The sequence below is a fragment of the Meriones unguiculatus genome, chromosome 17, assembly GCF_030254825.1.
Source record: "Meriones unguiculatus strain TT.TT164.6M chromosome 17, Bangor_MerUng_6.1, whole genome shotgun sequence".
In the NCBI taxonomy this organism is placed as follows: Eukaryota; Metazoa; Chordata; class Mammalia; order Rodentia; family Muridae; genus Meriones; species Meriones unguiculatus.
This window is the reverse complement of record NC_083364.1, coordinates 19,302,501-19,417,576: the sequence shown is the minus strand read 5'-3', so window position 1 is coordinate 19,417,576 and position 115,076 is coordinate 19,302,501. Positions and strand designations below refer to the sequence as shown.

Below are 115,076 nucleotides of genomic sequence, written 5' to 3'. Positions count from 1 at the left end.
ACCCTGTCTTAAATCATAAAAACAACTGAACAAACAAAAACTACTCATAATACAAACTATTCATGAAGGCACCTGTAATCAGGAACAATAAGAATGGCACATGCATGTTCTTTGATCTACTGCACTGCAATCTTTTGAGTCATTTGGAACCTTGCAGAAATCCTTGGTTCTGAAATCACCCAAACGTGTCAGCAGTTTCAACACCAGATTCTTAAAATTCTTTACCCCAACCGTTTTAGTGTTTCTGCTTTAGAACCCATTTACTCATCACTTCCATTTATTATTAATCTCCAACTCATGCCAGACTGGTCTGTAACTGGTTATGTAGCCCAAGCTGACACTGAACTCAGAGATCCATCTGCTCTGCTTCTCCAGTGCTGGGATTAAAGGTGTGCACTGCCACACTGGTGGAGTCTAAATAATTTTTGAAAGCTGTAACGGTTGCTGTAACGACTAAGGTACAATCTGAAGAGACTTCATCAAGGAGATGGCATTCCAACTGGAGTGTTTATGTCTAAACACTAAAGGATGAGAGGAAGCTCCCTGGGAGGCTAATGTGGGAAAAAGCAATGAGATCCTACAACTGGCATCCAATGGGATCGAACCAGCAGAACTGGAGGAGATAGCTGCAGTCTGAACTACATCCTCAGAGGATGTTTCTGGTGGGGCTTATTGGTGCACACCTGTAATTTAGCACTTGGATCAGGAGTTCATTTTCTATTTCATTCTTAGCTACACAGAATGTTTGAGGCCAGCCTGGGTTATGAAATAAAACAATGAGGAAAGAAAACAAGGACTCTGTATCCTAAGGGATGAATTAGAAGGGAGACACTGAAGGAAGGACCCCAGAGAGAAGGCTGGTGGATTGCAAAGCTTGGGATAGTGTAGATTTAGGACCTGCACCACTGAAGGCGATTGGTTTGCAGCTGGAAGAGCCAAGAGATGCCTGGAGAAACAAGCTGGAGCTTCAACTGTTTCCTGACCTCCGTGATGCTTTCACCTGTCAATTTGATGGGATCTGAAATGAGGCTGCGCAGGGGGCCTCTGGGTGTGCCTGGGGCAGACATGGCCCCTGTGGATACCCCATTCCTCTGACTGGAATTCTCTGCCAGTGGAGGAAGGGGCTGAGCATCAAGCACGCCTCCCCACCCCCACAATGCTTCCTAACTGAGCTGCCTCATGCTCCTGCCCCTATGACTTGCCAGCCTTGGAGTTTTGTTTGCTATTGACCAAGCACTTTTGTTTTGTTTTAGTCAAAGGAAGAGAAATAGTGAAGACACCTTATAAGTTGAAGACACAGTATGTTGAGGTTTTGGTTTTTTTTCTTTCAATGTACTTTGTCTGCACGTACATCTGCACAGCAGAAGACCACATCAGACAGTTGTGAGCCTTCCTGTGGGTTCAGGGAATTGAACTCAGGATCTTCAGAAGAGCAGTGAGTGTTCTTAAAGACTGAGCCATAAGTTGAGATTTTATGTTACTTTATCTTTAAAAATGAATTCATATTCATTTTTGTTTTTCGAGACAAGGTTTCTCTGTGGAGCCCTGGCTGTTCTGGAACTTGCTCTGCAGACCAGGCTGGCATGGAACTCGGAGAGCCTCCTGTTCTGCCTCCCCAGCGCTGAGATTAAAGGCATGCACCACCACTGCCAGGCATCATTATTAATTTTTTTTTTAGATTTATTTATTTATTATTTATACGGTATTCTGCCTGCATCTATGATATATGCCTGAAGGCCAGAAGAGGGCACTAAATCTTGTTATAGATGGCCATGAGCCACCATGTGGTTGCCGGGAATTGAACTCAGGACCTCTGGAAGAGCAGCCAGTGCTCTTAACCTCTGAGCCATCTCTCCAGCCCCATTATTAACTTTTAAGTTATGGATATACACGTTACCCTCTGGTCTTGAGGACAGTTGAAAAGAGGCCAGGAGAGGGCAGATCTGGAGCTGGAGTAACAGGAACTCCCGAACTTGGCCAGGGAAGCAAGCGCTCTTGAGAACCGTCCATCCCTCTAGCTCCTAAGAGATTTTGTTTTATCTTAGTCTTATATTCTTTTTCATTTTACTTTCTATTTCATTTATTATGAGTTCCAGCGGCCCAGGACTGCCGTGAACTCTGTCAGGAATCTTTACTTAGGGACCCAAGAGATGGCTCAGTGAGTGAGGCAAACTTACTGTCAAGCCTGGATACGTGAGTTCGATCCCTGTGGCTTACATGGTGACAGACGATACCGGACTACCGCAGTGGTCCTCTGACCTCCATGGGTTCCCTGGCACACAAACGCCGCTCCCCTTTCCCCGCGCACACAGTTAACTGATTAATTAAAACTGACTTTGACTTTATATCCACTCCTCGACTCTAGAAGGAGCTGCAGCGCCCCCTCTGGCTCTCTAGGCGACCCCTCCTCTCGTTGGTGTGGGCGGGTTTCCGCCTATCCTCCCGTTGCAACGCGCGCTCTGGCCTGTAGGGGGCGCGCACGCGCAGAGGGACCGAGTGCGCGCGGATGCCGTTGGTGGGGGCGGGGTGAGGCGAGGTGGGGGCGTCACCGGAAGTATGTGGTTGCCATGTAATATCCCGGCCGCGCGTGCGCGCTAGCGGGCCGTGGAGTCTCTGGGGCTGGCGCGCAGAGTTGGCGAGCTGATTTGGCGGAGGCGGCGCCGACTCGCGCGCGGACGGAGGCGGTCGGTTCGTCGGCGCCGGCGGAAACCTTAATCCGGGCGGGAGGCCTGACGGCGAGCGGCGGCATGTCGGTGGCGGGGCTGAAGAAGCAGTTCTACAAGGCGAGCCAGGTGAGGGGCGACCGGGCGATCCGGGCTCGGGCCTGGCTTGGGGGGGACAGCGGACGAGCCGAGGTGGCTTCCTCTGGGGTGGCGGAGAAGGGAAACCGGATCCCCGGGCTGAGCAGGGCCACTGGTTATGCGCGGCTAGGCGGTTCTCAAAAAGCTCTGGAGCGCCGGCGAGAGGGCTTCGCCGGGAGGGGATTGCTGCCAAGCTTCATGACCTGAGTTCGATCCCTGGGACCCCAGGATGGAAGGCGAGCCGCTAGGTCTCCAGGCTCTGCTTCCGGCACTCTCACCACACAGCTTCGGCCCACAGAAAATGTTTGTCTAGGTTGTTAGACAAAATAATCTTGATGGATACATTTACCAAGTCCATACAGGGCTTGGAAAAAAATAATCAGCGTCACATCCTTTTTTTTTTTTTTCCACTGTAAGATGATTGCAACAAAACAAAACAAAAGAAACACGCGCACTCACCAGGGGTACACATCTTTCGTCCCAGCACTTAGGAGGCAAGCAGATCTGAGTTTAAGACCACCCAGGGTTACATAAGGAGACCCTGTCTCAAAAACGAAGATAAATCTCTTGGTATGGTAGACACTGTGCCAAGTTGAAAAAGGACAGTGAAAAGTAATTTTTCCAGCCTTTCCCTGTTACAAAGTGCCACAGGCTTTGTGTCCCCGTTTCCGAAATTTGTGTGTGTGTCTCTTTGAAAGATACCTTCAAAGGCTATACCAGACGATTCCTGGGGACGTGGTGGTTTGGGTTCAGTGCTTAATCCATGTGTGTGAACTGAAGTTCTGCATTCTGCCTGTGTTGACATTCAGGAGTGAGTTCTCGAGGGTGGGCATCCTGAGCTCTGTTGTATAAACACTGAAAACCCTACCCAGGCAACGGACCTGTTCATCTTGTCAGCAGACATCTTCATCCTATAAAGTAATATCCTTCTGGAACTTTTTACGTTGCTTTTGGAGATGAGGTTTAGCTGTGTAGTCCAGGCTGGCCCAGAATTTCCCATCCTCCTGCCCATGTGGATGTGAGGATGACAAGATGCCACAGTTCAAACTTGCCTTTTTGTTTGAAGGTTTTATATACCCTTGAACTCCTGGACTCAAGTGAGCCTGTGTCCTCAGCTACCACAGTACTGGGAATTGGTCATATGTCCCAGGCTTCCCCTTGAGCAAACTCTTGTTTTCTCGATCATCTCTTTTCTCTGTCTCAGTCTGAGGCCATATTCATTATCTTCCTGCCTCAGCATCCTGCTGCTAGGTCACAGGTGTTTGCCACCAAGCCTCACTAGTGAGATTAGGTTTGTAAGATAAATTCCCCAGAAGTGGATTGCCAGGTTTGTGACTGAGTTTTCTGTTGTCTGTTTTGGGTTTCTTCTTTTTTGGTTTTTCAAGACAGGGTTTCTCTGTATAGCTTTGGCTGTCCTGGACTCACTTTGCAGAACAGGCTAGTCTTGAACTCACAGAGATCCACCTGCCTCTGCCTCCCAAGTGCTGGGATTACTGTGCTTGATGTTATTTTGGGTTTCTTTTCTTCTGCCTTTTCCCCCAATTGCTTGATCAATTATGGGCTCGCTCTCTCTCTCTCTCTCTCTCTCTCTCTCTCTCTCTCTCGGACTGTGTGCTGGGGGTAGAACCCAAAACCTTGCCCACACTAGCCCCTGAGCTACGGCCCCAGCTTGACATGAATTTTACATGGGACATTACTAGAAAGCCTGGCAGGCCTTTAATCCCAGACCCTCTGGTGGCTGAGGCAGGAGGAGCAAAAAAAGCTCACAGCCAAGTGAGTTTCAGCAGCTTAGTGAGATTTGTTTAAAAATGAAGCCTGTGGGGAACAGCTTGGCTGCCATGTCTGTCACCCTAGTGGGCACCAGGGTTGAGGCTTGTATGGCTGGAGAAGGCTGTCTTCTCTCTGCATTCCTTCTGGAGCCACACTTTCAGCTCAGAGGCCTGAGCCAGTCAAGGGTATTGGAGCGGCTGCAATACCCTTCTAGAACTCCCGAACAACTCTCAGAATGCAGAGAACAGAGCAGGGCCTGGGCTTGTTGGCTTAGTCTGGTAGGCTACTTCAGGATTTTAGCTGTGCATTTGGGGCAAGCCTGGGCTACAGAGTAAGAACCTCTCCATACCTCCAAACAAAAGCAGATGATCTGGGTGTGGAACTCAGTTGGTGGAGGCTTTGTTACAAGTTGAGGGCCAGTCTGGTATACAATGTTAGCTCTAGGGGTATGTTGTGAAACCCCACTCAAAACAAATAAATATTTCAGAGCCGCCATTCATAGTCATGCAAGCTGTGGATCTGTTCAGGGAGCCTTGTGAGCATGTAGTTTGTGGCCTAGTTTCTGTTCCAAAAAGCCCCAGATGTGCTAATCCTGTGGCTGTACAGTGTAGGCTGAGAATCCTGGGTGTGGAGCTGGCGTGAGTAGATTCCACAGAGAGATGAGCAACAGTGTAAGGAATTGCCTGGTCCGTGCCAGCGGGAAGGGTTCTCCCCACAGACTGGAGAGACCCAGCCAGAGAGAGCAGGCAGTTAATATGCTCAACCCAGGGCTGAAAGGAGGGGCCTCGCAGTTTCCTAAGGATAAAGGCATCTGGGCGCTCTCTGTGGACCTTGGAGGGATGCTAGTGTTGGGGTAGAGAGGGTTAAAGAAGGAAGTGCAGGAATGTTGAGTGTTGCAGCACACAGCCCAGATGGAGTTGAGTGGGTTGGACCTGTGCAGCGGGCAAGAGACCACGTGCCTGAGCTCCTTGGGGTGATGCCAGCTGGGTTCTGTGTTATCCTCCTGTTTGAATCCATTTGGGCCCAGGTCTGTCAGATGGAGAAGACCCTGGAAGCCCCTCCCCTGCTAATTCCCAGCAGGCACTGCAGGAGGGGCAGCCACCAGACCCTTTCCCACTTGGGGGACCACCCATCCAGCCTGCCTGCAAACCTGGAAAGCTCAGCTCAGCTGAGGATCAGTTTACTGTTTGGACATTCCAAGGCTCTGTCCCAAAGAGTGACTGCTGTGTCCAGAAGTCTAAGCCAGCCCTCAGGAGCTGCATGCAGATGGCCCAGCCTCTTGCAGGAGAGTCCCTGGTTCCTCAATATCCTACTGTTTCAGCTGGGTCCCTCTCCTGTGTTTCTTTTTTTCTAAGTAACACCTTTTGTCTCCTGAGTCCCCAGAATACCTTTTCTTGTCAGAAAGAGAAACCACAACCCGGGTGTGGCTGAGCATGCCCATATGTATATTAGACACTCAGAAGGGTTGTGGGTTCTGGACCAGTCTGGGCTACATAGTGAGGACCTGTCTTTAAAAAGGCGGGGGGGGGGGGGTGACCAGGAGAGAAGCTGAGGCTTGGTAGGTAGAGAACTCACTTAGCTTGTAAGGAAGCCCTGGGCTTCATCCCAAACTCCACATAAACCCCAAGTAGTGGCCCACACCTGTCATCTGGAAGTGGAGGCGGGAAAAGCAGGAGCTCAGCTACATAGTGTGTTTGAGACCAGCATGGGCTCCATGAGACACTGTCTCAAAAAAGGCAAAAGAATCTGTAGCCCCCATTGTTGAGAGTCAGAAATGGCTGGTTGTGGGAAGAGGTTCAGGGGTGCCAAAGCAAGGTGTGGATGGAGCTGGAGGGCAGGACAGGCAGCTGGGCTCCAGCGGGGAAGGCGGTGGCACCAACTCGTTCCCCCGCCCCGATTGTCTTCACAGGCCCCCAGCTTGGCTTGTGAGGGAAGTTGGAGGCTCACTTTTTACAGGTGGAGAAGGGGAGGGATGGTTGCTCGGGCAGCCCAGGTTGCCTCGCTATTGTCCCCACTGTCTCTTTGCCCTGTTGTACGTGTAGTTGAGGGTTCTGAGGAAGTCTGGGCGCAAATGGAAGTGGCCTGTGTTTGTTTGAGTGTCTTGACTGCTAGCCCGAGCTGGCTGGTTTCCTGATCATTCTGTGGTGGCCTGGACATGGAGAGTGTAACTAAGGATGGTTCTTGGGGCTGCCTGGAATGCTGCCCTCATCCCCACCCCAACCCCCCTTTTCGCCTGAGAGAAAAGAAAGGTTGGTTGGTCTGAGCTAGGAGAAAAATTGCCAACTACATTTCCCAGTGACTTGTGTGGTTCTGGAGACAGCCCTGTGTCTGCCAGGCAGTGCTTGGTGAGTCCTGCTTGCCTCCACCTTCACCCCAACCCCCACCTAAGCCTCCTAGCTGTGTCCCAGCCTGCTGGAGAAGCTGTAGCTTCCCATAAGAAGGCCTGAGGGCCAGGAGAGCTACCGACTGGGGACTCTGGGTGTGGGGATTTGACAGCTGTCTTTCCCTGCTGGAAATGGAACCCATGGCCTCCAGCTAGTTCCTGAGCAACACCCCAGTCCCCAGCTCCCTCCCCTCCTCCACAGCAGGCCACGTTTAATCTGTGAGCTGAAAGTCCGCCTGAGTCAGAGCCCTGGGCTCTCCGTACAACACCCGCTAATCATTTATCTAGATATGCTGTGTCTCCCCCCTCCCCCCATATCTAGACCTGGGCTTCACAGTGGGCCCCTGTGCCTGGAAGATGAGGACTGTCACATCTTGTCATTATCATCCTGTGGTCCCACCTCCCTTGTTAGTACCCATTCCCTCCTCCCTGTTACATGTGTGTCCATGCAGTGTACATGTGTGCATCTGTGCGTGTGCATGCGTGTCCATCCCCCACAGAGCACAGCCTTTCACCCGGGACCTGGGGTACAGCCACATCCTCTCTGCCCCTCCGCAATCCAATTTCCTGGTGGGATTTGAGAGGCCACAGCAGCAGCTGAGGAAGAATGGAACCAAGGCTACAGTTGACTCTCTGCTTGGCACCTCCAGCTCTAGCCCCCAAGGAGGGCAGAGATCAACCTCAGCTATTGTCCCTCGGGTGCCATCCAACATTGGGATCTGGGACTCACCACTTAAGACAGCCTGGAAGGTCAGGGTGTTCCCTGTGTCCAGCAGTACTGGGATTGCTAGCCTCCACCACACCCAGCTTTTCACGTGGGAGCCAAGGATAGACACAGTGGGCACTGTACCAACTGAGCCATATCAATCCCTATTATTTGTATCCTTCCAAGGTGTTTGTTTGAGATGGAGTCTCATTCTGTCACCTAGGCTAATAACAAACCCAAAACCAGGGCCATCCTTCTGCCTCAGCTTTCCATATGCTGGGATCATGGGTGTGTGCATATGTAATGGCTGAGTGGCCACTCTCTGGTCCTTTATTGAACGCTCCCTGGAAAGCTTGAGAGAGGGGTTGGAGCAACTGCAGCATCCTGCAGCCTCCCTGCTGATCCTCTCCCTGCTTTGGGCTAGCCTGTCATCTGGTGGGCAGCTCTGCTCCCTCTTTCTGCCCTCTGTAGGCCCTGCATCTAGCTCACAGGATGCCTCATCTTCCTTTTCCGCTCAGCTCCTAGAAAACCTGCTGATTTGAGCTCCAGGGGGTCATGGGACAGTTCCCAAGCACAGCAGGAACACAGCTGTGGCTTCCTCCTAGGCCCTGACTCAGCACCTGCTGGCAGAGCTCTCTGGAAGACTCACAGGTTCCTTCCCTGCTGAGTGACCCCTCAGTCAGGCTCCCTCCCCCATGTGTAGAGGGTAGCTCCTGAGGACCAGCATGCTTACTCAGCATTTCAGAGTGATACATATGGCAGATGGTGCCCTGCTGCCTTGTCCCTGGGTCATGAAATCAGTGAGCGGAAACTGTTCATTTGCTGAGCTGGGTCCTGGTCTGCCCAGGAAATGTGTAGCAGCTCAGTGGTGAAGGACATGTCAGAGAGAAAGCAAACTGGTTCCAGGGCTGCTGGGTGTCTAGGCTGAGTCATGGGGACCTCCCAGATCTCTGCCCAGAGTTTTGGGATCACCCTGGTTCTGCACAGCTCTCTCTGCCCACACCCCAGCCAGGCTTACGCCACCTTTCTCTGGTGGCACAGTGCCTCCTGCATCTCGCCCTGCCTGGTCCTCTGCCCTCCTCTCATCCACCCTGTCTGTCAGGCATCTCAGTGCTTGGTGAAGGGCAGACCTCTGCTCGTGAGCACCTGCCGCCTCAGTATCGCCCTCATGACATGGAATATGCCCTGCTATTGCTCAGAGAGCTGCTAGTGGTGGGCTGTGCCAAGCCCTGTGTCCTGCCATGTGGTACCAGCTGATCGGCTTATAATAAAGGCATCACCAAGGTGGCCTTCTGCTTAATGCTAAGAAGGGCTGATTCTTTGCGGCCTCCCTCAGTGTCCCTGGCCTGACTTCTTGGGATCAGGTAGCACTTGAGGAAACTGGGTGACTCGTGGGCCCTTTGAGACTTGGCCAGGAGCAGATCTGACTAGTCTTACAGAGGAATTAGACTGGCTCTGGCCCTCTGACCTTAGGATGTACCTCCAACACTCAGGAGAGAGGCCTGCATTAGGCTAGGCCATAGGAGGCTGCAGGGTATCACAGTAGCAACTGTGACCCAGAGCTGGTGGAGCAGGCTGGGAAACACCGGTCTTCACATACCCCATCTCAGATCTGCCTGAGCCCCACTTCCCTGGCTCCAGGTGGCCTGGCTTGCATCTCCACACCTGCATGTGAAGTACTGCCTGCCTTTCCAAACTGTGGAGCATCCATGTCTCCCTTGTCCTTCAGGTCCCTCCTGACCACCTTCCTGTCTGGGACCACTCCTTGGCATCCACCACTTCCTCTCCACCTTCCTCCACTACCATGTTCCCCGTCACCATGCTGATGTGGCTCCGGATGCTTTTCCCCAGCTGGCCCACCAGCATTCATGCAGACCTCTGGAGAGGCGCTGGGCCTCAGCCCCTGCCCGTACCATGACATGCACACTCCGCAGCCTGACTCTTCTTCACGAGAGGCACTTCACTTACTACTTTTCAGATAGTCTTGCTCTAACCCAGCCTAATGTGAACTCACAGTCCTGTTCCAGCTTCCCAAGTCCTGAGGTCACAGCTGTTCGCCACCATGTCTACCTTAAGAATCCATTTTAAATCTACTTGTAATGGCTTCTTCCAGGATGTGACCTATTGGCAGAAGCCCCCAACACCCAGAATCTCCCAGTGAGGGGCTGGGTATGTGGCCCGAGGATGGAGCCCCACCTAGAATTCCCTCTATGAGCAGGGCCTCTGGCTCCATCGCCAGCGCCACAGAGCTCAAGTCTTAGTGTTTTTGCTTGCCATGATTAGAACAGTGGAGTTCCAAAAACCCTAGGGAGAGAGTGGTGGTGTGAATTCTCCACTTCACAGTGCGTGTCCTAGTGTGGCAGATTTGAGAGCTATACAAAGCCCATCGTGCCCACCTAGAAGTTTCTCTTGGCCATGTGTTGCTGTAAAGGATCATCGTGGAAATAGTGTTCTTCCACATCACCTTTTCTGGGAGTCACCTGGCCCTTGCCAGCCTTGTCTTAATTCCCTAGTGTCCAGCACCACTATTCCCCCCATGGTCTTGGGGAAATTGGGGTCCTTCAGGCTTGGGATCGGGTCACAAGACAGTTGGTAGCTACCATAGGACTTGGAGACAGTGAGGTTGCAGGAGCCTGAAGGGAGGGTTGGCAGTCAGTGACTTCTTCCGGCAAGTGCCGGGACATCACCGTGGCCAGCAGGAGCGAAGTGCAGTCTGGCCCTGCTGGCTCTCAGCAGGGCAGCGTATGGTGTAGCTGCTTTTGGGCTCAGGCCAGCAGTGAGCAGAGATGCTCTCTGAGCCCCTTGGGGAGGGGCTCCATTCCATCCTCAACCAGGGGAGCTTGCGCTGCCTGTGTGTACGCACACTAACAGCTGGTGCTGCCTCGGCTCTTTGGGGGGGGGGGCAAGTCATGCTGCTTGGCCTGTGTGCTACAGGGTTGTGGGGTACTGGGCCACCTCCCTTCTTCTGATGAGATTTAGGATGAGTCCTACTAGCCAGGGACAGCAAGATGATGTGGAACACTGTCAACAGGAGGTGGCAGATGATGACACCAATGTCTGTATGTGGTGGTTGAAACCTGCTTTGTGGGTGGGCTGTCTGTGATCTCAGATTCTGTCACCATCTTGTCTGTCATTTGTCCTAGCAGAGGTGGAAGCCACCTCTTAAGTCTCACTGCTTTTGCAGTGCAGTGGTGCGGTCCTTGGTCTTCATGTGGCTGATCCTTTGGGCAGGCGCCCTGGCTTTCTCTGAGAGCTCTGCCTGCCTGCTTACTGTGGCCATATTGGTGTCTGGGATCCTAACCTGGGACCAGGTCATTCCATTGGTGTGATCCCGTCCAGGCCCAGAGCTGCAGGTGCCTACTGTTTGAGCCCTGTGGAAGGTGATATTTCAGCCATCCTGTTCTGCTGGCCATGCCCGGGAGCCACAGAAGGCTTGGGAGGCTTCCAGGCATGTGGTTAGCCCTGTGTGCTGAGAGCCAGGACTGCTGGCTCCAGCATGGGTGCTAGCACTCTAGAGGCAGAGGCAAGAGGAGCACCATGAATTTGAAGACAGACCCTTCGGGCTCCTGTGCTCAGCCATGGCTATCACTTGAGCCCCAGCCGCCCAGCCTCTGCATTTCCCAGCAGGTCCCTGGCCTCCCCAGGACGGGCACTCGCAGAGAGCTGCCACCTATGCCTGTTTCCTAATGGGATCAAAGGCTGTGATACTGTCTACTGGTCCCAGCTCCCAAAGCCTGCCAAGTGACACCGCAGCCTCCACACTCACGGGCATGTGCAGGCTTTTTAGGCTGGTCTCTGAGTGTGGTGCTCATCACCAGGATGAGGAAGTGTGAGCCTTGAAGGCCAGATAGCAGAGCTTGGGCTGTCGGTGTGCTGCTGTTGGCTGTGAGTTAGGCTGAAGGATTCCAGTGTCTTTCCAAACCAAGGGCTTGGGAGATGTGTCCTGGCTCGCCATTCCTCTGAGAGTCGGGTCGGGTCACTGCTTTACTGTAACCACACTCGTGGCAGAGGTGGTCTACCCAGAGAGGTTTGTTCTGGCTCAGTCGGGAGGTTCCAGTCCCTGTCCATAGGCCTTTTCTGCTTTAGGGATCCCACTGTCTCCAACAAGGACACACTCATTGCTTTGAGAGCCAGGCCCTAAAGTGATGGTCAGGTCCTTGTGAGAGAAGGAAGCCAGTGGCTTGAGCCCTTGTTCCGAGCCCTTGTCTTTGTTACTGACTGAAGGCAGTGGGGCACCTACAGAGTCCATGCTCATCCCATGCTGTGTGTAGCCAACGTTAGCTCTCCACAGTAGACCCCTGGACACTGAGGAGAAACCATCCAGCACCTCCACACCCTCACAGCACCTGCAGCAATGACTCTGGGGCTCACTGTGTCCCAGGGCACAGGCTGAAGGCATGTTGGCGCCTCTGAGCCTTGTGCCATCAAAAGGAGAATGTTGGCAGTTGTAATGGGACCATGCCCCAGGCTGCCTTCATTCCTCCCACTCTCATTGGGGTCCCTTTTCTCTGTCTGTCTCCACATACCTGCTCGCTCCTCATTCTTAGCCTGGGCACAGCACCCCCTGTGAACCTGCTGCTCTGGTGGCTATGAGCACTCATCCCTCTTTTCCCTCCTGAACCTCACAGATAAAAATAATAATAGGAGTGTGACCAGCAGCACCTGGAGAGGGCGGGTCTAAGTGGCCAGAGTTGACGGGCTGGCTGGTCAGCATCCGGGCAGCCCACATGCGTACAGTGTTGTCTGTGACTGACAAGGCCAGTGATGGGCGGCCTCTGTAGGAAGGCAAGGGTGACTCACGGAGCACATGGCCACTGGAATTCAGATGTGGGAAGAAGGGGGCAGTGAGCACAGATGCCACCCAAGTGTCTTCATGTTGTTCACTCGCACACCCAGCTCGTCCCTCCCTGCAGCTGGGTCTGAGGGCAGGAAGCTGGGGCACTGCTGTCACTCTGGGCTGAGACTGGGCAGCATGAGGTCCTTGGTGACACAGAGGGGAGGAGGCCAGGCCCCCATAAATTTAAGATGAAAGGTCCTGTGAATGCCAGGAGTTGGCACTGCAGCCATCAGTGCTCAGTGTCCTGGGGTGACTGTTTACCTGCGTCACCTCTGAGGTGGGGACAGACTGCATAGGCACAGCAGGGAAAAGTGGGGTCTCAGAACAGTTTGGTTGCCAGGCTGGAAGCAGGAGGATGACTGTACAGGACAGTTGTGGGACACTCTTTGAGCAGGGAAAGGAGAAGAGGGATGAGGTGGCCACAGTGGGGACATAAGGGTTTCTCAGCCTCCTTCACCCCTGTTACCATGGTAGCACAGCCATCACTGCTGCAGTTGATTGGACACAGTCCACTCCCTATGCTGAGGAGTGTGGGTGGTGTCACCAGCATTCAAGGATGGGCACAGTTTGGGAAGGGCTTTACACTCCTCCACTTATTTTTTTAAAACGTTTTGTTTTGTTTTGTTTGTTTGTTTTGGGGGCAGTGTGTGGTGTAGCTCAGGTTACCCTGGAGCTGTGACTAAGTGCTGGGGTGCTGCTGGCGATCATACTCAGAGCCTTGGCCAGATGAGGCCGGTACTCTGCCACTGAGCTGTGCCCAGGTCCTGCTCTGCTTCTTGGAATCAGGCTGGCCTCAGACTCTCTGTGCAGGGGAAGATGACCTTGAATTCCTTGTCCTCCTGCTTCCCCTCATGAGTGCTGGCAGACGGGTGTGGCACCAAGCCCACCACACTCCTTCTTAGGTCTGCCTGCAGCCTCCCTCCCTCAGAAGTGGCCCCTGTGGGGCTGTGTGCCCAGGCGGCTGTGGCTGCTAAGGTTCTGCTCACCCACATTACAGGCGAGGAAGCTGAGGCGGGAGGAGTTGGTTTCAGTGCTGAGTATGGAGCCCCAGGGCCTCGGCAATGCCAGGAATGTGCTGTCCTTGTCCTTCCCCTGGCTCTAAGGGACAGGCTCCTAGGCATAGCTCGTCACCAGACCCTGTTGGCACACCTGTGGTGACTTAGCATTGACACACTGAAGGTGAGGCCATTCATTTGTTTATCTTAATAAATATTATCTCAACAAATACCCATTGCTTCTGACCTCTGCTGACCATCGCAAGGGACAGTGTCATCTAACTCAGCATCCATAGACAGGTCAGCAGACCCCCCCCCCCCAGGAGCAGGAGTACCAGTCACTACTCTTACTCACCCCTCCTTGCCCCAGGCCTCCAGATTGCAGAACCTGGGCTCCCTGACCTGTCATGTGACACTTGTCACCTAAGTCTGGTGTGACAGATGCAAATTGCAGCCTTGGGAGGCTAATATCATCCTGGTGGCCCAGCAGGGTTTGGGCCATCCCACTTGTCCTTCAAAGGAACTTGTCATTCCCACTTTTGTGTCCTGTGACACAGCCCCACCCAGCCCCCAAAGCCAGGTCCCTAGGGTGCAGAGCAAGATTCTGCCTAGCTTGCTCAGACTTCCCAGAACTTTCTGCCATGAGGGGGGAGGTGGCTATGGTCAGGCCAAGGCAGAATGCTGGGAACTGGATGACAGCTCCACTTCCTGCTGCTTCTGAGGCCACCAAGTGTGCAGCAGAAGAGGGTTACCATGAGGGTGGGTGGATTCCAACAGACAAGGCAGCCTGGATTGGGGCTTCGAGGGATGTTGAAGCCCTGCATGGCCCACAGAAGGCCATTAAGACAGAACAGTCAGAGAAGGGAGCAGGGCCGGGGCAGAGTTTCCTCCTGCTGGGGGAGGCCAGTGACAAGCAGCCTAGACTCCCCGGCTCCTGGGAGCTGGAGACAAGGGAGGGGTAGGAGCTCAGGGCCCTTTGATCTGTCCCCCTGTTTTTCCTACATGAAGGAACTCAAGACTTACTGGGACTCACACCCATGGGCTACTAGCCCATGCTTCCAGGGTCATGCAGTGTTCACTGGGTACTGCTTCCCAGTTGGCAGGTTGCCCTTCTTAGCCCTGCATCCATGAAACCCTTCTTCATTCCCAGGCGTATGAGGAGCCAGGCTGGGTCACCCCTCAGGTGTGAGCAGCAGCCCTGGGACTGTCCTTTGGATGCCCCGTGAGCCTCGGGGGACCGGGGCCTCATTTGTTTGTGGTTTTCATCTGAAGTTGATTTTCCCAGCATGTAAGGCACAGTGTTCCTGAGAGATAAGCTAAATTGACCAGGCCAGGAGCTAGCCGGGTAGAGGGGTCCCAGGACAGGCACCGCAGGCATCCCTGCATCTCAGCCTCTGACAAAGCTAGGTGCTTACACAGGTAGGCAGCACCATTCACATGGTGGGCGGCTCCCTAGACTCCCCCGAGTAGGGACAGAGAGAGGGGCAGGTGTTAGGGAGCCCCAGTTGTTGGGTGCAGGATGACCAAGATTTTTTTGATTTCCTAAACCACCCTTATTTTCCACCTTTTGACCACGTACTGCCCAGCTGAGCTGTCACCTCCTACCCTCCTCTGTTGCCCAACACTCCCCAAGTAGTTTCCCCTGTCCCCACCTCAGCTGACTTTAGGCTTCTGCCCTCACCTCTCAGGAGCCAGGGTGGGGGCCATGGGGGCTGCCATTATCCGGTCTGTGAATAGCACAGCCTATGGGCATCCTCATGTGCCAGGCCTGAGACACTGAGGGTCACCAGCCAGCCACCATCAGCCTAAGATGACATACGGGTGACAGGTCCGTGGGCAGGGATCTTTCCAATCAACCTAGACGTGAGGAATCAAGAGTTAGGATACTCTGGGAAGGCTGAGATAAACAGGAAGTGATGGCCAGTGAACAGGCTGTGTGGGGCCTGGTGCAGATTCCCACTGTCTCAGCCAGAACTGAGACCCTAGACTGTCTTAGCAAGGCAGTGGGGACTGTCTGGGGCCTCAGGTGTCTTGACTTGTAACCATGTCAGGAATCCTGAAAAGCCAGGAGCATTGTAAAGCTACCCTTGTCTTGGTGATGCTTTCAGCTGAAAGTCCACAGCCTTTAGTTCCCAAAGCTCAGTTCCTACATGAGCTTCAGCCCACCACAAGGGCTGTCTCCTCCATGTGTGCCCCTGGGGGCCCAACCTAGTCATGGGGAAACCGCCCCCCCCCCCCCCCACTAAGCAGGAGGTGTGAATGATCACTGAGACCACGCCCTGGGGACATACAGGATCCTGTTGAGCTTCCTGGTAGGTCAGAGGAAGTTCCTTCATGCCTGTTGTCACAAAAGGAGGCAGTGGCTTGCACAACCAGTAAATTCCAAATATTTACAAGAGCCTGTGATGTGTGGTGAGGGCCTGTGGTGCCTCCCTGGGCACAGCGAGGTTCCTGTTGACACCCTGTTCACTCCACATGCTGGTAACGCTCTTTGGAGCAATAGAGGCCTGTGTGGCCCCAAGCCATGCCAGCTCCAGGGACCAGGACACTCATCGGGCAGTGGCTGGCCACCTTCCTGCATGTTCCCTCCCATATTAGCATGTAGGCAGGGAGCTCAGAGCAGCTTGCAGAATCTGCCTTGCATGCTGTGATGCTGGGGAACTGGAGGCTCCTGGCTTGAGGCAGGTTCCTGTCAACAGTTCTCTCTCTGTGCAGAGTCCAGTGTGATGTTCAGTGCGCCTGTCTGCCCTCAGTGTTCCTCCATCAGGAGCCAGACTTCAGGCATGGGACAAGCCAGGCTTGGGCCTGTGGGGCACCACAGCTCAGCTCAGCAAGGACGACTGTGGTGTAACTGCGATAGAAGTGTTGCTGCAGCTCCCCAGGCTCAAGCGACCCCAGCTTTGAGGTCCTCGGGCAGTGACATAGCCAGGGTCTACCTTTAGCAAGGACGTGAGGCTGGCCTGCATGCTCTCACTCTCCCATCTGTGAACTGATGGTCCCAGGGCCTGTCATGGCACCAGCACACCTCACTGCCCTCACAGCCTCTCTAGGCCGCCTGCATGCGCTGTCTGTGCTTGTGCTCCCCACAACCCCCCGTCCTGGGCTCCTGTAGGTGGTGGCAGTGTCTTGTGGATGGTATGTCTGTCATGGTGCCGCCACTGGCAAGCTTCGGCAGGTGGGCCTCTGACAACACTGTTAGATCCTACCCCAGCCCCACTTCAGGAGGACACCCCACCTGTGTCAGCCTGCCCCAGAACAGGTCCAGCCCCTCAGGTTGCTGAGGAGCCTCGGGAGCTGGAAGCTGTAGTGTGTGGGGCAGGGGTGCTTTTGTTCCCTGGACAGCATGGCCGCCCGTAGACAGTTCTCACGAGCTGTGCTATTGTTCTCACGCACTGTGGTATTGCACCGTGGCCCTACTTTGACCCTCTGGATGACTGACTGGGGAGGCACCCGGCACCCTCCCTCCCCTTCCGTGCCACTATCTTTGTTGCTCACAGTGAACCTCCCGTGGCCACCAAGTCATCTTTTTTTATGATAAAGGAATATGATTAAGGGTGGCTGCCAGGTCAGGCAGGGCGTCAGCTCCTATGATCTGTGCCTAACTTCTCTGTCACATACCCTGTCACCTCCCTTATGGTTCTTCTGCCCCAGGTAGCCATGATGTCACTGCATCGACATACCCCATGCTCTGAAAGAGCACTGTCTGCTGTTTGACAATGCTGGCGCAGAGCCAGGGGTCTCCTACTTGGAGCAGGGGCTCTACCCAGTAGCACTCTGGTCTCCGTGATCCCATTGGGAGGCCAGTCACCCCATCTTGCTTGTCCTCCACCCCAGGTGCCTGGTTTACAGTAACACCGTCAACAGAGGCCATGCTAGGCAGACAGACCATGCATGTGTCTGGCCACTGGCTCCCTCTGCTCTAAGAGAGGACAAATCTAAAGAACCAGGCTGGCCAGAGGAGTGGGCATTGCCTTCAGCCATGTCCTCTAGGGTTCCCAGCACAATCCTGCTGGGGCATCTCTGCTAAGAACCTAGGTGTTTGCATGCCACCATGTAACCCCTGCTGTGCTGTGGGAGGTGTGCTGGGTCCCCATAGGCTTGTAAACAGGCTGTACCTCACCTTCTGGCTCTGGACTGCAGGTGGTGTGAGCTATCTGCCTCCTGCTTTTCCTCCATGCCAGTGCCTGCCCCTGAGCTGTGGGGGCACTTGTAGTACTTCTGCAAAGGGGTCCAGAGCAGGAGCATGCAGCTTGCTCGTGGCATATGTAGTGTCCACATGGGGACCCCAGTGGAGCTCTTGAGCCTTGGGGAGGCTGGGCCCCCAGATCACAGGGCACAGGAGACAGGACCATTAAAAGAGCAGCCAGGTGTGCTCTGGGCTGCCCTCTTCCTGCCTTGCTGCCTTCCCTGAGGCACCAGGTCCCCAGACCCAGGTGCTGTCCTCCGGAAGCTGTGGTCCTGCTTCACTTCTCTGCGTTTACCACAAGAGCCAGGCTTTGTGGTGGGCGACATCCTGCTCAGCTTGGAGAAGCGAAACCGGCCATGAAGGCTGCTCTGGCTCCCTGGGAATGCCCAAAGGAGGCAGCTAGGGGCCCTCGCCTGGGAAGACAGCTCCAGGGCCCCACTCGCCTGTCTCTCCCCACAAGCCCCATTCTCTCCAGGGGTAGGGAGCTCTAAGAAGCTCTGAGAGCTGCAGAAGCGCCCCTGCCTACTAGGCAACACAGCCAGAGAATACGGCGGCCTTCTTAAGAGCACTGTGGGAAGCTACTCAAAAGCATGGGGTTGGGAGATCACTTCCGGTGCGTACACAGGTACCCCACTTCCTGATGTCTTTGGTCACTTCCTCTCAGGCTACTCTACCTGTGGCATGGGGCACCACACAGCCTTTGCAAAACCCTTGCTCACATCAGGCAAGGGCTCAGAGGGGGGCGCCAAGGCATAGGAAAACCTCACTGGCGCCCTTCTTTTTAGAGGCCAGCCTGCCATTCTGCACATGGCTGTGCATGCATTTAGCCTCTGAGCAAAAGCCCCTGGAAGTACCCCACAGAGTGCCTTTTGGTTTCTCGGTCTCCATAGCTTGTAGTGGACCTGTCACACCCCATGTGAGGGTGACCCGGGCAATGGCCACTTCTGCTTGTGTGATGAGTGACGATGGCTGTGGTGCACAGACTGGGGCCCTATGCCCCAGAGGAATGACACACTGTTTGGCATTCAGATAGTGACACAGGCACTCAGGGCTCTCTGCAGTGGTTACTTGGGGCTCTCCACCATGCTGTCAGATCCAGGGTTGGGCAGGGCCTAGCTCTGACCACTCTTCTCCAGGTTCTCAAGGTTCCTGACTGCTTCCTTATCAGTCAATGTCACAATAGCGGGCACTGAGGACTCAAGTACACAGGAGCCTCCCGAGGCCTGCCGCAGCCACTTACATAGGACACAAGGCTTGAGCTGGCATGGGGCAAAGTGACAGGGTCAACCCAAGAACTGTGAAAGGTGGGACGGTTCCCACAGGGCACTGGCCCTGGCCCCCCAGAGCCAGTGCTAGATGCTGGGCTGGGTCACAGCACACCCATGGGCTCTGCTGGCTCCTTCAGGGCTCGCCCAGACACCCACGTGCCTGCCTGTCCCAAGAGGCTGCATGCTAGGCCGGCATAGCAGGTGTCCCCATAAGCCTGTGCCCTCACATGCCTTCCTTCCTCTACCCGGCAGCTGGTCAGCGAGAAGGTCGGCGGGGCCGAGGGGACCAAGCTGGACGATGACTTCAAAGAGATGGAAAAGGTAGGGCTCCTGGGTATGGGCCACACTGCGTGGGGAGGTCGTGGCTGCTGGAGGACAAAGGGGCCCACTCCTGGCTCCCCCTTGGCGTCTAATGGCTCCAACACTCTGGCTGTCTCTACAGAAGGTGGATGTCACCAGCAAGGCTGTGGCGGAAGTGCTGGTCAGAACCATCGAATACCTGCAGCCCAACCCAGGTAGGACCTGGGCCTCTGGCTAGCTCAGTGGAAAGGGAATTGTGGTGACCGCTTCCTCAGGCTGATCTGAAATGGCCATGGCCATCCCAGCCTTTGGTGGCCTCCACACACAGGGTCCCTTCTGCTGACCTGCTGGGCCAGTGTTCGGTGGGGCCAGGCAGGGGTGAGGCAGGGGCGCAGGGTCTGGAGGTGGAGACCATGGGGAATGCAGACGGCAGTGGTCATTTCAGCCTCTGCAGATGACAGAAGGGAGTGGGTCCTGGGCCCTTCAGAGTGCATGGGGACACAGCCTCCCGTCACCGGGCCTGCTGGGGATGTGTGGATACATCTGGGCATCTGTCCTCTTGCAGCTTCACGGGCCAAGCTCACTATGCTGAACACCGTATCCAAGATCCGGGGTCAAGTGAAGAACCCCGGCTACCCACAGTCAGAGGGTCTGCTGGGCGAGTGCATGGTCCGCCATGGCAAGGAGCTGGGCGGAGAGTCCAACTTCGGTGAGGGGCCGCTGGGAGGGGCTGGGCGACAGCAGCTTGTCCAAGGGAGCCTGGCGGGAGGGCCCTTTGTCGGTCGTATTCTGGCTCGCTTACCATGTGGCTCAATCGGGGGTGGCGAGGCCTGCCCGTGACAGCCCCCACCCGGCAGGAGACGCCCTGCTGGACGCAGGTGAGTCCATGAAGCGCCTGGCTGAGGTGAAGGACTCACTGGACATTGAGGTGAAGCAGAACTTCATCGACCCGCTGCAGAACCTGTGCGACAAGGACCTGAAGGAGATTCAGGTGCAGGCCCAGCTCTGGGTGGCTGGGAGGGTACCCCATGCAGTCGTGCTGCTCCCTCATGGGCCTGCACCCACAGCATCACCTCAAGAAGCTGGAGGGCCGCCGCCTGGACTTTGACTACAAGAAGAAACGACAGGGCAAGATCCCTGATGAGGAGCTGCGCCAGGCCCTGGAGAAGTTTGAGGAGTCCAAAGAGGTGGCAGAGACCAGTATGCACAACCTCCTGGAGACTGATGTGCGTGTCGGGCGGGTCTAGGACCCAGGACATCATCCTGCTAGGATGAGGGGGCTGCCCAGTGAGGATGGGGTCTGGCCATGTCACCTGGCTTCTCCCCTGTCACAGATCGAGCAGGTGAGCCAGCTCTCGGCCCTGGTGGATGCCCAGCTGGACTACCACAGGCAGGCAGTGCAGATCCTGGAGGAGCTGGCAGACAAGCTGAAGCGCCGGTGAGTCGTCAGCCTACTTCCCACAGTTCCTGTGGCTGCCATGCGCCCTCTGCTGGCGAGCAGGGGCAGCACGCCCAACCTGCCAGGCCAGGTACAAGCCGGGGGCGGGAGCAGGTGCTGGGTTATGTCAGTAAAGGGAGCTGTGCCTGTTAGTAGCACTGGGGTTGCCAAGAGGAAGCAGGGCTCAACGGAAGACGGTGGTGGTGGCCTGAGCCAGAAGATGAGAAGACAATGGAGTTAACTGGGCCAGCTGCTCAGGTCCACATCCTTCACCTTCCTGTGTCAGGTGGCAGCTCCCTGGGTGGCCAGGGTCACTGTGCAGGGGCTGTGAGGGCAGAGGTGATTAGCAGTCTGTGGTTACTTGAGATGGAGGACATTGGTTATGACCAGCCTAGGTCCATGACAACCTGGTCCTGGGGCAGCAGGGTGGAAGAAAAGGGTGTGTGGGCGCTCAGGATCTTCCATTCCTGCAGGGTGCGGGAAGCCTCCTCACGCCCTAAGCGGGAGTTCAAGCCCCGACCTCGGGAGCCCTTCGACCTTGGAGAGCCAGAGCAGCCCAATGGGGGATTCTCCTGCACCCCAGCACCCAAGATCACAGGTAGTGAAGCCTCATGGAAGGGCCAGGGCTGGAGCTAGGCCTCTCCACCTCACTCACGCCTGCCCTCTCTGTTCCACAGCTTCCTCCTCATTCAGATCGACAGACAAGCCCGCAAGGACTCCCAGCAGGAGTATGCGTGAGTGTCAGGGGTAGAAGTTGTCACCGCCATCCTTGGCACACCCACCCCTACCCTGCTGCTCAGAATCACCCTATGGCCTCACATGTCAGAGCAGAGCAGGGCCAAGCTCCACCCACCCTGGCCACTGGCTTATCTGCTGTGCCCTGACACCTCTAATCCACTCCCAGCACCCCTGGACCAGCCAAGCTGCAAGGCGCTGTATGACTTTGAGCCGGAGAATGATGGCGAGCTGGGCTTCCGTGAGGGTGACCTCATCACACTCACCAACCAGATCGACGAGAACTGGTACGAGGGGATGCTGCATGGCCAGTCGGGCTTCTTCCCGCTCAGCTACGTGCAGGTGCTCGTGCCCCTGCCTCAGTGACCGCGCCTGCACGCTGGCTGCTGGTCCCAGTGTGGCAGCGACCTAACGCCACGGTGCTCTAGAAACACTAACGTTCCTCCAGGGGGACCCTCTCCCTATCCCCCAGCCCTGGGCCTTCATCCTAAGACTCAGGAAGGCCCACCCTGACGTTTTATCGCCTTTCTGGTGGTGGCAGCTCCCACCTGTTCAACCCCTCCCAGCCCGTTGCTGGCGATGGGCCCAGGCCCCCCTCCCAGCTCCCCAGAGGCAGGCAGGTCCTTGGGGTCCCCAGCCTGCAAGTCGAGGCTGGCCAGCTCCCCAACTCAGCACACGGAGACGCCTGGCCCAGCTGCACATGCAGAAGCACTCGAGGCACACAGCACAGGTGCACACCTCCCATGGGACCACACCCAGCTCAGCGCTGCCGAAGGCCCAAGCACAAAGGCCATGAAGAGAGGACATTCCCGGGTTCCTGAGCCAGCTCTGTTGCTACCCTACACCTGTAGGCCACCACAGGCAGCTGGCAGGTCCCTTTTCAACCAGCAGGCCTGCCGTAGCCCAGGCTCTGCATCAAACCCTGCCAGGCTCCAGGAAGGGAGGCCTTCAGCCTGGGCTCAGTTACATTCCTCTCGACAGCAGCCCCACAACCAGTGGCTCATCCCTGCCATGTGGGGCCACACCCCACTGCCCCAGATGGGCAACACTGTCCTGCTCCGGCCCTGGCTGAAGTGAACTTTACTCCTGATTTTTAAAAAAAAAATATTAAATGTCTCTTTCTACAGCCATTGTCTCATCTTCATTCAGGGTAGCCCTGTCCCCCTGCAAGGGCCCCACACAGCCCAGCCCACCATTCCCCCAATCCCCCAGCCACAGGCTCGTGCTGTGGGTACTCAGAGACTTTATTACCCAGCCTGTCCCAGCAGCAGCGCCTGCGTGGCCTCAGCTCCCCTGCTGGAGCACACTGCAGACCTGCTCCAGCACGTGGCACATGCCCTGGTCCTTCGGGGTCCTGCTGGCCAAGGACATCTGCAACGGTGGGATGGAGGTCAGGCTCTGCCCTGGACATGTGTCCCCTGCCCCCCCCCCCCAGGGCTGCAGCCCAAATAAGAGCCCTGTGGGCAGTGTTCCGTAGGCCTGGGCCATTCTCGAAATTTTGGTCCTAAGGGAGCTTTCTTTTGTTAGGATTTGGGGAGCAGGGTCTTGGCTATCTTACCCAGAACAAGACACGCATACACACCCTGCATGCACACACTTTGGGTGCTAGTTGGCACTTGGACCACACTCAGCCTCACTGTTTGAGTCTGAGTGATACAAAGTGCACAGCATCTTCCCGGGCACAGTGTTCAGCCCCACACGGTAGAAGGACCAATTCTAGTTCAGAATCACAGGTCACACCCAGACCCAGTAGTCAGCAGGAGGGCTCATACATGGGTGCACGCATTAATTCACTCACAGCTGCAGGTGGAACCTGAGCCCCTGCCTGTGTGGCAGGGGCCCTCACCCAGCCACGGAGGTCCTGTGACCGCCTGAGACTCCACGATGTGGCCTGTGCTTCCACGGAGCCAGGGTAGGTAGGGGTCCACCAGCTCACCTTGAGCTTGTCCAGGTAGGTGTGCTCTGGGCTCCAGGCCTCTTGGAACTTCACAAGGTCTGGGGCACCCTTGTAGAACTCGGCCAGCAGCACCTGCAGGGCAGGGGTAGCACACCTGGCTCCCGCCTGCTCTTGACCCTGCAGCTCCCTGAACTGCCAGGAGAGGCTAAATCCACGTTGAAGGCAGTGCAGGCCTGCCCTGGCTCTGAGCTAGCCTCATCCCAAGAAGTCACACCATGAGCCCTCAGGAATGACAAACACATCTGGGTAGATAGATCTGCTAAAGAATGGTCACCCACCCAGGGATGGTGGTGGCCCAGCTGTCATCCTGCAGAGCATCCTCTCTCCCGGGCACAGTGTTTTTAACCCCACACAGCAGAAGGCCCAGTTCTAGCTCAAACCACAAGTCACACCCAGACCCAGTAGTTGACAGGAGAAATCTGACACAGGATAATCAAAAGCTTGGCTACACAGAGAGGTCATATCCCCAAAAAACCAGAGTTTTAAATCAAAGTGCCTTTAATCCCAGCACTCAGGGAGGCAGAGGCAGGCAGATCGCTGTGAGTTCGAGGCCAGCCTGGTCTACAAAGCTAGTCTAGGACAGCCAAGGCTACACAGAAAGCATGTCTCAAAAAAAGAAAAGAAAAGAAAAAAGAAAAACCTGGGGTTTTAACAGGTTACCCTGGGGCCACAGCCATGGGCAAGCAGCTCACCATCTCCTGAAGAACATCGTTGGTCAGGAAGCTGTCCTGGACATATGCCATCTCTACATCCATGGGGATCCCATAGTCACTGGGCCTTTGCTGCTGGGAGGGGTGGGGACCAGTCAGAGAGGCCTCTCCCAGCCCCAGCCCACAGTCCAGGGGTTTCTAGGGTCTGAAGTTGAGAGTCATAGGAGGCCAGGACATCACCCAATAGACCTTAGAGTGACCACTGAAATACCAAATGCACAGATGGGGAAACTGAGGCATGGGTGCCCAGCATAGCCCAGAACTGGAGTTGACTGCCTCAGACTCAGCACACCTCCCAGCCCCTAGACATCTGCCTAGACGTGACCCCACCATGTCCATTCACATCCATGTGACCCTTCCCCCTTGCCCACTCACATTCACGCCCCTCAACTTGCCATCCTCCAGCTCACCCACCTCAGGGGGAGGCATCACCCAGAAAGGGCAGATCTTGGACTCAGGGCCCGGGTTGCCAGAGTAGTATGGGGCTGTGGGGATAACGACAGGGTTGAAGCTTGGGCCTCGGTGAGTCTGGCCCGGTGAATCCCCCACCCTGTGCTAGCCGGGGCCTCACAGCACAGCAGGGCCAGGCAGGGCTGGAAGCCGTTGCTGGAACCTTGCAGTCTCAGCTGGTACTCCATCTGCGCATCGATGTCCTGCAGGGAAGGCACTGCAGGGCTGTGCGGGTGGCTGTGGTACCAGCCCACCAGGGACAGACCTCGCAGGAACAGGACCTGGTGGATCTGGAGACATACAAGCGAGGTCAGGAGCTGGCAGGGCCGGGGCCTCGAGCTGCCCCTAAGTCCCACACAATTAAGCTGTGTCCGCCCCACCCAACCACTGTGGGAGTGTAAGAAATACACATGGAGTTAGGTCATGGTGGCGCACACCTTCAATCCCAGCACTCAGGAGGCAGAGGCAGGAGGATCTCTTAGTTTGAGGCTGGTCTGCTCTACAGAGTGAGTTCCAGGATGGCCAAGGCTACACAGAGAAATTCAGTCTTGAGAAAAAAAAAAATAATAATAATCTGGGAGCTGGAAAGATGGCTTCGAGGTTAAGAGCACTTGTTAATTCTCAGCACCCACATAAAGTTTCACAACCATCAGTGACTCTATGTCCAGGGTTCTGATTCCCTGAGCAATGGCATGCACAGTGCAAAACATGCATGCAAGCAAAACACTCCTGCACATAACAAATACAACAAAGAAATATTTGGGGCTGGGTTCTGGCGCACCTCTAATCCCAGCAGCCAGGAGACAGAGGCAGGTGTACCTCTGAATTTGAGACCAGGCTGGCGTACAAGTTGAGCTCGGGACAGCCAGGGCTACACAAGGGAAACCTTGTCTTGAAAACAAAGCAAAAAACCCAAATAACCCTTTTCCTGGGTTGGGTTACCAGCACCCACATGGTGGCTCACAGCCATCCATAACTCCAGTTCTAAGGTATGTAATGCCCTCTGCTGACCTCCACAGGCCCAGACTACACAAGATGAGCAGGCAGACATTCAGGCAAAACACCACATAGAAGATAAAGATCTTAAAAAAAAATCTCACCTAGGGCTGGGCAATGGTTGCACACACCTTTAATCCCAACACTTGGGAGACAGAGGCAGATGGATCTGAGTCTCAGTTCAGCCTGGTACACACCACACACACACAGGAAAAGAACAAAAACCACATCAACAGGCCTATCCTTCCTGTATTCAAAAGGGTGAGGCAGGAGGAGTCTAGGCTATTCTAGGCCAGCCTTGCCTACATAGCAAAATCATGTCACATAAAGCGCAGAGCCAGAACTTCTATCCCAGTGAGTACCAACACTCACTTGCACTTTTGAAAAGCTTGGCCACCATCCTGGCCACTATCCTGGCTACCATCCTGGCCACCAGCACAGCTGTGGTCCCCTCCCAACAAGCCCTCACCTCTTCCTCAACGGTGGCCGCAGTATCGGCATCCCCAAGCCGACTCCTACAGGGGAAGGCTCTCAGCACCGTCAGCACTGTAGGGTACCCAACAAGAAGCCAGTCAGCCCTGCCTGAGACACACCCTTGGCCACCCAGTCCCAATACCCACTCTGATTGTTGATGTCCCAACGACCGCCAAGGTAGCCCACAACCTCGCTCCGAGTCAGGTGACAGTGGAAGTCCTGGGTACAAAACAGGGAGAACGGGCTTAGGCTGCACTTCCTGTCTCAACAGGGGCCATCCCACCCCTTCCTGTGTGCATATATCATTTACCTAGGGATGTCATTCACTGGAAAGCATGCAGGCCCCTAGCATGCGTAAAGGCTCCAGGGTCTATTCCTAAATGAGCACTTATTATTTACTGAGTGCCTTCTGTGTATCTCTTCAGTGACCCCCGCCCAGGTCAGTGAGCTCCTTCTCTTTGGACGTGGAGGGTGACCAGGCCAAGCGACTTCGACCACATACCAGCAGGAACAGCACGTTACTGGACACGGCCACGTTGAAAGGCTGGAACTTGTTGATGGCAGCAAAGGACGTCACCTCTACCAGGGTGTGCGGGTTCCTGGAGTGGTCGGGATGGTCCCAGGGCTTCAGGAATTTGGGCTCGTCCCCACCCCACCCATCCTAAGGACTCCCAGCAATTGAGAAGTCCAGGCCCTGCCTCTGCTGGATCCAACTAACCACGTACTCCAGGGAAGCCGGACTGGGCCGATGGTGTAACTGACCTGGCAGAATCGCGGCTGCCTAGCATGCAGTAACGGATGGGCACCCGGGACTTCTCCACACGCTTGCCCGGGGGTGTGGCCTCTGGGGAGATGGACAAAGAAGAGTCAATGTGAACCCTCCTCTCCCTTCTCTCCTTTGCATAGAAGCAAAGATACCCAAGAAACAAGAGGAAGTAAGGCTTGTGATTTGGCTTAGTAAGTCTTTCAACCAAGTCTGATGACCTGAGTTCAATCCCCAGACCCCACATGGTGGAAGCAGGTCCCCAACTTTTGAAAGCTGTCCTCTGAGCTACATGCCCAATCGCAATACATGAATAACACATGCCCTTAACCCTAGCGCTCAGGAGGCAGAAGCAGACAGATCTTTGAGTTCCAGGCAGCCAGGGCTACAGTGAGACCAAGGAAGAAAAAGAGAAAGAAATCAGGCAGAGAGTGAAACTAGGCTGGACTGTCAATTATGCTTCCTAAGGCCTAACAAACATCAAAGCCAGCCTCCCACACAGCAGTGGCCTCCTCCGCGCCTGCCTCACCTGACTCCGAGGAGCCCTTCCCAGGGGGTCTGCGGCCTTTGTCTTCTGCTGAGACCCCAGCCAGCACATCTTCCTCCTCCTCCTCCAACAGCAGCTCCTCCTCCTCCCCTTCACTGGTGGGACTCTGATGGGATGGGGTGTAGTGGCAGACCTGAACAAGTCGCTTACGGAGCCCAGGCCTGAGCTCAAGATGCCATCACCTTGAGTTACCACCAGAGGGCAAGGTTGAGCAGGGGTGCCCAAGGCTCAGGCTCTCCCCAGGCTTGAGATCCAGTCTGTCTCCTCCTTGCTGTGTGACTGCAGGTGAGACTCTGGCTCTCTCTGAGCTCTGTCTCTGCCCTGTCAGACTCCCTATAAATTCCCTCAGCCCACAGTATTCTGAGACCCTCTACCCACTTCAGAATCAAAGCGGAAGTCCTTCTTGCCACCCAGGAGGCCCTGCCTGCTCCTCCCTGCCTCCCTCCTCCCTTGTCCTCTTCCTCTCTGCTTCTGCAACTCAGGCCATCTTGCTGTTTCTCAAACACCTCAGGCTGCGTCCTGCCCCAGGGCCTTTGCACACTTCGGCCCACAGCACAGGGGGAAGGCAGGTTGCTCACACCTCGTCAGCAGCAGCTACCGGCATGTGTAGCTGGTGCCGGCGGAGCCAGGTAGCCTTGTACTTGTCCAGCTTCTGGCCCTTGTACTTGACAGAGGCCCAGCCACAGCCGGACTTCTTGGCCGGGTTGACGAGCTTCTTGCAGTGTGTGGCCCAGGCGCTGGGTGAGTTGAAGATTTGCCCAGTTTCCTGCCACACGATCCTGCCGTCCGGCTGCAGGTCCCCAATGAATTTCCTGCCCTGCAGCGACAGGAAGGGCTGGAACACACCCACTCGCACACACTCCTAACTCCGCGCTCCCTGAGGCTTGGCATTGTTCTTCTAAGCTCCCAAGCAGCACTGTCATAGAAACCCCGTCTTTACAGAACACCAGTAAAGCATTCTGATACTCAACATCCAGGCGCACAACTTTAAAGTGAAGCAATGGCAGCCAGAGCAGACATAGCGGCCCAGGCCTGTCAGCCCAGCTACTGGGGAAGCTGAGGCAGGAAGACAAGTTCAAAACCCGCTTGGAATACTTAATAAGTCTCTCCTCTCAGAGGCAGAAGCCCCCGAGAGAAAGGCTGGGGGCGTGGTCAGGGTGGAGCCCCGCCTAGAATCCCCAGTGAGGCTGGGGGGCGTGGTCAGAAGTGGAGCCCCGCTAGACACCCTCAGGACGGGCTGGGCAGTGTGGCTCAGGTTCCTTCCTTGGTACCACAAAAAAGTTTTCTGGGGCCGTAATTTTAAATAACAGTACACAGTTTTGAAAGGTTAGCTTCGTAGAGAGCCTGTGAAGGAAGACCTCAGCTTACAGACGAAGCTGCTGCTATCGCACAGATTGGTTGCCCTCGGACACACCCAGATGGATGGCAGCGGTTATGGCTTTGTGGCATTGCGATTAGCACGGCTCCTCTGGGCTTCAGTTTCCCCTCACGCACGAGCAGTAGAGGACAAGAACGGTCTCCGGGGGTCGCTCACCAGGTAGTAAATGGATAGCACTCCCTCGCCGGGCTCCAGCAGCTCGTCTTTGAGCAGTACCCGCAGTGTGACCGCGCGCCTCGTGAGCGCGCCCCCCAGGGCAATCCCAGGCCCTGATGTGCTGCCTCCGCTGCCACCGAGGCTACCGCTGCGCCCTCCGCTGCCGGCCCCGCGCTCGGGGTCCTCGGCCTCCTGGTCGTCCTCATCCTCCTCCGGCGCCTCCTCGGCCGCGCCCGCGGGGGACAGAGGCTCGGGAGCTGCAAGGAGACAGCGACGGGCTGCAGAGGTCGCGCCCCTCTGCCCCGTCCCCACCCGCGCGGGCCGTCCTACCTGCCATGGCCGCCGGGTCCCGGCACAGCCTCCTCCTGGTGACGGGGCTCCGCCCCGCCGGGGGACGCCGCAGCTCATTGGTCACTGGGGATGGGCGGAGAGGTTTGGCCCGCCGTGGGCGGAGGGGGACACCGAGCCCTTGGGTTGCACTGGGGCTGGAGCGCTCCGGAGCAACTGGGGAAACTGAGGCGGGCGGTTGCGAGAGGCCTGGAGGAGGAAACAGGCCCGGGATCTTCACATTCAGGGACTAGAGACCCTGTACCAGCTACCAGATTGCAACCTTGAGCCCTGGGCAGGACTGTCTCAGCCTGCTGGAGATGCAAACCTGAGATCTCGGGCCTGCCCACGCGCGGGAAAGGAACTCAGAGCCTCTGGGACATTAGGGAAACTGAGGCTAGGTGATGCTGGCGACCTGGAGGTTAAAACTGAGATCCAGCACCCCGCGTTTCGGGGGGCTTTACGCCCCACTTTCGGGGTCCTCGGCTTCTTGGTCGTCCTTATCCTCCTCCGGCGCCTCCTCGGCCGCGCCCGCCGGGGACCGCTCGGGAACTGCCAGGAGACAACTTCCCGATGTACACAAAGTTGTCCGCCGCCTTCTGGGCTGCATCCCGGGGCTGGGGCCCACGAGTCGCTCAGTCCCGTACAGCAGCGATGAAGGAAACTGAGTCCCGCGGCCATCTCGCTAGATGGACACAGAGCCCTTGACGGTGGGAGAAGGGGAGAAACAGGTTGTAAGAATTGAAGGGCGGATGGAAGGCAGCTAGGCGCTGCAGCTGGATCGCAAAGTTCTGGGCCAGGCCCGGCTTCAGCCTCTATGGGGTTAACTCAGCCAAAGGACAGCCAATCACCAGGTGCCTCCAAGGTCCAATCATCTGCAAGGGATGGTTCCCATCCAGCCAATCGTCGCCCACGTGGAAGCAGGGGGCGGGAAGAGGCGGTGTTACTACTGTGCTCGCCCAAGGGCCTTGGCCTTTGTTCCCATCCTGACCCTACTTTCCCTCGCAGGTCGCACCCTTGAGATCCTAAACCCCGAGAGGTCGAAAATGTGGGACGAGGACTAGCCAGAGTTAGGGTGGCCTCAAACGGCAGGTGGGCGTGTCCCACTGAAGAAAGAGAGGCAGGACGCTCTGGAAGGGTCAAAGGAATGAGAATCATTTCTGTGGCACAGGCCACGGGATCCCGGGCTCCAGAGACCAGGCTAGGCTCGATTTACCTCTCCCACGTTCCACCCTGCTCGGTATGCGGGTCTAACCACCTCCTGACAGGTAACTCCTTGAGAGAGGCCCCAGGTTCTGGACACTGGTTATTTTCGTGGGGCCCCACACACTCTCCTCTTCCCGTTTATCTTCCACCCAGATCCCAAAGGGATCTTTCCGTAATGTAACCACTACAGTTCGCCTCTCTACGGCCAGCCCCAGGGGACTTGACAAACGGGACATCAGGCATCCCTGAGGCCACCTGCGGACCACCAGCAATCACGCTGGGTCACCTTACAAAGGGCTCGCCCCTCCCCCCCTGCCCAGAGATGGTCTCAGTGACCTCCCCTTCCCTCAATAAAACCTCCCACGTGGAACCAGCCCTGTGGCGTAATTTATGAACCTGCTATATAGCTCCGCCCCCACAATCCTAACAACTCTCACATTCTACCTGCTCTACAGCAGCCAAAGGCTCCCTTTCAATTTTTCCTTTCCTTCATTCTTTCAAGTTTTGACATAGACTCTCATAGCTCGCCTGGAACCCAGTATATTAACCAGGTTGGCCTCACACTTGCAGTAATCCTCCTGCCCCAGCCTCCCTCGTGCTGAGATCATAAGCATCCACACACCTACCTCCACTGTGGCCTTTGACACTTTGGCTTGACAGTGTACAGAAAGTGCCCTAAAGATAACATCAGATAATTGAACAGATAAAGGAAGCTGTATGGCACACAGCCATTATCTGGGTTCCCACCACTACCCTTGATTATCTGTGTAAAGTCCAGGCGCCCTACGCCAGGGCTGAAGAAAATGTAACTAAGGCTGCCCTTAAACCGGTCGCTATCTCCCATGTTCTGGGAAGACCAGAATATGCCACCATGCCTGACCAAATTTACAACCATATACTGACTGATTGCACTGGAACTGACCTTAGAGCCTTGCACTAGCCTGCCATCGGGTTAGTGCATTGCTGCTCCAGGCCCTACGGGGACAGTCCTCAGTAGAGCCTCTGTGGAAAATGTCCCAGTGAGGGGCTGGGGGCGGGGCCAGAGGCGGAGCCTCAGCCTAGATACTCCCAGGGAGGAACTGGGTCTGTATGACTCAGTTGCAGAGTGCTTGCTTACCTAGCCTGCGCACAACAGGAAGAAAGGGGGAGAGAACAAAAGGAGAGAAATCATGCGGTTATAATTATTTAAAATAGCAAAAACAGTGAGTGTCATTTCAGCACTTGAGAGGCTGAGGCAGAAAGAGCTGGAGTTAAAAGTCCGCTTGGGCTGTGTATCTACCAAAACAAAACAAAATTAAAAAACAAACAAATAAAAACAGCCGGGCAGTGGTGGTGCACATCTTTAATTCCAGCACTTGGGAGGCAGAGGCGGGTGGATCTCAAAGCCAGCCGGTCTGCAAAGTGAGTTCTGGGGACAGCCAAGGCTACACAGAGAAACCCTGTCTCAGGAAAAAAGAAAGAAAAAAAAAAAAGGAAAGAGAACGAAACAAAGAAAGAAAAGGAAAAAGAAAGAAAGGAAGGAAGGAAGAAAAAGAAAGAAAAAAGAAAGAGAAAGAAAGAAGAAAGAGAGAAAGAAAGAAAGGAAGGAAGGAAGAAAGAGAGAAAGAAGAAAAATCAGAGCAAAACAACAAAATCCAAACCCAGATATGAATGTGTACACCAGGCATGCCAACACTCAGGAGGTGGAGACAGGAGTTTCAGAAATCCATCCTCAGCTACTTATCAGCCTGTGACCTCCATGAGACTGTGTCTCAACAAACAAAACAAAAACACTAAAGTCAAATAACTAAAGTACTTAGATGTACGTCTGATAAAGGGCAAGCTGATACACAGGCTGGGAATAATTTCAGTGTGGGGGGTTGGTAATGTGTCTCAGTGGGGAAGGGCACTTGGCACCAAGCCTGATGATCTGAGTTTGATTCCCGGGAGCACCCCGGGGAGAAGGTGGTGGAAGGAGAGAACCCACTCTTGCAAGCTGTCCTCTGACCTCCACAAAAATACACACAAATGTAATCAGAAATTGAACTGCTATCAGTTGAGTGTGCTCAAATGCAACAGCACTGAGAAAGTTTCTCCCAGATTGACTGCAGGCAAAAAGCCCTGTAGGCAAAGCCTATTTGATGATCTAGAGAAACTTACTGCTGCACTCAGTGGCCTACCAAGTATTCCAGATTTTCCTATTATGCGCCGGCTGCATGTCTCTGTGATTTTCCTGTGTCTGTCTCTCAGCCACCTTCCCTAACACAAGTCCCTGTCTCTGCTTGGGACTGGAGCCCAGAGCTGCCGGGATTTCCCCAGGATCCAGCCTCCGCCCAGCACTGCTACAGAGGGAGGTGACAGCTGAGTGAGTTGAGGAAACTCCCCGGGAACCTGTTTATCCGCTTCCTGGCCAGGCGGGGACTCCTACTGCAAGGACAGGGACCTGGGCTGGACATGGCCTCAGCCCTGAGCCCACCCCGGGGCTCAAAGCCCAAAGCTGTGCCACCTTCGCACTACTATGAGAGCTTCCTAGAGAAAAAGGGACCCTGCGACCAGGTAGGACGGGAGAGCCAGCAGGGTTGCTCTGTCTGGGCAACTGCAACCGGCGCAGCCTCTCTGGACTGAGGTTACCCCACAGAGGAAGGGCCAGCAAGGGGAGGTCATGGTGAGGTCATGGTGAGATGACACCAGGGGAGCACGGAGCTCGGCATATGCTGCTGGCTGTGGAAGGTTCTGGCCGCCTGTCTGTCTCTGTGTCCCTTTCAACATTCTGTTCTCCAATTGTATCCCTGTCTGTCTGTCCACCTTACTGCCTGGCTGCCCGACTGCCTGACTGCCTGACTGTTGGTCTCTCGATCTGTCCATCCAACTGTTTCAGTTTTCTAACTTGCTCTCTTTTTCCACTCTGTGAAGGTAAACAAGCCTAGAGACTTCCTCCAGGAAATAAGGTGTCCTCTCGTTGCTGCACCTCCTCCCCCTTCCTGCCCACTTCTAACCCCATTAAACTTGAGGTTCTGGGCCAAGCTCAGGGCAGGTGGCATGTAGAAATGGTGACAGCTGACCTCGACCTCAGAGGTTAAGGTTGTTTTGAGACAGGTGTTCAGGACTATAACCCAGAAGGGCTTTAAACTTGAAGCAATCCTCCTGCCTCAGCTTTTCAAATGCTAGAATGACAAGTGTGCTTCCCTCCCCCCCCGCCCCTCCCCCCGTACTCAAACCACATGAATTTTCTGTTGCACACATCCCTCCATTTCTCCTGTTCACCACTCTGACTTTACCCTCTGGTCCCTCAGCTGCATCCCACCTGTCCGGATGCTCCCTAACCCGTGGAGGGACAGATGGATGGACAGGCAGACGTAGGGGTGAATGGAGAGAAGAATGAATGAATGAGTAGTCAGGTGAATTGGGGTGTGTGTGTCTGTATGAATGGGTGGGTGGATGGATGAGTGGGTGGGTGGATGGGTGGGTGGGTGGGTATGTGAATGGTGACTAGATGGATAAATGGGTGTGTGGATGGATGGATAAATGAATGGATGGGTGGATGGATGGTTCTGTGGATAGATAAATATGTGGATGGGTAGGTGGGTGGATGGATGAATGAATGGATGGATGGACGAATGGGTGGACGGATTAATGGATGAATGGGTAGGTGGGTGGATGGATGAATGAGTGGCTGGATGGACGAATGGGTGGACAGATGGATGGATGAACGGGTAGGTGGGTGGATGGATGGATGAGTGGCTGGATGGTGGGTGTGTGGATGCATGGGTGTGTGGATGCGTGAGCGGATAGATGTGTTTGTATGTGGAATACCATTAATCAGCTAAGACCAGCTTACCTTCATAGCAGCCATCTCTTCACATCGTGGGGTGCGTGTGTCTCTATTCCATTAGAGTCCCTTTGTTCTCTCCTTTACTAAATGCTGGTGATGGACTGGAGAGATGGCTCAGAGGTGAAGAGCACTGGCTGCACTTCCAGAAGTCCTGAGTTCAATTCCCAGTAACCACCTGGTGGCTCATAAACACCTATAAGGAGATCTGTTGCCTTGTTCTGGTGTATATGTAATGAATAAATGAAATAAATATTTTTTTAAATGCTGGTGATGGAGTCCAGCCTCATGTCCATGCTAGACAAAGCCACTAGCTGTTGCCCAGAACATAGTGTCTTAGACAAAAGGAGATGCTCAGGCTGGACAATGGGCAAGGAGGACCTCAGCAAACATGTTCTTTTAGGGGCTGGGCTAAGTGCATTCCCTGCTCACCTAGCACGATGGAGCCCAGAGCTCCATGCCCATTCTGACAGAAAGGGGCTATGGTGGTACACAGCCATCATCCCAGCACTCAGGAGGTAAAGACAGGAGGAACAGAAGTGCAAGGCTATCCTGGACTACATGGAAAGGTGTCAAGAAAAAAAAAAACTGAAAGAAAGAAAACATAACCTTTACTGAAAACAGGCAGCTTTGTAGAGCGTGGGGAAGGGCATGCAGCCTCAGCAAAGGCCCTGCAGCTGAAGGAGTATACTGAGCATGCGAAACTTTGCCACCCAGAAAGGTTCTTTCTCCTTTCTTCTCTGGCCCCCAGGATTACAGGAAATTCTGGGCAGGTCTCCAGGGTCTAACCATCTGTTTCTACAACAGTAACCGGGACTTGCAGGTGAGGAAGGAGATGTGGGCTCAGGGTCTAATGGATGGAGACCTAGGAGGGAGCAGGTCTGGGATTATGTCAACAAGGGGGTGGCCCCATTATTCTGGGGACCTGGATACTCACACACTCCTGTTTCTCTGGGCCAGCCCCTGGAGAAGCTGGACCTGAGGCTGTTTTCAAAGCTCAAAGATGAGGCTGTGAGGGGAAGCTCCCGTGACACTGCCTATCACTTCAGCTTGGTTCTCCGGGACCAGGAGGTCAAATTCAAGGTATGCCAGAAGGAAGGAGAGACTCCTTCACTGAGTTCAACATTTATAATATGGAATCACACAAAGTCTTCCTCTGGGCTCCTCACGTTCTACAAGTCACCAGGCTGCATAGGACTCACCTGTGCAAAAGCCACTGGGCAGAGGGCACAGCTATGCAAAGGCCCCGGGGCAGAGAACACCGCTAAGCAAAGGTCTGGGGCAGAGGGCAGGGCTGTGCAAAAGCCCTGGACAGAGGATGAACCTGTGCAAAACGCCTAGGGCGGAATGAAGCCCTTGGCCCACTTTTCCAAGGAACATATTCATTCTCCTTACCATAAACTCCTCCTCCTCTCCTTCCCCCTAGGTTGAGAGCCTGGAGTCTCACGAGATGTGGAAAGGCTTTATCCTGACCGTGGTGGAGGTAAAGTCAGCCTGTACTTCTCTGTTAGTTATTTTTGTCATCACAAAATGATTGGCACAAGCAACCTAAAGCAGGAAGGGTTTGTTCTTGGTTCAGAGTTAGAAGGCGCTGAATCCGCAAGTCGCATGGGCTTAGGTAGCAGAAAGGGATGAATTGATGAATCGGCCATCCGCTCACCAGGCTGTTCAGTCCAGGACCCCAGCCCCGTCGGATGTTTCTCAGGGTGTGGCTCCCCACCTCAGTGAACCCAGACTAGAAGTCCCCTCATGGCAGTGCCCAGGGGTCTGTTTCCCTGGCGACTCTCATTTTCACTGAACGGACAATTGAGATGAACCCTTATAATCTCTGTCCCATGGGTCCAACACACTTGAGAAATGCCCCTTCATCTTCCCACTCTTCATTCCTCAAAACAGTGGCAGGGTGCACAAATGCATCTCAGTCTGGAGGCTCACAGCCTGAAGCTGGACCACGAAACTCAAAAACTTTTTGTTCGTTTCTTGTTTTGTTCGTTTATTATTTTATTTTTAGATTTGTGTGTGTGTGTGTGTGTGTGTGTGTGTGTGTGTGTGTACCTACATGAGTACAATGCCCTCAGAGGCCAAAAGAGAGCTGCTGAGTGGTGGATTTTAGGAACAGAACTCCAGTCCTCTGAACTGCTGGGCCAGAACCCCAGCACCTTGTTCTATTTTTGAAACAGGGTCTCGTGTAGTCCAGGTTGGCCTCGAACTCCTGATCTTCCCGACTTTGTCCCCACCTTCCAAGTGCTCAGGCTGCAGGTGTGCATCACCACATACAGTTTAAAACTTCGATTTTTTTTCTCATTGGCTCCTCCTTGAACCTGAGAGTTGCCCAGCACTCGGAGGAGGTTCTAGCACCTTCTGAATCCGCTTTAGGGTCTGTCTCTGAGTGTCTGCGTATCTTATGTTGTGGGGTGCCCGGGAGTGCTGGGGACTCCTCCCTGGCTACACATGCTGGCCTCAGTTTACCTTTTGGGTCCCCATCCATGGGTTTCCTGCTTGGATCATCCTCCAGCTTCGTGTCCCGTCTAACCTGACCCTGCTACCGGGACACCTGTACATGATGGCCGAGGTCCTGACCAAGGAGGAGGCGCGCCGGGCGGCCGAGGTGCCCTGGTGAGTGCTGGCTGCCCACGGGGCGGGCAAGGAACCGGCCCTCGCTGGGGTTTGAAAGTCTGAGGGCCTCGGGATGGGCCTGGGTCCCTGGGGGCGAGCTTGTAGTCAAGAGATGAGCGGGGCTTGTGTCTCAGGCTGTTCCTCGTTTTAGAAAGGGAGGCCGGGTTTCGGAACGGAGACTGGGTCTCTGAGTGGCCGGGCCCACGTCGAGGAGCGGGTTCTTTCTGGGGTCGGGGCCTGGATGGAGCAGCAGGTGTGCGGCCCCTGAGGCCTGGTTGAGGGTGGGCCTGCGCGGCTCTCCGCATCTTCGCGTGCCGTCGCGCAGGTGCTTCCTGCAGGTGAGCCGGCTGGAGGCGCAGCTGCTCCTGGAGCGCTACCCCGAGTGCGGGAACCTGCTGCTGCGGCCTGGCGGGGACGGCAAGGACAGTGTGTCCGTCACCACACGGCAGACACTCAACGGGTATGCATGCATGCATGCGCGCGGATCTGGGGGCGTGGCCACCGGGGGATATGGAACCTAGGTGCGGGGACCCTAACTGGAGGCTTAGCAGGCTGAGAGGATGCAGGGGAAGTGGAGTCAGGTTAGAGGCCCGGCCTCTGGGGACCCGGCCGTGACTTACTTGGAGTGAGGTGTGACGTGTGTGTGTGTGTGTGTGTGTGTGTGTGTGTGTGACTTTCAGGGGCGGGGTGCTGCCTAGAGTGGGGTTTCTGGGGGGGCATGGCTCTCCTCCTGGGCGGAGGAGGGAACATACAGGCGGGGCACTGAGGTTAGTCTCCTGGGGTCTCGGTCTCCCAGCTACCCAGCCGTCCATTATCTGCAGGTCGCCTGTGGTCAAACACTACAAGGTGAAGCGGGAGGGTCCTAAGTATGTGATCGACGTGGAAGACCCGGTGAGTCTTGGGGGCTCCTGGGTTCTGTGTTCCTTCTGCCCCAGCCACCCCCTGCCTGACCACCTTCTCTTGCCTAGTTTTCCTGTTCCTCGCTGGAAGCTGTGGTCAACTATTTCGTAACGCACACCAAGAGGGCACTGGTCCCCTTCCTGATGGAAGAGGACTATGAGAAGGTTCTAGGTGTGTGCGGTGTGGGGCAGCCAGGCTTGGTCAGGGACGCCCTCTGGAGGGCTAGCATCGGGCCTCCGTGCTGCCTCCAGGCTGCCCGCCTTCTCTGTTCCAGGCTTCGTGGACTCAGATCTGGAGAATGGCGAGAGTGTATGGGCTGTGCCCTCCTCGCGAGGCTCAGGTGACTCCCCTTTCCCATGACTGATGTAGGACCAATCCACACCCCAAAAACTTGGTTTGTTTGAGACAGAGTTTCTCTGTGTAGCCCTGGCTTTCCTGGAACTCGCTCTGTAGAACAGACAGACCTCAAACTCACAGACCCAACTGTCTCTGACTTCTGAGTACGAATGCTGGGATTAAAGGTGTGAACCACTACTCCCAGGGGCTTTGTTTGTTGAGACAGAGTTTCACCCCATTGACCGGGCTAACCTTGAACTCAAGAGATCCAGCTGCCTCTGCCTCCCAGGTGCTCAAGGATCAAAGTGTGCCCCCCCCACCTGCCTTGTGTTTTCAATAGGCTCCCACATAGCTGAGACCTCAGATGACAGGCATCAGCTCCTATATTGAGAATGAAGAATTTTATTTTTATTTTATTATCCTCATTATTAGTTTTTTGAAACTCGGGCTATCCGGGAACTCACAGAGATCCACCAGCCTCTGTTTTCTGCGGGCTGGAACTAATGGCCCATCTCCAAAGGATTTTATTAACAGAGACGAGACGGGTAAAGGGGAGGAATAACCACTTCAGAGAGAGCTGGGGTATGAGCTAGGCAGGAGAGGATGTGGGGTCTCCTTTACTCAGGCAGCAGAGTCCTGAGGGGAGCGCAGCATGATCCTCCTGAACCATGGGCTTACATGCTGCACCTCCTAAGGAGTGCGTGCATGTCAGAGGCTCACATACACCTCTGTATATACACATCTTAGTTAGGGTCTTACTGATGTGAAGAGACACCATGACCACAGCAACTCTTTTTAAAATGACTTTTTTTTTTTAGATGTATTTATTTATTATGTATACAATGTTCGGTCTGCATGTCCACCTGCACCCCAGAGGAGGGGGCCAGATCTCATTATAGATGGTTGGGAGCCACCGTGTGGGTGCTGGGAATTGAACTCAGGACCTCCGGCCTCTGGCCTCTGGAAGAACAGCCAGTGCTCTTAACCTCGGAGCCATCACTCCAGCCCTAGGATGACGTTTAATTGGGGCTGGCTTACAGTCTCAGAGGTTTGGTCCATTACTGTCATGGTGAGCAGCACGGCAGCATGCAGGCAGACATGGTGCTAGAGAAGGAGCTGAGAGTTCTACGTCTTGATCTGCAGTCAGCAGGAGACTGACACACTGGACATAGCTTGAGCATAGGAGACCCCAAAGTTGGCCCCCACAGTGAAACACTTCCTTCAGCAAACCTAATGGTGCCACTCCTGATGGGCCAGGCATTCAAACACATGAGTCTGTGGGGGCCAAACCTCCTATTCAAACCACTACCACTACCACCACACACACACACACACACACACACACACACACACACACACACCAAAAAACCCACAGACACACAAATGTATTTTTGTACCTGTCTGAAGCCAAAATCCCACATGCATTCCAAAGTGCAGATGACAGTGACTCTGTTTCCCATCAGGCCCTGCCCGCCATGCTGATGTCCCAAAGCCACTCCCACCTGTACCTGTGTCTGTGCCCAGCCAGGAAGACAAACTGCCTCCACTACCTCCCCTGCCTCAGCTACCGGACCACGATGAGAACTACGTGACCCCCATTGAAGATTCCCCAGAAACTGAATACATGAATCAGGATGGTAAGTCCGGGGCTGGGCTGCAGACAGTGTTACTGAGAGGAACAGGTGGCACCCTGTGAAATCTCTCTCTTGTCCATGCAGTGTCTCCCACCACTCAGCCAGTCCCTCCAAAGCCCAAGAAGCCAGTGAAGCTCCCAGCAAAACCTCCAAAGCCACCAGTTGTGCCCAAGCCAGGTAGGGCTCCGGGCTCCCCATTGCCCCTCTCTTTGGTGACAGGTGGCTTTGGACCTCATCTGCCTCCTTCTGCAGATCTCAAAGCCATCACCAGTGTCTGGGCCAGGAAGCCAGGCGGCAGCTCACCCCAGGCTCCCTCCCTTGTGACAAGTAAGGAGACTCTGGGTGTCTGGATGCATGGTCCAGGGTCCTGGGAGCAGAACACAGTCCAGGTTGCCCCAGCTGAAGTCTGGGTTCCCACACTCCAGGGCTTGGCGGTATCACGGCTGAGCTGGAAGAAAAACTCCAGAAGAGGAGGGCACTGGAACACTGATCCATGCTCCCAGGGACCAGTGGGCTATCTCGGGGTACACCAGTCCTCCATCGGCTCTACCCTCGCTCATGGGAAAGGACGCAGCCAGCATGGTGAAGAATGGCCTCCCAACAGTGAAGCAGGAAGAGCCCTGAGAGTTTGGGGGGTAGCCTGAGCTACACAGTGAGTTCCACAGCAGCCTGGGCTACAGAGTGAGACCTTATTTAATAAAGCCCAAACCAAAATGAAAGTGCCCTGTGACCAAAAGCATGTGTCTAGCATGGCCTCTGAGATTGGGGGTGGGGCTGTCAGGTGTGGCCCCAAGCTGTCAAACCTGACACCTGTCCACGAGGAAAGCCTATTTCTTAGCTAAGAAATCCAAGGTCTGGGTCACCTATGTGCCCTGTCCCCAAGGACCAGTGCAAGAGTGTGTCCAGTGTTATTTCTTTATTATGAAGTGAGGTGGGGAGGGGGCCCTGGCCCTCCCTTCCAGAGTTAAGGCTCCAAGCAGCAGATAGGAGGAGATGCCAGGCCGAAGCGCCCAGCTGGCAGGCAACCCAGGCCTAGGTGAGGCTGGTGTTGGAGCTGCTGGTGGCACTGCCCCTCTTCTGCAGACAGCGCACAGCGCTGGGGACCTGAAGGCCTGTTGTCACCTGGAAGCTTCCACACCACACCTGAGAGAGTGGGGGACAGGACGGCTCAGCCAGGAGTCACCCAGAGGCGGGTCCAGTGCACTCTTTCCCACAGGAGCCCACCCTCCCTACAGTAGCAGGCTCACTGTGAAGGCTGGAAGCAGGGGCTGCGTGAACTTGGCCTTGAACGAATGCAGGAGCTGTTTGGTTCGGGCATTGTAGAAAGACAGGAGGCCTGGGGTGAGGGGAGCAGGGGGACAAGTGTCAGGAAGGGGGTGAGGACCAGGGGAGGGGCCGGCATACTGGGACAGGGGGAGGCAAAAGTGATGGCACCTTGGTGGAAGTCGCAGTGCACGCCCAGGCAGCTGGGCACAGGGCTGTCCAGCACTTTGACCTTGTTGGCGTGTTTGGCGGTGAAGCTGGCCTGCAGCCAGTTGTTGACATGCAGGCACCAGGACGCAGCCGTCTTGCCCAGCTGCTCAAAGCGGCCCAGGCTTCGGTAGGCCACACCCAGGCCAAAGGCCTTGCTGTCCGGTTCGAAGCGCACCTCCCAATAGTGCTCCCCGCCATCGATCAGCGTGTCCCCTGTGGCATGAGGGGGGCAGGATGGAGCCGAGGGAACGCATCTCCCATAAATTCCTGAGCTGCTCCCTTGGGTCCAGTCACTCCCAAGGCACACCATGTCCCTGCTCAGGCCCTCAGTTCCCTGTATCTCCCATTCTTACCCAGCACCGTGTAAGACTCGGCTGTGAAGCGGTCTCGTCCTCCACGACCTGAGGACATCCTCTTGGGAGACGGAGTCCCTCTGTGGACAGCAGGAAAGCTCAGCTCAGCTCACACCTTTCCCGGGGGGCAGCCTCCCCGTTGCACACCAGCTAACATGCCAGCCATATTCCTCATTTGGAAAATGCCTAACCGACTGAGCTATCTGGTCAGATGTGGAAAAACAAACAAACAAAAACCCTCCCGGACAGGCTACCTGGCTGGGGAGTTTACAGGGGACGCTGTCCGGCCCTTGCCCTCCTTCTCTCGAGCCTTGATATCTTGGACCTTGCCGCCCATGGCGTCCCACTCAACGGAGAGATCCTCCACGCGCAGGTTCTGGTGAGATGTGGACCCGTCCAGGCGGAACATGAATGCTGGGGCCAGGCAGACGAGGGGGTCACAGAGATGGGAAACCCAGATAGACAGAGAGAGACGAGATGGAGAGCCGGTGACCCAGGCCGACCGGAACAGAGGACCGAGGGAGACAGACAGGAGGGGACATACGGGAAGACGAAGGACAGAAGTTTGTGGGAGCTGACTGTGAGCCAGAGGGATAAGGTCAAGGGATGGAAGCCTAAACTTTTCTGGAGTCCTGAGGCATTTTCAAACCTGTCTCTCTGCCCTGTGCTTCCAATGACCTCAAAGAAAGAGCATGGCTACAGTAAGAGGAGGTTAAGGCTGGACAGCAGAGGGCCTTCCAAAGGTGATACACAAAGAATTACTGTGGAAATAGAGAATTTGTCTCCAGCTCTATCGAAAACAGGAGGAGGAAGGGAGACTGAGACCACGCCATCCATTTACATTCACAGTTCCAGCTCTCAGGAGGCTGAGGCCTGAGGATTGTGACTTCCAGCCTGGGCCACCTAATAAGACGCCATCTCCAAAAACTAACTAAATGTTTTTGGTTTTGTTTTTAAAGAAAGGGAGGGGGCTGGAGATTGTTCACTAGTTTTCCCGTGGACCTGGGTTTGATTCCCAGCACCCACAGGGAAGCTCACAGTGTTTGTTTGTCTGTCTGTAACTCCAGTTCCCTATCTGGCCTCCACAGGCACTTCACACTGTACACACTGCAGTGGTTACATGCAGAAGAAATCATGAAGTCATGATTAGGAAAATCTTAATGGCAGAAAGGGCTGGGCACTAAGGTGAGCTGTTTGCCATAAAAAACAAAAACAAGGGGCTGGAGAGATGGCTCAGAGGTTAAGAACTCTCGCTGTTCTTCCGAAGGTCCTGAGTTCAAGTCCCAGTCAACCACATGGTGGCTCAGAACCATCTATAGTAAGATCTGGTATGCAGGCAGAATGTTGTATAAATAATGAATCTTTAAAAACAAAAACAAACCCAGATTCTAATGCTTAGGGTCCAAGTTAAAAACAAGGCATGCATGATGGTATAACCCCAGCGCTGGACACCTGTAACTCCCCCTCAGAGACAGGGGGCTTTCTAGGGTGTGGTCCAGCCAGGCAGATAGTGCCTGAGGAACGATTCCTGATGTTTTCCACATGCATGAACCCCCTATATGCGCTATATGTGTGTGCACGCACACACAAACTAACACACGTGCAAAATAAAATAACATTCATGGTCACTTCATAAATAGAAGTAAAAAAACTCACAAAAGTCTAAGGTATCCAAGAAAGTGGCCACGGCAGACTAAGGGTGAGCTCCCCCTCGGCCCCAGTGACAAGGGTCACATCACCCTATTTTGAGTACCGTATCGAGGACAGGTTCTCAGGACCCCAGGACGGGTGGGAGATTGGGAGTGAGAGAGGGGTGGGAGGCAGTCACCTGGCGTCTCCAAGGTCACCGGCTCGGAGAATTCCCCAGCTACCGCCTTGTTACAGGCTTTCACACGGAAATTCATGTATTTCATGTCAAACTTGAGTCCTAGGAGGAAAGACAGGATGTGAGACCACAGGGATACCACCCCTGTCTGTCTGTCTGTCTTTCTATATCTCATTTAAGATTTATATGTATGTATGTGTATATGTATGGGTGTTTGCCCAGTATGTTTGTCTGTGCCACCTGTATGCAGTGCCTGCGGAGGCCAGAAGAGGGCGCCAAGGCTAACCTTGAATTCCTGAGCTTCCTGCCTTCACCTCCCCAGCTGGCATGGCCAGTATGCACCAAGCTGGGAATGGAGTTCAGGGTTTCCCTCCTGCTGGCTGAGCATTCCGCACCTGAGCCTTGCCTCCCCTTCAATTCTCTGGTCTGATGCTGAACTGTGGCTGGTCTACAAGCTGCCACCGGTGGGGAGACAGGAGCCCTCAAATGCACTTGTGTGTCTGTGACTAACCCCCATATAAAAAGTCACAAAACCAGTAAGAAGTGGAGAAGCCCGGAGAAGGGATTCTGAGGTCCTATGGGGAAAAAGCGGTTTGTTCTGATTTTTGTATGGAGGGGGTGCCAGTAGCTTCCGGGGCTCTGGCACTGGCTGGCATGACCGCTTCCCCTGCAATTAGCATGCTCATTATTAACCATGAATGCTAATTACACATAACTAGCAGGCTGGTGATTATAGCCCGAGATTTGAGAGTTAGGGAGGAAAATCAGGGGTTCCCTGAAAGGTTTTGTAAACTCATTAGGGCCTGACGATTCCCGCCTCCTGAGCCCCTGCCCCCTGTAGGCTGTACGGATGCCTAGACCCTGAAGCTCCCTACTGTCACTAGTGGGTGAAGGAAGCGGAGATGTGGGTACTCTGCGGGAATCCGGGGACCTGAATCCAGTCACCTAGCCCAAGAAAAAGCCAGGCGTGACACACCCAAGCTAAAGCTGAGGCGGAGACAGACAGACTAGCTAACCATGAGTTCCAGGCCACTGAGACACTGTCTCAGAAAATAAGGTGGAGAAGAGCCATTGAGGGAGATGGCCTATGCCGACCTCTGACCTTCACACTGGCACAGACATAACTGCAGCTGGATGGCACAGCTAGAAAGATGAGGGTGAAGTTCCTTCTGTGCCTCAGTTTCCTCTGCTTTCAAACAGCTTTGCATAGACAGCCCTTCCCACAGGGACAAATTCATCCACCTTGCTATCTGTTCTGCTGACAGTTCTAATCCCATCAGCTTGCTCTCAGACCCCAGGAGCTGCAGGAAGCCAGGACCACCAACATGCCATGGGTTGACAGGGTAATGGTGCCAGGAGGGGGCTGGGCGGTTGGGAGAGGTTTAGCTAAGCTGAGTGGGGACTGATCTACCAACTATGCTCCCCCACCTGTCAAAAGACAGCTCCCTTTCTTGCCTGGGTGTGCTCCCTCTACCTGTAGATTTTCCCTCTCTTATCTGGGAGTGCTCCTTCACCTGTCAAGGAATGCTTCCTCTCCTGCCTGGGAATGCTCCTTCTTCACATATCTGTGAGTGCTCCCACTCCTGCCCTGCTCAGGAATGCTCTCTCACTTTTCAGGGAGTACTTCCTCAGCTGCCTGAGAGTGTCCCCCATCAGGCTGTGTTCCCCACATGCCTGTCTGTCCCTCCATTCACCTGAGAGTGCTCCCTCATGTGCCTGGCCACACTTTTTCATCTGCTTGTGAGTGCTCCTCACCTAACCTGGAGTGCTCCCTCACCTGCCTGACAGCGTTCCCCTTATCCATCAGGCAATGTTTCCCCGCACGCCTATGGGTGCTCCCCCACCTGTCAAGGTGTGCTCAGTCTGCCGGATGCCCTCGACAACCATCCAGGGATGGTCCTCCTTGAGGCGGGGCGGGCCCTCAAAATTGGTCCTGCGATACTCCAGCACGTAGTGGTCAATCTTGCTGTCCTCATCCGGCATGCTCCACACCAGTGTCACACAGTTATCTGCCACCAGGGACTCGGTCAAGTCGATGATGGGGGCGCTGGGCACTGCCAAGGCCAGGGAGAAAGGTCAGCAGCTGAGTCTCCAGGTTACCATGGTGAAGCGCTTTGGGACGAGCTGAGGCTGGGCCTCCTGAGGTCACGTGGTCAGGGCAGGGCTCTCTGCATACCACCTCAGGGTTCTACCCTTTGATACTTTTCCATAATTCTCTACGAACCAGGGGTGTGGTCCTGAGAGCACCAGCTCCCTAGAAGGTACAGTTCCCTGAGGGTCCCAGAACAGGGCTTTCCCAGGGTTCCAGAGCTCAGAAGGAGGGCCAAACTGAAGACCTACCCACCCACATACCTGCCATCCACAAACCCTAAACATGCATGGGGAGGGCTCAATTAGGACACACCCCCAAGACAACTCTGGCCAGTGTGGGAACCTGGCTTGGTTAGGTCCTGCCCACTTGGCAACAGGCCCAGCCCCTACGTGGGCAGGGCTTGGCTAGGACCCTACCGACAGATGTGGTAGTCACAGGCACTACCCTCTTGTGGGCGGGGCTCAACTAGAGCTCACCCACAGCAGCCACAGGCCCAACCCTGGTTCCCTTGTGCAGGGGCTGGACTTTCTGGCTCCACCCAGTCTGGTTCCCTATCCCTCAAGAGTCCCGGGCCCTCAGGCAGGTCCACATCTCACCAGGCAGGAACTTGAGGGTCTGTAGCATCTGCCGTTCCTGTGTGAAGTCCACCATGAGGTGACTCATATTGTCACTGACCTTGGCTTTGAGTGACAGTCTGAAGGCTGGGGCCATGGTCACACTGCAGGGAGGGAGGCAGGAACGAACCAGTGGCAGCTTGGCAGCAGAGGGGCCAGGCCGGGACACCTGGGGTCCCCTGCCCTGTGCTCCTGTGCAGTGCTCAGGGACCTGGCCTCCCCAGCGGGTGTCCCCACCGTCACGCACAGGCAGGATTCTGGGAGGCAGGCCTGACCTTGGCATCTTACCCATCTTTGATTTGCTTGGCGGCCTAGAAGAGGACAGAGCAGAAGTCAAAGGTGCATGTCACCCAGGCCTGTGCCACTATACAGGCAGGGAGACTGAGGCATGGCAGGCGGCATCTGTCAAGACCTCTGCCAGGAGGCAGGGGCTGAACTGCCCCCTTCCAGACTATGTGTCAGAGACAAAGGTAGCCCCTACCCCCTGATCCCCCATGTCCAGGGCAGACAGCAGGCACACTTACTTCTTTTAACTTTTGTTGTTTTGTTTTGTTTGCTTGTTTTTGAGACAGGGTCTCTCTGTGTAACCCTGGCTGTCCTAGAACTCACTATGTAGACCAGGCTGGCCTCGAACTCAGAGATCCACCTGCCTCTGCCTCCTCACTACTGGGCTAAAAGCATGTGTCATTACTGCCTGGCTTTATTTTTAGTTTTGAAATTACATTTATTTCTCTGTGCATATGTGCATAGAGGTCAGAGGCCAACCCTTGGGAGTGGGGTCTCTTCACCATGTTGGGGAGTAAAGTCGGATCATCTGGCTTGGCTGCAAGCACCTTTCTCTCCGAGTCACCTTGCCAGCTCTGAGCCTCACATTTAACAAAGCAGCTTAACTTAAATCTCAGAAAAAAATAACGAGCGCTCCACGGAGTGAAAACCCACTCTGAGTAAAAACCCACTGACCACTTAGTATGAAATTATACTAATAATTTATTCATGGAGGCAGCTTGTTTTGCGTTTTGTGACAGGGTCTCATGTAGTCCATGCTGGCCTGGAACTGGGGCTGAGGCTGGCTCTGAACTCCAACGGTTCTGGGGATGGAACCCAGGGCCTGGTGCATGCTGGGCAAGCGCTCTACCGACTGCACCCCAGTTCCAGCCCTCACCAAACAGTCTCAGAGACATAATTATGCTTCACGCTGCATGGAGGAACTACCTAAATAAAATGGCCTGTGGGCTCAGAGGGTAAACGTGCCTGACGCCAAGCCTGATGGACCTCCGGCTGATCCACAGACTCACAGGAAGAGAAGGCAGGATTGCTGTGGGCTGTGCACCACCTTCTCCCAACACAAATAAATATGTGAGCAGAACTGAACACTGTACATTTGACCCAGGGACCCTCACTGACACCCACCTGTGGGAAGTCCTCGCTGTCTGCAGCCTGCAGGGTTTGGTTGGCTGTCTCCAGGAGCTCCTCAGAGCTCTCCAGGGCCCTTGTGCAGGCGGCCAGCTGGTTCTGTGGGCGGCGAGTGACAACGACAAATCCCTCAGCCACCACAAACCACCCAGAGCTCTACAAACCCCCAAGACCCACAGCATAACAGGGCTCCAGGTAGGAGCTATAGACTGGAGCCTTGAGCACTAGTGGGGCCAGGCTGAGCCTGATTCGTGGCTGGTCACACCCGAGTCCCCCAGGTAACACACAGGTGGGAATGTGGGATCTTAAGAAGTCAGGATGGAAGTTTGGGTACACTGTGAGAGACGCAGCTTGGAGTTGGAGAACCCCTGTGAGCCATGGGAGGTGTTTGAGCGGGAGTGTTATCCTGGTTTGGGGGGACCAGTGGGGAGGACTGAGAAGGCATTGGGAGGTGGTGGCAAAGGGGAAGACATTTCGGGGAAGGGATGGGTGTGTGGATGCACCTGCAGCTCATAGGTACGGCTGGCCCGGTCCTGCTTGATCTTCATCAGCATGGATTCCTTCAGCTCCTCCAGAACAGACGTGAGGGACTGGAACTCGGCTTCCAGGTCCTCCTGGACTTTGGCTGAGTTTGCCTGCATGGGAAGAGACCACCATGAGGGTGGTGCAGTAGCACACGTCTTTAAGCCCAGCACTGGGGAGGCAGAGGCAGGGAGATCTCTGTGAGTTCCAAGTCAGCCTGCTCTACAGAGCAAGTTCTAGGCCAGCAAGGGCTGCATAGAGAGATCCTGTCTCAAAAAAGAAAAGGCGATGCAGACACGGAAACTGAGGCGTGGAGAGCCTCTGGCAGACACAGAGGGGTGCTTCCATCTTGTCCCCTGCACCCGCCACCGGAGCATGAAGGACCTACTGCACTGCTCACCTCTACATTCAGCAGCATCTGCTTCAGGGAGTAGATGAAGGTCTGGGTTTCCTCATTCTTCACGGCCAGGGTGGTGATGATTTTTCTTAGAGCCTCCTGAGGGACAGAAGGAACATGGTCAGCAGGCTGGGTGAGCACCGCCCTCCAGGAATGTAGGCCTTAGGCAAGGCTGCAGCATTCCCATAGCAGAGAAGGAAACTGAGGCGCAGTGAGTCTCTCGGGGATGGACCCTGAGCACTGAGCTTACACAGTTTTTATTTTGTGTGTGTGTGTGTGTGTGTGTGTGTGTTGGAGGTGAGGTGTCGATGTCGGGTGTCTTCCTCTCTCACTCTCCATCTATTATTGAGCCAGGGTTTCTCACTGAGCCTTGGCTAGGTTGGCTGCCATTGCGTCCCAGGGATCCTCCTGTCTGTGTCCCCGGGCTGGGGTTACAGTGTATGCAACGACAGGAACTTTTCACATGGGCACTGGGGACTTGAACTCAGGTCCTCAAGCTTGCACAACAAACACTTTACCCACTGAACCATTTCCACAGTTCCTTGCTTTGTTTTGGAGACGGTCTCACTGTGAAGCCCAGGCTAGCCTGGAGCTCAACCTCTTGCCTCTACCTCCGAAGGCTGGGATGACAGGAGTATACCACCAACACCCCAGGCCAGTATCTCCATCTTGAAAGTTGAAGGTGATCTGCAGTGAGAGAGCAGCCTGGGCAATCGAGTCCCAGAGTCCATCTGGGCTATCCCGGGGTAAAGGGTTATATGGAGAAACAAACTTCTCGTGGGAGAGATGTGATAGGCAGGGGTCAGCCTGGAAAGTGGATGGAGTTCACCTGGGCAGCTTGAAGAGCTTACTTGTGAAGGGCGGGGCTTGGAGAGGAGGATCCTCAGGGTAAGTGGAGGAGGACGGCACCAGAACCCGACTCCCACCCAGGTTGGACACTGTAAAGCTGGGGGCTCTAACCTGCTGGACGAGGACCCTGCGGAGCCCCGGCTAGGATGATGAGGTGCTGAGTGAGGACGGGGGGAGGGGCGAGGGTCTGCGTGTAAACCGGAGCCGGGTGCAGTCGGCCCGTGCAAGGGAGGGGCGCTGCGGCATCACCTGGACCCCTCCCCGCGCCCGCTCCGTGCATCCCTCCAGGTCCTACCCTCTGGTCCTCCATTGCTGCAGCCCCGGGTCGCCCCGGCCGGGCCGCGGGGTCCCTCTCGGCTGGTTCTCCAAACCCTCAAACCTCCTTGGCCGCAGCCGGCAGCCAATTAGCCCTCCGCGCCCTCACCACCTCCGCCGCCGCGCCCCCGGTCAGCGCTCCATCACTGCATGCACTGCGCATGCCCTCGCGACTGGGGCTGCTTGGGAAATGTAGTCCGGAGTTGAGACTGGCCTTCCTCCAGAGCCTGGGTATCTAGCTGCCTGTGATGCTGGGAGGATGAGCGAGTGCTCAGGCGGAAGTTGGGATATCTGGCTTTGACCTTTGCTCATACCTTTTCTTTTTGTTTTGTTTTGTTTTTGTTTTTCGAGGCAAGGTTTCTCTGTATAGCCTTGGCTGTCCTGGACTCGCTTTGTAGAACAGGCTGAACTCACAGAGATGTGCCTGCCTCTGCCTCCCTTAGTGCTGGGATCACAGGCATGCACAGCCGCGGCTGCCTCCCTCAGGTCATGTCTTGTGATCTCGGAACTATCCCTTAGTCACCCCCACATCGTCCCACATCGTCCCCGTCTGCTATTCAAATGGGCACCCAGGCTGTCCAGCCTATGCTGCCCTGAGAGGTGCTCTTCAGTGGCTCACATGCTTGCCTTTTACTGCTTGTACAATCGACTAGCAGTCAGCCGTTATGGTCACACAGTGAGAAACGCTCCTATACATCCCACAGAGCTCCACACTAAATCCCCCCCTAGAAACCTCTCTACCAGCCCCTGGCCTTTAGCGCTAAGCATGTTTATTATGTTCGGCTGGCTCTGCTGTCGACCTGGCAGCATCTGGGGCTCAGGGAGGGGACCAGCTTCTGGTTGAGAACCTCTGGGTCGCATCCCCTTTAGGGTTAAATGACCCTTTCACAAGGATTGCCTAAGACTATCAGAAAACATAGATATTTACATTGTGATTCAAAACAGTGGCAAAATTACAATTATGAAGTAGCAATAAAAATAATTTTGAGTCACCCCAACATGAACTGTATGAAAGGGTCGAAGCATTAGGAAGGTTGATAACCACTGGCCTGGGGCTTTATCTACCCAGGGTCTTTAAACCCTGCTCTTCTGCCCAGGGCAGGGTCCTTCCTGCTGCTCAGAACAATTCCAGGAAGCTCTCAGTGAGAAAGTAGGTCATGGTTGTGGCTGAGCGTGAGACAACTCTCTTGGTCAACAATTATCATACTGACCACTGACCCCAGAGTGGGGCTCAGGCTGGGGACTGAACTACTTTTGCCCAGGCCTTGAAGCCTCACCAAGAACCCATAAGAGACAGACTTGGCCTTACCAGGCTGAGACCGCTGTTCCAACAGGGAGAGGTCCCAACCTCAGGCTTCGGGATGGCTGTATACACACAGACCACCAGGAAGTGATAGCTGTTCTGTGGTTTGACAGTGAACAGGGTGACCTGGTTTTGCTACCAGAGCAGATCTCTCTATGTAGCCCAGGCTGGCCTGGAACTCACAGTGATCCCCGTGCTTCTGCTTCCCAAGTGCTGGGATTAAAGGTGTGCACCACCACCGCTGGGCTGGTTATTACCCCACGACACCTGTGAGAACCCAAAGACTCCTGCTCACGTAGCCTGCACCTGAGCACCTTCCAGGCCTGGGCCCCCTGCCCAGCACTGCAACCAGGAAAGGGCTTGAGATCCAGGCACCGAGGCAGGGGACTGTTAACTTATTGACTGATTTTTGAGAAGTGTCACAGTGCCCAGGCTGGCCTCATGCACCATGTGTAACTAGGGCTGCCCTTGAACTGGTTTTTGTTCTTTGTTTTGTTTTGTTTTGTTTTGTTTTTGAGACAGGGTTTCTCTGTGTAGCCTTGGCTTGGCTGTCCTGGACTCTCTTTGTAGACCAGGCTGGCCTCGAATTCACAGCCATCCACCTGCCTCTGCCTCCCTGAGTGCTGGGATTACAGACATGCACCACCTTGCCTGGCTCTGCCCTTAACTCTTAATCCTCCTGCCTTTACCTCCCAAATGATGAGACGACAGTCACGCCCCACCATGCCTGGTTTATGGGATGCTGGGGCTGGAACACAGGGGTTTTGAGGGCTGGATATATGCTCGCACCACTGAGCCCAGCCCCTATCATTCCTCGCTATCCTTCTGTTCCACATTCTGCTACTGCTCTTCCTCTGCATCCTTTGTATATTCCTGTAGAATCTTCCAAAGAAATTTCCACTCCCATGACCCCAATCTCTACACTCACAGACAGATGCATTCTCCTTTTTGGATGTAGAATACTTTGAGGTGAAAGGAACTCGACCCCTTTCCCCCCACACCCTGAAAGACAGGATGTCTGCCTGCCCCCAGTGTCACCTCAGTGGAGGTGGGGTGCTGTGACAGGAAGAGTGCCTGTGGGGGCTGGGCTGACCTGAGTGCAGCAGAGTGAGCCTGGGACCTGATGGTTCAGGGATGGAGTTTTCTGGCTGGGCTCTCATTCTGCTGCAGCTCTGGGGTAAGTACTTTGGGTCCCTACCTTGTGGACCCCCTCCTGCTGTCCACCCCATTTCAGCTGCCTGATCCCTCCTCAGAACCACCCCGAGCACCAGTCTCCTTTTCTGGATAGCTGGGCCCTTACAGGGGTTGGAGGTCCTTACAGGGTCTGCAGAGGCGGCCAAACTTCGACATAACACCAGCCTATAGGGGCCTGGAAGCCCAGCCTCTATGGTCTCCACGATCTAAGATATTGTTTTTGGAGGTCAGGTTCCCTCTTTGTAGCGCCAGCTGGCCTGAAGCTCAGAGATCTGCCTGCTTTTGCCTCTGGAGAGCTGAACTTAACTGTGTGAGGCACCATGCTCTGCAGGGATTTTTAAAAAACTATATGTATCTGGGGTGTCTGTGTGCATGTAAGCTGAGGCGCCCCCAGAGGCTAGAGGTGTGAGGTCTCCTGAAGCCAGCCACCTTAACCACTGAACCATCCTTCCGGCCCCCTCTCCTCCTCTTTACCATGTGGCCTGTGAGGAATGGAAGTCAGCTCATTGAGCGCTTTACCTGCTGGCCCCTGACATCTTGCTGGCCCCTGTTTTTACCTGTGTGTGTGTGTGTGTCTGTATGTTTGTGTGTTTGTGTGTCTTCCCTCACAGAGGTCATGCGAGGAGGCCCAAGGTTCAGTCCAGGCATCTTCTTGATCCATGTCCACTGACTTTCTGAGATTGAGTCTCTCATTGGCCTGAGGCTTGCAGGGGGAGGGGCTGCTGGGCAGAAAGCTCAGTGATCCCTCGGTCTCTGTGTCCCCCGCAGGGCGGCAGCGTGCACCACCACACTCGGCCCTTTGCAGGGGCTCTAGAGATTCGAACTTCGGCCCTCACAGAGTGCTCTATACTCAGGTGACACTCGCGTTCTCCCTAGGCCTACAGGAAGCTGTGAGCCTGATGGTGCAGCAGCAGCCTCCACTGGTGAATGTGACAGAAGGTGATAATGTGTCCCTGTCCTGCGTGGTGACGCCAAGTCAGGCCTGGGAGAGGCTTCGAGTGCAGTGGACCCTGAACAACTCTGACCTTTGCCACATGCTCATCTCAAATGGCAGCCTCAGATCTGTGAGCTGTGAGTCTCGGAGACAGCTGTTCTGGGTGCCACCTGGGAACCTCACCCTGGGGCTAGACCGTGTGAGCCTCAATGAGAGCGGGGACTACGTATGCAAGGCCACTCTGGAGATCCCCACATTGCAGGAGGCTCAGGGCAACGGGACAAAAGTCATAGTAGAAGAAGGTATGAGTGGGGATGAATTGGGGAGGGTCTAGAATCCTCAGACCCCCGAATCTCAGACACCAGCCCTTGGAAAGCTGAGGCAGGAGGATACTAGGCTCAAAGCTAGTTTGGACTCCATAGTAAGAGAAAGAAAGAAAGAAAGAAAGAAAGAAAGAAAGAAAGAAAGAAAGAGAGAGGCCAGCAGTTAAATTGGGTGATGATGGAACACGCCTTTACTCTCAGCATTTGGGAGACAAAGGCAGATGGGTTTCTGAGTTTGAGGCCAGTCTGATCTACAGAGAGAGTTCCAGGACAGCCAGGGCTTGTTATACAGAAAAACTCCTCAAAAATGGAAAGAAAGAAAGAAAGAAAGAAAGAAAGAAAGAAAGAAAGAAAGCGAGCAGGTAGGAGAGGAGAGTCGGGAGTTCAAAGGCAGCCTGGGTTACATAAGATCCTGTCTTAAAAAGCTGTGAAGGGGCTGGAGAGGCCGCTCGCTCTAAGGTTAGAGAGAGCACTGGGATTTAGTTCCCAGACCCACATGGAAGCTCACAACAGGCAGGGGACCCGATGCTCCTTCTGGCCACCATTGGTATTGCATACCCACATAATCAAACATTAAAAATGAAGTCATTTAAAAAAAAGTCATCCTGACACTTGGGAGGCTAGCCTGGGCTACAGAAGGAGAGCCTATCTCAAAATAAGTGTATGATAGAAGATCCAGGTGTTGTGGCACACTCCTGTCATCCCAGCCTTTAGGATGGTGAGACACACAAAAAACAAACAGCTTCAGTGAGGGATGTGGGGGCACTTGCCTACTAGCCTAGTGCTCAGAAAGCTGAGGCAGGAGGATTGCCAAGAGTTCAACACCAGCCTGGGCTTTACTGTCTCAAACAAAACAACGGCAAACACCAACGTGTTTAGGTTGGTTGCCCTGGGGCCAGGCTCTCACCCCTCCCTTTCTGTCACAGCAGGGCCTTGTGGGACCCCAGCAGCCCCGTCCTGGTAATGACTCAGTGGTTCCTGCCAACCTAACTGGTGTGTTCTTTGCAGCTGCCGGGACACTGGCGTTATTGTAGGAATTGTATTCCGGCTGTGTGGTTCATACCCACTGGCCTGAGGGGTGGCCCAGGTAGCATGCTTGCTTGTGGGGGCGGGGCAGGGTGGGGAGCAGCTACACCTTTGCCTGAGGCTCCTGTCAGTCACACAGACCTGGACTCCAGCCTCCGGTGTGCATTGACTTGAGCTCCTTGCCTGTTCTGTCACATACAGCCATGGGCGTTCCTAGCTAGGCAGGGTGAACCTAGATGGTGTTTAACATGCTTCATACTAAGATTTGGGGTTTGGATGAAAAGTAGAGCTGCTTCCCCTCAACTTCCCCAGGGAGGAGCTGAAGTCATTTGGAGAAGGGAGGGTCTCAAGAAAAATTTGGAGGGATGCTAGATGGAATCCCTAGTTCATAGTCACATCCCACTGCTAGCCCAAGAGCACAGCTATGGCTACTCACTCATTTTCAGAAGTTCTAGATCACAGAACTTGGCAGGTTCAATAACCTGAGGCAGGGGCACAGTGGCTGCAGGAGTCTGGGCTCCACAGTGGTCGTCCTCCTGAGACAGGGACCTCTTCCCTCCAGGTGACCTCCAGCTCAAAGAGACCTTCGTCCAGTCAGGTGAGATCCTCCCCTCCCCCGCCTCTCCATCCTGCATGCCCCTCCCCAACAGATAGTCCCCTCTGTCTCCCCCCTTAGGGCTCCTGCTGGCGCTTTCGGTGGTTGGGGGTGTGGTGGCAGCCTTGGTGGTGCTAGGTGTTGTGTTGTGGGGCCTCAGCAGTTGTCACCGGGAGGATTCAGGTGAGAGCATTTGTGCAGGTGAAGAGTCTCAAGGGTTATGAAGGCTTTTCCATACACGGTGCTACCGCCCCATGCGGCAGGCGTAGAAACTGCGGCACCCTGCCAAAGCCGCTGGGGGGTTGGGGTGCGGGGCTGGGCGACAAGGGAGGCAGCCTATTGGGGAAGGCTGGCTCCTCAGCCGTGCCTAGACAGCTCTGGCCACTCTTGACTGACTGGCGCCTTTTGATCTATGTCACCTGCCCCCAGAAAATTCTTTGTACAGCAATGTCCTCCACCGGCCCCGGGAGACGCCACACCGTCCCAAGGTCCGGCCTAAAGAGAAGGCGCCGGACCCGAGAACCCAGATCGTCTATTCCACTACCTTCCCCCAACCTGACCTAGGCCAACAATTTCTGGTCCCCAAACCCAGCCCCAGGCCCAGGTCTGGCCACCCTGTCTCTGCTCGCTGAGCATCTGCGAACCCTAGGGGGTAGGGACGGGCCACATGCCAAGAGGGTTCCTTGAAGTCAAAAGAGGCATTGGAGACTCTGGGAACCCACAGTGGACAAGGATTGTCACTGTTTCTCTAAGGGGAGGGGACGTCCAACAGCCCAGGCTAAGATTAATCATGGGACCCAAGGACTCTCAATAAAGGCTGTTTTAAATACAGTACATGGTACCCAGGGCCTCAAAAATGCTGAATCATTTACTCCCGACCACTCCGCCAGCCCCTAACTGGGGCTTCTAGGCCAGGACTCTAGTTCGTATTCTCATCCCTAGTTCTGTTTTTCCTCTTTATCTACCGTGTTGCCTAGGCTGGCCTGGAACCTCAGGCTCCCCAGCAGTTGTAGTGACCAGCCTGCATGGCCAAGCCCAGCTTTAATGAGGTTCTTCACAGGACGCAGATGGCCGTGTTGGGATGCTACCAATAAGGAAGAGTCGTTTGTGGGTTTCAGGGTACACGGAGATGGCCTGGACATCCCGCTTTGGCCAGGAAGACTGTTCCACTTTTGATTTTGTTTGTTTGTTTTGCTTTGCTTTTTTTTTTTTTTTTGGTTTGAGGCATGGTCTCAGTATGTAAGCCCTTCATGTCCTGGAGCTCACTATGTAGACCAGGCTAGCCTTGGAATCAGAGATCTGCCTGCCTCTCATCTACCCGATTGCCTTATATTTTTATAATAGGGGCTAGAAAAATGGCTCAGTGGTTCAGGGTACACACTGTCCTTTCAGAGGACCAGTTCCCAGCAGCCACTTCTCGTGGGACACCTGCACGCATGTGCACGAATCCACACACATACATGTATATAAAACAACAAAAGCCAAAACATGTGGGTTTTTTGCAATTATAATATAATGCATCATTTCCTGTTCTCTCTTGCTTTTTACATGTTCAAGGAACAGGGAGTCCGCACCCAGGCCTCGTTGGCCCCTTCTTCCTTAGTGGGCTACCCATTATGTGGCTTCTTGAGAAAGGAGAGTTGAGGGTCAGTGCTACCAGCATGTACCATTATTCTGTCCCTGCCTGTCACCCTGAAATGACAAGGGCTGCAGCTGCCTCTTCTCCCCTTCTGTGGATTTCCTGGGTATGGGGGGAGCTGTGTGTCTGGGGAGGGGGAAACAGATGTCTCTCTGCTTGGAAGGCCAGAAGCCCAGCTGCAGGCTGGGACAAGGCAGAGCTGTTCCTGCCTCTGGGGACATTCAGCTTCTAACCCCAGCTGGATCCCCATGACAAAGGCCTGGAGCTGCCCCCGCCCCCCCCCCCCCCCCGCACATGGCTTTGAGGACGCTCCAAAGTCTGAGCGGTTGCCTCTCTGCTGAATCAGGAGCCTCTCCCCACAGCTCTGAAAGAACAGCAGGGAACGAAAAGGTTTTAAATTTTGTTTTTTTTTATTACATTTATTTATTAATTTATGGCGTGTGGCTCGTGTGTAAATCAGAGTACTTGCAGGTGTCAGCTCTCTGCTGCCACCATGTGGGTTCCCGGGATTAAGCCTGGCAGACAGGCAGCAAGTGCCTTTCGTCACCCACCAAGCTGGCTCACAAGTCCTGAGAGCGTTTTGTTGGTCTGAAGTACCCCACCAGAGGGAATTAAAGGTGGCTTGGAGGAAGTCTGTGCGCCATGGGTCCCCCGGCTCCTCTCTGACGTGTAGGTCCTTCAGGAGCTCTGGCTGCTGGTGACAGGATAGAGCAGGGCGAGGTGCTCGGCGCCTTGCACAGGCAGTGGGCGGGCACTGTAATGCAGGACCAGCTCTGGCACGCTGGGAAAGGGCCCGCTGTGCTGGCCCAGGACCACCTGGTTCTCCCTCGTCCACGCGAACTTCAGGTGCATGGAACCCTGGCTGCTCCTGCGGGATGAGGCGGAACATCAGTCCCCCAGACCTACCCAACCTTCCATCTTTCCACAGTCGCCTGCCTAGGGTAGGCACTGGGCCTCCAGGGACATCGCTGGCAGCCCCACCCAGCACCCCTCTGCAGGACTGACAGTCATGAGTGACTTCCTGGCTTCCCCAGCTCTGTAGTGTATCTTTTTTTTTTTTTAAACTCAGTTGTCGGCCAGTTAGAGGGACCAGAGGGTAAAAGCGCTTGGAGCCAAGCTTGATGACTTGAGTTCTATTCCCAAGGACCCACTTGTGGAAGGTGAGAACTAAACCCCAAAGGTTGTTCCCCGACCTCTACACCCACAAAAATAAAGTAAAATATCCCAGCACTTGAGAGGCAGAGGCAGGCAGATCTCTGTGAGTTTGAGGCCAGCCTGGTCTACAGAATGAGTTCCAGGCCAGCCTGAGCTACACAGTGAGACCAGTTCCCATCATGTTCACCCTGAGCTTGCTGGCTCTCAGCTCAGCCTGAGGGTCACTTCTGTAAGAGTCCTTTTCTCAGCTGAGCAGTGGTGGTGCACACCTTTAGTCCCAGCACTCAGGACGCAGAGGCAGGTGGATCTCTGTGAGTTTGAGGCCAGCCTGGTCTATAAATCATGTTCAAAGATAGACAGAGCTACACAAAGAGAAACTCTTTCTTGAAAAAAAAGAAAAGAAAAGAAAGGAAAGGGGGGGTGGGTGGAGAGATGGCTCAGAGGTTAAGAACACTGACTGTTCTTCCAAAGGCCCTGAGTTCAATTCCCAGCACCCACATGGTGGCTCACAACCATCTATAGTGAGATCTGGCGCCTCCACATGCAGGCAGAATGCTATATACATAATAAATAAATAAAACTTAAAAAAGAAAAAAGAAAAGGGAGCCCTTCCCTCACAGCCTCTCATCTCCCACAATCACAGGGCCCTCAATGAAGAAACACATAGACACCCATTAGTGCTGAGTCAGTGAGGCTGACCCTACGCCTGTGCCCTTTAGTTTTTTAATATTTATCATTTATTTGTGTGTGGGAATACATATGGAGGTCAGAGGACAACTTTGAACTTTCGGAGGCCCAGACCGAACTCCTCAGACAGAACTCACGTTCTTCAGGCTTGGTGGCGAGCGCCTCCCCTCACTGAGCAATCTTGCCAGCCCAGATGTATTTATTTATTATTATTGCTTCATCACTCGTTTAACTTTTGTTTTTCTTTTTATCTTTTTCGGTTTTTCGAGATAGGGTTTCCTCTGTGTAGTTCTGGCTGTCCTGGAACCCTCTCTGTAGACCAGGCTGGCCTGTCTCTGCTTCCTGAGTGCTGGGAGTAAAGGCGAGATGCCTGGGCTCTATTTTTAATGTATGTATCTGTGTGCTCGAGGGCGCAAACAGTCCCCAACATGACCAGGAAAGAAAGGGAGTCATATTTTCTGGGGCTGGCATTACGGGCAGCTGTGAGCTGCATGACTTAGGGGCTGGACCGGGTTCCTCCTGAAGAACAGCAAGTGCCCTGAACTACCGCGCTGCCTCTCCAGCACCTTCCTGCTTTTATTGAGAGGTCTCCTGTGGCCCAGCAGATCTTCCTGGTCCTCCTGCCCATCCTCCCCGTCCCCGTGCTGGATGACAGGCCTTGTGAACCACACTGCATTTACACTTTAGGTATCTTAAAGAACCAGAGCCTTAAACTCAAGTGAACATTCTGAGACTGTCTTCAAACAGACTCATGGCTGCGTTTCAAGTTTTGGACAGGGCTATTCAAAAGAACCTTGTGCCTTGGTTACCAGTCCCACCACAGGTTTGGATATCGTGTTAGGCTTCCAAACTCATTCCCTGTTGGACCCACTTAGCCACTGGCCCAGGAGCACCACCCACCTACGTGGAAGTCCTGCCCACTTTCCAAAAGCTCCACCCACTGGCCCAGGAGCTCCACCCAGTGTGGTCTTGAGACTTGGTCTCTCTCACCTGAGGGACAGAATGCAGTCTTGCGCCCTGGTCTCACTGAGCCGCACGAGGTAGCTGCCTTCCTTGCAGAGGGACAGAAGGTTCTCGGCCTCAGCGCGGCTCAAGGGGCCGTGAAACCATCTGGGCAGGGTGAGACAGACACCTCAAGATGGGCAGCAGGCTTCACACAGCTGCGGGGCGAGGGACAGGACCCAGGGAACAGACAGACAATTCCCTTGGATATGGTAGGTGGGGGCCAGCCTGGGCTACATGAGACCTTCACCAGAGGCATGAATGAATGAATGAGGCCCTAGCTCCCCTGCAGCTCCTAGAGTGCCTGGGACCACTCCTCCTCCAGGGACCACACTCACGGCTGCTTCTCCAGGGCCAGGGCTGTGTCCACACGCTCTGCAGGCTGCGGTCTTCGGGGCTCCATGGAACCTGGGGTGCGTTCCCAGTCAGGGCCCTCAAATTGTACTGGAAGAGAAGGGTGAGGTTAAGTCCCGGCCACCCAGGGGGCGGGGCAGGAGCTCACCAAAGAGATCTCAGTTTGTGGCAGCCTATCACAGCACAGGCAATAGGAAGGGCAGCTAAGAAAGGACAAGACTGACACTGGAGCTGCGACCTGTCTTTAGAAATAAAGTAGCATGGCCACCCAGACCTCAGGCACCATGGAAGGGGAGGGGCAATGCTTTGACCGACAATTCAGAGCACAGGGGGTGTGGCCAGAAGGGCTAGGTTGGAAGCTATCAGGGGTCCCTTCAGATGGACTATCTCAGCTCCATCCCCTGGACCCACGGTAGACAGCAAGCACTGGTTCGCGTCATGGCCGCGTCTCTTCCTGACCTGGGTTATTTGCTATTCCTTAGGTTGATCCTATTACCTCTTTACTTGATTCACCAAGGAATTGTCTGACCCCAAGTCTGTCGTGTGACAGCTCCTAAACCTCCCAGTCTGCCCTTCACCAGCTCCCACACAACTGGGTGCATTCTAGTATTTAGTCTACAATCCCCCCGTTGGGTTGATCTTATAATGACCACAAGTCCAGTGTGATGTCACAGCCACATCCCCTCCCAAGACTGCGGAGAATGGGGTGAGTTCCATTCCATTCCAAAAGCCTTCCCCAGGAAGGCATTACCTCTGGGGAAGAACTGACAGAGGGGGCCAGTTCACGCATTACCGAGAGCTGAGGCAGTGTTGGGAGAGGCCTCTGGGGCCTGGCCTTGCACAAACCTGCGAAGGCCCTGGAGATGTGATCTTTCTTCCACTCCCAAGGCTGGTCATATTCATCCGCTGGCCTTTCATCCTCCAGGGGCAGCCGGCTCTGGCCGGAAGCCGCTCCATCTTCCGGTTCTGCGTCCTGCTCCTCGTAGGGCGTATCGTACAGCTGGACGGCTCTGCCTGGCGGTTCTGGTTGTGGACGGGACACTTGTCAGCCTCCCCTCCCACACAGGACCTTCCTCTCACCCCGCCGCTGTGCACTCACCACTGAAGACACCCCGGGCATCGTAGGGCTCCATGTACCCATCATCCGGGGCTGGCGGCTGGGGCTGGGCATCAAAGGGGTCGGAGTACTCCGGGTCTGCTGCTGGCTGCTGGGAAAGGCTCAGGCTAGCTCTGGATGCCCTGCCGTGTGACACAGTCCTCTCTGCCTGCCCTTGCTGGGCCATTTCACACTTGTCAGAGCTAGGCTGCTCAGGCAGTCCTAGGCATCCTCCTGCCCCTGTCTCCCCAGCACTGGAGTTACAAGCCTATGTCACCGCACTCAGCTGTTTAAGTGTGTTCTGGGAATTCGAACTCAGACCCCAGCTCCCTCCAGTATCGTTATAATGCCAGTCCTTAAACTTTAGTGAGGACACAAGCCTATTCTACAGGCCAAGAAACAAAAGCCCAGAGAGAGTTAGTGACCTGCACAGGGTCACACAGATGCTGGAGTACGAGGCAGTCTGCCTTGTCTCCTTCCTGTCTCCTTCCCTGTGCTCCTTCTCGAATGTCTCCTTCTTCCAGAAGTCTGGGCGGTGGGGAGGCAGGAGGATTACAAGTTTTAGACCAGCTTGGGATGCAAAGGGAGAACCTGCCCCCAAACCAAACCAAACCATGCCACAACCCTTTAAAACAGTTACTCACGTTGTGGTGACCCCCAACCACAGAATTATTTTGTTGCTATGTAATGAGACATTGGACTAGGTCTCACACAAAACAAAAAACACCTACCCTTAGTCTCCCTGAATGGAGAACGGGCCAAGGGGAACGCTGGCTAGCCCAGATGCCCTCAGACTCCTTGCGGGAGAGGGGGATGAGGTGGGGACCCCAGGGCCATTGGGATGGACCTGTGCCATCCCACCACGCACCTCCTCCCCCGGGCTGCCCAGCAGGGCCTTGGCTCTGGCCATGTCCGCAGCCTCCACCTTGATCAGCCGGTGCCTGGGAGAGTTGTATTTGGGGTCCCCGGACCCGGTTGGCTCTGGCTCGGGGCGTCCATCGGAGTCCTCATAGGGATCCTCAAAGTCCAGGTCCTTCTGCTCGCGGTAGGCCCGCAGGATGTCGCTCTCGGTGTAGTCTGGGGTAGGCGGCTGCGGAGGGGGCCTCCGGCCGCCAAAGCTCAGATAATCCCGGAGCCACTTGGCCATCGATCCCCCCAGAATAGGCTGGTGCCTGTCAGATCGGGGCCTCCATGCTGCGCTCTGCAGTTAGTACTGGGGGGAGGAAGGAGGCAGAGAGGAGGAGGGGGAGACCAGAGGGGAAGGAGGAAGGGGTGAGAGGAGGAGGGGGAGGTTGGAGGTCAGGCGTCTTTGGCTGGGCTCAGAGCGGAGGGGGCAGCAGGTGCCCGCTGGCTCCGCATGCCAAAGGTCTGCTGGAGCCGAGCGCTTTAGGGTCTGAGTTGCAGGTGACACACACACAGTGTGGTGTCAGCACGTCTGTCCCCCGGAGCTCCGCGCACAAAGTTGCCAGAGGCTGAGCCACCCAGGGGGTCGTACTCCCTGTAGGGCTGCGGTCCGATCCCAGGAGTCCCGCGCGGAACAGGATCCCTTAACTCGACACACCCCCAATCTCCTAACCTCCTCTCCCCGGATCCCTTACCCCCCACCCTCACCCCATCCCTTAATTTCCAAATCTCTTCATCTCGGGATCCCTTAACTCCCTCTCCCGTATCCCTCAACCTCTGGGGTCCCTTATCCCCCGCCCCACCCCCGCTCCATCCCTTAACCTTCCGGATCCCTTAACCGCCTGCGGCTGCCGCCACCACACAAAGGGACATAAACCATTGGGTCCTGGCCCTGGCTCTCCCGGCTATGGGAAGGGAGAGGACACCCGCGTCCCACCGCGTCTCACCGCCGCCCCGCAGACAGACCTGCAGACCTCAGACCTTCTGCCGCTCCGGGGCGGGGATGGCAGGACCCAGACCCCGGAGGACCCCGGAGGACGAGGCCACCGGCGCGGGGACCGAGTCGCCCTTGGGACCTGGGCCGGGCGGGGATTGGGCGAGAGGCCCAAGCATCGCGCAGGGTCGAGGCTGGAGGTGGCGCGGGGCGGGAGGCGTCGTCCGTCACCACAGCGTCCGTCGCTTTGTGGTGGGCGAGGGGGAGGGGCCGACTGTGGCCGCAGCGAGGGTAGGCGAGCAGAGGGAGGGGGGCGATCTAAGATCCCCAAAGGCTGGACAGGGAGCCGGGAGGGAAGTGGAACCCCAAGGAGGGGAAGGGCAGGGTCAGCCAGTCACCCAAAAGCCATTGCTGTAGGTCTGTGTGGCTTAGTGTCCCCATCCGGTAAAAGGCGCGGGAAGCACTGACAGACTACTGCAGAGGGTTTAAAGTAGCCCAGGCTGGCATCTAACTCACTTGCAGCAAAGGGTGACCCCAAACTCTGGATCCTTCTGCTTCTGCCTCCCAGCGCTAGGGATGACACTCGGGGCTTCGTGCATGCTACACAAGTGCCCTACGGATTGAGATGTTGAGGTTGGGGAAATTGAGGCACCGAAAGGCTATGTGTAGGGGCCATTATTCAGGCCACCTATCCGACCTTTTGTGCCTGGACATCTCAGGGATGGCACCGTTTGGTCACAGGATGAGCTGTCATTCTCTTGTCCGCTGTGAGCCTTGCTTTCCAGGTAGGGAAACTGAGGCTGAGAGCTAACACGGCATCCGGAGTAGGCTGTCCCCTGACCACCTGCAGCTCTGGTCTCTGCCAGGCAGTGTCCCCAGAGCGCACAGGTCATCCCATGTGTTGGCGCAGGTGACGGCCAAGAGCATCACACACAAGCTTCCTCCAAAGCATGGAGGGCGGATAACTGTGTGTGGCTGGAATGTCAATCAGGGGCCCTGAGGCAGAACCAAACGGCGCTTGACTTTCCTCGCCTGGGAGCCTCTGGAGAGGAGCAGGCTGTGTGTATGTGTGTGTGTGTGCGCGCGCGCGCGCGCGCACACCCGTGAGTGCTGGTGGTGGGGGAGGGGAATCATGGCAGCAACCCTGGAAATCCCTGCTGGATGACATGGACGATGGAATAGGGCAGCCCCTATTGTAATGCACACAGTCTATGGCTGCCCCTTTCAGAAGTACAACCCAAGGGCTGGGGGGGGGGGGGGTGGTGGCTGAGAGGGTAGGTTAGCCTTTAGCACCTTAAGTCCAAACAAAAACAGGAAGATCATGAGTAGGTTGTATAGTATATGAGAAGGTCATGTAACCTGCTGCACCCTAGTTCCAGAACATTCCACTCCCCCATGGCCCTGCCAGCCTCCATGAATCTGTCCTGTCTCTGGATCAGCCTGCTGGTAGCATTCCTGTTCATGGCTGTGTAGCTCTTCCATCATGGGGCACACAGCATTGCTCAGTATATACAGATTAACTGGGGCCCGAGGAAGCGGCCAGATAGGAGTCCCTGACCCTCAAATCTGGGAAGCAAAAGTGAGCCAAATCACGGGGCCAGGAGAGGAGGTACATTGGTCCACAGTGGGTCTGCGAGGATGGTGGCCATGCTTTAGTCTACATAGTGAAACCCACTCAAAACCCAAGGTCACGCTGGGCAGTGGTGGCACGTCTTAATCCCAACACTTGGGAGGCAGAGGCAGGTAGATCTCTTTGAGTTCGAGGCCAGCCTGATCTACAGAGTTCCAGGACAGCCAAGGCTACACAGAGAAACCCTGTCTCAAAAACAAAACCCAGGGCTGGAGAGATGGCTCAGAGGTTAAGAATACTTACTGTTCTTCCAAAGGTCCTGAGTTCAATTCCCAGCAACCACATGGTGGCTCATAACCATCCATAGTAAGATCTGGTGTGCAGGCAGAATGTTGTATAAATAATAATAATAATAATAATAATAATAATAATAATAATAATAAAACCCAATGACCCAGGCAAGTGTGTGTAGGGGACCCAAACGCTCTGGCCACTAGGAAGACAGGTCCTGCCTAGTGCAGTCCAATGGTAGATGCAGGGCTTGCCCGGGAAGCCTCCAGTCTGGAGGTGCTGTAGGAAGGCTCCTATCCCGAGGGAGGTGTGAACCTGCCTTTTGGGTCTCCAATCTGATGGAAGTACACACTTGCTTCCCTGTGCTCATAGCCTGAAGGAAGAGGCAAGTCACTGACGTTCAAGGTCCCCAGCTGACGGAAGCATAGCTCTGACTCCAGAGCCCCAGTCTGCGGGTGAGGCCCAGCTCCTACAGCCTGCTGGAGACAGTGTTGTCCAGGATAAAAAGACCTCAAAGATACAATTGTAGCGTGCCACCCCACCCCTTAACCAGGCAGTTTTGTGTCACCATGCAATGGCTAGGCTTGTGACCAGCAAGGAGCAAAGGGCCATGGGGAAGCTGGTAGAGCCAGTGTCTGAGTACCCAGGACAGGTGCTGGGAACTGGCTTTATTCCAGTGGCTCCTGTTGCCAGGGGACCCCAGGGAGCTGACAGAGGAGGTGACAGAGTAGACCTGACAACTCCTGAGGACACGATGACAGCTGCAGAGCTGTGGAAGCAGAGGTCAGTGGGGGAAGGCTCGCACCAGACCCCAGGGTGCCCTGGCTCTTGGCTTGAGAAGGAGCAAACCTCCCCCCAATCCCAGACACTGGGTGTGAGAAGTAGGAATCCCCAGGGGAAAAGCAGGTTCCAACACAAACATTTCAGGCTTAAGATCAGCTTGGTGGTTCATGGCTCTAATCCCAGCATTGGTGGGGCGGGGATTAGCCCTGGCTACATAAACATGCCTCCCCACCTCCACTCCGTGCCTGGCTCACTGTGTTCTATACAACAGATTCAGGCTTGGTAATTGTCTTACGGTACCAGAACAAAGGCTAAGGGTCCAGGCCTAGGGCATGTGGCAGAAGTCTGAGGTACGGCCCTCTGCGGGCGGGCAGGTTTAAGCTGGGCTGTGGGCCTCTGCAGTCAGGTAGCTTCTCTCCACGTGGTTCTGTTTTTCAATTGATTTTCTATTTCACACAGTGCTACTGTGTTGCCGGTAGAGGCCCAGACCTTGTGTATGGTTGGGAGACGGTCCCCAGGGGCCCTATACTCTGCCCCATGTCACAGAGTGTTCAGATCCTTGGCAGGAAGGGACGGGGCCAACAGGCTCAGCATAAATCAAGGAATGGAGAAGTGGACCCAGCTGTCCGTCCATGTGTGCTTTCCCACACCCTGCCACGGCAGACGCAGTCTGAGGCCTTTGCTGACGGTGTTTCGCTTGATCCCATCTCCTCTGGCTTCTTGGGTCTATGACGCCACCGGGGGGGCTCAGCTGTCACTGTCCTCGCTGTCCCCATATGCACCCAGCTGGCTCAGGGAGGAGGCACCAGGTGTCTGGGGTGTAGGGTCAGCTGCCTTCCTGCTCTCTTGGGCACCTGTGGGGAAAACAAGTCAGGCCTGGCCCAGGCCAGGGGCGTGTGCCCAGATAGGAGGGCCCTGTGACTTTGTCATCCCAATCCTAAACTGGGCCAGAGAGACCCTACCTAGGGCACTTGAGTATCCACAGGACCCAGGGATAGTATGAAGGCCAAGCGCCACCAAGAGCCTCCATGACTAAGAGAGAGGGGGCCTCACTCTGGTCCCTGGCCTGAGAGTCAGTCCTCCCCCTGCCCAGCCTATGAAGTTTCTAGACAGTGTCAGATATGCATGGTTGCCACCATGGCTGCTGAGGGGGACTCACCCGAGGTGGGCGCCTGGACTTGCTCCGAGCCCCCAATGGCTTCCATCTTCACCTTCTTTGGCACAACCAAGGCAGCCAGCTGTGCCCTGCTGCTTAGGCCCTCTGCCTTCCTTTTGGTCTTTGGAACCTGTGGGGACGTGCACAGCTGTTGCCCCTCTGGCCTCCCTAACCCGGCTCTGCAGAACTCTGTTTGCTTATCAAGTCAACCCTAGCTCCGGATTCTCACACAGCTCCCTACGACCCACCCCCCACTTCACACTGTGCACGTGACTTCTCATCTGCTGTCCGTTCACCCTGGAAACTCATACCCACCCCTCAATCCCTATGCTCAAGTATGTGCCCCCTGTGTGGTCTCAAGAAGTGTTGTATATCCCAGGTCCACAATCCTTTGACCAGTCTCCCTAGTGGTGCCAAGAGCTCCTGGCACACAGTAGCTGCCTCCCTGACTGATAACATGACAGGTGCTCGTCACTGTTACATGAAGTTGGGGTGTGAAGGAGTGGGGTGTAATATGGGAGGCTGAAGCAAGAGGATTTTGGGTTTGAAGCCAGCCTGGGCTGTGGAGTGTAACTCTGCTTCAAAGAAAGACAAAACAAATCACAGCCAGAGTAAGTCTGGGCTCCACATGGGAGGATCAGTGAGGCCTGCATTTGAGTCTCCAGCACCCACAGAAGAGCTAGGCACAGCAGCATCAGTCTGTAACCCTGGCGGTGGAGTCCTGGGAGTCAGTGGGCCTGGAGCACACAACTGCCACATAGGAGACCCTTTCTCAGTCAGGGTGGGGAAGGCCCCACGATGGAGGCTGCTCACTGACCTCCAAAGCCTGGAGCATGTGCACTGGCACTCACAGCTGGACTAACACTCTGGAAGTTGGAATAGGCCAAAAGGTACTGAAACCTTCAAAAGCTGGGCCAGAGATGCTACAAAGTTCTGGATGCACCCATGACCCTGATGGGCCTTAGGGAGAGCCCTTTACCTTTCACAGCCTCTTGGGCCAGCTCCTGGTTCTGTGCACTCATGTCTGGGAGCCAGACTAACATGGCTGTTTTCATCAGCTGCTCTCCACCATGGTTTTTGAGGCAGGGTCTCTCAGTGACTTGTGGACCCTACCCAGGAGAGCCCAAGACCCTCCTGTCTTTTCTTCCTCCATGCAGGATCCCAGGCCTGTTGGGCTGCATCTGGGTTTATTTTTTGAAATAGGGTCTTGCTATGTAGCCCAGGCTGACCTCAAACATGAGAGCTCTGCCTGACTTTGCTCCGAGGTGCCGGGATTTAATGGTGTATGTAGAGGCTGGAGAGATGGCTCAGGGGTTAAGAGCACTGGCTGCCCTTCCAGAAGTCATGAGTTCAATTCCCAGCAACCACATGGTGGCTCATAACCATCTATAATGGGATCTGGTGCCCTCTTCTGGCGTGCAGGTATATATGCAGGCAGAATACTGTATACATAATAAATAAACAAAACTTAAAAAAAAAGAAAGAAAACAGGTGTGTGCCAAACCCTGGTCCTGTGCTTGTGACAGGCACCTGACTGACTGACTGGGGGACTCCCCGTTCTTGGTAAACTGTTGACTGGCTATTCCCTGCCTCAGGCTCAGAAGCAGGAAGTAGAGCAGAACAGCCATACTGTGGTCTGTTTGTCCTGCGGCTCATGACTTCTTCTGTGGCTATTCAGCCTGGCTACCCAAACCCCACACCCTGGCCCAGCTCACCTCATTGAGGATGGCCGTGGGGTTCAGTCTTGTGGCTGCCAATGGTCGGGAAGGTGGAGCCTCGTCCTCTGAGTCGGAATCCTCTAAAAGCCTACAGTGGCGAGCCTCCTCCAGCAAGGCCCTATGGGATGGATATGGTGAGAACCTGCTATGGGGTGGTCCCTAGGGGTCTCCGCTGCAGTGGCTAGGGGCCCCTGCATCTTCCTACTCTTAGGGCATGGGCAACGGGAACAGGTGGCGATGTTTACAATTTTGAGGGCAGTGGTTCACTGGCTGAAGACTTGGCTGGCACATACCCAACACCACAAAAATAAGTAAATGTCTAACGGGAGCATACTGACCATCCCAGCACTGTGGGTGGATGCAGGAGGATCAGGAGTTCAAGACCATTCTTGGCCACTTAATGATTTTGAGAACAGCCTGAGGCCCTATCTCAAACCCACAGTTTTGGGACCGAAACAAAAAGCCACAGTGACAGCTGTGGAGCACTGGGTCCCATGGGTCACAGCAGCTGGCCATAGCAGAGCCTGAGAAAACAGGACAGGAGAGGCCCCCAGCTGAGGAGAGGAGAAGTTGTGGAAAGATCCAGAAGGGTGGGGCTGGCTCACGCGGTCTCGCGCTCATCTTCCTCCTCCTGCTGCTGTCTCCGCTCCTCCTGTGACAGGCGGTGCTGCAACAGCATGGCCTCAAAGTCCACATGGGCCTGCCGCTGGTTCAGGTCTTTTAGCTCCTGAAGGTTTTCCAGCACCTCCATTTCCAGCTTTGAGTCCTTGGTGCGGTTTTCTAGGACCTGGGGGTGCAGGAGCGAGTGAGAGGGTGCAAGGGTGGGTGAGGGCAGGGGGAGGGGAGGGGAGAGGCAGCATGGGTGGGGAGAGGGAGTAGGGATAGGTAAGAGGAGTGGGTGGAGGAAGGGGGTACAGGGAACAAGGGGGCAGTGAGGGAGCACTTGGATGGGGCACAGGGGTGAGAGAAGGGGCACAGGGGTGAAGGGTAGAGGCAGGGAAGGGGTGTGGGTGGAAGGGGCGTGCAAGAGTTGAGTGCTATGGCTAAGGTTCACCTTCATGGGGTTGTTCAGCTCCTCATCCTCACGCTCCTTCTGCACCCGCTTCTCCTCCTCCTCCAGAAGCTTCTCAGCCTGGAAGTTGCGTGTGGCCCCGTGCTCCATGGTGTAGTCAGTGTTCTCTGGGTCTGTCTGCAAGGGCAAGGGAAGGGAGGGAGGGGACACTATCACTGAGGGCTCCAGGGTGGTGACCTAGGCTCCTGCATGCACTTCTCCATTTCCTCTGCTAGTCTCTTTGCTTACTCCTTGGTGGTGTGGGCCTTTCCTCCTAAGGCCCACACCCCCAGAACATCCTGCAGCCAGAACACAGAACACCTGACTCCCACATGGGCTCCCTTCCCTGTTCCATGCTTGCCCTCAGTGAACCTCTGGACAAGTGCCTCCACACCTCTGGGCTGCGTGCTCATCTAGCTTTATCTTCTTGCAAACGACACAGAGGACCCGAGGTGGTGTGCATCTGTCTGGGTGGGGGAAGCATGCAGCTAGCCTGGGCTACAGAAGGCTTTGCTCAAAAATAAGCAGATTAGAAGACAGCTCAGGGATTAGAGCACGGGCTAGCACTGCAGAGGACCTGGGTTCAGCACTCAGCACCCACATGGTTTAACTCCAGCTCCCAGGGCTGCCTCCCACCCCGCCCCCTTCTGGCCTTCTTGGGCACTAGTCACACAGGTGGTACACAAACCTTCAGGCAGATGCTCACATATGTGAAATAAGAATGGAACTTCTTCGGGCTTACGTTTTGTTCACTTTAATCAAACCTTATTTTTTGAACTCAAAGAAAAAAAGCTTACAGTAAAAAAGCAACCAAACAAAAAGCACTGCCTCTAATGATGCAGAATGGAGAGGAGAATGTCTCTTCTCTTGTCTTTCCCAGAATCCTCTGGCTTTTGTGCCTGGGCAGTGGCTCAGGCAGAACCCTTGCCAAATGCATGTAAAGCCCTGGCCTCCATCCCAAGAAGCACAAAAGAACAAGAGAAAATCATGACTTTTACCAAATGTGGAGGCAGGAGGACCAGACTCCTGACTACATAGGAGTATGAGGCCAGCCTGTGTTACATGAGACTGCCTAAACAAAGCAATAAGCAAAGCCCCAGCACAGAATGATGTTTTTTCTGACCCTGAAATATATCCCACACCCTGCACACATGCAGGCTTTTCTGTGTATGTGGGGTCCTGCTGCAGGGACCTCCCCAATGCTCTGTACCTTTGTGGGATGTCCTCAGAGGGAAAGGTAGTGAACAAATGAACAAAGCCCCTACCTTGAAGGTGATCTCGGCCAAGCAGCGTGTGCACTTGATGTAGAATCGGAAGATGGGCAGGCCCAGGTATGCCTCGTTCTGGACAGTTTCCTTGCGTGCATTGAACTTTTTCCCCTTGTAGATGTATTCTCCACATGTCTTACACCTGCAGCCAGGGCAGCATGTGAGCGCCTCTGTGTTCTGCTCTAGCACCCGAAGGACTGCCCTGTCTGGGTATATGGAGCTTCTGAGATCCTGCACCCTGGCCGCTCCTCCTTTCTTGCCCTTTGCCACCTTACTGCTGTGCCTACAAACATCTCTAGCCTGGTCCGACCTCAGGACCTTTGCTCTGCCTGTAGTCCTCACAGCCTGAGATCCTAACACTTCCCTTACTGTCCAGGTGGCAGACTACCTGCCCTGCCAGCCTCATGTGTCCTTGTGTGACTATCAGATGATCGGTATCACCCCCACGCTCCACTAGCCTTTGCTCCACTAGCCTTTGAATGCCAGGAGCCTGCCCACCCACCCCCCAATGGTAGGTACCTGCTGGAGAAGTGGTAGTTTGAATAAGAATGGCCCCGCTAGGGTCATATATTTGAACGCTTAGTCATTAGGGAGTGCCACTACTTGAAAGGATTAGAAGGATTTTATACCTTTAATCCCAGCACTCTGGGAGGCAGAGGCAGGCAGGTCTCTGTGAGTTTGAGGCCAGCTTGGTCTACAAATTGAGTCCAGGACAGCCAAGGCTACAAAGGGAAACTCTGTCTTGAAAACCAAAAAAACCCCAAAACAACAAATAAATGCTACTCTGACTGTCCACTGAGACCCTGTGATGGGGGCATGGGATTCCCAGAGATTGGGGATTTCATCCCTATTTCCTATTCTCCAGAGAGAGACCCAGCCCTGGCCTCTTGCCCCCCCAGGGATTCACCTCATGTTGAAGGGGGCCATCAGCCGCACCACATACTGCCGGTCCTTGGGTAGCTTGAGTTTTGGGATCTTCGACGGGTCAAAGTCAGGTGGGTAGTATTTCTGTGGGGAAGGGAGTATTGCTGTTTCTGGTGCTCAGGTCTCATATGGGTAGAAATGCAGTCTGGGAACCTTGTCAGTGGACCCAGGATACCCTGGTTTTAGGGATCCGCTAGGATTCAGCTGATGGCACCTTCCCAGAGATGGTTGTTTGAAGCATAACCATGATAAGTTGGGACAGGGAGGAAGATTGCCCAAGCTTCCAGAACCTTCTCCCAGACAATCATAGGATGTTTGTGGGTTGCTTCCCTGAGCTGTGTCATGCCTTCCAGAGAAAGTTCTAGAGGCCCAGGGTTTGCAGTGGGGGTGGATCCCTTTGCCCAGCACAGAAGACTCTAGATACTCGTAAGGAAACAGGGGCCCAACATAAACCAGGCTTTGTCCATAGTGGTCTAGCCTGCACTAGGGCACCATGAAGGCTTCCAGACACCATCCAAGGTCAAAATCTGGCCAGGCAATCTCTGTAGGGAGAAAAGCTTCCAGCCTCTCTGTGTGCTTGGGATAAGACACACAGGGACAGCCACTCTGGGTTATAGGAGTCATGCCAATGCCCATATCCACCACCCCAGCCCCTGGGAGCCTGTGACAGGGGGATGGAGAGAGACAAATTCCCTCATATGAAAAGGTCAAAAAGAAACGGTGGGGACCACCAACAAGGAGACATTCTGCTTTTGATGCTGTCTCACTGCTTGAAGGAAGCTTTGCTAAGACTTCAGGGTGCCGATAAGAATGATGGTGTACACCCGTCATGCCAGCACTTAGGACGCTGATGCGGGAGAACTGTGAGTTTACAGTCAGCCTGGGCACTGCACACATGTGTGGCGCAGGCAGACATGAAGGAAAAACGTAAAATAAAAATAAACAAATCTTTAAAAAATGAATAGAGTCCAGTGTAGGGGTACATGCCTTTAACCCCCAGCAACCGGTAGGCTCTGGCAGGTGGATCTCTGAGTTTGAGACCATTCTAGGCTACATAGTGAAACCATTGCTCAAAACAAATTACTTAAAAAACAAATCCAGGAAATGTAAAGTAAAATTTTTCAAGAGAGAAAACAGTCATTCCAGTTACCCCAAACTGGTGTAGAAAAAGCAGTCAAAAGATTTCGGATATGCATTTAACAAAAACTGGGACGAACTGAGGCCGCCAAAAAACGTTCCCTGACCTGGGAACGCCCACAAAACTCAATCCCGCCCTCAGGGGAAAAAAAAAAAAAAAGATGCATAGTTGGAAAAACCAATCGGATGAAGTGACATAAGCTCTGCTTCCCTGGTGATGATTGGTTGCTCACCAGGAAGGCGAGGAAACATAAGCTACGCCCATTAGCTTATTTTGGCAAGAGTTTTGGAAGCTCCGCCCACGGAAAGCCGCGCGCGGGTGCTCGGGGTGTGTGTGCGGAATTCCAAAAGAAAATGACCGGAAGGAAACACGCGTCTTTTAGAGCCCCTGCAAGTCCCACTCTCGATAGGATATCTAGACTCTGAGCACTTACGTTTAAAACTTTCCGCTCCGACATTTCGCTTCCTGGTCCTCGAACAAGCGAACAAGCCTTTGGTTCTCCTGGTGTTTCTCAGGCCGGGCGCCGCACTAGCGTAACTTCCGCATCCGTCTTACTCGCTGTAGTTTACCGGCTTTACCGTTCTCATTGGCTGCAATCTCTGTCGATCAAAGTTCCGAGTGCGTTTTCGCTCTCTTCCCGAGTGCTGGTAGACGAAGCATTAAATAAAGGTTCCGGGAGCATCTGTGTCTCGCGGAGAACGCTGCCTGGGAGTAATAACGTTTCGTTTCACACTGCTGCTCTGTTGTTGCGTGTTTTCGAACTCAGGGTCTCACTGTGTATCCCTGGCTGTCCTGGAACTCACCAAAGCTGGCCACGAACTCACAGAGATCATCCTGCTTCTGCCTTCTGTTCCTTCATTTCTGGTACTGGGGATCGAACCTAAGGTGCACAAGTCAGGACACCACCACAGAGCCACCACCCAGCCCTCTAATCTTTTGGGGCAGCCTCTCCCCAGGATGCCCAGGCTGGACTGGAACGCCCTCTGTATTCCAGGTTGGCCTTAAGTTTGCAGCAATCATACTACAAGCCTGTTGAGTATCTGGAATCAGTGGTCTGTTCGGTTTTCATTGTGTTTTGTTACTGGTTTGTGGTTTTTCTTTTCTCTCTTTTGTGAGAAAGGAACTCATCAGGTAGTACAGGCTGGCCTTGAAATGTCAGTGATCCTCCTGCCTCTGCCTCCCAAGTGCTGGAGTTACAGACAAGAGGCACTACGCCCAACTCTTTTTACTTTTTCTTTTTTTAAAAATTGTTTATTGTTGTTGTTTTGCTTTTTTGAGACTGGCTTTCTTTGTATAGCCCCCTGCTGTCCTGGAATTCGCTCTTTTGACCAGGATGGCATCAAACTTAGAGATCCGCCTGGCTCTACCTCTCGAATTAAAGGTGTGCACCACAACCACAGGTATAGAATAGTTTTTACATTTGTTTATTTATTATTTGTGTGTACAAACTATTTCAAGCCCCACCATTGAGCCTGCCCCCAGTCCCTCACCTGGGGATACTAGGCAGGTGCTCCACCCTGAGCCATGCCTCCTCCCACCTCCTCCTCCCTCTTTTCTTATTCTTTTGGTCTTTTTGAGACAGGGTCTTCAGGCTGGCTTTAAACTTGCTACCATTTCCCCCGCTAGTCTCATTTCATGGTCTGTGTGTTCCCCATCATTCAATTACTGGTAATTCCTCCTCCCCCTTCCTTTTGCAGGGCCTCGCACCTTGCTCTGTCCTCTCCTTTTCCCCCCACCCACATGCTCCCCAACCCTTCACTTTTAGGCACTTACCACATGGGTTCCTTCTGGAAGCTAGCACCATTTTGGGTCCTCCCAGGGTCCTGACCCTGGAGCTACATCAACTTCTGTCCATCCTAAAGGCCTTGTTTGGGGGCCTGGGGAGATGACTCAGTAGGTGAAGTGCCTGCCTTGTAGGTCTGAGGTCCTGAGGTGTGCTGTGTGCACACGAACACAGACAACCCACAGTCACTCACTGCGTGGACACAATGGACAAGCAGGGCTGGAAAGGTGTTCCAGTGCTGGAGCACCGGCTCTTCAAGTGTAGACCCAGCAGCCACCCTGCGCCTGTTACTCCAGCTTCATGAGCTCTGGCACCCTCTTGTGGCCTCATAGGCACTGCACATACCCCCATACACATATTTGGAAATAAAATATTTAAATTTTAAAACTGGACAAAGACACTATGAATCTTACTTTTAATAATAATTATTGTCAGACAATAATTAATAATAATTCATCCCATACCTTAGGAGGAAGAGGCAGACACACCTCTATAAGTTCGAGGCTAGCCAGGTCTCCAGAGCTAGTTCTAGGACAGCCCGGGCTACATAGAGAAACCCTGTCTCAAAAAAAACAAATGATGATGATGACAAGAGTAATAATTCTTATTTAATTGGTTCTTCTGGTTAAATCACATTTACAGTTTACGAAGCCCCGCACTGGTGGAAGGAGAAAGATCATCCCCCCAGGTTTGGAGATTGAGGTCCGGAGAGTTTAATTATCGTATACTTCCGAGCAGCTCAGCATATGCAATGTCAGGATTTGAAGCCAGGCCAGGCCACCCAGCCACCTTCAAGTAGAGGACATCAGGATCTGACATCAAGGACCCTGTTCCTCGTCAGGGCTTCTGGGGCGCCCCGTCTACTTGCCCAGGGAGGCTCCAGTCACTTGGTTTCCCATAGCCTGTGAGGTCCTGGGCTGATACCTGGACACAGTATTTTGTATGGGGCTGCGCTGCCCTGAGGGTGAAGGTCGTGGCTTCAATGGGTCCCACCTGTAGGGAGAGAGGATGTCAGGTCACTGCAGGGAGGAAGTGGGAAGGACCGTGATGCAGCGGGGCGCTGGCAGCTGTCTTGGTGGGTAAAGCACTTGCTGTGAGTTCGAATCCCCAGCAAGCATGTGAAGCCAGCAGCAGAATCACATCTCTAGTCTCAGCGCTCCCACAGAGAGGTGAGAGGCAGAGACAGGAGGCTTCCCAGTGGGACCCAGTCTCACCCAGCGTCCACCTCTGGGCTCCCTGGGGCTCTTGCCTTTCCCAGACCATGTGTCTGATCCCCCTGCCCCTCAGCCTCACCTGGCGGAAGTGGGATGAGCCGTGGCGCCGGTAGCGGACTCGGTACTTGAGAGTGAAGATGTCCGGGAAGGGCCAGGAGGCAGGGGGATGCCAGAGCACCTGCAGCTTCTGCCCAGCTTTGCGCAGCCGCACGCCTGCCGGAGGATCGGGCTTGACTGCGTAGAGCAGGGGCTGGGTCAGGAGCAGCTCCACTGGTTCATCCATCAAGTGCTAATTCCTTCATTCCTTCATTCGTTACTCTCATTCATGCATACAGTCACTCTCATCGCAGACACCCATTCATTCACTCCCTCCGTCCTTTACTCGTCCATTTATACCATTACTTCATTGCTTCACTTATTCATTAAATCCTTCACCAATTCACTCCTTTACTCAGTCATCTGCTCACGGATACATTTAATTATTTGTTGGTTCTAGTGCAGATCTGTTCATGGATTCATTAACTCATTCACTTTCTTTTATTTGTTTATACACTCATTCATGTGTTCATTGATTCATTAAGTCATGAAGGCACTCATTTCTTCCACCAAAAGGTCATTGACTCATTCACTCTATCATTCATGCATTCATCCGTTCACTCACTCACTCATTTATTAAGTCATTCAAATGTTTATGCACTCACTCCTGTCATTCATTCATTAATTCACTCATGTCACTTATGCATCTATTACGCACTCATTATGTCAGTCATGCGTCATTCATTAAATCATCCATGCATTCATTGTGCACTCATAAAGTCAGGTATGCATTCATTCACTCATTCATCCATCTGCTCAAGGAACAAGCATTTGCTGAATCATTCTCATCACTGCTGAAGAAGTCATGATGCTCACACAGGCAGAGAAAGTTTCAGAGTGCAAGTTCTCAGTGGGCTGAAGGGCTTTTCTGAGACACCGTTCTGGATCCCTCAGGACTGTGCTGAAGAGTTGTGTAGTGAGTGTTGTCGTTACTCTGCCTGCTCCTAGAACTCCTTCATGCCAACACAAGCCCTACACCCATAAGCCCTCTCCTGTCCCTCTGGGGCGCTCAGCACCCACAGTTCTCCTGTCTCTGATTCCCTGTCCTGCAGCCCACACTGTGGTTTATATCTGGGGTGCTCACTGAGCACAGTGTCCTCAAGGTTCCTCCACACTGGCTGGCAGCAGAATCTCATTCTTCTTTAGGGCCAAGTAATGTTCCTCTGTGTAGATGGACATTGTGTGTCCATCCATCCACAGAAGGACACGTGGCACTGGGCTGTCCCCTTCTAGATGCTGTGAATAAGGTTGCCACGGATTTGTAGAGATGAACATTTTTATTCCTGTTGAGCAGATACCTAGGCCTGGAGTAGTCAGACCCTGTGGAGACTCCATGTTTATCCCTGTGAGGGCAGGTAGTTCTTCACTGACCTTCCTCAGCTGCTGCTCCTCCTTTTTGAGACTCTCTTGACTTCCCTTGAGCATGATTTGTAGAGCAGGTTGGCCTGAACTCTCATAGGTCTGCTGCCTCTGAGATTAAAGGCCTGAGCACCACCCCTGGCTTTCCTCCTTTCTTAACAGACACTTGTGTTTAATAATACACTTTTGGGGAGGCTTCAGCGAGAAGCTGACACCTGAACAGAGACCTAAGAAGGCCAAGGAAGGAAGCTCTGCAAAGGCCCTGGGGTAGGATGGAACCCTGGGTGTTGGGGAGCAGCAGGAGGCCTGTGAGGCTGGAGTGGAGCTGGGCTGGAGGCTGTGGGAACTGGGTAGGACTGGGGAGGGCAGAGACTCACTGATCCGCTCCGCCACGAAGGCCAGGAGGCTGCTGCGGGCTCTGCTGAGGTGCAGCGCAGTGACATTTAGCACGTAGGGCACCATGGAGAACAGGTGCACGTGGGAGATGGTGCACCAGGTGGCCTGTGGGGTCGGGTGTAGGCAGGGCCAGCTCTGCTGCGCGGCGGTGACACCCAGTCTGCGTAGGAAGCACCATTGGGGGAGTCACGAAAGGCACGTGGGTGCTCCTGGGGCCCTGGGGCTCCGCCCACCCACAGCTGACCTTGGGAAAGAGACACTCGTGGGGCGAAATGCTCAGGGGAACACTGGGGCTGTGGATTCTGAAGAACTCCCTAGAATACCTACACCCACACTCTGATGTTTAAGAGACAGGCCCAAGCTGCCGCCCACCCTGAATAGATCAGTGTAATGTTGTGTAGGCAGTTCAGCTGGCCTGCCCTTAGGGACCTTTAGGGTTCTGACAGTGTCCTATGTCTGCTCCTCTCTCTTGCTCTCTCTGCCTTGGTTTCTCTCCTGGGGCACCCCACAATCTCTCTCTTCCTGTGTCTCTGTCTCTCATTCCCCTCTTTTTCCCCTCTCTCTGCTTTCTCTCTTCTCTTGCTCATTCTGCCTTGGTTTCTCCCCATTTCCTGGGCACCCTCCCCATTCCTCTTCTCTCTCTCCCCACTCCACATCCATCTAATAAACCCCTTTCATATCACATCTGCTGTATGTAGCAATTTAAAATACATCCTAACCATCAAGACGCTGGAATCTTTTGACTCCCCACCTTGTCCAGAACCCTCTCCATGCTCTGACCTGTAAGTGGCGATGAAGGATGTGGCTGTGGTGGAGTTGGGAGCCCACAGCGGTGTCCAGGAGCAGTCCACGGCCACGGGGTACCGAGAAGCACGGCATCGCACCCTGAGCTGGCTCAGAGCCACTAGGGCCACAGAACACAGAGGAGCGTGAGCTTACATGTGCGCTGTGTGTCCCTGTTATGCATGGGAGCATGAGCTCCATGTCTTCTCCAAAACCCAAGGACCTCAACTGAACTCATTTTCTAGAAGAGAAAACTGAGCTTTTTCTTCCCCCTTTCTCTTTCTTTATCTCTCTATTTCTTTTTTCCTTTGTTCTTCTTTGTTAGGAGGGTCTATGTAGCCTAGGCTGGCCTTTGAACTGTGGACAACCTTGAACTCCTGAGCTTCCTGCCTCAGCCTCCTGAGTGCTGCACGACAGGTGTGCGCCACAGCACCCGGCATCTCCTAGTGTTTCTGACTCACCATTGTTGACTCACAAAGGTGAAGCTTCAAGGTTGCTGAGAGTCAACTGTCCGGTAACACAAATCTCTAAGCTCAAAGGTGCCTCTGCCTGAATAAATGAGGCTTTGTCTCTCGGTGCCTCAGTTTCCCCATCCATATAGCTGAATAGGAACAGGTTCCATTGGTATAGATGTGAGTTCCCGCCTGACTCCAGATAAAAGCTGAGGCTGAAAGTGGAGGGCTAGTACCCTCTGCCCAGGTGCCTCAGTCCCCAGTGTGTCCACTTACCTGTCCCTGTATTACCAGGGGAGCAGCTGGCCCAGAGGGCAAGTGACAGGAGGAGCAGCTGGGACATGCTCTGTGGCTCTGTTCTCTGGAGCAGAGTTGAGGGACCCGCACAGGGAGACTGGCCCTGAATGAGGACCTGCCCAGTGAGGACCTGCCCAGTGTGGCTCAGTTACCCAGGATTTGGGGCAGGAGATAGTGATGGTGACAGGAGCCCTGGCTGTCACCAGCTGCTGTGTGTGTGTGTGTGTGTGTGTGTGTATGTGTGTGTGAGTGAGTGTGAAAGGCTTTGCAGTGGGTAGGGGGAGGGCCCCAAAAGGGAGAAGTCACTGGGTGGCGTTCCTTCCGGCCTATGGGGAAGCCCCAGGAAGGGCCATGAGGCAGAGGACAGAGGCACAGGGAGAGGAGGGGACAGAGAGAGACAGAGAAGCAGAAACAGAGACACAGGGAAAGTGGGACAGAAAGAGACGGGGACACTGTTCTAGAGACTGGGTGGTGCCCCCTCACCACCCACAGTCCCCCAAACTGTTTCAGGCCCCAGACAACAGGGAGCAACTGCAGCCTCCAGATAGCCCCCAACTCCAGGGACACTCTGAACTGTGCATGACATGTCAGAACACCCAAGGAAACCCCCAGGGACAGGCTGGAGTGTCCGGGAACTCCAGGCCTCAGGAGTCCCTTCAGCACCAAAAGAGCCCAGAGCCTCCTGGGGATTTGGGGGACTTTCCCAGAAAGAGGGAGAGTTGGAGCAGGGGCCCTGCCAGGAAAGTGACAGAGAAAAATGGAATGTTAGTCATGACAATAGCCACTGTCATCCTAGCACATGGGAGGCTGAGACAGGAAGATGTCCGTGAATTTAACTCCAGCCTGCTGCATGGGGAGACCTTCATCTCAAAATGAAGAAAAGGGAAAAGCACAGAAGATGAGGGTACAGGCCCTTGAGTTCAATTCTCTCTCTCTCTCTCTCTCTCTCTCTCTCTCTCTCTCTCTCACACACACACACACACTCCTGTACCACCACCACAAAAAAAAAAAAAAAAAAAAAAAAAAGGGGACGCAGAGGCAGGTAGATCTGTGTGAGTTCAAGTCCAGCCTGGTCTACAAAGCAAGTCCAGGATAGCCAGAGCTACATAAGGAAACTCTGTCTCAGAAAACAAAACAAAACAACAAAAATAAACAAAACCCAAACCCAAACCAAACCAAGCAACCAACCAACCCAAAAAACCCAACCCACCAAAAACCCCAAGATGAAAAAAAAGTACTGAAATGATGAAGAATGAGAGAATACAGTCTGGGCTTATTTATTCACTTGTTTAGCACTGACAGGAACAGAGCCCAAGGCCTCAAGTACTCCATGCCAGCCCCCAGCACCTTCCTGTGGTATCAAAGGCAAGGGATTCACCCCTGAGCCACAATTCCATTCCCTGGTTTCTCTAAATATTGCTTTGCACTTGTCTTTCTTGTCATAACTGTGTACTGGGCCCGGAAGCTCAGACTGTTCCTAGCCTCCCTGCTCCATCTCTGTCCTCACCCAGTGCTCCACACTGGTTGTGTTTCCCCTTTACAGTGAGCTTATCCTCCTGGGTGATGGGTGGTCCTCCTAGGTGACATGTCCAGAGTTGCAACATTTCAGATGGAGATTGATGGGTCTCAGAGGGCCAGAGTGTAGGGAGCCATGGCATGAGGGTCAGCTGGGCACACTTATTAAGATCCTAGGCTGTCCTCTAGTGCTGTTCGTGACCCTGTAGGCTGGGGAAGGTGCTCCCTCAGGCTTCAGCTCATAGAGGTGAAGGATGGAAACTGAACATCTGAGCTGAGTCTTCATCAGCTCTAGGCCTGCAGCAGCTACATCTGCTGAGATCTGGCTGAGAATGCACTGTATGTCCTTGTCCATCTGTCCCTGCAGTGAGGATGGAGGGGACAGAGGCAGAGACACACCCTGGAGTACCTGGTGTGTGGTCCTCTGTCCCCTGCAAGTCCCTATCCTCAAGCCCAAGGGAGTCAATGGCTCATGAGGTAGATGAGTGGACAAGGATGGTCCCAGAAGCCACAAGGCTGGACAAAACAGAAGGGGAAACTGAGGCCCAGGTTGTGACAGAAGAATGATGAAGCACAGAGGACACACCTAGATTGGACCAGGAGCTAGGGGCCTCAGCTGAATGGCATACAGGAGATGGCTGTGGTGCACCTGGGCACAGGGGAGAGGGAAGGGTAGGTAGAGGGGTCAGGGATTCAAATTCATCCTTGGCTCCATAGTGAGTATGAGGTCAGCCTGGGCTACATGAGACCCTGCCTCAAAAGAAATGTGGGGAGTTAAGAGGGGAGCACAGCAAGAATAAGGGAAGAAGGGAGTAGGGTAACAAGAAGAGAGACCCTTCCACAATGAGACACACCCACACCACTTCTCTGCCCCTGAGTAATGGCTAAGTCAGGGATGTGTCCCTGAAGTGCCCTGACCAGCCTGGATCCTATCTGTACTCTCACTGGTCTGTTTGTGGCTCTCATAACCTGTCCCTTGCTCTACATAGCCAGTACCTCCATGCCCTGCTGCATGGCTGTGGCCTGGACACACAGGGCATCCTGTTCCTCTTTAGATCTGGATGGGGCAGCCTGCTGCACCTTCAGAGCCTCCTTCAGGATGAAGACTTCTTTGGACAGATATGTGATCTGGTAAGAGAAGGGCTTCATGAGCAGCCATGCTGAGACAAGCAAGGACCAGGGACCTTTGCACCTATACCGGACAGCTTGGTAAGGGGTCATAGATTCAGGCTTGGAGCCAGGCTGACTCAGTGTTTGTATTCGTACAGCCCAGGGCTGAAAACTTTAAGCATTTCACTCAATGCACCCTCCAAAAGAGCAAGAGTCACTATAGAATTTTTGGTTGTTGTCATCATGGCTTTCTTATGTTCACAAGTAAGATGGTGTAAATAAACACAAGCTTATGCTTTGAAATTGCCAGATGCTCGCTGTGCTGGGATATGAAGACATCTATATCTGACCCCAGCAGGGTTTCTTGGAAGGGAAAGCCATCTTCAGCCACCCATCTCCTGTTGCTTTCCAGGCTTTTTAGCATTTGTTTACAAGCTGTGACACAGTTCCAGTTGTACCTCAGGCCCGTCAGGGGCTATCAACAACTGTGCATGCATTCTGTAATCACCATTAGCATGTGACTCCACCTGTTGTTCAGGTAGAAATGAGGAGGCTGGGAATCTAGATTACCTGAGCGAGAAATCAGATAGTGTGACTGAATTTGGCAGTCAAGTATTAGTGTGGGTTTCAGTGTGGAAGGCCTGCAAGCAGGACACAGGATAAAATTCCTCCACAAAACAGCGGAGATAGCAGTAAGGGAGCAGGACAGGGATTCTCATGCCATTGACACTGCTGCTGGCTGCTGCTTCAGCACCTTCAGATTCCAGGCAGGGATGTCAGAAAAGCAGAATGTGAGCTGGGTCTGGTGGTACAGGCCCATAATCCCAGCACTTTGGAAGGCAGAGTCAGGCAGATCTCTCTGAGTTCAAGGCCAGCCTGGTCTACAAAGTGAGTCCAGTACATCTGAGGCTACACAGAGAAATCCTGTCTCCAAGAACAAAACAAAACAAACAAATAAACAAAAACAACAAAAAAGCAGAATGTGGACTTGTTGGCAAAGCCACGATGTTATTACCTTGAGGACTACAGAACAGAGAATAACACTAGTGGACCAAAAACTTGGGTAGCAAAGGCTATGCACACTTTTCTATTTGCTTATGTGAGATAGGGTCTGGCTTATAACCCAGGCCTGCTTAAACCTCACAGTACAGAGCACAGTTGTGTGCTACATGTAGCTTCTTTTTAATTGGTCGCTAAATATGCAGAATTAATACAAGTGAGCACGGTGGTGCATGCCTTTAATCTTAGCACTCTGCAGCAGAGGAAAACTGATCTTCATGATTTCAGGGCTAGCCTGGCCTACATAGTGAGCGCCCATCCAGCCAGGGCTACAGAGTGAGAATGTAAGAAAATAAAACATAGGAGTATAATGTAAAAGCACTAATGCTTTCCCAGCAATCGGGAGGTAGGGGCAGGCAAATATCTGTGAGTTCAAGGCCAGCCTGGTCTACACAGAAAGTTCCAGGATAGCCAGAGCTACAGAGCAAACCCTGTCTCAAAAAACCAAACCAAACCAAATAAAAAAACTAATGCTTAATTTGGTTTTACTTATTTTCTCTAATGATGCAGAGTTGAGAGAAAAATAAATCTGTATATCCATTTAGACTTCTCATCAATAACATTAAGAAGACAATGAAATATGAATAATTAATCAGAATATTAAGAGGCTCCATAGTAAATATGAAAGAACAAAGTAAAAGAACTCACTTTGGGGCTGGAGAGATGGCTCAGAGGTTAAGAACAGTGGCTGTTCTTCCAAAGGTCCTGAGTTCAATTCCCAGCAACCACATGGTGGCTCACAACCATCTATAATGAGATCTGGTGGCCTATCCCGGTACACAGGCACACATGCAGGCAGAACACTGTATACATAATAAATAAATAATTAAAAAAAAAGAACTCACTTTGATTTCACAGAGTTGAATTGACTAAAATCCTGTATTAACATCGATGGGCCTTTTGTATAAAATAATGAATTAAAAGACTGAACATTTATAATGCATATTTTTAAAATAAAAAATTATTTTTTTAAGATTTATTTATTTTATGCATATGAGTGTTTTGTCTGCATTTACATCTGCCAGAAGAGGGAATCAGTTCACATTATAGATGGTTGTGAGCCACCATGTGGTCCCCGGGAATTGAACTCATGACCTTTGGAAGTGCAGACAATGCTCTTAAACACTGAGCCCTAAGATTTATTTATTAAGTATACAATGTTCTGCCTGCATGTACACCTGAACACCAGAAGAGGGCACCAGACCTCTTTATAGATGGTTGTGAGCCACCATGTGGTTGCTGAGAATTGAACTCAGGACCTCTGGAAGAATAGCCAGTGCTCTTAACCTCTGAGCTATCTCTCCAGCCCCTAAAAATTTCTTTTTACAAAAATGAAAATCACAGCAAATTCCTGAATGCTAACCTGAAGTTTGGCTAGCCCAGAAACCGGCAGATATTTTTTGCTCTTTCTGTTTCCTAGCCAAAACAGTAGTACCCCAGAAATGAATTGAGGTCTGGCTGAGCAGGTGGTGGGTGCCAGCAGAGGTTCAAGCCACTTTGCTTTCTAGCTGGGTTGTTGGGAGCCCCTCACCTCACTCACAGTGCTATAGGGGTCTTGGAGGCAGGGGTGACCTTGCCAAAGCAGACACTTCCTTTGTCCCTAATGGGTAACCCCCTGACTTCAGGTACACTCCCCTAAGAGTGCAGGTCCTGGGTTGTGGGGCCTCCATCACTGAGCCATTCCCAACTTCCTGTGCTCACTGCTTCAGGTGCTGGTTTCACAGGCCTAGGAGCACAACAGAAGGGCAGGAAAGGAGCAGGGTAATCACTTCACCTGCCAGGCAAGAAGGCCCCTGAGTAGCTCACCAGCATGGCTGGGGGAGGCATGGCCTGTCCTGGGGTTTAAAAGCTCAGGCTATGGAGGCTGTAAGACAGTACAGCATGACAATGATGCTTGGTGGTGAATCTCAGACTGTTTGGTGGGGTCTGTCGGATGGAAGGCGTGCAGCCAAGCCCTTTGGTGCTTGTCCCACATCTATACAGCACCACAGTAGGAGGTTGGCCATGGTGGTTGTCATTTACCTGTCACCTGTGTGGACTTCTCAAAGCATATGTGAGTGTCACAGGACAGCAGTGTGGACCACTCACACATGGCATCCAGCACCTTAGCCCCTGAGGGAGTCACTGCCCAGAAGAGTGGTGAACAGCCCTCTCTTGAGGTCCCAGATCTCAGAGTTGAGAAGGGCCCACAATACATTGTTCCTGTCACAAAGGAGCCCAGTAAAGAGCTGATGGCTATAGAACAGACTCAGTCTTCAGTCTGGATGCTTGCAAGGACTGCCTAAGCAGGCCTGAGGCAAAGTGCATAACACAGAGACAGACCTTGATCCATCCTGCTAAGGATTTGATCTGACGGACAGACCCTGTATTCACGATTATTATTCATTTTATTACAAATTTCTTTGCTCTCTTTCTTTCTTTGATTTTTTTTTCCTTTGCCATCTCATAGTAGATTTGTTTAATCCAAAAGAAAGTGCCCTGGCGATAACAATTTCCATGAAAAACTCTTCATTTGTTGCCATGCTTCTATTTTATTTTGGGTTTTAGAACAAGAATTTCTTTGAGCAGCCCTGAATTTGGCTGTCCTGAATTCGCTCTGTAGAAAAGGCTTAAGCTTTTGCTGTCTTACCTCCACCTCCCAATTGCAGCATGACAGGCCTGTGCTACCACAGAAGGTTGGGGAAGTGTTAGTGTTTTGTCTACCCATGTTTAACTGAGAGAGGCGTGAGCAATCCAGGTGAGCCTTTTAAAACTGATGATGCCTGATGAATAGCAATCAGGTTTAAATTTGACCTGGATAAACTGGGCGCCCTTTCAGTTGTGAGGCAGGGGGATCATTCCACTTCAGTGTTTAATAATCTGTGCGTGCTAGAGACCTTGTGCCTCGACAAAGGAGCAGTACCTACTCCGTGCAGGAGTGGTGCACGGATGGCTTTGCAATCAGGTCAATGTTATGAAATAAAATGCGGCACACACCTTTGGCGGCCGAGCAAAGCTGTGCCCCTGAGAAATTACGCCATAAAACAGACCTGGTGCTTATTTAAGGGAGGGGAGGAGAAGTGAGGAGTGAGGTCCTGGGGAAGGGGCAGAGGCAGGTAAGTGGACATGTGGACAGGCAGACAGGAAGAGAGGGGGCAGAAGAGGAGAGAAAGGGGGCGTGCACAGGGGACAAAGGGGTCGCCTAGCTTGGGTGCGGGCTTGTTTTTTAAGCTCCTGGGCACCTGGTGGCGGCGGCAGGCGAGCACATAGCCGTTCCTAGGTCCCTGAGAATAGGCCGGTGCCATTGCCTGGACAGTAACAGGCCCAAGTTTTCCTGCAACGCCAATCTCGGCAGGTCTGCCGCAGGTCCGTGCCTGGAGTGGAAACACAGCGCCCTGTCTCGTCCATAAAAGAGATGAACTCTGTCCCTAAGGAAGATGTTCCCGTCACTCAGGACTCAGTAGCCAATCAGGGTCGCCGGACGCACCAGCAGTCAGAACGGGGCGGGAACTTCCTGTCCGCCATACTTAAGGCTCGGCCAAGGACTTAGGCAGCTTCTCGCGGTTCCGTGTGCCGTGCTGTAACCCGCTGCCGGGAGCTGCGAGGAGAGCGGGGCGAGCTCGGAGTCCGCGCCATGGTGAGCGGGGTCCGCCTTTCCCACGCGAGGAGCCGCGGCACCCGGCGTAGGGTTGGTCCCGGGATGCGGGAACCAGTGGCCGGACTCGGCCCTCCGAGAGGTGCTGTGAGCTCTGTGATTTTCCTGCACTTCCTTGGCGGAAGAGGCACTCACTGGTGAACGAGTTAGTGCGCTCCCTTGAGTGAAAACATCGTTGTTTTGCTGGCGTCACCCGGCAAAGAACGGGCAAGAGCACAGCTGCTTTCCTTGTCGCCAGGGAAGGCAGATTTGCTGTCTTGCAGAGCTCTCTTTAGCGTCTAATAGAAGTTCTGCACGTGGTCCTCCACACTTGAGTCTGCAGTTAATTCTTGAAGGTGTACAGTGCGTTATTAACACATTTGTATGTAGAGGCTGTGGTGGTCCAGGCAAGTGTGTTAGTAAGGCCAGACTTACCGGGTTTCCTGGCCTCATTCGTCACCATTTACTTTATTTTAAATGTGTTTTCATTCTTGTTTTGATCTCATATTCTGTTTATCTCTTTATTTTTCCCAGACAGTAGGGTCTTTAAATACAATTCTGTTTGAAGTTTTGAAGTGGAGGATGTCAGTGTGTTTAATATTTTTCCAATTTTGTTTGGTCATCATTTTTTCATAATTACCTTTTCTCATCAGTTTTCTGTTCTTGGAAGCACATTTATTGAACATTTGTTGAATCCATAGCTAAAATTTTGTATTGTTGTAAAATAATATTGACATAATGGCCAAGATAGCAGCAAACCACATGGCTGCTTTCTACTCAAGGTTAGCTCAGCTCCTGCTACGGAGAGCCCATCCTCCATCACACAAGTCCCAGTCAGATCCACACTTCTCCAAGGTTGAATGTACAGTGTTACAGCCTTTTCTTTATAGAGACACTTTTGAGAGGTTAGCGTGAATACAGGAGGAGATGGTGCCCATGGCATGGTCTAGGGAGGTAGACTCCTCACAGCTAAGGAACAGAGGAAAGATTTCCGTGGCCTCAGGCAGAGACAGGTTGAGTCCATGCATATGTCTTAAAATCTCACAGATTATAACTGTTGGAAGCCAAGCGTGGTCATCCAGGTGTTTCACCATCTCCTCAGTTCCAAGACACAAGATGTTGCTTGGTCCTATTTTACTCCAGTTGACTATGCTCTGGGCTGTGGTCAGACACGTTTCTGACCCTCCATGTTGCCTGGAACTTAAACTTTCAGATTTCCACCTGGTAAAATAGTTGGGTCAAATTTAAAATCTTAGTATGCTTGTGTGGCACTTCTGCACAGTTAGAAATGCTGTTTCTTGATGGCATCATCTACAACAGTCACACTTAAGCATGCCAAGAGTCTGTCTTCATTGTTTCCATCAGACCTGAAGCAAAATATCCCAGGTTCTCCGATGGAACTGTGTAGCGAGTGAAACAAGGGGTAATACTGTGCTCTCAGAGAAAGATATGTACTTAAACCTAAGTTTGGAGGGCTCCAATTGTTTAGTCTCTTCTTAGACAGGGTGGGGAAGGTTATTATTAAGGAAACCTGTAACCCAGTCAGAGGAGTTGGCTGCTGCATAATTAGAGGAAATAGTTTCTTTTTCAGTTTCTCTCTCGGGCTCTCTTTCTCTTCCTTTTCCTCTTTTTATTTTCATTACTGTCTCTCACTCATTGTCTTTAGAGCTCTTTTCTACTTAAGTTATATTCCTGTTATGGTTTATATTAGCTCAGTAGTCCCACACTTCTAGTTTTGAATGGTTATTCCCCAGTTGGTAGAACTAACTGTATAAAATTAATATTTGTGCTCTTGTGGGAGTAGGTTTGTTTCCTTAGTTTGTGGCTTGAGGTTTCAGAAGACCAGTGCAAGGCAAGTGTTTCTTTCCTCCTGCCTGTGTATCAGGGTGTAACTCTCCACCCCATGCCTGCCCAGCATGATGCTTCCTTTCAGATGATGATGATGGGGTAACCCTCTCTCACTCTAATCAGTCTCAGAAGTATTCCATTGTCAGAGTTGCCTTGGTCAGAGTGCTTCTTCACAGCAATAGAATAGTCATGAGACAGGTTGTTCATGTAATATTTTGAAGTCTGTCTATTCTGTGCCTATCCTGTGAAATCAAGTAAGGATAACTGAAATAGTAATGGACTGATCTCTAGCCTAACCATTTGGTCTGTGGCACAGTTATTATTACTCATGACTCATGCAGGTCCATAGGGCAAAAGAGCAACAGCAGGAGCAGAAAGGAATGAAACCTGTGTGGTCTGGAAAGAAAAAGAGCTGTAGGTAAGTTCAGGTGGCAGTGCTGTGCTGAAACAGGCAGCAATTATCAGGGAGATGAGGGTCAGTAAGGAGAGGGCACCCGTTCTTCTTTGGACATATGAAAAAGGTTGTTTAAGAGCACTGCACCACCCAGCAAAGCACTTAACTGTGGAAGGAAAAGGCAAGGTGATGCCTAGTCCCAGAAAGCAACTTCATCCAGAACCTGCTGCTTCTGTGTTCCCAGGGGCCCGGGTCCACCCAAAGCCAGAACTCCTCATGGTGTTATCATCTCTGTGCTGCTTTTCCTTTAAAGAAGAGAGATGCGCATTTTAAGGGGCATTGATTCTTCCTCTGTGTTCAGCACTGAAACTGAGGCTGTCAAGTTTGGCAGCAAGAACTCAAATGGCGTGTATCTAGAATGATAGATGATATGCCTCTTAAGGAAGAGTAACAAATAATAACAATAACAAATAACAAGGAAGACTTAGAAACGATAATTTTATTCAAATAGTCTAACCTTTTGTGTCTTATAGCGATGTGACATAGGGATTCACGTGTCCCCCCACAGCAACCTTTTTGTCTCTTATAAACTGCTCCTCTCACTAAAAGTGTTCAGGCACTACAAGTATATCAGGAAAACTAGCTTTAATGTGAATGATGTTTTTATAGAAGGTCTTGAACATACAGTAACCTTTTATTAATAAGTATCCCTGTTATGATAATTGAGTGGTACGAAACTAAATGGATGGACAGTTCTACACGGCTGTCATGTCTTTATGATTAAAATAATGTACTAAAGTAATGTCTTAAGCTGTTTCCTTGTATTACTTGTTAGTGGAATACCTTGCAGAACTGACCAGCTATCTGACATTGATGTACATGGTATCGTGAGAATTTAACAGTCATCACAAAGCTGTGCTTATCTACCCTGTGCCTTTTCCTTAAAGCTTCCGAGTACACTCACATTTCTTTAGCGGCTCATATGTATTACCTTGCACATGAAAATTACCTTCCAGAACTTTCACAGTGACCTTCAATATTGTGCTTTTCTCATCTGTAGCCTCCACTATAGTACCAGAAAATATATATTATTGTAAATTATGCAAATTTCCTTAGCCACATGCCTCCAACAAATATCTAGATAGGAAAGGTGGTGGGTCTGTACCAGAGCCACTCCTGTGGTTCCCTGCTCCCAGTGAGATGTGGTATGTCCCAATTTAACCAGCAGAGAGATGAAGATTTCTTTTCTTTCTTTTTCTTTTTCTTTTTCTTTTTTCTTTTTTGTCTCATGACCAGGGGGAAGAGGAGCTTTTCTTCTGACTGTACAAAAGATCTGCATTCAGGGGAGGAAGCTAACAGTAGACATGGCATTAGAAAATAAGCTGAAAGGGCCGTCTTTCTCTTTAATGGCCATGTAGACAGCATAGCATACCTGAATTTGGGGAGTAGCCAGGGAGCTCCTGGAAACTAATAGTTGGGGTTGATCTTCAGGGTGGAAAAGCATGACTTTAGCCTTCTATCTTCCTCTTTGGGTGAAGAGGGAAGGGGCCTCAGGAATTGGTTTTGGTGAAAAGAGATGACGGCGGGGGGGCAGCCATGTTAAGAGTGGCTGAGCAGAGAATTTCTCATTGGGATAATGGTTATTAATTTGTTCAGAGAAACCCATCAGGCTGATGGCAAAGTGGCAATAATTTTTAAGTAATTATTGGACATCTGAGAAAGAATAGGGGGTCACGAGGATGTCTGGTTTTTCACCCTGTGTTTGTAAGGCCCTATCTCTTCCTAGCTTTATGACAGAGGCCAGGGCATCAATCTCTATTAGGAGGCCAGGAGTGCTGCTAATAGTAGTGTGGAGCCATCCCAAAATTTCCTTAGACTGATATGGGGCCCCCATGAGGGTGAGGGAAGGGTTGAAGATGAGGAGCTGGACAGTTGTGTCTGTTTGTGTATTGCGCCAGGGACATGTCCTAGAGCTGCACATTAATCTTGAAAAAGGTTTGATTGACCTGGGAGGTGAGCCTTGGGATTGGGGGATTATTTCACTTCAGGAAATCAGAAAGGCTGTAGGGTTTTTTTGTAGTGATAGACAGCTATGGCTGGAGCCAGTTGAGGTTTTCTAAGAAACTCTGGAGGGTATTGAGATTTAGCACTTGAGGGAATGTTAAAACAGGCTTGTGATGGACTGAGGTTAAGAGTAGGGGAGGGAATGAATTGTATCTTATTAGGATCTGTTTTGAATCCTATTTTTTGTTAGAACAGGGACAAGTAAGTCTTTGAGGTCATGGGGTGAAGTGTTTTGATCTTCCCAGGCCAAGATATCATTCATATAATGATATATGTGTATTCCTATTTCTAAATATGGTTTCATGGCAACAATAAACACTTCCTGACATATAGTGGGGCTATTGGCCATCCCTTGGGGGAGGACTCCCCACTGATGTCAGGAGACTGGCCCAGAGTTCTTAATTTTGGGGTACTGAAAAGGCAAAATATTGACAGTCTTTAGTGCATAGGGGAGTAGAGGAAAAACAATCGTTAGTATCTGTGGCCAATAGTGGAGTACTGGAGGGATTGCGGAGACAAAGGGAAGGCTCCTTTGAGGGGATCCACAGATTCTCATGGTCTTGTTGGTAGCCCACAGGTCTTGTGATAGCTGCCATCCCCCAGAATTCCTTTTAATTGGGAAGGATACATTGGAATTAGAGTTGTTCTTTAATGATCTGAGTAGGAGCTTCTGATTTCTTCATGGGTAAAGGCCATTGTTCAACCCAGATGGGTTCATCAGAGACCTGTCAAGGCAGGGAGCATCATGTCTAACAGTGGCTCCTAGAATTGGGATGACCTTGGAGGACATTTGTCATAGTCCTTTATCTGGATGCTTTTACTTTCCATGCTACTAGGGAGCACATCTAGGAACATGGGAAAGAGAGTGGGGTAGAGAGATATCTATTCTAAGATATCTCTCTCCAACAGGTTGGTGGCCAGGTCCTTGGTAAGTGATCTGATAAGGCCAAACGCAGCATCTGGATACTTCCATTTGAAGGCCTCTTTTGTGGATATGCCCAGGAGGAGCTTCCTGTGCCCATTAGTTGTCACCAATTAGTTCCCAGCGCTGTGGTACCTCAGATCATTTAAATACAGTCCCGTCTACTCCAGTGTCAATTAGGCGTTTAAATGCTTATCCCCCAATTTTTATATTGAGTTTGGGGTTTGAGCCTTCCAAAATGTTAGTGACCCACAGGATTTTATGGGTTTTCCTTCTCATTGACAGGGCTCAGGGTTGCCCCTTTTAGTGTCTAAAGGCTTGAGGGGCTTACCATCTTTATCACAGGTAAAACAATCATTCTTTTTCCAATGGAATTTGTTATGGCAGATGGTTTTAGGAGGAGTGGCTTCCAAGCCCTTAGATGGTCCAGAGTTAGGACACGTGCCCTTCCAGTGTCTCTGCTTTCTACATTTAAGACATTTTTCTTTTGTCGTAAGGGCTACCATGAAGACCTGGGTGAAGGAAGCAGCCTTATGGGAAGCCTTCTTAATGTCTTGAGTGGCAACTATCCAATTACATAATGTTTATTTTTCAAACCTGCTATGCCAGCTGGTGTTCTGAGCTCACGCCCTCTCAAATTAATCTTTTATGGAGGATTTCTCTAGCCACAGGATCAGGGATTTTTCTTTCTGTGCTCCTTTTTGTTCTAAGAACAAAGCCAGAGAGGGGTTTCTCCGGTTTTTGCTGGAGGAAGAGAAGTGAGGAATCCCTGTTTTTGAATGTAGAAGGGGCTGGTTATGTGATCCCAGGCCTGAAGGGCACAAAGGCATATTTGATCTGTTGGTGTCCAAAGGAAGCCACATAAACCATCTAGACATCAATCTCAGAACTGATTGGTTATTGAACGCACATCCCAACTAATCATCAGGGACGCAGCCAAATTTGGGGGCCGAACTGCAATGTCAAATGTTCTTTAGAGTCAATGTGCTTTAAATGTTCTTTAGAGCTTTTAAAGATACGAACTGTGGGGTTGGAGAGAGTTAAGGGCACTGACCTCTTCCAGAGAACCCAGGTTCAAATCTGAGCACCCACATTGTGAGACAGCTCGCAGCTATCTGCAACTCCAAGACCTGACATGCATGCACAGCCCAATGTGCATAAAAGAAAGGTAAATAAAAAGCTTTTAAAAAGTGAACACCGTAGTCAGTGCACACAGAGGGGTGCATAGAGTACAGGGAGGTCAGCTCTAAAGTTATTTTCGATAACCAGTTCTAGCTAGCCTTGAAAGCGTGCCTGGCAGCTTCCAGGAGTGGCAAGGCCGTAGAGTTTCTCATTGAACATAAATAGAGTTTATGGTCAACCTGACTTTGCACAGATTCTTTTATGCTAGCAACAAGTTGAGGTGACCGATGATGGGTCTAAAGCAGTTCTTTTACATCAGCAAGTTGAGCTGACCGTTGGGTCTCAAAAAAAGGCTCTTCAGAAAAGGGCAAGTTGGTCTAAACAATCAAAGTACCCAGTCGAACAATAAAGAGTTTGGGTAGCCTCTTGTTTTCTTGTGGAGAAGTTACTTTGTCTGAAAAGCTCATTGAAGCCTCAAGAGATATTTTGTTGGCTTTTATTTTGATTTTTCTGATCTGTGGGAAGCATTCATTTCTATATAAATTCTCCCATTGAAGGAACAGGGTGCTTGGTAAGGAGTACTGACAGCCAGTCAGTCAGTCATGTGGTGTGTTAAGAGCAGCACTTAGGCTCAGGAGAGTAGATTTGGTCTAGTGGGCATGATGCCATCCTCTTGTACTGCAGTGATGGGGAGGACAAAGGGGTGCACCCCTTCTTGGACTTCTTGCCTTTATGTAGTATAAGCCCCCTGGGTCCATCCAGACCTCAGAGTCATAGGAGTCACTGGAGATCTTCCAAGGACCTCCTACCAGAAGGAAATTGCTTCTTTCTGGGAAAGTTTAATCCCCTACAGCTTGATGAGTGTCCAGAGGGCCCTAATATGGGACTCTTGGTGAGAAGCAGAATTTTCCAAGACAAAAAAGTAGGGAAGCTGTCATCAAAGGGTTCTATTCCCAGGACTGGAGGAGTTCCAGGGGAGTCCACTAAAACCAGGTGTGAGTCTGCCCACAAATTTAAGAAGACCATCTGCCAATCTCAGGGCTTTTAACTGATTGTTGCATGGCTGGGTTCTTTCAGAGAGATTTAGAGATGTGTTCTTGCTGATGTGGAAAAGGATGTAGGGATCAGACTAGAGGACTAAGGGCCTTTAGTCATTGCTGAGGAGTTATCCTTGCGTGAATTATCAGTTGTCCCTTTCTGTCAGTTCCTCATGATGGCTCCAGTGAAAAGTAAAGGAGGAAGGAAGAATCAGATGAGCTTTAGGTTGGGGTAGCAAGGCAATATGTCATTGTGCCTTGGAGGGGAGTACTCATGCTCTAATGTGTGTTCCAAAGGGTCCTTGGGACCAGTTGTGGGTCCCCTGCCCCTGATAGGCCTTTGAGCACCGGTGCTGTTAGGATGTAGTGGAGCTGTGGTCTCACATACCACACCAGTGGTCTCAGGATGTGGAGGAATTGGAGAGCATGGTCTAGGGTACCAATGATAAGCAACAACCTGGTAGATTTTTGCGGGGGAAAACTCATTTATTGAAATGCAGGGGTTGGCTTAAATAGCTCAAGTTGAATGGAGGGAGGAAAAGGGGCAAAGAGGAAAATGTAGAGGAAACTGCAGGGCATGAAGGGAATCATACTTCTTTTCCAGATGTCAGCAAAGAATTCATTGTGGCTGCTCTCACTGGTATGACCTCTGCTTAGCTCCTGAAGGGGATTTTTGTTTTGTTTTGTTTTTCTTTCTTCTTCCCCCAGTTCCCATATTCCATTTCCAAAATGTTGGGAGAATGCCTGAGCAGGTGGAAAAACTCTGGATGGAGAAACAAAAACTGCCTGAAAAGGGCAAACAAGAACAAGGAGTAGCGCTCCACTCTCTGGTTTCTTAAAGGGTAGCAAAGTTGGCTGTGCAACTGGAAAACTGCGGTGGGAAGTAGAAGTGCGGGAGGGTTGAGGAGTACTGGAAAAGGCAGAAATGAAAGCCTTAGACCCAATGGCTCAGCAAGACAACTGGAGTTTTCTTCAGGTGGAAAGAAGGAAAGAAGCTGTTCTGGAAGGCAGATTTCAGCCCTACCCAGAACCATGAACTTTTGGCTAAGAGTGGTGCTTATAAAGAGCACCCCTATTTCAGACAATTCATGTTCTACTGTGCTTTCCATATTATTCCTATTTCATCAGACTGAGAGAGGCAGACATCTGTGAGTATAAGCGCAGCCTGGTCAACATAGTGAGTTCCAGGGCAGCTAGGGCTCCACAGTGAGAGAGCCTTCCTCAGAACAAAACTAAACTAGACAAAACAACAATAACAAACCGTAAGTAAACTGGGCAGTGGTGGCTCAAGTCTTTAATCCCAACACCTTACAGGCAGAGGCAGGCGGATGTGTGTCTGTTCCAGGATAGAGAAGAATACAGAAAGAAACCCTGTCTCAAAAAAACAAAAAACAAAAAACGAAGAAGCAAACAGTCCCTTAAGTAAATGCTGTTTACTCTTTTGTTTATTTTGAATTTTGAGTCAAGGTTTCTTTGTGTAACAGCCTGATATAAGTGCTGGAGTACAGTTTGAGTTTTCACTACAAATGCAATATGTGCTTTTAACAGATGAACCATATCTCCAGAGAAAAATTTAAATGTTACATCCCTCTAATTTTAAAACAACAGGTTTACTTTTTAAAAATTTAAACATTGATTTTTCTTTTTATTTATTTAACTTTATTTTATGTGCATTACGTGAAGGTGTCAGATCCTTTGGAATTAGCATTACAGACAATTGTGAGCTGCCATGTGGGTGCTGGGAATTGAACCTGGGTCCATTTGGAAGAGCAGGCAGTGCTCTTAACCACTGAGCCATCTTTCCAGCCCTAAACATTGATTTTTTTTACAACATAAAAGCATTCAAATAATTATGAGGATCATTTATATGAGAAAAATAAATTCACAGGTTATACTCATAATCTTCAAGAATCATATTCAAGGGAGTTGTCTCTCTACAACAAAGAATTTCTGTTTGTTATCCATTCCATATGTGTGTATATATATATATTCAAGAATTGTGTGTGTATATATATATGTACATACATATGTATATACATATATATGTATATATTACATATATACACACACATACAATTTTTTTACAGTCTTCAGATAGTTTCTTTTTTTATTTTTTAAATTTATTTTATTTTTAATTACACTTTATTTACTTTGTATCCCCCCCTCTAGTTCCCTCCTTCCTCCCTTTCCAATCCCTCCATTCCTCCCCCTTCTCCAGGCATGCCCCTCCCCAAGTCCACTGGTAGGGGAGGGTTTCTTTTTCTTTCTTCTGATCCTAGTCTGTTAGGTCTCATCAGGAGTGACTGCATTGTCTTCCTCTGTGGCCTGGTAAGGCTGCTCCTCCCTCAGGGGGAGGTGATCAAAGAGCAGGTCAATCAGTTCATGTCAGACGAAGTCCTGTTCCCATTACTATGGAACCCACTTGGATACTGAACTGCCGTGGGCTACATCTGTGCAGGGGTTCTAGGTTATCTTCATGAATGGTCCTTGGTTGGAGTATGAGTCTCAGGAAGGACCCCTGTGTTCAAATTTTTTGGTTCTGTTGCTCTCCTTGTGGACCTCCTGTCCTCTCCAGATCTTACTATTTCCCACGCCTTTCATAAGATTCCCTGCATTCTGCCCAAAGTTTGGCCATAAGTCTCAACATCTGCTTTGATAGTCTGCAGGGCAGAGCCTTTCAGAGGCCTTCTGTGGTAGGCTCCTAACATGTTTCCTGTTTTCTTCTTCTTCTGATGTCCATCCTCTTTGCCTTTCAGGATGGGGATTGAGCATTTTAGCCAGAGTCCTCCCTCTAGATTAGTTTCTTTAGGTGTACAAATTGTAGTAGGTTTATCCTATATTATATGTCTGTATGACTGAGTATATACCATGTGTGTCTTTCTGCTCCTGGGATAGCTTACTCAGTATGATCCTTTCCAGTTCCCACCATTTACCTGCAAAATTCATGATTTCCTTGTTTTTCATTGCTGAGTAATATTCCATTGTGTAGATGTACCACAATTTCTTCAGTTGAGGGGCATCTGGGTTGTTTCCAGCTTCTGGCTATTACAAATAAAGCTGCTACAAACAGCAAATGTCCTTATTGTGCACTTGAGCCTCCTTTGGATATATGCCTAAGAGTGGTATAGCTGGATCTTGAGGAAGCGCTATTCTTAGTTGTCTGAGAAAGCACCAGATTGATTTCCAGAGTGGTTGTACAAGTTTACATTCCTACCAGCAGTGGAGGAGGGTTCCCCTTTCTCCACAACCTCTCCAGCATGTGTTGTCACTTGAGTTTTTGATCTTGGCCATTCTGATAGGCACACACACAATTTTTGAGGCCATGTCTCACAGTGTAAGTCCTAGGTGGCACAAAAATTACAGATCCATCTGCCTCTGCCTTCCAGTGGTTAGAATAGAGGTCATAAGCTACCATGCCTGCCATATTTGTAATCCTAATGTGACACATACTTAAATGTCACAAGCTGACATGCAAATACAAGAAAAAAATGCCTGTAGATCTCAAGTAAATGTACTATTCTCATAGCATGCTTTTTTCTAATGTCTGGATTTCCCATATTTTTGTTTCAATTAGTTCATTCCTCAGTTAACCTTCCCTAGCACATCGTATTCAAAATTGAGACATCAGCTTGGTGGATTTTTTTCTTGGATGAGTATGATGTGTCCTTCCCAATATCTTTTGATTAATTTTGGTTGAAACTATTTTATTAGATACTAGAATAGCTACTCCAGCTTGTTTCTTTTGTCTGTTTACTTGGAAAACCTTTTTCCAGCCCTTTTTCTCTGAGGCAATGTCTATCATTATTGCTGAGCTGTGTTTCTTGTATGCAAAAGAATGATGGGGCCTGTTTACATATCCATTCTGTTAGCCTGTGTCTTTTTATTGGGGACTTGAGGCTATTGATGTTGAGAGAGATTAATGACCAGTTGTTACTTCCTGTTATTTTGATTTTGGTGGTGATAGAGTGTGAGTGTGTGCTTGTGCGCTTCCTTTCTTTAGGTTATGTGGCTGTGGGGTTACTTGTCCCTGGAACTGAGGGCCTGTATAATGGGCAGAGAGCTCACAGTTTGTGACTCCTAGACCCCGGAGAGAGCCACAGGGCCTGGATCTGATTGTCCCCCTCTCCCAGACTTCTCTCCGTTAGTCTGAGAAGCACCAAAGTTGGTGTTTTGGATCCAGCCCCCTGTTTACTCACCTTTAGATACTATACACATTGGTCGTCACCATCTTGGAACCCCTTAATAAACTTAACATGAGCCATCATGTTATGAAAGATGAATTTTCTATCCATGTCTTTTCATCCCAGGTCCTCACCCTGATCACCTGTACTTTGGGAGTTCTAATTGTTGGTGTTTGTTGTCATAGACAAAGCTAGCTTAATTTGTTTTGTTTTGTTTTTTTGAGACAGGGTTTCTTTGTGTATCCCTGGCTATCCTTGAATTCACTCTGTAGACTAAGCATAAACTTTTGATGTCCTGCCTCCACTTTCCAAATGTTGTAATGACAGGCCAGTGCTACCACAGAATGTCAGGAAAGTGTTAATGTTTTGGCTACCAATGTTCAATTGAGAGAGGTGTGAGCAATCCAGGTGAGCCTTTTAAAAACTGTTGATGCCTGGTGAATTAAGTGGTTTAAATTTGACCTGGATTGCCTGGGCGCCCTTTCAGTCGTGAGGTAGTGCTACCAAACTTCACATTGTTTCATAATCTGCATATGCTAGAAACCCTCTCCTTAGATGGAGGAGAAATGCGCACTGAGTGCAGGAAGAGTTCAGGGCCCTTTTTGCAGTCGAGCACAAGTTCTCCTGCAGTGCCAATCTCTGCAGGCCTCAGTAGCTAATCAGGGACTCCAGACAGACCCTCCAGTCATAATGGGGAGGACACTTCTGTAAGAGTCAGGAGACTGCCTTGAGTGTTAAGAGAAACATGGACACTACAACAGTGTTGGGACTGTGACATAATATGAAGATTATTGTAGTTAAGATAAATGCATTTTGCATTCTGAGTTGAGTGTGGGCCTGTCATGACCTCTGTGGCAATGTCATGGGTTGAATGAAAAATCTCCCAGGGATGGTGATGTATTTGAGCATTTGTGTCTGGTGTGTGACTTTGTGACTTTCATTGGGGTGCTTATGGTACCTTTAGGAGGAGTTGCCTTTCTGGAGGAAGTTAGTCCCTCGGGGTGGGCTTTGAGTGTTTATATCGTCACCACACTTATTTTCTAGTGTGGTTGAAACTGTGCAACCCCCTTCTTATGCAACTACATCATCACCACCATTACAGACTCTGTCCCTAAATAATGTACAGTGAAATAGAAGCAATTGCGTTTCCATGAAAAGCCATTTTTACACCCTTATATTTTTATGTGTGTGTTTTTTTTTGTCTTATGGAATTAGATTTTTCTACATGTGTAGCATTTGCTACTGTGCTGAGCTTTAGCCATTCCTGAGTTTTTTTAAAATTGAGATTAATTGGCTAACTTTTTTTAAAGATTTATTTATTTTATTATGTATACAATGTTCTGCCTGCATGTACACCTGCACATGAGAGTCCATTACAGGTGGCTGGGAGCCACCATGTGGTTGCTGGAAATTGAACTCAGGACCTCTGGAAGAGCAAGCAGTGCTCTTAACCTCTGAGCCATCTCTCCAGCCCCAATCCTGACTTTTGATCTTTGGCAGAGGGTATAATTTTTTTCACCAGGATGACATACATGGATGACATTAATCCTGATCTACAGATGATTGGATTGCAGGTGTGCAACATTCTCCCTTTTCCTCTGTATGTTTTAAGTTTTTTTTTTAATTTTTAAAATATGTGCATAAGTTTTTGATCTTAGCCCTAGGTATAAGATTGAATCTCAGAATCATTTTGATTTGCATTTCCCTGATGACTAATGACACTGAGCATTTCTATAAGTGCTTCTCAGCCATTGAGATTCTTTTGTTGAGAATTCTCTGTTTAGCTCTGTATCCCATTTTTTAATTGGATTATTTCTTTGTTAGTGTTTTAGTTCTTGAGTTTTTTATGTATTTTGGATATAGGCTGTTTGTCACATGTAGGGTTGGTGAAGATCTTTTCCCAATCTGTTGGCTTCCATTTTGTTCTGTTGACAGTGTCCTTTGCTGTACAGAAGTTTTTCAGTCATGAGGTCCCTCTTATTAATGTTGATCTTAGAGCCTGTACTGTTCTCCAAATACACCTTTCCTTTTTAAATGACATGTATATGATGTAAAATGTTGGGATTATACATTCGAGTCACTGTTTCTCCTTGTGAGTCTTCCCTATTTCTTTTTAATTTTCTTTTTTATTTACATCCCAAGGGTGCTCCTTCCCTTTTCTCCTCCCAGTCTTCCCCTTCTCCCTTTCCATCTCCTTTTTCCCCTCAGAAAAGGGGAGCCCCTTCCTTCCATATCAACCCTCCCCAGCTCACCAAGTCACATCAGGACTGAGCATATCCTCATCCCCTGAGGCCAGGCGAGGCAGCCCTATTAGGAGTGGTGGTCCAAAAGCAGGCAATAGAGTCCATGTTAGAAACAGCCCCATTCCATTCACTAGGTGATCCCTATGAAGACCAAGCTGCCCATCGACCACATGTGTGCAGGGGCCTAGGTCCAGATCATGCCTGCTCCTTAGCTGATGTCTCAGTCTCTCTGAAAGCCCCCATGGGACTGGGTTAGTTGTTTCTGTTGGTCTTCTTGTGAGATTTCTGTGTCCTCCAGGTCCTTCCATCTTTTCCCCAACACTTCCACAGGACCCACAGAGCTCAGCCCCATGCTTGGCTGCAAGTCCCAGCATCTGTTCTGATCCACTGCTGGCTGGAGCCTCCCAGACTATAGTCAAGTTAGGCTCCTTTCAGCAAGCATGGCAATCATTATTAGTGTCAGGGGCTGGTTCTCTACCATGGGGTGGGTCTCAGGTTGGGCCAATTATTGGTTGGACATTTCTTCAGTCTTGTAGGCTGGGTAATTTTTGGATCACAGATTTTGTTGGTAGGTTGTTGTTCCCCTTCTTCCACTAGTCCTGCCAGGCTAGGAGGTGGTCACTTCAGTCTTCATGTCCCTCCTGTTGGGAGCTAGAGTCACACCCATGTCCTCCCAAGAGCCTACCCCCATCGCAGGCTTCCAGCTTGACAAAGAGATGTCCCCCCTCAGCTTCCCTTCTTGTTCCCACCATGGATTAAAGCTAGACTTCACAACACTAGAAGCAATAGAGTGCCTACAATGTAATGGAAACTGAACTACTCTCTACTTAATGACCACTGGGTCAGGGAGGAAATAAAGAAAAAAAATTAAAGACTTTCTAGAATTCAATGAAAATGAAGGCACAACATATCCAAACCTATGGGACACAACGAAAGCAGTTCTATGAGGAATTTTCATAGCACCAAGTGCTTTCATAAAGAAAGTAGTAAGAGCTCATACTAGCAACTTAACAGCTCACCCAAAAACTCTAGAAAAAAAGGAAGCAAACATACCCAAGAGGAGTAGACAGCAGGAAGCAATCAAACTCAGGGCTGAAATCAATAACCCAGAAACAAAGAGAACAATACAAAGACATTTGCTCAACTGTGTTCATAGTAGCTTCATTCCTAATAGCCAGAAACTGGAAACAGCCCAGATGTTTGTTAACTGAAGAATGGATAAAGAAAGTGTGGTACATTTACACAATGGAATATTAGTCAGCTATTAAAAACAAGGAAAGCATGAAATTGCAGGCAAAGGATAGAATCAGAAAAGATCATTCTGAGTGAGGTAACCCAGACCCAGAAAGACACATAGTATATACTTACTTATAAGTGGATATTAGCTGTATAGTACAGGATAACCATACTATAACTCACATACCCAAATAAACTAAGTAAAAGGAGGTCCTGAAGGAGGATGCTTGAATCTTACTCAGAATAGGAAATAGAATAGATCTCGCATGTGGTTGAAGAGAGGGAGCAGGATAGGAGAGGGAATGCTGAGGGAAACGAGGATGGGGATCAGCTGTGGGGAGAAAGGAGGCTGGCGAATGGAGGGCTTGCAGAGAGAAGAGAATCTGTGGGCAGGGTCATCTCTGAGAAAAGCTGGAGACCTACAACAGTGCCTGCTCCTGGGTAGACATAGGAGTGGCTTTAGCTGAGACCCCTAAGAGTGGGGTGATGTAGACTGAAGAAGCCACCCTCTTACCTGACAGGACTTTGAGTGGAGGGAGGGTACCACGAACCCAGCCACAAAATATTTGACCCAAAATATACCCTGCCTACCAGATGTGCAGGGATAAAGATAGAGCAGAGATGGAGGGAATCGCAACCAATGCCTGGCCCAACTTGAGACCCACCCCAAGGGAAAGAGCCAACTCTTGACCTTGTTAATGATACTCTGCTGTGCTTGAAGATGGGAGTCTACCATGGCTGTCCTCTGAGAGGCTTCATCCAGCAATGGGTTGAAATAGAAACTGAGATGCAGAACCAAACTTTGGGCATAGCTTAGGGAGCCTTGTGGAAGTGTCAGGGCAAGGACAGACTGACCCAGGAGCTCCACAAGAAGATCGACAGAGCCGACTAACCTGAGCCCAGGGGGGTTGTGGTGACTGAAGCACCCCAGGATCATGGATGTACTGGACCTAAGCCCCTATACATATGTAGCTGATGGGTAGTTTGGTCTTCATGTGGGTTCCTTAGGAAGGGGAGAGGGGTTTGTCTGGGACTTGCACCCTGTTGCATGCTTTTCTATCATTTTCCCCCAGCAGGGTTTCCTTGCCTGGCCAGTTTGAAAGAGAAAGTTCTCAGTTCAGATGTGTCGGGGGTGGGTTTTTGTGGGTGCTCCCCTTTTTTGAGGATTAGGGTGGGGGGAGAGTAAGAAGAGGGAGTGAGGGAAGGACCTTGAGAGGACAGAGGGGTATACAATTTGTATGCACAGTGAATAACTAAATGAGAAAATAAATTGTGCGCATGAGTTTCGTGCCTATATTTATGGATGTGAACCACATGAACCTGGTGAACCTGGTGAACCCTGTGAACCTGGTGTTGAGCCGAAGTGAAATGAGAGCGTTGAACGCTCTCAGTCTTAGTTAGGAATAGTTGGGAGCCTCAAAGTGAGTGCTGGGGACTGATCCAGGTCCTCTGCAAAAGCAACAGGTGATCGTCATTGTAGCATCATTATGTAGCCTGCTGTTTTTGTTTGTGGTGTTCGTGTTTTATTTTCTTAGGATCATAATTTACTAATCTTTTTGAGAACATTTTGATTTATCAGTCAGTAACTTATTAAGATGCATTTTTCATAGGCATATCTTGTTAGCCTCATAGTTTATACAGAGTGACTTTTCTGATAGACAAGTACATTTCTCAAGTGAACATTTAACTCTTTGGAGGAATTTCGAGTGAGGACCTGTGTGCTTTCTGTCTTTTTTGTTTGCTTCTTTCTTTGAGATTTGGTCTCATTATATGTACCTTTTGCTGTCCAGAAAATCACCACATAGATTAGGTTGGCCTGGAACTCATAGAGATTCACCTGTCTCTGCCTTCTGAGTTCTGGGATTAAACGTGAGCACCACCAAGCCCATGTTTTCCATTTGTTTTTGAAGTTAGTAATTTTGGTACAATTTTGTTGATGTATCCTCAATAATATTGCTGTTTACAGGTCTCTGTATATGCTGCTAGTCATTTCTCCTGTAATGCCTTATCAGTGTGTACAGAATTGAGAGGCTTGAGTTTCCGTCTAAGTCGAGCGGTGGCTACATTTGAAATTCTATGGCATGAAATTAATGCTGATCACACAGAATTATGTAAATATATTCTCAGTGAAGTTTCTCACCATCTCTATTATATTTATGTATGTATTTTTTTAGGTAAATTGACACACAGACACATACAGACATGCACACACGGGCACATTTATACATATATATGTATACATATGCATATATATATATATATGGTATACTTTAGGATGCAGTGACCTATGAGGATGTGCATGTGAACTTCACTCATGAAGAGTGGGCTTTGCTGGACCCTTCCCAGAAGAATCTTTACAAAGATGTGATGCTGGAGACCTACTGGAACCTTACTTGTATAGGTAATAACATACATTTTTCTTCACTTTTTAACAAGGGAAAAACCTTTCTTAGATATTGGCGCTCTTCTGTGATTTTGATTGTGAGAGAGGAAGAATATGGTAAATAAATTAGGCATTGTTCTAAGGTTCACTGAAGATTCTAGTTTAAATTTTGCATAATTTCCAGTAATATACATTTTCTGGTACTGTATTTTAGGCTATAAATGGGAGGACCACAAGATTGAAGAACATTGTCAAAGTTCTACAAGATATGGAGAGTAAGTTTTATTTGCAATCTGATACATATGTACTTACGTATATTAAAACATGTATATTTTAATATACCTTGAAGTTTTAATTAAAAAATGGTGTAAACAATCACAGCTTTGTGAGGATAATAAATTCTCACAATACCATATAACTTAATGTCAGGTGTATGGCGTTTGCAAAGTATTTCTTTGAGAAACAAGAAAAGATAACAAGGCCTTAAGAGATGTCATAATTTTAATTATAGTCACGTGTTGTTTATTATTAATATTTAATATTGATTTATCTTTTAGTTAAAGAGTGGTTATTCCTAAACCAGCTGTATACACAAATTACCACACAGAGACTGGGATTTATTTAATTAATCTAGAACACAATGCTGGGTAATAATTATTCCATCCTAAACTTCCAAACCTGCATAGCTTCCTCCCATTCAGATTTTCCACATTATACTTGCCTTTTAATTTTATCTTAGATCCATTTCATCTCTCCTGGTGTTTCCAAGTCCTCTTCTGCTGATCTCCCAGCCTTTCCTCCCACTCACCTCTTTCTCCTCCTCTTTGGACCATTGCTCAGTGTTGGCTGGTTGTTTTTATTGGCAATACTGAGAACAAATGGTAGCATATTTACACAAACTTTGAGACAGGTGATGCTTAGAATAAACATCCCAATGTGATGTCCAGACTGAAACCAGATAGTGGGGTAGAGAAATCAGCATGTCAGTGAACAAGGGTAAATTGTATACATTCCACAAGAACATTATACCAATAGCCACGTGAGAACATCTACTTAGTTTTACACCATTCAATTATAAAAAGCACACACATTGATAAGGAGACTAGTGGATATCCAAGACCTGTTATAAGCTCATTGTCCATAGCAAATTTAGGGTTACTCATTTACTTGAAGTGACTTACTGTAAGGGGGGGACTTAGTGAGGGGGACAGTTCATGAGAGTCAAGAAGGTTGTTTGTGGTGGAGAAACAAATCTTTATACAACATGTCTGTGAAGAACATAAAGTCAAACTGTGTGAATGCAAAACAAACATCTCTTATTTGTTATTTTTCCTTTAATAGTTATATAAACTGTCCCTCTGGATACAAGCCACATTATCCTATGGTCAATGGAAAGAAGCAGTTTTATCTTCAAAGGCATGAAAAGAGTCGTACTGAAGAGAAATCCTATGAATGTAATCAATGTGATAAAGTCTTTGTATATCAAAGTCAGTTTCACAGCCATGAAAGAAATTATACAACAGAGGCACCCTATGAATGTAATCAGTATAGTAAAGCCTTTTCATATAACAGTGTTCTTCAAATCCATGAACAACTTTATACTAGAGAAAAACAGTTTAAATGTAATCAGTGTGGTAAAGCCTTTGCATATCTCGGTGATCTTCAAAGGCATGAAAGAGTTCATACTGGAGAGAAACCCTATAAATGTAACAAATGTGGTAAAGCCTTTGCATGTCCCAGTAATCTGAAAAGGCATGAAAGAATTCATACTGTTGAGAAAACTTATGAATGTAATCAGTGTGGTAAAGCCTTTACATGTGGGAGTACTCTTCAGATACACAAAAGAATGCATACTGGAGAGAAACCCTATGAGTGCAATCAGTGTGGTAAAACCTTTGCATATAAAAGTCAGTTCCACAACCATGAAAGAATTCATACAGGAGAGGTACCATATAAATGTAATCAATGTGGTAAAGCCTTTATGTGTAACAGCCATCTTCAAATGCATGAAAGAATTCATACTGGAGAGAAACCCTATAAATGTAATCACTGTTGTAAAGCCTTTTCATGGAAGAATAATCTTCAAATCCACGAAAGAATTCATACAGGAGAGAAACCCTATGAATGTAATCAATGTGGTAAAGCCTTTTCACATAACAGTCATCTCCAAAGTCATGAAAGAATTCATACTGGAGAAAAGCCCTATAAATGTAATCAATGTGGTAAAGCCTTTGTATATAAAGGTCAGTTCCACAACCATGAAAGAATTCATACAGGAGAGGTACCATATAAATGTAATCAATGTGGTAAAGCCTTTGCATATTGTAGTGATCTTCAAAGGCATGAAAGAATTCATACTGGAGAGAAACCCTTTAAATGTAATCAGTGTGGTAAAGCATTTGCGTATCATAGTGATCTTCAAATGCATGAAAGAATTCATACCGGAGAGAAACCCTATGGATGTAATCAATGTGGTAAAGCCTTTGCATGCCCCAGTAATCTGAAAAGGCATGAAAGAATTCACACTGGAGAGAAACCCTATCAATGTAATCAGTGTGGTAAAGCCTTTGTACGTAACAGTGATCTTCAAAGGCATGAAAGAATTCATAGTGGAGAAAAACAGTTTAAGTGTAATCAGTGTGGAAAAGCCTTTGCATATATTAACAGTCTTCACATGCATGAGAGATATCATATTGACGAGAAATCCAATGAATGGAATCAATGTGGTAAAGCCTTTACATGTCTCAATCCTCTTCAAAAGCATGAAAGAATTTATACCGACAAAAAGATCACCCAGGTACCCAGTAAATGAGCTATATCTTGCCTTATCAATTCATTTTCCCCACTGAGCTCTCATTGGTGCTTGAGTAAGATTCCTAGAACCATTCCATCATTAAAATATTATTTCCTTTTCAAACTGTAGACATTGTCATCCAAGAATACAGGAACACAGGACAGTTTGAATAATAATAAAAACTATTTTCAAATTAAAATGGTAGTTATGTCGTCATTAATTTTTGGATTATGATAGTTTATTCTGAAGACTGCATACTTGTTCCTAACACTTCTCAGAAACACAGCAGAATGACAGAGGATCGTCTCAGGAGTGACGGCGGTTGCTGCTAAGCTTGACGGCCTGAGTTCTTTCTCTTGAATACCCATATTACCAATGCAAGTTTGTCTTTGAAAGTTACACTTAGATTGTATGTACCACACCAGCACATAACATAAACATTGTTGAAACCAAAATAAGGACCATTGGGTTCACTCACTTGCTCCCAAACTTGCTGCCAAACTTGACTAGCTCTCTTTGATCTCTAGAAGTTCCTCACAGAGAGGAACTAGATAATAGTCCTATAGCTATTGTAAATTGTTCTGTACCGGCACACGCACACTATGGTGCAGCTGTACACACAGTTAAATAGCTTTAAAGAGATGAAATTTAAAGAGCAAAGACATTAACCAAAATATTGAGAGCATGTGACACGATTTACCAGTTGTAATTAATTCACTGTAAAATTCCAAGATGTATTACTGTTCAAAACAATGAGGCGTCCTGTTTAAATCTTACACTATAATTTCATTCTCTGATTCAAAGATAGGCCATTTAAAAAACATAGCTGGGTGGAGTGGTGCAGGTATGTATTTCAAACGGTTGGGAGACAGAGGCATTTGGAACTCTCTGAGTTTGGTACCATCTTGGCCCACAGAGTGAGTTCCAGGATGGCCATAGCTTTGTAAAAATAGCCTGTCTCATAATCTGATTGGCATGCTCTTTGAGCACCTCCCCCTGAGGGGAGAGCAGCCTTACCAGGCCACAGAAGATGACAATGCAGCCACTCCTGATGAGATCTGATAGACTAAGATCAGAAGGAAGGAGAGGAGGACCTCCCCTATCAGTGGATTTGGGGAGGGACATGCGTGAAGAAGGGGTTGGGAGGGTGGGATCGGGAAGGGAGGAGGGAGGGGCTTATGGGGGGATACAAAGTGAATAAAGTGTAATTAATAAAAATAATAAAAAAGGAAGGGATGATAAAATTCTGTTTATTGTATGACTTTAAAAAAATTATTTTCATAAAAAAAAATAGCCTGTCTCAAAAAAGGCATCTGGAACAATGGCTCAGAAATGGAGGGCGCTGGCTGTTCTTCTAGAGCATCTAGGTTAAATATTTTCTCCACAAATGGAAGCATAGAATTGTCTGTAACTCCAGTTCCAGGGGTTCCAATATCCTCACACAGACATCCATGCAGGTAAAACACCTATGTGTGTGAAATAAAATAATCATTTTTATAAAGCATATATCACATTATGGAATTTTTTTCTAACTTACTCTGGACTCATCTCTACATATGTAATCTCTCAGTGTCTTCATTCACATCAAGAGAACTGTGTAAACATTGAAAATGAGAAGAAATGTACAGTCCATTCACAGAGCAGTAGAAGTACATTCAAGTACGTATGCGGCCAATAGGATTGTGACCTTGAAGGGCTAAAAAAGATTCTGCAACACTGAAGCCATTCTTTCCCAAATTGAAAAAAAATTAAAGTGTATATTATAGGTGATAAAATACTGTGAAGAAGCTGTATTACTATTCTCTGCTGTCTTTACTTTCCAATAATGTTTAAGTTGTTCATTAGTTCTTTTCACTAAAGATTGACCCTGAGGGTTATATGGAATGTCTGTGATGTGGAGTATCTCAAAGTGTTGCAAAATGCCTGAGAAGAGTTGGCGGCATTTTCAGTTTTCAATACTGTGAAAGGCCTAACACAGCGAAAGCTCTGAGTACAAATCCTTAACCTGCTTCTCCTGATTGAGAGACAGCAAAAATGAGCAATAAAGAACTGTCCACAATGATGTGAACATATTTCAGCCTCCCCAAACTAGAAACATAAATAACATCCATGTACCAGATATGATTTGTCAGTAATCCTCGCGGAGTCACAAGAGGATAGAGGCATGATACTAAATTTTGCACATGAAGGCCATTCCTTAACTGTCAGCGGAGCCTGTTTTTTGGTGAGGGAAAACCATTTGTTCAGGGCTGGAGCATTTGATGAAGGCTTTGTGAGATTCTCGCGCTGCTTTTTGGTTAGCTTCTAGGAAACAAGAAGGTGTTAAAAAGGAATCTGCACATCTATTTCCCTGAAACAAAGGTCCTGGAAGATTAGAATGGGGCCTAATATGGCCAGACTAAACATGAATCTCTTCAATTTGCAATTTGTGTTGAATTAATTGTAGTAAACTATTAATAGAGGTTCCTGTTGGAGTAATATGCGCTGTTTCTAGCCATTGCACAGCCAGGACTGCGTAATGTGATCAGAATATAAGTTTAGCAGTTGAGGATACGACATTGTGAAGCAAGGTAAATCATGTGTAATTCTATCTTTTGTACTGAAGAACCTGAGTAGGTAAAAATCTGTGAACCATCTCTAGAAATGAGGGAACCCTTTACTATCTCTTGTGATATTTGTAAATTCTGCTTGTGCAGAGTGTATGTGCTGAAGCCTGGTACTTTTTGGAAATAGAATAGCATGCTTTGATACAAAATCAGTAAGTTTACTAGAAGGAAAATGAGCATCAGTTTGAAAAGAATATGTAGCAAAAGCCAGCACTGAATCATGTGAAGTATTCATTAAAAATTCCAACTATCTTATTATGAGGATTACAATTTTTATTAGCTTTTGACTAATTATTTTGTCTGAGGCCTGCCCAGAAGTATCAATTCAGAAATCATAAGTCAATATTGAGTGATAGGTAGCCTTTTTCGGAGTGTAATAGATATCCATTCTGTTGACCCATTATCCCAGAGTCATTCCAGAGGGATGCTGGGAGAAAGGATAACTAACAGCATAGAAATAGTGTATGGATTTGAGATATGCTGAAGTTGAGCATTTCTAGGTGTATTTTCCACATGCTGGAGTGCTGTACATGCAGGTTTGGTGCATCCTCTAGGAGATGAGGGATCAGAATTCCTCTTAAGAACACCCAATAAAGGTGTAGTTGTGCTGTGGGAATTTTTAACATAGGTCTAACCTAATTCAAGTTTCCTAGCATTTGCTGGAAATCATTTATAGAGGTTTTTGTTTGTTTTATTTTGTTTATAAAGCAAGTTTATTTCTGCAGAGGCAGTGTCTTATGTTTACATCTAGGGAATAAGCAGAAAAGAGACTCCTCCCCCCCCAGAACTGGGTCCAGAAGTCCTCAGCAGCAGTAAGTATGTTGTGTTTCAACCATCTTCACTGAGGAACAATGATGAGTCATGAAGAGTCAAACTAGTCACCAGTTGTTCAAAGTTACCCAGGCCCTAAGGTAGACATGATAGATTTTCAGAGCCAAGAGACCTCCTGTTAGACAGGGGATGACTGAAGTTGAGCAGGAGGTCAGTCTGGTACTGGGGCAGTGAGAGCAAGGCCTGATGCAGTGTGGCATCCTTTGCTGCCAGCTGGTTTTCTTCAGCTGCCTGCTGCTTGCCAGAAAGGAACCAGGCATCTTGATGGCAGCCCCTCAGGAATAAGTTCTCCAAACAGAGAGGCTGTGCAGATAACATGCTCACGGCGCTAGCCCCCTGCACTCCATCAACATCCTCAAACTCTGTCTAGCACCTGGGTGGCAGCTCCAGGAGTTCCATGATCAGACTCTGGTCAGTCACCGAATTGCAGAAAACTTCTTGGTTGTCCAGTACCGGTCAGAGGTGGTTCACATCAGTGGCCCTAGGGGGAGCTATGGTGGAGAAGGTGCCTCCAGACAGTGGACAGTTTCTGGTGGGCTCCATAGATGTAGGACTTCAGTCTGTGCCAACAGCCATTGAATTAGGGAAGTTCAGTAGGCATATGAGCTTTCTGGAAGGCATTTTCCAAGGTCTGTACCATGATGTATCCCCAGAATTGCTTCCAGCCTCTGACACCCCCTCTTTTTGTGCTGCTGTATCTCTCAGAAATCTGACATCGTATGAACCCTCACAATCTTGGTATTTACTCACTCTGCTTTAACAATCCTTCTATGGGATCTTTATGAAGATGCACTGCTATTCAGATGAATTAATTCTTGTTTATAGAATTCCTTATTTGATATAAACAGTTTTAGTAGTTAAATAGTTGATAAAATGTTGACAGCTGCAGTAAAAACTTCTGTGGACATCCCGGTGCCTCACTAGGAGACAGACCTGAGACAGATTTGTGGCTTCAGAAAAGCTTTCAGTCTAGAGGTGATATGATGAATCCTGGTACCCAACATGGGGAGCTCAGAATGTAATGGGCCACCAAGAAACATCTAAATTAAGAACAACCTTGATGTCAAAAGATACAAACTGTTCGGTTGTAGTTTCTTATGCCTTGTCAGCTTATGGCATAAAATACTGTCATTCTAAATTTACTTTGTATCTTGGAATGAAAGACAGAATTCAGGACAAATTCAGGACAGATCATTTATCCTGAACTCACTATAAACGAAGGATAGCTGGAAAACATGTGGCTAGGTCAGTCCTAATTGAAAAGACAGAGATATTGTTGTAACCTCTTGGACCCTGTTAATCTTTAGGCCTGCAAACCTTTGTTATTCTGAGCTCACTATGAACTCATGTAATGGATACGTAGATAATAAATGTTTAGTTTCAGTGAAAAAAACATGTACCTATTATGCTGTTGTATTTTCAAATTCAGTTGTTTTTATGATTGTGTGTTTCACTGTGAGGTAATTATGCTATGACATAGAGAGCTTTGTCTCAGAAGTATAAAAACTATGACCAGACAGTAAACATTGGTTAAAGCCCATTGGAATTCCTTTCATCCACGAGTTGTAAATATGTAAATGTATATATATATAAACGTGTTCGCATGTAAATGTGTCCATCTATCTGTTTTTTGTACATATGTTACATGAATCTATGTTAACCGTATGTAAGGATCTCCTTTGTATCATTCTTCAAATATGTATATAAATATGTACAGGTCTGTGTGTCTGATTGTCTATGTGTACTTTCGGGCTGATACTATGGAAACAGCTAAAGCAGGTGGTCAGGAAAGAGGTTTCTCTGAGGAAAGCCTGAACTTGCTGCCGTTTCTGTAGAGGAGATGCTAGCTGAAATCAACATTATTGTCATACATAAGCTTGTGGGTACTGGTTGGTTGAAATGTCTTGTTTCATACATTTTTCAAGTACATATGTATGCATGAGACCTCATTCCCCCCCCCCTTTATTTTTGGTTCGCAAGGGGTTAATAGGCTTCAAGCCTTTACCAGGGTCTGAGCTTGGCTTTGGAGCTCCAAGCAATTAGGTTTGCTTGCTTGTGCTTGCCTCAGAGAGAGGACTTGGGTATTGGGATCCCACTGCTGAGCTGGCTGTAAAGACCGAAAGGTTCTTCACTCAGCCCCTAGCCAGTTGCAAGTCTGAACAAACAAGGTAGGAGCCCTTTGTCAGTCTAATTAAAATTGCCTATTGTTAATCAATGAAGATATTAGCTAAAGAGCAGCTTTTTTTCTGGCAGGAAGACCAGAAGCTTCAGGTGGCTTAGTTGGTAAAGCACCGGAATCTGGGGTTCATATCCAGTAGAACTACTTCTGAGTTTCTAATTGTGACACCCCCAAGTACACACACACACACACACACACACACACCAGTCTGGCCCCAAAAGAGAGAAAAAGGAACAAGTTGCCAGTCTGAGTGTCCCTCCTTGTTGACTCTAGGCCTACCTTTCTCAGCTTTTGACCCTGGACTCATCAAGGCTGGACTTTGACAAATCTGGACATTGACAAATCTGGACATTAGCAAGGTTTTAAAGAAACTTGTATGGGCCTTGGAGGCATCACTTGCCCTGGGGTTCCCAGAGCAGCCACCTACTAAGCTCTGGGGTGTTTTCTCATTTGGCGTCTCTAAGATGTATTTTCTAATCTGTGCCCTTTGAGAAATGATTGCTGAAGACTTAGCAATCTTCCTAAATAGAAGACTGGAGTAGTGTGTTGAATTTTATTGGGGGTTATAATCAACTCATAGTGGGTTAATCTGCTTTTCCCTTTAGCAAGTAAGTCTTGTAGAATTTTACTATTTTCAGCAGAAAACAGAATGTTATCCATATAATGTGTAATAAAAGCAAGAGTAAGCAAGTATCTAGCTCTCTTCAAAGCAGTAGCAACAACTTTTTAGACTTCCTTAAGGTCAGACTTTCCAATGATGTTTTCATTGGTTCAAATAAGTCAAGAGAAGGTATGCTTGCTGCCCTGGGTCTGTCTTTCTTTTTGGGGTATCCAGGCACCATTGCACACTGGGTGCTGGACAGGAGGGAATAAAGCTTAGCCAGGGTCAGGTGGTTTAGGCAGGATGCCATCTTGGTTGGCATTGAGTGCAGGAGAAACAGCCCTCTCCAGTGGTGGTTTTCAGTGAAACAGCTCTGTTTATTGGGGCTGAATTTCCTTTGAAGAGGTCAAGTAGAGGCTGGAGAATACCTGTGGAAAGCGGAATCCAGGGTCAAAGCCAGTTAAAGTTACCCAAAATGCTTAGTTTTGAGGGAAAGAAAGGGTGGGTTTAAGAGGGTATGTTGAGGTGAGGGAAATTTCTGTTTCCAAGAACGTGGTGGGCAGAACAGGCTGTATTTTGTGAGGGGCGATTTTGAATCCTAGAAACTATAGGGATGGTATTAATCATTCCTGAAGTTAGGAGGGGATAGAGGAAGAAACTCCCCATACCAGGATGTCATCCATCTAATGGTGTATATTGAGTCTCCTGTCTAAGGTTTAAATGCAGTGTCCACAACCTCCTGTCAGTGGTGGGGGGACCATTAGCCATTCCCCAAGGAGGATCTGTGGGGGTGTGGCCCAGGAGAAAGACCGTGGGGCACACTGGGGAGATGCAGCTCTGAGAGCCTGGGCTCATCCAGGTTTAAAAGGTACATAGTTTCCTAACCGGAGAGGGTTTTGTTTTTTTCTTTAAAATGATGAAGTATTCCCTATTATTGGAAAGATACCTGGTCCAGAGAACATTCCTGTAGTCTTCTGGCTCTCTGGAGATTCTGCCCTGTCCCAAGATGTCAGTCTGACTTCAAGTTTAAGAGCTCCACAGTTAAGAGCTTAGCAGTTGTTCTCACTGCATAACTGTTCCCCCCACCTTCTTTCTTTAGGGAAAAAAAATAGGAGGTTTTTGCAAAGGCTGGGTGAGCTGTCAGGGTTCAGGCAGACTTTTGGGTACCTCGTACCAACACCAAGGAGTCCCCTGGCCAGATTTCAGGTGTCTTTTCAACATCTCTGAACCCAATGCAGTGGTGTAAACTGAAAACAGAGGAAGAAAATATAGACCGAGGCCCTCAGTTTTGGGGAGGCTTAGGGCCTTGGGGCTAATGCTAAAGGCTGGGTGGCATTTACCTTTCCCACTCTAACTGAAGGTCCTGTTTTTATCCACGTTGGGGTCAGCTGCTGCCTTTTTATTTGAGGTATCCAGGCCCTGTGATGTAAGTGGTCCTGGACTAGAAAGAACAAAGTTTAGCCCTGGGTGCATGATTAGGCAAGATCTAGGTTGGAGTTGAGGGGAAGGGCGATAGCCTTCTCCGGAGACAGTTTTCAGTGAAACAGCTCTTTTGCTGGGGGTGAATAAGGGCTGTATAAACCATTGGGAATGGGTAGGGGTTTTCTGGGTGAGTGTACGTCACTGGCTGGGGCCAAGGTGCTTGGAATGCTTCATTGCCCTGAGGAAGAATTCCAGGTGCTTGCTGGACATGCCCTTATAGGGTGAGAGGATGTTTAACCTGAAACCTGGTCACCAGGCTATGTGAGCGCCTCAAGGGCAGCAGAGGTAGGCGTCACAAGGATACGTGCGCTGGGCCGTGCAGGCCCAGAGCAAGTAGTTCTATTCCTGCCAGTCTCAGGATGAGATTTTTGGGGTTTGGACACACCCCAACCTCATTCTTGCTCTGGACTGGCTCCTGCAGTTACTTAGCTTTCCTGGCTCTACACACACTGAGAGAAAACACTTTACAATCTTTAGGATGCAAAAGTATAGTACAGAAATAAACCATTAAGTCTAACCATATCCGAGGCTAATCCTTAGCATAGTAACAACTGTTGGAAGCCATGGTTGTAAAGGTCCCATTACTTCCATGATGGTATTTAGTTAATAAAGAACTTGCAGCAACAAATATAAGAATTCCATCTACTTTTAGAGTCTTCTATAGGCTCTTTTGGGTGGCTATTTATTTATTTTTTTGTAAGGGGCCACTTATCCACCCAGATGGGAGCCTTAGATAGTCAGGTTATAGGATTAGCATGATCATTTTCAGCAGCTCCTAGGAAAATATGCCAAATATTGTCTATTAGATTTTTGAATGGGATTTACAAAATCAGTAATTTTCTGCAACTCTTTTCCCAGACCATTTCCAGGAATCCATCCTTGTGAGAGTGTCATCTGGTCAG

At 50.9% G+C, this 115,076-nt stretch overlaps 9 protein-coding genes and 1 pseudogene across 25 annotated transcripts; 4 read left to right on the top strand and 6 right to left on the bottom strand.

The window, feature by feature from the left end:
* Window positions 1-2,568: 2,568 nt before the first annotated feature.
* Sh3gl1 (SH3 domain containing GRB2 like 1, endophilin A2) lies at window positions 2,569-22,545 on the top strand. Its single transcript, XM_021632917.2, has 10 exons — window positions 2,569-2,792; window positions 19,199-19,267; window positions 19,389-19,461; window positions 19,812-19,955; window positions 20,104-20,237; window positions 20,314-20,472; window positions 20,581-20,684; window positions 21,158-21,282; window positions 21,362-21,418; window positions 21,589-22,545. Exons 1-10 carry the CDS (start codon window positions 2,748-2,750, stop codon window positions 21,783-21,785), a joined length of 1,107 nt encoding a protein of 368 aa, XP_021488592.1. The 5' UTR covers window positions 2,569-2,747; the 3' UTR covers window positions 21,786-22,545.
* Window positions 22,546-22,645: 100 nt separating this feature from the next.
* On the bottom strand, window positions 22,646-29,308 carry Mpnd (MPN domain containing). Of its 8 annotated transcripts, none has more exons than XM_021632914.2 (13): window positions 29,181-29,308; window positions 28,851-29,107; window positions 27,897-28,133; window positions 27,299-27,422; window positions 26,769-26,850; window positions 26,509-26,605; window positions 26,153-26,225; window positions 26,002-26,078; window positions 24,658-24,826; window positions 24,501-24,571; window positions 24,069-24,161; window positions 23,356-23,448; window positions 22,646-22,790 (listed from the first exon to the last, which is right to left on the bottom strand). In XM_021632914.2, exons 1-13 carry the CDS (start codon window positions 29,185-29,187, stop codon window positions 22,704-22,706), a joined length of 1,467 nt encoding a protein of 488 aa, XP_021488589.1. In that variant the 5' UTR covers window positions 29,188-29,308; the 3' UTR covers window positions 22,646-22,703. The 8 variants fall into 8 exon arrangements, with proteins under 8 accessions (XP_021488589.1, XP_021488590.1, XP_060227244.1 ...); XM_021632915.2 differs by having other exon boundaries at window positions 24,069-24,158; XM_060371261.1 differs by having other exon boundaries at window positions 24,700-24,826.
* A 3,343-nt stretch (window positions 29,309-32,651) lies between these two features.
* Window positions 32,652-40,396, top strand: Stap2 (signal transducing adaptor family member 2). Its single transcript, XM_021632896.2, has 13 exons — window positions 32,652-32,918; window positions 34,943-35,014; window positions 35,152-35,274; window positions 35,618-35,674; window positions 36,707-36,807; window positions 37,133-37,267; window positions 37,629-37,698; window positions 37,776-37,878; window positions 37,982-38,047; window positions 39,507-39,680; window positions 39,762-39,854; window positions 39,930-40,004; window positions 40,103-40,396. The coding sequence occupies exons 1-13, from the start codon at window positions 32,817-32,819 to the stop codon at window positions 40,165-40,167; spliced, it is 1,236 nt and encodes a 411-aa protein (XP_021488571.1). The 5' UTR covers window positions 32,652-32,816; the 3' UTR covers window positions 40,168-40,396.
* A 159-nt stretch (window positions 40,397-40,555) lies between these two features.
* Window positions 40,556-49,696, bottom strand: Fsd1 (fibronectin type III and SPRY domain containing 1). 2 transcript variants are annotated; one of them, XM_060371260.1, is made up of 14 exons: window positions 49,511-49,696; window positions 48,885-49,053; window positions 48,370-48,465; window positions 47,951-48,082; window positions 47,445-47,546; window positions 46,323-46,345; window positions 46,017-46,138; window positions 45,173-45,382; window positions 43,332-43,430; window positions 41,758-41,917; window positions 41,504-41,583; window positions 41,112-41,363; window positions 40,925-41,013; window positions 40,556-40,820 (listed from the first exon to the last, which is right to left on the bottom strand). In XM_060371260.1, exons 2-14 carry the CDS (start codon window positions 48,894-48,896, stop codon window positions 40,710-40,712), a joined length of 1,488 nt encoding a protein of 495 aa, XP_060227243.1. In that variant the 5' UTR covers window positions 48,897-49,053; window positions 49,511-49,696; the 3' UTR covers window positions 40,556-40,709. The 2 variants fall into 2 exon arrangements, with proteins under 2 accessions (XP_060227243.1, XP_021488703.1); XM_021633028.2 differs by lacking the exon at window positions 48,885-49,053.
* Window positions 49,233-55,768, top strand: Tmigd2 (transmembrane and immunoglobulin domain containing 2). Of its 3 annotated transcripts, none has more exons than XM_060371268.1 (5): window positions 49,233-49,369; window positions 52,904-53,263; window positions 54,873-54,908; window positions 54,987-55,088; window positions 55,335-55,768. In XM_060371268.1, exons 2-5 carry the CDS (start codon window positions 52,927-52,929, stop codon window positions 55,535-55,537), a joined length of 678 nt encoding a protein of 225 aa, XP_060227251.1. In that variant the 5' UTR covers window positions 49,233-49,369; window positions 52,904-52,926; the 3' UTR covers window positions 55,538-55,768. The 3 variants fall into 3 exon arrangements, with proteins under 3 accessions (XP_060227251.1, XP_060227250.1, XP_060227252.1); XM_060371267.1 differs by lacking the exon at window positions 49,233-49,369 and adding an exon at window positions 51,947-52,010; XM_060371269.1 differs by lacking the exon at window positions 49,233-49,369 and adding an exon at window positions 51,954-52,010 and having other exon boundaries at window positions 54,873-54,903; window positions 55,335-55,530.
* A 1,167-nt stretch (window positions 55,769-56,935) lies between these two features.
* Shd (Src homology 2 domain containing transforming protein D) lies at window positions 56,936-63,661 on the bottom strand. Of its 6 annotated transcripts, none has more exons than XM_060371256.1 (7): window positions 63,192-63,661; window positions 61,707-62,051; window positions 60,842-60,950; window positions 60,589-60,765; window positions 59,727-59,832; window positions 59,377-59,496; window positions 56,936-57,412 (listed from the first exon to the last, which is right to left on the bottom strand). In XM_060371256.1, exons 2-7 carry the CDS (start codon window positions 61,983-61,985, stop codon window positions 57,223-57,225), a joined length of 981 nt encoding a protein of 326 aa, XP_060227239.1. In that variant the 5' UTR covers window positions 61,986-62,051; window positions 63,192-63,661; the 3' UTR covers window positions 56,936-57,222. The 6 variants fall into 6 exon arrangements, with proteins under 6 accessions (XP_060227239.1, XP_060227238.1, XP_060227242.1 ...); XM_060371255.1 differs by lacking the exon at window positions 63,192-63,661 and adding an exon at window positions 62,708-63,153; XM_060371259.1 differs by lacking the exon at window positions 63,192-63,661 and adding an exon at window positions 62,708-63,152 and having other exon boundaries at window positions 60,842-60,947; window positions 61,764-62,051.
* A 1,528-nt stretch (window positions 63,662-65,189) lies between these two features.
* Window positions 65,190-73,194, bottom strand: Yju2 (YJU2 splicing factor homolog). The gene is made up of 8 exons (XM_021632899.2): window positions 73,008-73,194; window positions 71,420-71,520; window positions 70,510-70,654; window positions 69,248-69,382; window positions 68,799-68,980; window positions 68,191-68,311; window positions 66,479-66,605; window positions 65,190-66,173 (listed from the first exon to the last, which is right to left on the bottom strand). Exons 1-8 carry the CDS (start codon window positions 73,029-73,031, stop codon window positions 66,067-66,069), a joined length of 942 nt encoding a protein of 313 aa, XP_021488574.1. The 5' UTR covers window positions 73,032-73,194; the 3' UTR covers window positions 65,190-66,066.
* A 1,746-nt stretch (window positions 73,195-74,940) lies between these two features.
* Ebi3 (Epstein-Barr virus induced 3) lies at window positions 74,941-79,367 on the bottom strand. Its single transcript, XM_060370875.1, has 5 exons — window positions 78,934-79,367; window positions 78,203-78,326; window positions 77,404-77,582; window positions 75,651-75,805; window positions 74,941-75,350 (listed from the first exon to the last, which is right to left on the bottom strand). The coding sequence occupies exons 1-5, from the start codon at window positions 78,998-79,000 to the stop codon at window positions 75,195-75,197; spliced, it is 681 nt and encodes a 226-aa protein (XP_060226858.1). The 5' UTR covers window positions 79,001-79,367; the 3' UTR covers window positions 74,941-75,194.
* Window positions 79,368-86,121: 6,754 nt separating this feature from the next.
* LOC110546226 (zinc finger protein 431-like) lies at window positions 86,122-106,674 on the top strand. Of its 2 annotated transcripts, XM_021632910.2 has the most exons (4): window positions 86,126-86,254; window positions 103,573-103,699; window positions 103,896-103,956; window positions 105,023-106,674. In XM_021632910.2, exons 1-4 carry the CDS (start codon window positions 86,252-86,254, stop codon window positions 106,491-106,493), a joined length of 1,662 nt encoding a protein of 553 aa, XP_021488585.1. In that variant the 5' UTR covers window positions 86,126-86,251; the 3' UTR covers window positions 106,494-106,674. The 2 variants fall into 2 exon arrangements, with proteins under 2 accessions (XP_060227237.1, XP_021488585.1); XM_060371254.1 differs by lacking the exon at window positions 103,573-103,699 and having other exon boundaries at window positions 86,122-86,254.
* Window positions 106,675-109,985: 3,311 nt separating this feature from the next.
* LOC110546282 (ran guanine nucleotide release factor-like) lies at window positions 109,986-110,455 on the bottom strand (annotated as a pseudogene).
* Window positions 110,456-115,076: the final 4,621 nt, after the last annotated feature.

Bases quoted from the DNA above. Each gene is read 5' to 3' on its own strand.
- Mpnd (XM_021632914.2), bottom strand. The intron at 27,423-27,896 runs GTGTGAGCAACC...CCATCCCATCAG, and splicing joins CGGTAGCTGCTGCTGACGAG to AGTCCCACCAGTGAAGGGGA. The intron at 23,449-24,068 runs GTGAGCTGCTTG...CCTGCCCTGCAG, and splicing joins ACGATGTTCTTCAGGAGATG to GTGCTGCTGGCCGAGTTCTA.
- Sh3gl1 (XM_021632917.2), top strand. From the start codon at position 2,748: ATGTCGGTGGCGGGGCTGAAGAAGCAGTTCTACAAGGCGAGCCAG. The intron at 19,462-19,811 runs GTAGGACCTGGG...GTCCTCTTGCAG, and splicing joins ATACCTGCAGCCCAACCCAG to CTTCACGGGCCAAGCTCACT. The intron at 20,238-20,313 runs GTGCAGGCCCAG...CTGCACCCACAG, and splicing joins AGGACCTGAAGGAGATTCAG to CATCACCTCAAGAAGCTGGA.
- Shd (XM_060371256.1), bottom strand. From the start codon at position 61,985: ATGGCCAAGTGGCTCCGGGATTATCTGAGCTTTGGCGGCCGGAGGCCC. The intron at 59,497-59,726 runs GTGAGTGTGGTC...CACCCTGCCCAG, and splicing joins CTGGCCCTGGAGAAGCAGCC to ATGGTTTCACGGCCCCTTGA. The intron at 57,413-59,376 runs GTGAGAGAGACC...CTCATCCCGCAG, and splicing joins GACTGCATTCTGTCCCTCAG to GAGCAGCCAGGGTTCCATGC.
- Tmigd2 (XM_060371267.1), top strand. From the start codon at position 51,968: ATGGAGTTTTCTGGCTGGGCTCTCATTCTGCTGCAGCTCTGGG. The intron at 52,011-52,903 runs GTAAGTACTTTG...CGTTCTCCCTAG, and splicing joins CATTCTGCTGCAGCTCTGGG to GCCTACAGGAAGCTGTGAGC. The intron at 53,264-54,872 runs GTATGAGTGGGG...TCTTCCCTCCAG, and splicing joins AAAAGTCATAGTAGAAGAAG to GTGACCTCCAGCTCAAAGAG.
- Fsd1 (XM_021633028.2), bottom strand. The intron at 41,584-41,757 runs GTAGCCTGTCCG...TGCTGTCCACAG, and splicing joins CCTGTAAACTCCCCAGCCAG to AGGGACTCCGTCTCCCAAGA. The intron at 41,364-41,503 runs GTAAGAATGGGA...CTCATGCCACAG, and splicing joins CGAGTCTTACACGGTGCTGG to GGGACACGCTGATCGATGGC.
- Yju2 (XM_021632899.2), bottom strand. From the start codon at position 73,031: ATGTCGGAGCGGAAAGTTTTAAAC. The intron at 68,981-69,247 runs GTGAACCTTAGC...CTGCACCCCCAG, and splicing joins AGCTGAACAACCCCATGAAG to GTCCTAGAAAACCGCACCAA. The intron at 66,606-68,190 runs GTGAGCTGGGCC...ACGTCCCCACAG, and splicing joins CCACGGCCATCCTCAATGAG to GTTCCAAAGACCAAAAGGAA.
- Ebi3 (XM_060370875.1), bottom strand. From the start codon at position 79,000: ATGTCCCAGCTGCTCCTCCTGTCACTTGCCCTCTGGGCCAGCTGCTCC. The intron at 78,327-78,933 runs GTAAGTGGACAC...CTGTGGCCCTAG, and splicing joins CCCTGGTAATACAGGGACAG to TGGCTCTGAGCCAGCTCAGG. The intron at 75,351-75,650 runs GTGAGGCTGAGG...CTCTCCCTACAG, and splicing joins GCTCATCCCACTTCCGCCAG to GTGGGACCCATTGAAGCCAC.
- LOC110546226 (XM_021632910.2), top strand. The intron at 103,700-103,895 runs GTAATAACATAC...ACTGTATTTTAG, and splicing joins CTGGAACCTTACTTGTATAG to GCTATAAATGGGAGGACCAC. The intron at 103,957-105,022 runs GTAAGTTTTATT...TTCCTTTAATAG, and splicing joins AGTTCTACAAGATATGGAGA to TTATATAAACTGTCCCTCTG.
- Stap2 (XM_021632896.2), top strand. From the start codon at position 32,817: ATGGCCTCAGCCCTGAGCCCACCCCGGGGCTCAAAGCCCAAAGCTGTG. The intron at 35,675-36,706 runs GTAAAGTCAGCC...ATCATCCTCCAG, and splicing joins TTATCCTGACCGTGGTGGAG to CTTCGTGTCCCGTCTAACCT. The intron at 36,808-37,132 runs GTGAGTGCTGGC...GCCGTCGCGCAG, and splicing joins CGGGCGGCCGAGGTGCCCTG to GTGCTTCCTGCAGGTGAGCC.